The sequence below is a fragment of the Taurulus bubalis genome (genome assembly GCF_910589615.1).
Source record: "Taurulus bubalis genome assembly, chromosome: 2".
NCBI classification, from domain to species: Eukaryota; Metazoa; Chordata; class Actinopteri; order Perciformes; family Cottidae; genus Taurulus; species Taurulus bubalis.
In genome coordinates this window covers 25,231,324-25,375,502 of record NC_136590.1, presented here as the reverse complement: position 1 = coordinate 25,375,502, position 144,179 = coordinate 25,231,324, and the positions used below count along the sequence as shown (strand labels likewise).

General features: G+C 40.8%; 1 protein-coding gene across 1 annotated transcript; it reads left to right on the top strand.

Moving 5' to 3' along the window:
- Nucleotides 1–48,259: 48,259 nt before the first annotated feature.
- Nucleotides 48,260–122,539, top strand: LOC306732840 (polypeptide N-acetylgalactosaminyltransferase 10-like; the record flags this gene model as incomplete). Its single annotated transcript, XM_079214009.1, has 13 exons — nt 48,260–48,418; nt 67,004–67,106; nt 71,243–71,381; nt 75,250–75,416; nt 96,341–96,526; nt 98,570–98,753; nt 102,749–102,866; nt 115,277–115,384; nt 117,558–117,779; nt 119,961–120,077; nt 121,267–121,416; nt 122,147–122,382; nt 122,490–122,539. The coding sequence occupies 12 exons, from the start codon at nt 48,260–48,262 to the stop codon at nt 122,309–122,311; spliced, it is 1,818 nt and encodes a 605-aa protein (XP_079070135.1). The 3' UTR covers nt 122,312–122,382; nt 122,490–122,539.
- Between the last annotated feature and the right edge of the window lie 21,640 nt (nt 122,540–144,179).

The window sequence follows — 144,179 nt, the reverse complement described above, 5'->3', positions numbered from 1 at the left end:
ATATATATGTATATATATATATATGTATATATACATATATATGTATATATACATATATATGTATATACATATATATACACATATATATGCATATAATATGTATATCTCACATATAATATGTTAGATGCAAGGGTCAATTCAGAAGTCTGCAGCCCAGCTAAATTCACTTTTTCAGGAACAAAGCATAACAGCCCAATTTTGGCCCGATGATAGGGCGTTTCAGATGTGCTATTTTCTATTGAAAATGTCTGCAGTGAAGGTTTCAAACCCATGAAAGGGTCTGAAGTATATGGACGATTAAATATGTACTTGATTTGACTGATTGAAAATGTACTGACACATTGGTAGTCATTGACAAAATGCATTTTAAACTTCCTGAAAAATAATTTGTGTGTGGTTCTCATGAGACAACAGTGTTACATGGCCTTTCGATGCTCTAAAACAGTGGTTCTTAACTTTATTGGAGGTACTGAACCCTGCAAGCTTCATCAGTGCATTCACCGAACCCTTCGTAATTGGAACAATAAAATATGATTTGTTCAAAACATAGGTATATATTTTATTAGTGCACAAAATGAACCATGCATCAGTTGCACACAAAATCACTGTGTTCAAAAAACAAAATCACAAAAACATAACTCAATGAATATTTACTGCAAATCAATGTGACGAAAAGAAGAAAAATGGTGTGTTGCGGCCCGACATTGCTAGTGTGAACCGGGCTATACTGTGTGTGTCTTGACCCCTGCCGAACCCCTGAGAGTGACTCACCGAACCCCTAAGAACCACTGCTCTAAAAGGTGACGAGGGGGAGCCGTAAATCTGATTCTTGAGCACAGTATGGAGTCCGTGTCATCCAGAACAATAACAAGCAGCAGAAGTAAACGCATGATGAGTGAGATAACCTCAAAGGAGTTAGTGGAGGGAAGAGGTACTGAGGGCACATTGGAAATGTCATTATGGCGAAGGTTCGCTTCAGAGCCGCGGCTAGAAAACAAATGGACCTTATGAGTCTGCACGGCTGAGACAGCTGTTTACACAATTTGCTTATGTGTAGCTAACGTAATAACTCAGAGAGCAAATACGCAGCTTGAATCAACACCATCTTTTCTCACATGTGCAGAATCTGCTGAGATTAAAGCTCTTTCCACTGACAAATGGTCCCTGTTTTGAACTATAGCGAATCAATAACTAGCTAATTTTGTTGCTTTTTCATCTACATTACCAACCGAGTTTGCCATCTGCATTTCATTAGGCTCCACAAAGCCACTTTGACTGCAATATGTACAAGATGAAAGAAAGTTATATCAACATGTGTGCATGTGATGTGTAGAGAGGAAGGCAGCTGTTTCCACGGTGCCTCTTATTCATGGTGGCTTGGAAATTGATTGAATTTGCAATGCAACGTGTTGGTGAAACAAAGCTGCCAGTTGCCTGGGGACGCACTGGGCTTTCTAACATCAATCAGTGACAAACATGCAGATACGCTTTAATCTAGTGAACTACAGCACTGACTGAAAGCAGGCTACAGTCAGACTACAGCACTATTTTTTCACAAATGCACAAATGTAAGCTGGCAGCTACTGGGAAAATGGAAGTCCTCATATGACCTGCAAATAAAGTGTAATCAAACCATTTGTTTGGAAGTTTGACTTTACTGGAGATTAAAAAGTATACAGAAACCACAAATGCAGGGGCCCAAAAAGATAGGATGGCCCAAAGCCAAGCTTTACAAGGTTCAGTCACTCTGAAGAACTGAGGGAAGAGCCTTGACATTCATATAAAAAAGGTCACAACAAAGAGAAACATCATGAAACCTTGAAAGTTAGTTGGTGTTACAGTCACCATGCAAAATGGGCCCATCAACTCTGTGGTGCTTCGTAAGAAAAAAGGCTTTTAGCCATCTGTGCCCAAATTCTGATTGTGTAATCCATCCAATGATTTTGCAACTAATCTGCAGCTATAATAGCTTCCACTCTTCTGGTTTCAGACATTCGACTAGATTTTGGAACCTAGCTGTGAGCATTTCTCTCCCACTGAACCACAAGAGCATTTCCATTGATGTTGACCAATAAGGCCCGGATGGCAGCTGACATTCCAGTTAAAGGTGTTAGATGGGATCGAAGTTGAGTTCCTCCATACCAAACTGGTATAACCATTTATTATCACAGGATTAAATGACTACAGACCTGTCGCCCTGACGTCTGTGGTCATGTGGTCAAGTCCTTTGAGAGGCTGGTGTTGACCCATCTGAAGGACATCACAGGACCCCTGCTGGACCCCCTGCAGTTTGCCTACCGTGCAAACAGGTCGGTGGATGATGCAGTCAATATGGGACTGCACCATATACTGCAATACCTCGACTCCCAGGGTAATATGCAAGGGTTCTGTTTGTGGACTTCAGCTCTGCATTCAATACTATCATCCCGGAGGTTCTGCAACCCAAACTCTCCCGGCTCACCGTGCCAGCCACCACCTGTCGGTGGATCACAAACTTCCTGACAGACAGGACGCAGCAGGTGAGGCTGGGAAAAATCATATCCAGCACCCAGACTACTACTAAGTACTGACGCCCCCCAGGGATGTGTGCTCTCTCCACTGCTCTTCTCCCTCTACACCAACGACTGCACCTCAGAGGACCCGTCTGTTAAGCTCTTGAAGTTCGCAGATGACACAACGGTCATCGGCCTCATCAGGAACGATGACGAGTCTGCGTATAGACGGGAGTTTGAACGGCTGGTCCTCTGGTGTGGGCAGAACAACCAGGAGCTGAACAAGCTCAAGACTGTGGAGATGTCAGTGGACTTCAGGAGGAGTCCCCCAACACTACCCCCCTCACCATTCACAACAGCCCTGTGTCTGTGGTGGAGATCCACAATCTCCCGGAACCTGAAGTGGGCAGCCAACATCAACACCATCCGAAAAAAGGCCCAGCAGAGGCTGTACTTCCTGCGCCAGCTCAGGAAATACAACCTGCCTCAGGAGCTGCTGATCCTGTTTTACTTCGCCATCATCCAGTCTGTCCTCTGCTCTTCCATCACTGTGTGGTTTGGATCGGCCACCAAACAGGACAGAGTCAGACTACAGCGGATAGTCAAGTCTGCAGAGAGAACTATTGGTTCCAGCCTGCCCTGCATCCTGGACTTGTACACCTCCAGAGTCAGGAAGGAAAGATCACTGCAGACCCCTCACACCCTGGACACAAGCTGCTCCAACTCCTCCCCTCTGGTAGACGCTACAGAGCTCTGTATGCCAAAACCACCAGACACAGGAACAGCTTCTTTCCACTGGCCGTCACTCTGATGAACAGTTAATCAGACTCTTCCATCTGCACTTTTCTTGATCACTGTCTTTAATGTCTTTTTTGTATTTATCTAGTTTATTGTATATTGTGTGTGTATAAGTACAAAGAGCAAAGTGAAATCGGAGTCAAATGCTATGTATGTGCAAACTTACATGGCCATTAAAGCTAATTCTGATTCTGATTTATGGACATTTCTTTGCTTGCATACGGTGGTTTTGCCTCCAAAAGAGTTATGGGTTATGGACATGTATTTTACTGTTGGCGTTTTCTCAGATATTCCCATAATGTACGAATGTTTGTCTTTATCCCGGACAACGTGAAACGAGGCCAATAGGAGCTGACATGAAACAAGTTCCTGAAGATCTTTTTTCAATTGTAGATGGGGTAAATTGACAAGCTGACTTGTTGTGCATCCCAAGTCTCCTAATTACACCCACGTTTCCCTCATTTGCGTCTTTTCCTTGTGTCTTAATTCCTCCCATCAGGGATGCATGCGAGGGAAGACCCGAGGGAACGAGGAAATACGTTTTGAGAGAAATGAGACATCCTTTCCTCTAAAGCGTCACGTAAAGCAACGTCCTTTTCTGATGAAAGTGGCCGCTGATCACATCTGGATCAGCTGTGAGTCGACTTTAACAGCTGGAGAGACTTTTGACAGAGTTTGTGTCTACACACATGATCACTGTACTTATACTAATAAAGATACAGTTATCATCATTTTCTCTCTGTAGCCTGCTACGTGTTAAACAAACTGCATTGAGTATTTATACTGTGTTCTGTGTTCTACCTAAAAGCGCAAGACCGATTTCTGCTGACGGATTCCATTTATCTTAATTATTTGCGTCTGTATGTTTTGAAATTCTTATTGTGAAGTCATTATTTAATAACCCTGAATATTATTATGTTTTTTATTGAACACTGGAATTAATTTATTAGGCTCAATGTTTCAAGGGAAATTTATATGACATAACTTATCAAACCCGACACTCAGGAATTATGAGCTTCACGTGACTGAATGGAAATTTTGATAAACAATGTAACAAATGTTTAGTCTCTGCTGCTCAAAAGTTTGCTTCAATGTCTCTTGACAATTGAATGGCAACACATCTATTTGTAGCTTTACAATGTCCCTTACTTTCAAGCCCAAACCATGAATAACAGCCCCCAACCAAATGTGCATAAATGTGTGTGAATAGGGATATTACTATATGGTCCACTGCTGCTAGTAGATGTGTTATATTTTGAAGTGAAGATAGCTAAAACATTGGCAGGCTAGCTTTATTGAAACAGAGATAGCCACTTCATGTTAGATCAAAAGGAAATGGATTAAATTAATAACTTTACTGTAATTCACATTATCACATCATCTCCAGGATGAATACACCAGGAATATTACCTATTAAGAGTATGTCAGAGAAAGAAAAAAAACCTCTTCTCACCTACATAAATCCCATATGAAGTCCCATTTCTACAATCTGCACTCAGACTACAATCTGCACTCAGACACAGTCAGAGTCATACGCCACTACAATCACAGCTCACATCTCTGCCAATTTTCACTTCTGCTCTTTTCCCTTTTCCTCCTCCTCATGCACTGTCTGTCCATCCATCTGTCTCCCCGAAAGCAGCTTCTTCACAAGCGCTGTCCTCCCCCAAATCTGTTGTGATGGTGCAATTTATCATCCCACACACACTAATGGAGAGAGAGAGATAGACGGGGTCCAATTAGCATCCCTATGCCAGACTTAAACCCCAGAGAGTCTCGGGTCGTCTCAGGGTTTTCATTATGCAGTAGATCTTGTTCTTTTTATGGAACTTGATTTAGCTCAACTCAACTCAAAACTTCTTTAAAGAGTAGGAAAATACTGAAAAACTGAAATTTCATACTTTTTCTGGAATGGAGCTTCACTTCAGTGTTCAATCAGTGCTAGAACGCTTGAAATGTGTTGTGAATATTTAAAAGTAATGTAAAAGTTTTTTATTTTCCAATTGTGTTCCTTTTCAAGGACATTTCATGCTTGTGGGATTTGCTAAACAACAACATCTTTAATTTAATATAAGATGGAAGTGCAAAGCTTTTCAGAAGCAAATTATTAGTATTGAATGTCACAGTGTACTTAAACGCACTGTCAATGAGAGTTCAGCAAGTTCAAAGTCTTGCACGTAGATTTTCAAAGAAATGAAGTAAAATAAATGCATGTAAAACACATTGAAATAGTTGCCAATAATAACCAATTCATTAGGTGCGTACAATCTTTATATAGAGACCCAACCGCTAGAATAAAGATCACATGTCAGGTAGTTTGAAGCTGTCTAGAGGCACTCACCAGGGTTGCTCCCTTAGCCCCTCCCTTTTTTGCAATATTCATAGAGCCTCTGGCTCAAGCTATTAGACAAAACAAAGAGGTGAAAGGGATCAATATAGCAAAGGAGGAACATATAATAGGATTTTTTGCAGATGACAGTATTACCTATCTCCAAAATCCCAACTCTTCAATTCCAAAACTTATGAAAATTTTGGCTGACTATGGTTGGATGTCGGGCTATAAACTGAACATCACAAAAAACACAGGTACTCTCTATTAATTACACACCAGGTAAGGCAATTAGGCATACATATAAACTGAAGTGGGAAGCAAAATCATTAAAATATCTGGGAGTGTTAATTACTCAGGAAATGAACAAAATATAATAAATGATAGGATACAGAAAGATATAACAAAATGGTCAACACTAGTATTGGATTTCAGTTCAAGATTTGAGGTGGTGTAAATGAATGTACTGCCAAGGTTGCTCTACCTCTTCCTATCACTTCCAGTCAAAATCCCAGAATCTCAGTTTACAGCATGGGACAAACAGATATCCCGGTTTATCTGGGCAGGAGCAAGGCCAAGGCCACTTAAAACACTCCAAATTGACAAGGTGAACGGAGGCCTAGCACTACCAAATCTCAGACAATACTATTACGCGGCTCAATTGAGATACATTGTTTCTTGGTGCTACCCGGAGTATCAAGCTGGATGGAAACATATTTAATTAAATCTGGGCCAATCTCAACCCCAGGCCAGGCGGAAAAATAATACACTGACCAAACGGGAGATAATTCCATTTTAGAAGAATCACTGAAAAATTGGAAGGAGACAGTAAACTTCTGATTTGGCCCTCTCAGACCACCAGGTTTAGACCTGTACCGATAGATAATACTTTTGCACACTGGAGAGAGGAATAATGGCTGTATGTACACTTATAGAGGGAAAAACTTTTAAAACTTTAGGAAACGGGGACCTGTTCAGATATTTACAGCTAAGACACTTCTATGATACAGAAATTAAAAAAGGAATATCAGCAGAAGCAGGCACGTGCACAGATAGACCCCTAGTGGTGCTCAAGCACCTGCCCTTTTGCCAACATTACGTCGCAACTGGTCCGACGTTTCCTAAAAAAATAAACAAACAAAAAACTCACGAAATCCGTGATTTCAAAGCCTTGTCCAGCTGTTTACTGACGTTTGTCATGGTTAATGTTGTTCGCGGAGCCGTTTTCAGTCTTTCACGGGCCGTTGCATGGGCAAAACAAACAAACCCTGTGCTTTTATTTTGAAGAGAATTTTTAATGCAGCAGAGTGCCATTTATTCAATTCCTGTCATATTCATGGAGTGTGCTGTAACTCCGTTACGTTGTTAATTCTGGTCACATGACATCTATTGCTTCTGTCCATCCGGGGAGAGGGATCCTCCTCTGTTGCTCTCCTGAAGGGTTCTTCCTTTTTTCCCTGTGAAAGGGTTTTTACTATCTTTATTGGGGGAGTTTTTCCTGATCCGATGTGAGGCCCCGGGACATGGATGTGGGCAGGTAGAAAATCCACGGCCTGCCACTGTACAGTTACAACAGGCCCTTTGAGGGCGACCATGATGCTGATGTGGCCTGGGGTGAAAATGAGTTTGACAATCCCTGCTTTAATTTAGAATATTTTGTATTGCATTTGGTTATACAATATGGCCTTCTTTGGTCTGTTTTTGCCTGTTATTTGATAATTTTAGTTAGTTTGTTAACAAAAATAAATATATAAATTGAAAATATCCTGTGTTTTTTATTTATTTATTATTATAATTTTTAATTTCATAAATAGTTTTGGCGATGGGTGCCCCTTTTTTTGGTTTGAGCACCTGTCCCCCAAAATGTCTGTGCACGTGCCTGAGCAGAAGGTAATGAAGTGATCGAAGTGTTGACGGGTGCTTACAAACAAACCCCCTCAATGCTGGTCTCCAAACTGTACAGTAGTTTACAAAAACGAAACGGAAGAAACACACTATATGTAAAACTGAAATGGGAAGTAGAACTGAACATTAAACTGTCGAAGAGTGAAAATATAAACAATTAGGTAAAGAGCAGCCATGCTGGAGAGTGTGTGGGCAGATGAATGCCAACCACTCACACATTTTTGGGACATGTATAAAAATTCAAACATTCTGGGACAGAGTTATTCAGATTCTGGAGGAGATCTTATGCTACAAGATCCCCAGGGACCCACGGACTGTTTATCTGGGACTGATACCTGCCGATATAATTCCAAATCCACGGCCCTTCAGATTTCCATAAAAGACACATCCCCGACGGGCTTGTGGGAGTCTAACAAAATCCTTACAAGGTTCCCTATTAGTACCTGTAAAGTCACAAAACGGACAGTTTTTTTCTTCTTTTTCCGTCACACATTTCGGAGTCCTGAAGCCTCCTTGGTCCGCCCACATTTCTAAACCCACGTCATACAGCACATGCAGAAGCTGCTGAACATTTCACTACCCATTCTGCCTAAATCGGACAATGTTTTGCCATGAAATAAGTAATTTCTCAATTTTTTTACTTAACGACACAGTTTTTTGACTGAATATCCTTCCTAATGCTTTGTTTTATTGTGAGTTTTGCAGATTGCAGATTCCGATTCTTTAGGTCCTAATCATTCCAAACAGATGCCTTATTAGTAAGTGGGCTGTTGTTAAGGTCCTGAACCATACAGTTTTAGAAACTCAGGGACCACTCGAGGAGGCATTTTTGGGGAATCTTGCTCATATCATGCTGGATGTTCATAGTTATGATAAAAATTTGGCATATAAGTGTTTTTTTTTAAATATACATTTTATTCTCAAGAAAATTCTGAAAAAATTAAAATAAAATAACACAAGTATTATAACTCATGTGGGATTCCTACGACTCCTGGAACACGGGGGAAGAGAGCTGCAGGGGGCCTGTCGAGCTGATTTGTTAAACATACAGGAACAAAATATGGTGAGATCGAAGGTCCTCAGACAATTAAGCAAATCCTTTTTAGCATCTCGAAACATACATACATGGCAGTCTCAAAATAATTCCCATGAAAGGAACTGCTCCTTTAGCTTGAATTCCATTTATCAGGTAAATCTTTGGTCAAGACATCTGTGGTAATTATCAAAAAACAGAAGTATCTGCAGTGCTCCCACTAAGAGTCATATAGTGTGCAGCTCCATCACACGATGAGCATAATTTCATGAATGATAACACAAAGCAAGGCAGGTAAACCAGCTGAGCCCCAGCGGCTGACGCTGTTCAGATAGAATTCTTGAAAAGATTACAAGGTTGTTTATCAGACCCCCACTGACGGAAAAAGAATCCACGATCTTTCCTTCTCCCTGTGATGAGAAGGGAGGCTCAAAACTCCCACTAGCATCTACTCGAGGAATTAAGATGAATGTAACGTCCAACAACTAAATTCATCAATTTAGCAATCAAGGTCTCTCAATATTATAAAACACCATACTTCATTATACATTTCCTTGCTATAGCTGTGGTCTTCACCCATCACGCATAAAGCAGAGACATTGAGAATGTTTCACAACAGAAATCTGGATAAAAACAAACTTGATATTGTTTTGTTGCTATGTAGGTAATTATATGGTAAGAATGGGTGAATGTGTATACATATTATGTCAAGTTAAAAAACAATAGATAGTCCTTGACGGATTAATGGCTGCATTCCATTTTGTTTTTATTTTAGCGAACTTGCATTGTTTCAGCCTTCAAATGTCAGTGGCTCCCAGTGTGTGTGTGTGTTTGTGTGCCCCTGAATACATTTTAAAAAGGCGTTATTGTTGTTAAGCAGGAGATCATTTGCAATTGAATTTGTTTCATCTACGTGCACATTTGGTTTTCATTTTGATTTAATTTAGATTTGAAACAAATTGTTTGAGGAATACCATGGAATAGAGTGTTTACTTGAATGAAATGAATAAATTAGGGCGTAAGACCCGGGGTCGCTGAAGGCTCGAAGTATGCGTTCAAGGATTAATCACAACATGCTACTCTGACAAAGAATGTGCAAAACGTTAACATCAGCACAAGATTCAACGCGTATATACGTGCCCACGAAATTAATTGGTTCTGACAGGGATTGTAAATGTAATTGCTGCCTGCATTATGTTCACAATTTTTTCAGTGAGGGAAGAGCTATGTGTCTCCGGCTCTCGTGAATGTGTCTCAATTGACATTCTGAGTCCCACTTGCAGTTCGGTTCTGGCACCAAAATGTTTTTACTAGATGCTCATACAGTCTTGTTTGTTCAGTCACTTTAGACGTATTCAATATTTAACCTGGACCATGAGCATTCCCTCACCTTGACAAGATGCAACAGATCAGAAAATGCTTGTGTGTAAAACAATTTAAGGAAGGCATTGAGAAATGATGTTGGTGATTTTGGATGACAGAATTAGCTCTGCAGGAAGAAAAAAACACAACAAATCAACAACTGTCAACAACTGTTTTGTATAAAACCTATATAAAACTCGCTGCACACAAATAATTGACAGATTGCATATGTAACGACATCCGACATCCATCAGAAAAAAGTAACCCTACACTGCCTGAAAACACAGCCTGGAGCGCTTCATTATCCTTTCATTCTCTCTTGAGCTGTGAAAAGGAAAGAGTTGAATTAATGAAAAACAGCAACAGAGCTAAAAATGGAACATGACGCACGTGCGAACAGTGAGACAAGAAGTAAACCTCACGACGAAGTTAACGGGAATCTGAAGATCAAAATGAAATGTTCTGGGCTGCAGCTGAGCAGATGTTTCTCACAGGCCCAATCTCCCTTTTTCATTTTATAAATCTTTTCTTCCTCTCAGTTTGTCCTTTTTGCTAACTCCCCTTCTCTCCTCTATTCCACCCTTTTCCCTCTTCCTCTCACAGTCTCAGTCTTTTTCTCCTCTCTTTCTCTACCTTTCAAATGTTTTCTAATGTTTGCACATTCATGTGTGGTAAACGTGTTTACAAAAATGAAAGCATGTTCTCCAAAACATGGGACTTCTATGTATCTTGTGCACTTGAATCCACCAAAACAACAGCATAAGATAATATATATTGCACACACCAAGATCTCGTAAAATAAATAATGGCTTTGACTATTTTTGTGGCTGCATCTCTACTCCTGTTGCAGTTAAATGTATTTGCAGTTTTTTATGTGGGACAAACTGCCTTTCTTTAGATGTACCTAAAGTGCAGGAAAGTATAAAGACATGTCTAAAGTATGAAAGGGTTGACTATTTAAAGTGCTTTGTGTTACATGCATATTTCTTTGACTCATTTTTGTCACATTTTCCATTTTTGTTGTTTTCAGAGTTAAGGTTAATGTAAAAACACAGGGAGATTAAACCAAACAAAAAACATGCAGTAAAACCAAAACTATGAAATAGAAATGGCAAAAAAAAAAAAATAGATAAACAAAATCTAGAGCTGCAGAAATGGCGATAATTATCTGAAAAACAATATTGATTGGATTAGGTTTTTATGCGCACTTTGACTTTGTACAGCAAAAGACACATTTATTTTTAGATTAACACTTTTTAGCCCTTATAACCTCTTTAGTTTCACAACTGCATTTGAAAACGGTCTCCATGCACAATGAAGACTTCAAAGAAAGCTTTTCTCGTTGGCTCCCCGGAATGCTGAAGCATTCCCTCCTCGAGTGCAACTCATTTATTTGTATGCAGACCTGAGGATGACATTGTTTCCACGGTAGAGATAAATTGCCAGACCTTATTCTGCCTTTAAAAGAGCCGTATACACGTTTGAGAAGAGGAATGGACAGATGGAGGATGTTCTCTAACTCTCGCCTGTCGACTTGGTTGATTGTGTTTTGCCGTCAGTGAACGTACATCCACACGGTGTTGAGCAGAGACGCTCACAATGGTGAACCCAAAGCCATCGTCCCTCCCACTCTGTAACCGACCCTTTTCCGTTAAGTATGATACATGTTGGTTGAGCTCCGGCGCCCTCTATTTCTATTATTTCCAGCCCCAATCCTCCTCTTTCGCTTCCTCCCTCTCTGCCCCCCCCCCTCCTCTCCATCTGTTAGTCAGATGAAAAAATGGAGTAACATTGTTCTCACCATTTCCCATAAGCCAAAATAGACCTGGCCCACTAAAATGGCACCTTCTTCACCTTCCCATTGGAATTGAGAAAATAATATCTCCCTAGAAAAGTAAAGTAAGTAAGTAAGTAAATCTCCTTCTGTTTAGGTATTCTTTTTTATTTTGTTTTATCTTATAATGAAATTAGTTGTTTAATATTTTCTGTTTACCTCATGGTGTACCAGTAGGCATACTTTGTTAAAAAACTTGTTAAAACTGTTTTCAAACTCAATCCATTATATACCATTATATATACAAAGCCACTAATATTAATAGTCAGTAATCACTGCCATGTGGACAATAGACACATTATTAAATATGAAAGCTGGGTTGATTAAAGTAGAAGCATATCTGTCCAATCAGAGATGGATGACTTAAACACACACAAAGTGTTTGTAGTTTTTTTTTTGTCCAAATAAACCTTACACCAAAATGCAGAAAGTGAAGAAAAGCAGAAAAAACATTACTAATACAAGAATTAGGAAACATTTCAACATTCAGGCTTGCTTAAAGCAATTAGAACTCTTTATAAAACTCTTATAAATTCCTAAAAAGTAGAAAATGTTGAAAACATAATACCAGCAGCAGAAATCACCAACCTCAAGCCAACCACATTCACAAAAACTGTGTTAAAAGCAGTGATGAATATAAATCAAATCTTACTTTTAAATATTAAATAAAAAAGTGTCATTCAATTATTCAATAAATACTTCTTGAAGTCAGAACAAGGAGGTAGAATGCCCTCTTAAAAAGTGAATTCCTAACCGTGTCAGACACACATAAACGCACACATATATATACATGCTCACTCTGGCATACACTCATACATATTCACCACCTGCAGTCTGGAAGCAACGGACCTAATCTCTGCCACATACTGTTGGGTGTAACACAGCATGAAAGATGCATGCACGACATTTTGGAGAGAGGTTACACCCCACGAGGGAACGACTTTCATTCTGTTCAGTTTGGATTGGTGCGTCATTCTGTTTTTTGTTTTTTTTACAAGTAGTAGGTGTCTCTCTGCAGTACTGCAGAGTTTGGATGTGAAGTGAAGGTTGTTTTGTCGGTCCAGAACTGAGCCCTGTGTGGTTTGAAAAGAACTGAATTCCATCAGCCGAGCTCTGATGGGTTTTACTGTAGAGGGAAGGTTATTTTGTGGTTTCTAACTAGGTTTTGCTGAGTAATGAAGGTCATTCCGTATCTTCTCTGTGAAAAGGCAGAGAGCTTTATCTCTGAATTGCAAATGGGAATGACTGTGGAATTAAGGTCACCCTGTGGGTCTATAATAATGTGCCGTAATATAAAAATTAATTGAGTACTTTTTCCTAAAGACCTAAATCTGCTCGGCGGTTGAATTGAGTCGGTTGTTTATTTCTAACAGACAAACATCAAAATCAGTCCAAACATATTTATACGCTAATGACAACAACTGAAAACTGCCTAATTGTTTTTAGGAGTTTTCTTTTTAGTTTTATTAAATAATCACAGCTGAGATCAAATGGTCTGAAAATGTATGATAGGGATCACTTATTGCAATGGAGCCCACTTCTTACACACAGATCGCAATAGGTGGTGTCATCTTTCACGAATAATTGTCACTTGCAAATTGATTAATTTTCTGCTACTTAGACGCATTCTAATTGGACCCTGATGAAGACCTGTGTCGGTCGTAACACGGTGGTTATTTGAAATGCATTTTGCTTAATGTAAAATATAATAAAAGCATTTTCATTTTGTACAAAAAAGGAGCACCTTTATGTGATTACCACAAAAACCCAACAGCGCGTCGACTCCATACTCACATACTTTTGTTATTCCATTATTTCAGGCATGAACTCAGGTTGACTTATTAGAATCCTGTCTGGGTTTTTTTCAACAATAGATTCTCATGTTAACAAGGTTAAAAAAAGTTACTTGAAATCTCCCACAGTCGATAGTTTCAGCTCATATGAATTTAAGGATACCTTCAGGTGTTTCCTTCCTAAAACAATGCTTACGTAAGTTAATTGAATTGGTTATCACATATCTTCATACTAGTCATAAACAATCCGTTATCTGCTGTAAGAAATAAGGTTTTTATAAAAGGTCAGCCAAAAGGTATGATGATGTTACATTTTTATTTTATAAAGAAAGGCTTTATGATCCAATTCATGCCATAACATTTTACACAAAGGGCTTTAATAGATTAAAATCCAAAGAGTTTTTCTTTCCGGCTTTCTATTAGGATTACTTTTAAAATAGCTGTTGTAGAGGAATCCAGTGGCTTGACAGGTGGGTGCATGCTATATTTCTGCACCCTCTATGGCTTGATAGGAGAAGTTGTATTGCATATTAAACACCCTCTCGCTTTCCCACAGCATTGCTGGTTTCTGTCTATCTACCCCAGTCCAATGGAGGCAAAACTCTATAGAACATCCGATATAAAGACCTTACATTTCTGTGTTGGCATATGATATATACTTCAACAATGGTTACATTCAGGTGGTCAGCTGGACGCTTTACAAAGCATCATTTGCAGTACGTGCTGACTTTTTTTAACTTCTTCAATAGTTTTTCAAAAATATTTAATAATTCTTATTGACATACAAAATGTATAAGACATGTAAAAGCCATTTTAAACCTACTGCAAGACCCACAGGACTTGCCCCTGAGTAGCAACATGATCACATTAAAAGAGCCGATTCTACAAAGACAGCAAATAACAAAAATTGACAAGGCAAACTCTCAAAAAGTAGAGCTGAAAAACAGGCTAAAACAAGCTAATACTGGCATGTTGTTGTGGATCCACTAATCACAGATGAGAGCACAGGAGGAAATGTTGGAACTCAATACTCAGCAGTACATTTTTTGTGACTTTTGGGTCCATCAGTTAAATTAACATTTCTACATGATAGCTGACATCAGCCAGAATTTGTTCAGCCACTCGAATCCTGCAATCCGGTGACTCTGAAGAGATGGTTCCATTCCATTATTACAATGGCCAACAGACAAACACGCCCACTCATACATCTCACTATGATGGTCCAATTAAAGTAATGCTCTCTGGCATAATATGCTGCCCCTACTCTATTGCTAAATTAAACAATAAAACGAGAATAATGTTTTTGCCCAAGAAAAACAAATTTCTTGCTTGGCTGTAAACCGCCTCAGCTCCGCCAAGTACTTGTTGACTGCCAGTGAATCCGTAGATTGAAGGCCAACGTAAACATAAAACTTGAAAAACAGAACCCTCCGGCTTGTAACATTTACAGGCCAGTAGCCTGTATCCAAAAAAAGGTAATGAATAACAAATTCTTGAATAGAGGTAGCCTTTGCCCTGCCAAAGTCCCATGTTTTTACTGCAAGCCAGCAGAACTTCAGCTGAACTTTCACTTAACCCTCAGAGGGGATTGGGAAAGCCATCCCTGGCCTTCTTAAGGATGTAATAAAGTTGATTTGGTCACTACTGACTTGGAAAATATACTTGTACTGTATAGACATATTTTATATGTGTGGTGGTGGCTCGTAATGTGTTGAAATTACATGTCAGCAACAGCAAAACAACGCCAATGTAAAGTCAATTAGCATCCTTTGACAAACAAATTAAATGCATCCATGTGAATATGCAATGCTAAGAGCTAGTGACGAAGTTACATTAGTGATGTCCATTACGCTTTAATTTAAATTTACATATTTTATGCCACCACAACGTAATGTGCTATTTAGACGTTGTGGCACGTTGACTCCAAGACATATGGAGACAAGCAAACAGATGGAGCTTCAAAGTTAAGTGTCTTTAGAGATTAAAAGAAGATATTACCAAAATGATGAGATAGGCCTTTCTGTAATCCACCACATGTTGAAAATAATGACACACTTTGCTAACAAAAACCCTCCATAAAAAAACAAAAACAAACAACAAAATTATAAACAATAAAAATGCATGTTGGATGGATTCGTCATGTTAGTTGGAGTCATGTTGGATGGTTGAGTCATGTTGGATGGAGTCATGTTGAATGGATGAGTCATGTTGGTTAGAGTCATGTTAGATAGAGTCATGTTTGATGGAGTCATGTTGGGTGGAGTCATGTTGGGTGGAGTCATGTTGGATGGAATCATGCTGGGTGGATAAGTCATGTTGAATGGAGTCATGCTGGATGGGTGATTCATGTTGGATGGATGAGTCATGTTTGGTGGATGAGTCATGTTGGATGGAGTCATGTTGGAAAGCCATGTTGGATAGAATCATGTTGGATGGATTCGTCATGTTAGATCGAGTCATGTTGGTTGGAGTCATGTTGGATGGATTAGTCATGTTGGATGGAGTCATGTTGGTTGGAGTCATGTTGGATGGATTAGTCATGTTGGATGGATTAGTCATGTTGGATGGAGTCATGTTGGTTGGAGTCATGTTGGATGGATTAGTCATGTTGGATAGAGTCATGTTGGTTCAAGTCATGTTGGATAGTGTCATGTTGGATAGAGTCATGTTGGATAGAGCCATGTTTGATGGAGTCATGTTGAATGGATGAGTCATGTTGGTTAGAGTCATGTTGGATGGAGTCATGTTGGATGGATAAGTCATGTTGGATGGGTGAGTCAAACCAAAAGCAGGAGTTTGACCAGGGACACTGCAGTTTGTGTGAAACCAAATGTTTAAGGCATTTTAACGACTACTTTTGCTTACGTATGTAAGTGACGTAACAGACGTATTGTAACTTAAAACCGTGATTTTTTACAACGTCTAAGTAGTTCTTTTGCCTAAACCCAATAAAACTGCTTCACAACATTAACTACGTGTCTAAAACTTATATTGTTATCTTTAGGTATCAGGAAATGCTGATCTCCTGCCACCGATAAAGCCTTTAATCTAGGAAAAGCTCCAGTGGGTCTTTTGAGATTGTAGGAACAAACAGCCTTTGTGGTTGTATGCTTTCGAGGACTTGTTGCAATTGCAGTCTCCTCGTGCGTCATTTTGTCCAGGACTTTTTTTTCATAATTGCAAGAACCTTTTATATTGTTGAAAGTCCCAAAAATTGACTGAAACCTTCAATGAAAAACTGCTCTGGAATATTTATACAAAGAAATCATTGGAATATAAAAAGAGTTGAACAGAAACAGCCTTCTCCATCTTTATAAATCACAAAACAATAATTAGAAATCAACAAACGGGGCCCTAGTGACAGATCTTTCTGTACGTTATCCATCGGGACCTCCTGTATCTATAAAGCTGTCATTGTAGCTGCCTCCTCATGATCAGTCAATGTAGAGATATGCCACAGAGACCTGCATGGGGATAATAATGTATGGATATAGCAGTGAGCAGTATCCATAGCAACAAGCATCATCATGTTCCCATTAACAGGGCACTAATGACCTATTATACTACTATACATCTGTTGCAAGGTGAAAGCATGGAAGAGGAAGGGCTGCTACATGTGATCATGGTTTGGAAAGCAGAAGCTAAATAGCTTAATAAATCTATGATTTAACTGAAAAGCAAAGCTATTTAAAGCAGTATGATTGTTGTTCCAGTGTCCAGTCGTGTGATTGTGAGCACATTCATGGGAATACATATTATGGATTGAAGAAAAATCAATTGTCAAACCATTGGGATCTTCTTGGTGAGTGTTCACTCAGGCAATAGTACAATTATCTATGGAGAAAATGTTAATATGAATGGGATGAGATGGATGGATGGAAATGCATCTAGCGATGTAACCCTTGACAGATATGACTCATGCTGCCTTCAAATTAAACTTTATGTAACAATTTTCAAATGGAAAGCGGAGTACACAAAAACTGACAGAATACTTATTTCAAATGATGGCATTATTACTATGATGGTTTAGACAAGATTTATTCTGGTTTCTTCGTCGTTTGGAGTGCTGCTAATTGGCACTTCCTTCATCGCAGCGTGCCACTATGAATACATTGCAGTATATACCAGTACTTATATAGGAGCTTCAATTCCAGTCGCTCAGCAAAGAAGACAGTTAAAAGATATGTTCAGACTGAACCCAATGCTCTTTTTCTCTCATGCTGTTGACTTTTATGGCTCTCTGATGATGACAAAAGCTGACCAAAGTGCTGTACATGTACAAAATCATAAAAAAACCCTGTAAAGATGTGGCAAAAACAAAGGAGGGCAAAATCCAGGTTAATACAAATGCTAAAAAAAAACGGAGCGCTATGAAAACAAACCTTAAAATGAATGGCTGATTCTGTACCTTGAGCTGTACAGTTTTACTTATATTAGTAATTCAGGAAAGGTTACTTGGAGATGGGTCTGGAATTTGAGATCATTTCAGGGTTGAAGGTTGGGTTTATTCAGGAGTGGGTTGAAAACAGCATGTTTGAGGGATGATAAACAGAAGCAAAAGGACCTTTAGGACTATTGATAATGGTTCGGATGATGGGGCCAACTGCATCAAGGGACTCCATGAGTAAACGGGTGGAAACAATCTCAAGGGGGCTGGGGGTCAACTTAATCTCCAGGAGAGATGCTCTAGTGATCATATGTCCTATTTCGGATAAAGCCCAGTTTAGGAGAGTTGGGGCTTGGTTTAGGGTTGATGAGCTTGATCAACATGTTCTCATCCCAGGTCATCACATATTGATCGTCCCAATTTATCACATATTGGTGTTTGGTCAGACCCCTTGGCGTCACTTTCTAATACACTGGATAACCCAAACTATGACCCTCCTCTATGTTCACAGCAAACACATGGGTAACATTGTGAATTCAAAACCAGTTGAAGTTTAGTAAAAAAAACATCATGGTTGGGCTTAAAGAAGGAAGCGTGAGAGGGAACATAGAGGCCAAGACGCTAGTCAGGTTGAGATAAAAACATATAAAAACCTCTTTAAATCTCCAAATGATTAAAATTGTGATTTTATCACTGCATTTATCGGCTGGTCCAAATTCAAAATCACTTAATATGTCTTCAGTTCAAGTGAAATATATTTCCATTTGACCTTTGTCAGCACATGGGCATGTTAGCTGAACCAGTGAACAACTGTTGCATCAGCCACTCTTTCATCAAAAGGTTGTTTTTTTTGTGCGTTACTGTATATGGTTGCAGTTGCTGATTGCATTTATTTTTCTTCAGCATTCAGCTTTAAACTATTTATATTCATACTGCAAAGTCTGGATTCAGAGTTCCATAAACACTAAGAATTAATCAATTTTCTTGGTTGATCTGGTCTAAATGATTGCACCCATGTGTATCATGCTATCACAATTAATTAGGCAATGTTGATTTGACATGTTGCAGTTTTAAATTGTACCAAATAAAAATGTGCATGAATCCAGCCTCCATATCAATGCATAATTATATACTCACAATGCAGTTTTGCTGATGCAATGCAGCCGCAATCACTGCCTGTCAATTACGTCTCCACTTCTACCTATTTCTCTCTTCGGAGGCTGTAGGTTGTGATTCTCCTCTCTGCTCTCTGAGCCTCTCTGGCTCCCAGTAATCAGTCATTTATTCTCTAATCTCTCTGTCCAGGAGCAGCCTTGGTCTGGCTCCATATGGCAGAAAGCGGAGGTGGCAGCTGGCCTTTTATAACAGCGCAGAACCCGGCCAGGTTATACACTAACACACACCAGGGAAACACACGCGCGCACACGCCTGCACACAGAGACGGTGCATCAGCTCCTGGGGGCACGAGCCAGATTACACACTGTGTGACACACACACACACGCAGTATAAAATGTACATGGAGATGAACATGCAGTGGAACAAAAACACAGGTTATGCAGGGAAAACACAAGCATTAGTGACCAGAACACTGGACTGTTATCAAGATGTAAGCAGAGAGCACACCGGGACAGAATTGTACATTTGGACCACAGATTCCTGATTTCATGCACAGTCGGTTCAAAACCTGCTTTCACATTTTCTCGCAGCTCTATCACTATTTCCCTCCTTCAATAATTATTTTTTTTTGCATTTTGTTGAAGAGGGTTCAGCTGTGGAAAGTGGAGTGCCTTCTGTGATTAACCCTGCTGTCATTTTGAACAGCTACACATTGTTCATTCGAAGTGATGCACTGGCTCTTGTTGTCTTGGTTAGAAGGCACGCTCCTTTGTCAGCCCTGCGCAGTTGGTTGGATCCTAAAACCCACATGTATTTGGGGCCGCAGCATCATCATTTTCTTTACCAGGAAAATACAGCCGAGGGGTTGATGATGAGGGGTCTATTTCTTGGCTTTGAGCAGTTGCTAGGCGACCATCGAAGGCTTCAGGAAATTAAGAGAAGAGTATATTGAATGGAAAATCCCAACCCTGCTTTTTAACAGACAAACACATTTCCCATCATTAACCCACCTGTAAATTATTTTACAGTTAAATTATTCAATGCTTCTTTTTGGGGTGTTTCAGCAACCTTTACAACTTGAATAAGTGCACCTGATATTTATGAAACTTTGATCCAAAGTGACTTAGATTTTTGCTCTATACACTGTAGACACAGCAACGGGGAGCAATTTGGGGTTAAGTGTCTTGCTCAAGGGCACATCGACATGTACTAGCAGAGCCGGGGCTCGAATCACCGATCCTGTGATTGAAAGACGGGAATGCTAACCACTGAGCTACAGTCGCCCCAGATGTCTTTACATCCACATCCTCCTGGAGGCTGCATGAATATGTTCTCCAAGGTGTCAGCTCGCATTAATAATCAATTCACTCTTGAATCTGGCTTGGCCACTGGCTTGTCACATTGACTGTTTTGTGTAATGGATGCGGCCGAAGCTGAATCATCCTGCGGTCTAATGTATTACCAATTACTTGATTTGTGCCCCGCTCTCGGTCAGATGCATTGATGCAGTGTTGGTTGACAGTGAAAGCTCCATAGTCCAGACTGTCAATAGAACTCAGCTAGAGGCCAAACGGGCATCGCTCATCTACCCAATGCATGTGATGAGTTAGGACTGAAGACACACTGTGTAAGAGCACCTCATTAATCAGCTCCAATAATCTACTGTATTATCAATGAGTTGATCGATGACTGGCTTGAGCCAAATCGATTGTTACGGCAGTGAGTTTCTTATCTAATGTGTAATAATTAGGGAGTGAGTGTATGTTTGAGGGAAGTTCACTGAAGCACGAGTAGTCCATATTTGTGCTCATTTGAAACACTGCTCTGGATGTATGCTTAAAAAGTTGATCATTTCCAGCTATAGGCCAATACCATAACACAAGTGGTGTAAGCTCATTTAATTAAGGCATTAATAGTAAACAAAATTGGCCACAGTATTGTAAACAAAACATTCAATATGCTACAAAGTTGTTCGCGTGATTGACATTTTTTATGGCACAAATGTAGGCCTAATTTACACTCTGCTTGAGCTCCACCAACTCCAGAGAACAATCTGAAGGATTGATCACGGCGTTGGGAATAAACCAATAGAGAGTTGTGGGCTATACAATCACAAGCGTGTTGGGGAACTGCGGTGACCTTCAGGTGACATAAAACACATAAACAGGCTCTCAGTTCTGTAGACCAGTTCATTTCATTTCCCAGGGCAACACCCGATTCTCTGGATGAGACTCATTGGGCATCGGGAGTGTGTTAACGTAGTATAAAGACAGAAAAAAAACACACAGTTCAGAAGCGAGGGGAAGTGGAAGGGTCAAACAAAAAACTGTCCTTCAACAGGGAGAAAAGTGTGATTTTAAAATTACGTATTTTCCGTTCTTATGTTATTTTGCTTACATTGGACTTAGTTTACATATTTATTTTAAGTCCAACCATGATGCTTTTCCTCAACCCTAACTAAGTTATTTTGTTGCCAAAACCTGAACAAGTTTTTTGTTGTAACTCATAACATTAACCGTTATCTTATTGTTACGGTCAAATTCGATAGGGTTTCTTTTCACGGGTTTCTGTTGTTCCAAAGCACTGCTTTGCCTCAAATGTCACTGCAAAGTTGGCAGCATTGATGCTCACTTTAATATGCACACACAAAGGTATCAAAGTAGATACATACATACATGTTTTAACATGAGCCACACAACATAATGCATCCACATTCACAGCAGAGGTTGTTATAGGGCATTTTAGAACAAAAGGCATTGTGAAAATGTGTCGGCCTATTCTGTCACGCGCACATTGAAAGGCACTGGAACGAGTAAAGGAGCCAACTGTATATCTTTCCCTGCCAATCTATATGGAAACGATCACTTTGCTCAGCTTTCATGAAGAGAAATCGCAAAAAGATGAAATGGGTAAAAAATCCACCATTCATGAATTCATTTTGACCATATCTCCCTGTGCCTGACTGGTTTATATATCTGCTTAATGTGGTTTCATGCAGATGAGGATATGAAGCCGTTAAATGCAAAAGAAGCTGTACGACGGCAGATACGGTGAGAGTCGTTCACAGCCTCAATCAGGAGGAGAAAGACCGCTTATGGAAAGGAAATATGTAAAGTCGGCATCTGGAAGGGAAAAAATAAGAAAGAAAATGGTGTGACATTTTAACAAAGTGAACTACTAAATGTCTGAGGAGTTGAATGCTTGTTAAATCCTTTTTTGCTGCCATTAGTATTAATGTAAACACTTGATGCATGATGATAATTGATTGTCACGTGAATCTGTTTGATTCAAATGTACCAGTTTGGATCGATTCAAGCGGCTTGACTGTAGCTGCGGGAATCCCGGCTGAACCTCATATTTATTTTACTTTCTAAAAATGTCATCTAATCTGTTTTCTCTCCGAGCCCGTGAGCTCATCGCTGTCAGTTTCATCCGCCCACCGAGGGCTCACGCGCACAACCGCCTGTCATTTAAAAAGCTGTGTTGCTCCGAATGTCCCAGTTGTTTTGTCAAAACCGTTGACAGCTGGAGAGCAAACATGTTCTCACACCTGCATCGTTAAATCAATATCACTTTGGGTTTTAAAACGAAGTTGGGAAGTTGAAAGTGTGACAGTGAGGAAAAACTTCCCGAGCAGCATGAATAAGGGATATTATTATATAATACATGAGATATTAGACTCACTGCAGGGAGAAAGAGTCTATGTGACCTTTTTTTGTTCACGCCTCCTCCCCTGCAGCCACAAGTGGTAATGATTGAAGGTTTCATGATGTTCCTCCCTTCACTTACAGCTAGGCACCTTTGTGATCTGTTACCGGATTAAATGTACATGCATTAGCGTAGAGAGACAAGGTGTTATTAATCTGAGTTTACTAATTAAATATCGTTAAAAAGGCCGACATTAAAAAGGGGCACTCTGGCCATACTCTTGAAGATCAGTTTACTCAGCATTAGAAGTACCCTTCAGCACCACTACATGTAAAGCCTTCTTTTGTATCTGCTTCTTGCCAATTTCATGGAAGTGCAACACTAAGCAAAACTAAAAGTTGAGGTGCAGAACACTGACATTTACAAAAGCAAAACAACCCTGTCTTCTTTTTTTCTTTATACAATACTAATTTGTTTTGAAAGGACATCATTGCCACTTGAATTATGTACCGTGGCGGTGTGTTCTCATGTGTCGAAAGTGCAATTTTTTTTTGCACTGGACGCAAATTGTACAGGGAGATGGGAAGAATAAAAAGTGCATACTTTTGAAAACAGACAATTGTTGATTCTGAAACAAAACCATCACTGCTATCAGAAGTAAAGATAAAGATGAGTTCATCTCAGTCTGATCAGCCTGACAAATGGTTTAATTTTTCTGAACAGTGGTTCAAAAGCGGCTTTTGGCATGTTTTTCCTGTGATTTTTTTTCTTCTCTAATATCAAACCACGTCTCTGTAATGACTGAGACAGCATTCTTGTGGAATGTAGATGCACTCATTTGCCTCATCTTGATTTAAGCCCAAAAGTAAGCAGCAACAACATTCTCTTTACCCTGTTAATGTGTTTGTTTTTTTCCAGAAATGCAGTTAATTTGATTGAGATAAGATCACATTCAGTTTATGCTTTACAACGTCTCTGCTTACATTTCGCTTGATAGCTGGATGAAAACATAGCTGCTGTACCATCATTCGGCCCCATCGGCATCCTGAGTGTTGGACTTTAATGAATAACAGATAGAAGCTTAGGCTGATAACACTATATTCTCTTTGACTTGAAATATCTAGTATGTCTTTTCGATTACAAAGATAAGGCACTTGTTGGAAGACTGGAGCAAGAAGGCACTGAAGCGTAGCTGTATGATCTCATTCATCTCATCTTTTTATTCCCTCAGTCTGCTCTGTCTCACACTCAGACTTTATAACTCATCACGCTCTAGTTTCCTCACGTTGCCTCTTGGCGAGGCAAATGTACTGTTTTTAAATATGAACAATAAAGCATGAATCTAACCTCTGTATTGCTGGTCCAACTATGTAACTAAGCAGTCAAACAGCTTACTATACAGCTAATGATCCTTATCATCATGGCTGTGTGGCTGTGGATAAGTGGTTAGCATGCCTGTCTTTCAATCAGAGGATTGGTGGTTCAAGCCCCAGCTCTGCTAGTCCTTGTTGTTGCTTCCTTGAGCAAGACACTTAACCCCGAATTGCACTTGTCATACAACTTGATAAATTGACGGTAACCAGATGAGAGGTCTGCTTTTCTACATTTGTCTAAAATAAAGGACCTGTTGTTTTCGAGTGGTGAATCTGTTATCAGTGTAAACTGCACATGTGCCCTGCAAAAATGCAAGCCTGAAATGCATAGCTAGAGTTAGCACATTGACCAGGATGTACTGGGACTGAAATTCAGCCTGTGACTTTGAGTTGGAGAAGATTGTAGCACTAATACACTCTTCGCTTGTTCCCCTCTAATATTGACATTATTACATTGGCCCCATTGACACCAGACATTTAAAAATAAAAACTCTAAGGGAGTCTAACCAAACTTCCTGATGGCCAATCTGCTCCTGCATATGGTCAATTAATCTTTAAATGTATAGGCAATATACAATGTTGGCAACATACAATGGTTGGCATAGTCTCTAGGTAATTGAATAAAATGTGCAAAACCACCGGTTTGGTCGTTAAAATGCAAAATGTTTCGTATTTGAAGGTCAGTTCACTTTTATTATTCCTACTTTCATCGCTCCATCTTGGGGGAAATTCATTGTCCTTAAGTAGATACATAGGCAACACCATCTGCCTGACTCATTAAGGCCGCTGTTTGTTCGAGGCTAAAGAAGCTATCAAGGCAGCAGTGGGAAGAAAATACATTAGAAAATGAGAAGAAAAGTGGATGGGCGGGCAATGTTGATGAAGCTGGGTATGAGAGTGACTGATGAAGCATCAGGAAGAGACGAACCGAGAAGACAGAGATGGACAGACAGACAGACAGACAGACAGACAGACAGATGTTAGGGTTGCTGGATAGGAAATACTACATTCTTTTGACTGCATATAATCTTGTAAATAGAGATGGATGACTGGAGGTGGATCAGCTTTTAGATGCTTCCAGACATTATGATGTTGAATGCAGCTACTTTCCTTTATGTTCCTAATGGTGGAAGATGAAACTCAAGGTCCACATTGTTAAAGCGTCCATATGAGACCCTCATAATGGCAACATTGTGTACAGTGCTTGTATGAGAAAGCAGGAAAAGCTCTTAGTGTTGTCAAGAGCATGAAATTGCAACGCTGTTTCAGTAGAAAGTGCCCAGACACCACTGTAGGTGAAGTACCTGTTTGATGATGATGATGATGATGATGATGGTTGGTGAGCTGATGCTCTTATCTCCCTTCTCATGGAGCACAGCTTTGACATAATTCAAACACTAAGAAGGATGATGGTTTTTGAAGCCAACAGTGGCTGTGGTTCCTGATAAGTTTTAACAAGACAAAATGCAATAACCTAGTGAGCAATCTTACACATAATATTAACAACACAACTACAGTCTGACCACAATTCATCATCCTGAGATGAAGAGAAATTGATTGGATGTCTTAAGATGACAATACATAAGACATAAAAGTGGAAGGCCCGAACACATCTGTCGTTTGTTAAGTTCTCTGCATTGAGCATTCACCAGCTCCACTCTTTTGTTGAGAAGTTACTGTCTAATTTTAGCATGAACACAAGCATTGTTGGATGAGTTTTTCCAATTTCTGGTAAATAGACCCAGGCGTGTCAGGGTGAACGGCACAATGTCTGATGTGCAGCATTCTTCCACTTGGTCGCCATATAGGGCCTGTAAGAGGGGAGTAATGACGGTCATGATCAAGTGGTTGATGATCATTTTCAGCGATGTGATGGTGATGTTTACAATTAAAATGAGAAACAGAAACGGGTTATGTCTAAGTACTATTGCATGTACAAGGAATTTGATTAGTGCATACCAATAAACCATAACACAAAATATGAAAATATACAATAGCATAAAAAGAGAAACAACAAACGAATATATCGATGGTGGAAAAAAAGAAAGAAAAACAAAGCGCAGATAGAAGGGTTTTCCCCACTTTTTCATGATAACTTTGCAGATATGAGGTTTTGCACTTTGGCCATCGATATGAAAGTATGTTAAATATGTCTGTTATTTGAGTGTCTTTATAGTTTAAGTGCACAGTTTTGCAGGGATGTGTAAATGATTGTTCTGGGGATGTACAAATATTGGTATTGGAGGGGTACAGGGCCTTGTTGATGCGCCCGAATGCAGTCAGGAAGAAGCTTTTTTTGGTGTCGTGAGGTTTTGGTCCTGACCGACTACAGCCTACCGGCCAGAAGTAATGGACTCAAACAGTTTGTGTCCAGGGTAGGGGAGGTCAGCGACAGTCTTTCTTGTCCGCCTCAGGGTCCTGGAGACGTGCAATTCGAGCAGAGATAGCAGATTGTGGACAATCACCTTCTCAGCAGAGCTAAAGATCCTTGGCGGTGTCTGCAGCATACCAGATGGTGATGGAGGAGGTGAGGATGAACTCGGTTCATGTATAGTGTAGAAGTGTACCATCATTGTCTTTGGCGGGTATAATTTCCTCAGCTGCCACTCTAGTTCTAGTTTTAGTGTAACAAAAGAAAATAGTCTGCTTTAACCTTAAAAGCACCATGCCCCCCATATGGGGGCGTTGGGGTATGACCTCTTGTTCCCGTGTTCAAGTAGTCGTATGAACCCCAAATGAGTTCTAATACTATTTTATATTATTTAAAAAAAACAACTTTTATAACATATTTTGATCATAACTATGAACACCCATCATGATATAAGCAATATTTCCCAAAAATGCCTCCTCGAGCGGTCACCGAGTTTTTCAAAATGTATGGTTCAGGGCCTTAACAACATCCCACATACTAATAAGTTACCTTTTTGGAAAGATTAGGACCAAAAGGATCGGAAACTCAATAAACCAAAGCCTTGGGGTGCTGTGAAGGAGTTTCAGTCAAAAACTGTCGTTCGGTTCAAAAAGGGAAAAACTACTTATTTTATGCCAACACTTTGTCTGAATGGAGCATGCTGGGACTTGAAATATTCGTCTGCTTCCGCACTTGCTCTATGACATGATTGTAGGAGGGTCAATATCACTACACGGTGCCTTTGGGACTTCCCATTTCACCCCCCAAAAAACTAAGATTTTCCATTGAACATCATATGCATTGTATTGCGTAGATGTTATGCTGTTAGAAATGCATGTTGGTCAAGCTCCCACACTTTTTTATAAATTAACTGCATGATGACAATGTACTTGCAAACAGCCACATATGTCTACCCTCTCATGGACACATTTAAAGTAGAGTAAATACATTGTAATTACATAGTGATTATAAATGGTACAATTTCAGAAAGATATTAAGTCCCTTTCTCAACAACATATTTTATTTGATGGGTAAAGTATTTGGATAACTAAATTATGCAAATAATGTCCACCCTGCAATGGAAAACTTGCTGACAGGGTAAACAATAACAGAGTGGACATTTTTGGCTAATATTAGCATTTAATGAGCACATGATGGACCTTCAGTTAGCAACATGATTCAGTTAGCAATGTGACTGTGTACTGTTTAACAAATAGATTTTGAATTTCTGAAAGGCTTTTATATTAATTGCTATTTCTCTATGACAGAGTGGACATGATAAGCTTGACAACATAACACTGCACACATTAATAGGATGAAAACTACGATATACAAGTGTAAATACTTAGTCTGCAACATGCCACTGTTTCAGCCTCCAGTGAAGAAAGACACATTGGTGGTAGTAATGTCACTGAAAACATCAGAGGTTTTCTTAAAGGGGAAGTTTCCCCATAATAACAAGGTGGACAGTGATGTCAGGGACACGTGCAAAATGTTCAATATGACAATAAAACCATATCATTTTTTGGGGGATTTAATATAATTTAACCATCTATTAGACACACTGTAGTAAGCAGAGCAGTGTGTGGGACATGCCAAAATCACGTACAGCCAATGAAACAAAACAGTAATGAAAACACATTTTTAAGAGACTTATCATTGTATTTCTATGTGTGTAAATGTTTGGCCATTTATAAAAGCACCTCAGAGTTTCATTATTCCGTTACATTTTCATAATAACTGAGTGATTCTGATGAGGACACCAAAGGCACTTTATAGTGATATTGACCCAGGAACGTGAGCACAACAAGAAGCCTTGAGAGCCTGGAAACGTGAAACGGAGGGGAGGGAAAACGCTCTGGCCGTTTTGTGATTTTTCAGATACTAATAGGGGGTCTATCATGGTTATATATATATATATATATATATATATATATATATATATATATATATATATATATATATATATAATACTCACACAAGCCCGTAGGGTTACGATGATGTGTTTGTTAGTGAAATCCGACTTTGTAAAGGTTTTTTAAGGATTTAGTGAAACCTTACGGTCCCCCGTAGAAATTGATGGAGTCAACGGAGATTACGTAAGTACGTAAACTTAACGGTTACTTTAATTATTTTTTACACCACATGTATCTTCTCACAAGGGTTGCGGTATTGTAACAATTTAAATGAAGTTAATCAACGATGTGGTTCCGGAGATAAAAAATGTTTTGCCCGATAATAGGCGCGGGGAGATTTTCTACATTTGCGATGCAATTAATCCTCTCAGCCCATGGTTTTCCGTACATTTTCACATTTCCAAGACAGACACAATATTGGTTCTTAGTTGCAGGCAGAGAAGGATAGAACTTCTCTGTTAAGATTTGCCCTGTTTTACACTTTGGGTAGAGAAAAGCTATTTGTACAACGTGTGCAACAGAACATGTATCTGAGGGACAGACTGAGCCTCTGGTGCCCTGAAAAAAAGAACATAGAATTGAGCAAAAGGCGACTTCTGAAACACACACTCATGCCAGCAACATGTCTTCCAGAAAACCTGAGGTCAGCAATTTCACTGCAATGGAAGAAAGAGAGGCAAATTATGAACTGCTCGACACCCAGAATTGACAAATTAGAGAGCAACAAAAATACAACAACAAGCAACAAAAGTCTGAAAATGGGCACAGCAGACAGTAAACTGGAATGATAGAGCCAAATCCGGCCCGCCGTGTCATTTTATGTGGCCTGCGACGGCTTCACAGACCCGTTTTCAGTGAATCGCGGACCTTTGCATGGGCTTTTATTTTGAAGGGTATTTTGTATGTGCTTTTATTTTGAAGAAGATTTTTTATGCAGCGCAGTGACATCTATTCACACTCCTCAATGCTGCGTTCACAACACGCTTTACTTGCGTGGGTTTACACGTTGGACTATTTGTGATAGTTAAGCTTCATTACCGACTTTTTTATTCCATGTTTGCGCATGAAAACACTGCGTCTGTTAAAAAAGGCTGAAGTTATAAAAATATGTGTGTTGTATTACCTCATGTCCTTAAGATGCACTTTTTGGGTTTTAATTGAGTGTAAAAGGGAATATTTCAAACAATTTTGTTTGTGTTGGCATACTGGGAGATTGTGTACTTTCTCAGGTTCAAACTGCACCATATCATTAAATCAATTTGAGAAGTTGAAAATGTTCCTCGCATTGGATCTCAGCTTGTCTTTAAGGGGTCAAGGTGGGTCCTGCAGCCAAACCAGTTCAGAACCACTGCCCCAGACCAGTTGAACCAGTGCCCCAGACCAGTTGAACCACTGCCCCAGACCACATGCATGTCTTTATTTGCTCACAATTATTTGTTGGACCAGTTATGTCCTTCTCAACTGTGACAAAAAAGCTTTGAAGAAAGTTTATATAATAACGTGAGTTTGATCTTTGTTATTTTCTTCTGTTTTAAGTTTGATCTTTAGCAATGTGGGTTTCTTAACCCTAAATTAAATGGACTTCTGTCATAGTAACAGAGTCATTTGCTTATTTTTTACACTTGAATAAACAATAATCTAATACAAAGACAGTTAACATTATGTTCGGGAGGAGTTAAATGTATACAGTGTTACAACCGGCCCTTTGAGGACGACCATGATGCTGATTTGGCCCGGGGTGAAAATGAGTTTGACACCCCTGTTCTAGACAATGACAGAAATTACTTGGGGAAAGATATGACCACCTGGCAATCCTTGTGATATTTCTGAGGAACTACAACAACTGCAATGGAAGCTGCCAGTTTATCTAAACAAATACAGAGTTACTGTAATGACATTTGAATGCAAGGGATGTAGATATCACTGTGGGACCAGCGGAGACATATTTACGGCACTGGTCCAGGAACAGCTCTGTGTGTAACAGCAAGATTGTTTTTTATCTGCCAGTTGCACCATGAGTCTGAGACAATACTGATGCTGCATAGTTAATTTATACACAGAAAGAGCACGCTTCATTATTTTAAACACACAAGGACTTTTGCATTGAAAAAACAAAGTTTGATTTGGCTGCAAAACATCACACAATGGAATGATTGTGTTTTTAAGACAGGTGATACTATGTAGTTCCCCGGAGAGGTTGAATGGTGATATCCATTTCTAAAATGTTAAGTTTCTCCGCAAAAATATTTTTTTACTAACATTAGCAGAACACTTCTATGCTACGCTAGCTACTGGAGATATACTGAATGTAAAAAAGTGTGATGTTCCTTTATATCATTGTCTTGCCAATTGTCTTGTGATTGCCAAGTGATATGGTGGTTCACTTTTACACTCGGATCTGTCAGCTTATGCAACTATCTATATGTTTTAACCAATTTTCATTTCAGTTTGATATCCTGGATACATCCAAATGCATATTGTTGACCTTTCTTTCTGCTTCTCTCTGAAATTTTTTCGTTTGTCCAAAAAGTAGGTAATATTTATTCAGGGAGCGCAGTTAGTGACAGTGTGGGCTCCATGGTAGCTCTAACAGCTTGAAGGAGAAGCAGCTGGAATCGGCCGAAAAGAAGGTTGATAGGTCAAACAAACACAGGACTTTCATCCAGGAGACCAGTGTTTGTGTCCCAGAGTGTTGTTGAGTTGTTGTGATGTGACATGTGTTGGCGTATGTAAGTATTTGACTTAGTTTACATATTAATTTCAAGCCCCATGACGTTTTTCCCTAACTTGGCTTGAAATGTGATATGGCCTCAACTTAACATTAGTTTTGTTGCCTAAATCTAACGTTAAATTGTTTCTGTGGCAGTGGCCCGTACTCTTCACACATTATGTGCCACCACCCTGTAATGCGCTGTTAAGAAGTTATGGTCATTTCGTACTTCAAATTGAACGGATACCTCTTGCTTCATTGGAAAAGCAATTGTTGATAAAAGCATTGATGAACATTTTCGAATATCTTGGCTCTTTAATGACTGTATTTGATTGCATTTAATAATATGTTTCTTTCACACTTTGTTTCAATGCGATATACAGTATATTCATGTGAATCACTTTAAATTGCCCTGTTGTTGAGATGTACTACATGACTTCCCTTCCTAAACTCTTCTGCGCCACAAGATAGATTGCTCTGTTACAGATTTAGCCAGACTTTTACTTTACTGTGCAATTATAAAGAACGCATTCAATGAATATAGTAAAGTGGAACCATGAACAAGTCAGTTCCACTCTTCGGCTCAGCATACCATCCATGCCTTACATTATTTTGTTCCGTCTTTGCATGCGCGACTGTAATTTCGCCGGTGAATTACCACTTCTTGACCTTTCATGGCATTAAGAAAGGGCACTTTCGCCCATAAATCAAGTGTTCCTCCAGCCTCTTCATCACCAACAGAAAGAGAGCACACCACATATTTTTATGTAGGCTATATTAGTGCAATTTTTTTTCTGCCTTGAATGTGCTTACCACCAAAAGTAACACATCATTCATTGAAACATAATTGTGTGTGCTGGAAGATTTACACACATCCCAGGCTGCAAGACATTATCAATCTGAAGCACATCCTGCTGACTCAGCGGGCGCTGTTGCATATTAAATCCTTTTAAAATATAACCATCCATGACTTGACACCTTTACTTAATATGTTGCTTGCTCTAACTGCATACATCCAACAAATATATCTAATCAATAATACTACTGCTTTATGGGCTTTAGTGGTTTTCACTAATAAATGACGGATTGTTTTTTATTTTATTAATTGCTTCTTCTTTAAATTGATGAAACATGTCTATTACGATCTCCTAAAGCCCAAAGTAATGTCTTGTTTTGTCCAACCAACACTACAAATGTAAAGGAAAACAGTTTACTATCACATAAAGAAAGTAAATGCAGCAATATGTCACAAACAAGAAGCTGGATCAGAGAAACATTTTTGCCGGAAAATTAATCGATTTTCAATATTTGCTAATTCCCTTTTCATCCTTAATGTGGATCTTCATCCTACTGTCTATCTCCCTCTGTGTGAATCACATTTTGCCACTTTAATTATGTGTTGTCTACCATCTTTCCAAGGAGATTGTGTGGACCCTCAACCTGTTCTCGTTTCATTAGATGCAATCCTACCTCATTGATTTGTGCTGAACAGCTGACAAAGGGACAGAGTTTGCAATCTAAACATTGAGGTTGAAATGCCCATGACTCAATACCCAGAGAAGCAGCTCTTGGAGACATTGGTATTGAGCAATATCCCCTTATCAAATCTCCACAGATCATGTGTATTATAGTCGTTTTGTTCGACAGACAGATTCTTGCATAATTATTCAAAGGGGGAATTTCAGTTTCTCACTTACAGAAAGGTGAGATAGGCTAAAACTGCAGAAATAATTGCCCACATTTATCTGTTGTGTCTCCAGGAAAATAGTGCCAGCAGTAATGCTCAGCTCATCACAGTTAATCTAAATTAAAAACGCATCACGTTAATCAGGAACAGAAATAGTATGTACACGGCACAGGTTAAGAGCAGTATTCTGTTAATTAGGTGTTGTGATGATCTCACACACACGGCTATTACACAACACTGTGTTTGTCGGCTTGTGATGATGTAGAACGTACCTACATCTATTTTTCGGGTATATATATATTTTTTTTGCTGCAACTCTGCCAGTAAACACTTCTACATGTTTTAGTCATGCTAATACAAAAAGGAGCTTCTTCATTCACATGCCAGCTTTCAACTTTCAATCACAGACCTTCAGTCAGTCAGGCTAAACAGAATGAAAAAAACAGGTGCATATATATAACATATTTCATTTAGAGACAATTGAAAGGGTGTACACCACACCTGTAGCTTTTTACTTAATAAACGACTCCTCAAGTGTACAAATCTTGTCTTGGTTTCATCTCTTATCGACTGCTGAGTTTGCCATATATTTGCCACAACAATACACTGCAAACTAAACCTCAGGTAATTTATCAGTTGTATCACACATGGTATCCATTTATGTAATATTATCTTATTTTGAAATACATCCCATAAGACAACAACACCCCAATTCATACAACCAGACTCAGATGACGTAGATTTAACAGGATGCCACTGATTTGAAAAACTGATCCCTAAAAACATGCCGGTGCTGCCCACCACTTCCTTAGTCATCAAAAGCCATCCAGATGTGGGACGTGGGGAATATTTAGCATAATGCAAATCATACATAGGACCTGGCGACAAACGACCACACTTGTTTTGATTACCTCTTGAAACAGAAACAGTAGTTGCCTATTCCCCTCAACTACAGAGATGAACTTCAAAGAAACACTGTGATCAGAGACATCTTCTCCCCACTCCTTTATTAAAGAACTGTAAGGATAACTTTAAGGAGCTTACAGGGTTTGAATGCATAATACATCTAAAAAGGCAATCGGCGCGTGCAAACCGATGGGAAGGCTAATATAAGGGCATATTTCCGGGCCCAGGGCTCCAAGTTTCATGAAAATCAGTTCAGCAGTTTTTTCATCATCCTGCCAACAAACATACAAATATATCGAACCGAAAACATAAACTCTTTGGTAGAGGTAAACTAAATGCCCACTGGGAGAGCGCAGACCTTCGCAATGTTAACGCAAGTAAAAAACAAGTTGTGTGTCTGCCATGTAATTCGCATCTGCTCTTAAATTGAATCAGTTCTTCCGTGGTCTGATTGGCAGGGGCAAACTCAATTGAGAAGCGCTCCAGCTGCATGTGATCTGTTTGGCATGTAGGGCAGTCTTTATGGCACTCGAGGGCACCCATTAGTGCACTGCATCTCATTTTCTCTGCTGGAATGGTACCCAAGAGGGCACTTGTTGTTTTAACAACAGTTTGGGCATTCCAGAAGGCACTTCATATTGTTTTCTCCACTTGAAGGGCAGCCTAGAGGGCACTTCATCGTGTTTTAGCTGCGCTTGGGGCATTCAAGAGGGCACTTTTGTTGTGTTATCTCCTCTGAAAGGGCATGTTTTCACCCATGGAAGGTCATCATAGATGGCACTTTATAATGTTGTATCTATCATAGGGACATCCAAGAGGGAAATGAATCATATCGTCTCCATTGGAAGGGCATCCGAGTTGGCACTTTGTCACATTTTATCTACCTCAGGGGCATCCAAGAGGGCACTTAATCATCTTCTCTCTTCTGGAAGGACATCAAAGGAGGCCCTTCATCATGATTTCTCAACTGGAAGAACAATCCAGAGGGCACTGTATCAACTGTTGTGCTGTAGGGGCATCCCTAGGGAATCCCTAGGGCCCAACATTGCGTTTTCTCCACTAGCAGGGCATCCCAGAGGGCACTTCATCATGTTTTATCTTCCGTAAGGGCATTCAACGGGGAACTTTATTCTATTTTCTCTGCAGCGAGGGCACCCCAGAGGGAACTTTGTCAAGTTGTATTTACCACAGGGGCATCCAAGCGGGCACTTGAGTTCACCATAATCCTGCTGACAAACAGACAAACCGTAAACCCAACCTCTTTGGCAGATGTAGCAATGTGTGGAAACACTTTGCCTGGTTGTATCTATATGTGTGACCACAGCATAAGAGCTGGTGTCAGGGATACGCAGATGTTTTCACTGAGGATAATTACTCTAATGTTGACATATAAGCGTTTCCACTTTGTTTGTATACATGTTTAGTTTTTTATTCCCACGTGAATGTAATTTAGTCAAAGCTTCTCAGCCAGATGAGTGCTGGACACTTGCAGCGCCATCATGGCCAAGGCATCATTCCCCAGGTAGCTAAAATGACCTGGCCCAGATCCGGCTTTACGCCGAAAGAAACATGTCGGCCTGGGTCCGGCTGCTGACTCTGCTGAGACTCGGCATGAATCACGGCCCAGAATCGGGCCGAATACACTGGCCCGATTCCGGCGGCCGTCACTGCCGTAATCGAAACTAACCAGGGCCAGCATCGGCCCGAAGCCGGCACACCAGAAGAAACACGTCGGCCCGGGTCTGGCTGCCAACTCTGCTTGGGTCCAGTTGCCGACTCGGGTCGGGTCCGGTTGAATGAATTATTCTCATATAACAATACGATAAAATAAGACACGTAGACCAAAATGTTACAGTACTTTTTTATTAACTGAATGCACATAGGGTTAAATTAAATTAAAAATAGAACTCTAACTGAACACAAAAAGTCCACCGTCACTCCGGCATCATGGCTTTACGTCAAAAAATTAAAAAACATTTTTTTTTTAAAAATCGACTTCAATCCATGCCGTACACACATTTCACTGCGATAAAAACTTCTGCTAGATTGTAACTACATTTTGATTTCAGGAGATAAAACATTGCAATACAATTTCGCCACGTGTGCATTACATTAACGTTAAAGCTACTCCAGCCCTGCTTGCCTTTGTAAACCAGCTGGCTCGGTTAAAACAGTTATAGATGCAGTGTGAGGCGTTGTTACACATGTCTGTGATCAAACATAATGGCTTGATAAATACAAAAGTGTTCTTTCATTACAGACTAGTCAGCTAACAGCATTATTCGGGTCCTCAGGACACGTTTTCTAGCCAACGTGCTGAACTCCCCTGACAAGGTTAGCGAGCTTAAGCGCGGTTAGCATTGAATATACACGGGCCATGTGGCGGAATTGAGCTTCTCTCAAAAACGAGTAATGTATATAAATGTATTAAATAGACATTTCCCACCATATTTGAACAATTTAATAATGCGGGTACTTACCACAAAAGCGGTTGTCAGTGGAGAAAGAAAAGAAAGAGCGACTGCATGATGTCTGGTCCTTTTTTTGCAAAAGGACCCACAATGGAGGCCCTAATGGTTGCCTGTTGCCTTTACAACTATTATTTAAAAAACCTGTTTCTGTGCTGGTTACCGATAAACCCGGCTGCCATGTCTCAGCAGAATAGGCCCATGTCCGTAACAGCTACATCTGGGCCAGATATGGCAACAATGAATTGGGCCAAAGCTGGCTCACATTCGGCCGCATCGAGCCGGAACACAGCCGAGTCAGCCGACACTCAGCCGCAATACGGCCGAGTCCGCTGGCTACCTGGGTCAGGTTTGCTTGCTCAGTTAATTTTTAGTTTTTAATTCGCAAAAAATGAATTTTGTAGCAGCACTTACTTTGCTGCATAGTCTGTCTGTCACTGATAGCACAGCAGAAATTCAAACTGGTCCTTGACTCATTATTGTTCCAAGTGGCAGCCGATCTGCCTCTTCTCTGAAACCTCTGACACACGATGAACAAATCCTCATTTTTAAACCAGCCTCTCTAATCTCTTCTAACCCTTGTATTTGACAGGCATGCATATACAGTAGAAATAATGAGTGTGGGTTAACTCCAGATTTGACACATTGTTTGACAGAGCGGACTTGAACCCAGAATGTGTTGGAGTCACTCCCTCTGCTAATCCTGCGCCTTCCATTCCTGCTCTGGACACACACACACACACACACACACACACACACACACACACACACACACACACACACACACACACACACACACACACACACACACACACACACACACACACACACACACACACACACAGAGAGAGAGAGAGATTCCTCTCTTGTTCTCCCTTCATCTGTACCAGCCTGAGTTGTGACAATTCAATCTGTTCAGCGCCTTCCCGCATGAATTATGGATGAACCTTGCAACCTCTGAATGTGGTGGGGATTTACGCTTTATAACTCTTCCTGCTCATGTCACAGGCTCAGTGTGGATTTGAAAGAGGTTCAACAACAATATAAAACCCAGGTAATTCTCAGTGCATCAAAGCAGAGGACGTGACAGTATTAATATCCCCTGATGGCAAATCACTGATTTACTCTTCTCTGCTGAAAGCCATTAACAGAGCTCATTCAAAAAATGCCTCTGACACGACTTCCCTTATGACAATTTACTCAAGCATCATTCTGTTTCAATGAACTGAGCTGTACACATCAGTTCCTGCAGGCCAAATAAACATTACGAACAACGGAAAGACAGTAATATGAAAATACAAGTTAATGTGTGGGTTGCTTAGTAACTTTACCCCTTACATATATAGCCTACTGTAGTTTGCAGATGGAACCTTACTCATATCAGGCCTCTCAAACTCTGTGAAAAAGTTAAAGTTTCAGAGCGCACTGCTGGGCCCAACAAACTGAAGAAACATTCCAACACAATCACAAAACAGAAGCTCACCATTTTGTTTTGCCTGTAACTCAGACAAACCCACACTTTACGTGAGCTGCAGGTGTAGCCAGTAAATATGAAAGTAGTTGTTAATATGGTTATACAATTAACTTCCCATTGCACGCTGATCAAACAAGCAGGTCCAACAGTTGACTTTAAAAAAATCCCCTCAATAGACAACCCTGTCTCCTACAAATTACGTTCCCCCAGAACTAATACGCATTCCCAATTACTTTTGATCAGAAACATATCTCCTCTCTGATTATGTTTGTGTTTGACGTATTACACATACATTGATTATACACGTATGTTGATTATATGATAGATGACCATAGTCTCGTTGGTCTGGGAACTCACAAGGACCGTTTATTTTAGAGCATGCGCACAACAGTACAACAGTACACATCCTCCCACGTGACCACTCAACATGGCTTTGCTATTCAAAGGAATATACTCAACACTCCCACTCAAAGACATGTGCATAGCTCTCTATGGTGGTAAATAAAAACCAAAAATACAAGACTCCAAAATAAAACATTTTGCATACTGACAGTGTTCTAAAAACTTCAAAAACATTTACATCTGTCAGTTCACATTACTCACCAAACAAATACCCTTTGAAACTCTCAAACTTATTCTTTGTCACTGGCTTGGTAAGAACATCAGCTACCATGTTTGTAGTAGGACAGTATTCTATAGATATTTTCCCTTCTGCGTGTGCAGACCGTATAAAGTGATACTTTATATCTATGTGTTTGCTTCTCTGTCTGCATACTGGGTTCTTAGATAAAGCTATCGTCCCCTGGTTGTCCTCATATCTCTTGACTGGTACATGCTGGTTACTACTATCTATTCCTCTAAGTAGTTGTACAAGGTACATACTCTCTTGAGTAGTGATTGCAAGTGCCATATACTCTGCTTCGCAGGTGGATAATGCCGCCGTTGGCTGTTTCCTACTCTTCCACGATATAACTGGACCATTCTCAGTTAAGCTGAAACAGTATTCACTTGTGCTCCTCCTATCATCCTTATCGGCTGCCCAATCAGCATCACTATATCCCTCTAAATGTAGTCGGCTTTCCTCACATTTCTGGTAGTGTAGTACCCATTAAAGTACCCTCTAAGTACCTCAGTACGTGTTTTGCTGTTGCCCAATGCTGTTGCTTTGGTTCTGTTAGGTACTGAGATAGTTTACTCACAACCCAGCTCAGGTCAGGTCTGGTACATGTCATAATGTGTATCAAGCTACCTACTATCTCTCTATATCCTGTCGAATCAATAACTTCACCCTCACTGTCAAAATGTAACTTTTGCTCACATGAGATGGATCTCGGTTTGCATTCGGACATTCCAAATTTCGCTAATATTTTCTCTATGTGTCTCTTTTGAGTCATTTTGATCTCTCTGAAATCGATGTTTCCCTTTTATAGACATCCCTTCAACCACCTTTTCTAATTTTGCAACATCATCAAAATTACAATGACCAAGTATCCTATGCCACGTTTGAATGTCATGACAACACTTCATCAACATTTTCATCCTCTGCAGTGCTAAGGTAATACAGCCTACCATACACGTCCATTTTGAACTTGGTACCATCCTTGTGGACTAGCCAGTCATTACCGTCCTTGAAGCGGACCTCAGCTCCGTTGGCTGTTGCTGCTTTGACTGAAAAAATGTTTTGTGGAAACGATGGGATGTAGAGTGCTTGCTTGAGCCTCGTCGTTCACCTGTCGTCCCTCGCTGTCCAGCAAGTAGACTTCGCCGTCTCCCCTCATCTTCGCCATCCCGCTCACCTTGGATCCATCAGTGAGCTCGATCATGTGGTCCTCTGGTCTGAAGCTCTTGTCAACTGTTTTGAACTTTGTGGCGTTGTTGATCATGTGTGTTGTGGCGCCACAGTCGACCATGAGACCCTTCTTGTTTCCTCTTTGTGCAGGACAGTCATTCATCCTGAAACAGAAAGATGTATGCTCTGCCTCTGTTTCTCCATCAGCTTTCTTCACATGGTCACGGCCTTGTCCTCGGCTGCGTCCCCTTCCTCGCTGTGGTGTGTCCCATTTTCGTTCCTCTCTTCTCACCTGGTAACCGTCAGGACACGCCCTGGCCATGTGTCCCTTTTTACTGCACGTGTAACACTCGACATCAGCCATGTCCATTTTCTTCCCTCTTCCTCTTCCTCGTAACCTTGTTGCCCCGCTAGTCTTCATCAAGTTGTCTTCATCAACATTCACGTCACTTTTCCCATATTTTTCAGTACTCTCCTAACTTCGCAGTTTTGTTTTAAACTCGACGAACGTTACAGTGTCACTAGTCTGAGTGATGTACACGATGAATGGCTTGTATGAATCAGGTAGTCCTTTTACTACCATAGCCTTATGGAGCGAGGAAAGTTCACAATACAAACTCACAACGCGGGGTTTGTCTTTTCCCGCATAGTGCTCGCGAAGATTATTCAGTGCTTTTCTTCCGTCACGTTTCGCGTCCCTCATTACCAATGACAAGCTCTTGTTGTCTAGACATTGCACTAATTCTGCATATGCCTCACCGTTCTTTTCCTCGTCTTCCGCGAGAGCTTCTTCGTCATCCTCAGCTATCTCCGGGTCTTCCGAGATAACTTCTCTGAGGCGACGTAACTCCATGTGCGTGAGGAACCTCGTTTCCCAATTTTTCTCATCACCGTCGAATAAAAGTCTGAACCACCTTTGGCCTGATTGACTGGGCCCATAACCTGTAGCGTTTGACATCTCTGCAGCTATCTTCGTTATCCTCAGTCACCAAAGTGGTTCGCAAGTAGCTCCTTGTAGCTAGCATTCACGGGAGAAAAAATGATAGACGAATATAGTGTCGTTGGTCTGGGAACTCACAGGGACCGTTTATTTTAGAGCATGCGCACAACAGTTCACATCCTCCCTCGTGACCACTCAACATGGCTTTGCTATTCAAAGAAATATGCTCAACAGGTTGATCCCTCGCGCAGACCGGGCCGGAAGTTCGGGCGTATCCCGAGCTCCGCAGGCGCAGAGGAAGAACGCTCCTTTACGGCAGACAACGCCGGTCGCAAGCCACCGAGGAGCTCAAACCACATCAGCGGTGCTCTCTTCAATCACGGTAATCGCTGCATATTTTTCACATTAGTACTGGCGGCGCCACCAGGGCTCCGTACGGTACCAGCCGGCAGGTTAATCAGCGTTTCATAAACGGGAACTTTGTTCCGCTCCTCCGTGTGTAAGGATGAGGTACTTTGGGGGCAAGACTCGCGGTTGGAGGTGAATGTAGGAGTTTGGTAATCAGTATGAACCATCCTTCTGTGAGGCACAGTAGATAATACAAGCACAACTCAGAGGCAGGTGGCAGGCAAAGTTCTTTAGTCGTGTATTCAGGCAGGGGTCAAAACAAATCCGGTAAGGGGCAGGCAAAATCCAAGGCATAAACGGGGTCAGAACAGGTAGGCAAAAAGTACAAAGGTATGCTGGAGTGTTTGGCACAATGGACAAGACAATCCGGCAGAGGACACGTGCAAGTGAGGGGACCTAAATAGTGAGCTAATGAGGGAACGGGCTGCAGGTGAGATGGGCGTGAGGGCCAGGTGACGGGATGAGGGGTAATCAGGTGTGAGTGGAAGGATCTGGAAGCACAGGAGAGTGGTTAGAACTGACAGACAGGATGAAAACACTTAATATGATGGGGAATCCGTGACACCTTCCAGCGTGGAAGGGCGCACATCTGTAGAGTACTAATCAGGGTGCCTGAGTAATAACGTATCGATGCGGCAGTTAAACTTAGTTCATCCTCGCCTGAGTGGTGACGGCGCCAGGTGTACGTGCGTGGCCGTAAGGAAGTTGTCGCGCTGTGGTTGTGACTTCTCATAAGGTCCAACGGTGGTTGGTTAATATAGACGTACTAAATGTTGTGTTAACGGGTTTGTACTCTAAATAAATAAAGTAGGTAGCTGGTGATATGTCAACAATGAGTTTAATTTCAAATGCTATGGGAGGTAGTAGTGGTTGGATATACTAATATGAATAGGTTCTTCTCAGGTAAGTTTAAAATAAACAATGCAGGTGTTAGACTACATGAAGGTAGTTAACTGCAGCAGTAAATTTAGTTCATAGAGAGAGAGAGAGAGAGAGAGAGAGAGAGAGAGAGAGAGAGAGAGAGAGAGAGAGAGAGAGGTTTTGGGGCATTTTTTGTTTTTTATTTATTTTTTGTATACCTGATATTTTATTTAGGCATGTTTTCAGTGAAACAAACAACCTTCAAATGTAGTAGGAACATAAGGAAATAACTATGCATCTGGCCAAGTGGGCCATAAAGAAAGAAACAAATGAAATATTTAAGCAGGTAAGTAAGTAATAATAAGAAAACAAAGCAATCAAACAACCATGTAACATATATAGGTGACTCCCGAGAGTGGAGCCTGCTGAGAGGCCCGAGTGTGGAGCTGGTTTAGGGACCCGAGTTTGCGGCTGATAGGTGAGTCCCGGAGACCTCCCGCGCCGCGTCCCAGAGACCTCGGGCGCAGAGTCCCGGAGTCCGCAAAGGATTAGTTAGGTGTTTAATTGGCTAGTAGAGAGGTTAGTGCTTGTAATAGTTCCATGCGTTTATTTTTATTTTTTATGAAGTCTTTCTAATTGTATTCTTTGTTTGTGAATGGACGAAGAATTGTTAACTTATCATTATCTTTTTAGTTAGTCTCTGTTTTAGTCTAGTAGAAGGTCCGGGACGTGACAGGTCAAAGACGGGCGTCGGAGAATGATGGGCTCTGGTCCTGGACATGCCCCGTCAGAGAAGGACAGGCTTGGGTCCTGGTTGTGATCCTTCAAGTACGGTATGTGCCGGTTTGTGTGACCCGCCAAAGTTTGACACTCGCCGGTCTAGCATGACCCGCCAAAGCGTGACACTTGCCGGCCTTATCGTGTCCCATCTTAGTAGGTCACCTTCTCTATCCCGGCATTTCTGGTTTCGCGGTCCGTCTGTGACCGGTCATACAGGATCTGACACCTTTCGTTTCCCGGACGGACTTCCCCGGCTTGGAGTGTCATGTCTGGCGGTATGCCCCGACTCATCTGTCCTGCTGTCTGAACTTGACCCCACTGTCCTGTTCTGTGGTCTCATAATAGTAGTCAGTTGTAATGGTAGTCATTAGTGATTCGTATAATACGTTAGTTATATCGCTGTTCGCCTTATGCAGCGGAGACCCCCCGTTAGTCTGTTCTGCGGTCTACACCGGACCCTACCTATACTTGTCTACGGTCTCCCTTGATTCAACCTATCCATTCCTTGGGTACGACGAGACCCCCCTCTATCAATTCCGGATCTTAATATCCCCCTGTACTTTACTGTGCGGTCTGTCCGGACCCCGCTGTCACTCTTCGGGATCTGTTCGGATCCTGCGTTTAGTGCAGGGTATCTATGTAACACCCGTCCCATGTAGCAATATAATATTATTTGAATCGGCTCGGTGTTGTAGTACTATGGGCGGGGTCCTGGGTAGTTTTAAATATGATGGCGCTATTACCTGTTTTTATAAATTAATATTATGGTTCCTACAACCGTTACTCTCTAAATTATGAAAACTGAATTAACTGGCGGTGCCTCCAATAGAATTTAGATAGTACAATAAAAGGTCTGTGCCTCTTATTTAGTCCTTTTATCTGGTGTTGGACTTATATTTGACCCCTTCGTAAACAATTCTGGAACTATAACACACCCAAATACATCAACTGCCTGAAACCTCAGTATGGTATTTATTATAGTATTATAGGCAACAAAACAAAAATGACATGCAGATAGATCTCCTATAAATGACAATATCAACAAAGATACGACACAATATCAAGAAAAACCCAACTTAATTACCAACACCTTTAAACCCTCTCTCTCTCTCTCTCTCTCTCTCTCTCTCTCTCTCTCTCTCACACAAAATAACAAAACCCCTGTTGCAGGCCTGAGTCATAGCTTAGGAGCGTAGAGGCCTAAAACGGTGATGGCCGCTTCACTTGTCCACACAAGCATTAAGCAAAAGGGGCACGTGCACGGGTTGTTATTACTCACGAATCCAAGGAGTATTGGGGGGGGTGGGGGAGGGGGGGGGGGGGAGGAAAACGGGTTGATGGTCGGCATCAAAGCGCAGAAGAAACAGCAGCGACAGTCTACAGCAGCACACGCGGGAAACAGCTCTGATAGTGGTCCACGAGAGCTTTCCCGATCCTTCCTCTCAGTCACAAACGTCCGTCTCCCAAATCACATAAATCAGCTAAACACCCAGTTCATATGCTGATTCATGGCTCTTCAGCAATAGCTTTTCTTAACTGGTTTTAAATACAAAGCTAACAGTATGAAAGCAAAGTTAACCATATTATGCTAATCGCTAATGCTAATCGGTGTTGCTAATTGCGATTAGCAACACAACATTGTTTTACAATATACAGTTAGTCACAGTATATAAAACAATAAACCTCTGCATTTACCTTGTGTAGATCACATAAGTGCAAACAATGGGATAACTGGTCGTCAGCCATTAAGTTATGAACAGATGGTTCTCATACAACAATCACTCAATGGTGGTCATTTGCTTCTGCCGTCCACTATCGCACGATACCTCTAAATCCGCTTATGTCCCACCCCTATACCTGAGACAGATTGGATTGGCTGTTAGTCTCAGGACAACCCAATTAACACACAAACAAAACAAAGATTGACAGATTACTCTGTAAAACAAGTTAGGCTGTTAGAAAGCACATGCTGAATCATGTACACCTCAAGCAAACTATGCTCATTTGCATAAACTCTAACTTTTGCACTGTAAAGATAACTCATCTACTTTTAACTTAATGTTTTAGAAAACTATTTACATCCTAATGTCTAAATGATATTTGTAGACAGGGCTACATCTAGATCGGCACTATTAGCTGCTGTGGTCATTGGGGACCCCCGTATCCTGTTCGGCAGTCCCTTGAGACCTTTTCCTGTCTTTTACTTTGTTTAACTAGACCCTCTTCACTCGGGTATGTGTACGTGGGTATGCTCACCCTAACCCTGGCTACGCCCGAATGATGGGACGAGTTGTTGCTGTGTTGCTTAGGTAATCGCTGCGGCTGGAGGTAAAGTATTGATTTATTTTATCACTCTAAGAAAAAATCATTTTTCTTTGGGGGATTCTGCGGGCGCAGATGTCAGCATCACTACCCCTTGCTTATCTTAATTCAGGATGGAGTCCAATCGCCAAAGACTTTGCACAATTTGAATGTTTGTAATAAATTATGGTTAAAACTCGGTAACCAGTCTCTCCTGATTGAAATGAAGCTCAAGCGCAAGTTCAGTAAGGAAGACATTAGTTACCCGCTGGTTCATACAGGAGCCAGTCTGTAGGCTCACAGCGATGACTCCATCAGCTGATTGGGGGGCGTGTATGTTGAATGAACCAGCCTGGCAGAGCAATTCCCTAAACCAATCACAGCGTTGTTGTCTAACTTGAAATAGTTTCTCCGCAGGGCTGTCAGTTTTCATTTCAGCTCTAACCAATGCGACCTTCCGCCACCCCGGGCACCGCCAGTCAGCAGTCGGTCCTGCTTTATTCATCGACGGGTACAGCAACTCTAGTCTTCTTTTTCTTCTTCTTCTTCTTCTTCTTCTTCTTCTTCTTCTTCTTCTTCTTCTTCTTCTTCACCACCACCAGTGTCTGGACTCCAGGGGGGGATTCTGCGGGCGCAGATGTCAGCATCACTACCCCTTGCTTATCCTAATTCAGGATGGAGTCCAATCGCCAAAGACTGCACAATTTCTGCACAAGTCTCTCCTGATTGAAATTGGTTGCTGGATGAAAAGAGAAGATCATTCATTCATTGACTTACAATAGCTGTGTTCACTATCTGTAGCACACAGACGCTGAACAGGATACACGGATAATGGATGGCTGGATAGTAAGTGCAATTGGAGGGAACCTGAATGTGGTATTAGCATACATCTTTCTGAATAACCACTTCCGACGTAGGTGTTGAGTTTTGTAGTCAGTCATCTGTGCATGTGGGAGAATTAATGTACTGAGAGGTACCCACTGAGACCATGATGAGCCCACGTGTTATCAGGGATCAAGTTTCTTGCTCAAGGGCAGAGCAGCGGGGCAGACGCTTGCTGATGTTTGCATGAGTCACTTGGCGAGAGGACATTCCCCTCGTTGAGCTGATACCTGCTCTGCTCCTTCTGCACGCTATTCAGATGGGATAGTATTTTGCTCAAGCTCTGATTCAGAGTCTAGAGTCAAGCATGGTTGGTGTTAATAAAGTAAGGAGCAGCACAGTGACAGTGCAATATAATGCAGTCATTGTATCTACTGTGTCTGTCTGCAAGTGCAGCCTTGAGAAAAATTGCTTCAGGGATAAGGGAGGCGGTGGAGAGGAGGGCTGAGAAATGTAACAAAATTCTTCACATGGAAGCATGAACTGAGAAAGTGTTACAATGCTCTTTGGCTTCCTATTATGACACAAAAAAGGAACCAGAGAATTCAACATGACTGTGGGATGAGGACAGAGACAAATACTTGAATGCAGCAGCAATGAAATTACACACAAAAACTGTCAGTATTGGTCTGTTTCAGTTTCCCTTTAAAGAGACACTTAACACCAGACTGGGAAGCAGTGTTTTACAGTCTTCTCTGCATAGTGTTTGTTTTAGCCTTTCTGTAAAAAAAGATACATTCTTTACAGATTATTCATTTTGACTTGTGGTTTCATCAAAACTTGAAATGTGTTTACGTTTAGTTAACCATCATGAAGACCTCTGATTTAATTCCTATAAAACGTTGTTGTATTGACGTACTATTACATTTGAAATGTCTGCAGAGCATTGCAAAAAAACCACAATGTATCTTTGGTAGAAATTCCTCTGGATGGTAGTGGCACCATGCTTTGGACCGAGGTCAGCATTCCTCATCCTGAAGGTATTAATGAACCCCAAATAAAGGTGATCGTGTGTCCTCGATTGTTCTGTTGGGATTATCCGATCTACAACTCTGTGAGCAAAAACTACCGCTTGACATCATTCACCATTAAGTCTGTTACTGTCTTTTGTTTCTCAAGCACTACATTCAGAGAAGTTTGTCAAGGGTGTGCACTATTGATTATCCCTCCAAGTCTTCTTTAAAAAGTATGAACTGGATCAAGTTTGATAGAATGAATCAGAAAATCACAGGAAGTTAGGTGATCTACCCTTCAAAACAAAAGCATCAATGTTGTCATTTGCAAGAGAGAAGGGGGCGGGCAAAGAGTGGCTGTGCAGAACAACATTCATCTAAAAACCAAGAAATAATATAATTGATGAAAATGTGTGTATATAAGGAAATCTTAGTTTCACAACAGATTCAAAATAGATTCAGAATAGCAGCAAAACCTGGATGGTCCATTACATTTGTTAGACATACTTCCTAACCACACACAGTGCACAGGAGACCGCACGGCTTTGGGTTTAAATAGACATGTTGGTCGTAGAGGTGTGGCTCACTAGCTGTCTAATATATTTCTTTTAATATGTAGATAGATTTCCAGAAGTCGACAGGAATTAATCTTTTTTCTGTATGTGATTTGTTCAAAACTTGAATTAACAAAAGTGTCTCTGGTGTGAAGATGATGTATCTTTTAACAAAGCATAGCTGTGCACAATGTCAATATCCATATGCATTTTTTACCCTATGTTATCTGTTTCCTATGCATGCTAGGTGACATGATCAAGGCTATTTGCTTGGCAGATAGGCACTTGAATACAAAATTATTGAAATTAATTAGATGTAATCATGTGCAACTTTACGTTATGAATGCAAAGAACAAAAACTGTTGGGGACATTTTATATGCATACATGTATTCTCTGCATAGCTTTAAGTGTGAGGATATTTATTCTACCAGTTTGTGCTTTTTGATACTTCCAGCACAATATCTAGAATACAGATGGCATATGCCATTTAATGAGCAATGTGGGAATTGTTAAATGGACCCGTATTTATATAGCACTTTTCTAGTCTTCCAACCACTCAAAGCGCTTTGACACTACATGACATCATTCACCCACTGATGATAGGAGCACCATGCAAGGTGCCACATCAGATTGTCAACCATTCATACACCGTAGACGCAGCTACGAGAGCAATTTAGGGTTAAGTGTCTTGCTCAAGGACACATCGTCATGGGCTGGCGTAGCCAGGGATCGAACTGCCGATCCTCTGATTGAAGGACGACCCTGCTCACCACTGAGCCACTGTCGCCCACGTTAACGTCTTTCTAGTCATGCAACTTAAATCGTTAACCTCACATGTGCTGGTATTTTACATTTACCACAGGTGCTGTTTCCATAGGGAGCATAATGAGTCTTTCTTCCTGTTTACAATTTGTTTTAATTGCGTTCGAGAAAAGTCAAAGCAAATTTTATTGTGAAAGTCACAACAGGACGTTGCATCCGTTGGGGTTTTTCAACAAGCTTGAAAAGCAGTCCGTCTCCCCGCCCCCCAACACCCACACTCAGTCAGAGTGAAAGTTGTCTCCGCTTGGAAAGCCAAAGGGAGACGGGGACTCGCTAGTCTTTCCACCACCGCCGTCGCTGCTTCACTCGCGCTTCCTCCCGGAGAGATGAGGCGGAAGGAGAAGAGGCTGCTGCAGTTCGCCGGGCTGCTCATAGCGGCTCTCCTTTTCCTCCCCAACGTCGGGCTGTGGTCGCTGTACAGGGACCGAGTGTTCGACAACTCGCCCGGCACGGCGGACGGTCCGGGCGGCATCCTGCGGGTACAGGTTGGTGGATTTCGGTTAGAATACTTCTCATGTGCTGTTTTCTCAAACTGGGGGGAATCTTGAGAAAACACAAGTGCCACGATGTCTCTTTTCGTTTTTCTAATACATTCAAGGAACCTTGCTGAGGACCCGACGATCTGAAACAAAGACCTCACTGATGTAGGCGACTTTGGAAGTGACTGTGATTATCAAGAATCGCTGTAAAGGTTCAGTTGCCGACTGCAATTTGCGGGAGTCAGAACCTCGGAGAGCGCTTTGGCACCTCCAGCGCCGCTCGGATTCAGCACCACGGAGAGCGCCCATAGTTTGTGTGAATAGGCAAGATGCGCTTCTTCTTTTTCTTTTTTTATTGCAGGTCAGAAAAAAAAAAGAGGGAAATATCCAATCCATCCACAAAGTTTAAGATTGCGTTGGTTTCCTTTGGCTTTTGGCGTAATTCTGCACTGATTTAAAGCAGCAATTTTCTAGAGATTTTCCAGCAGTCCCTCAAGGCAGCTGTAGAGGTTTAGGATTGGCACGCGGTTTAGGCTGCAAAGTCACTCGTGCTATCAGTCTTGTTTGCTGCCTGGTGTTATTGATCTCTGCTCAAGACCGGGTGATTTGCTGCAGTTGAATGTCCTGCATTTAAAGGGTGGCATTTCTGATTTCTTTTTTCTTTCTTTCATTAAGTGATCACGTTTTAATTGCTTCAACATCTGGTCCTTCTTGCCTTGGGGGACAACTAAAATCGTCGCTGGCTATTTGCACTATTGATTAATGTAACGATTAATGGATTATCAAGAATAACGAGTAACAGTCACAGGATTATGATTCATGACTCAATTTGGATGTTACAAGTTTGTTGTTCTCATTTTTTTTCTTTTGAAAAGAGTTCTTGGAAACATCCCTCACTTTTGCTGTGATACATCAGAAATATGTTTTGGTTTGGTTTGTTTTACCCTCTCAATGGATTTGTATTTAACTCTCCAGTATGAAAGTCCTCAGTCATTCCTCCCTCAGCATGCCTTTGTGGTATGAGTGCAGCTCATATTGTAAAGACTAAATGCAATGCTGTTGCACTATAGTTCTCAGGTGTTTTGTGATGTGTAACTAATTGCATTTGATATCATCCTGAGAGAACATTTAACGCAGATTGCCTTTAATATCCTCTCTGAATTCAATGACATAAAGGCTAATCATATTATACATCTTCATTTCAGAGTTGTTTTGAAACAACGTTTCAGGCTAAATACTCCGAGAGAGTGAGATCATATTTATATTCAATATGTTTCTTAATGACTCCCAAGGCTTTCCAGTTGTCGACTAAAAAAGAAAGAAAATATGTGAACCTCAAATAATTTTTTTAAACCGCAGTGAGTAGTCAAATTTAGTTTTGTCTGTGGTTTTAGCCATATAATGGATAGTGTACTCTCATTGTGATTGTTGACAAACACATTGTCAGAATCTGAAGTTGAAATGCTGTCGATGTTACGAACCAACATAATCTGCAGAGGAGGTGAGTCCGAGAGAGAAGTCAGTTAGTCGGGAGGAGGTAGAGCGAGTCGAAGTGTTTGCTGTTCGATCCCCGGCTCCTCTTCTCCACATGTTTGAAGTGTGCCTGGGGCCAGAGACCGAACCCAGGACTAATGGCAGTACCTTACAGGGGAGCTCACTATCATCAGCGTGTGAGTGTTGGAGTGTTGCATTGCCTCCACCTCATTACGGTGGCTGTGTGGAGGCCTAGTGAGGAAAACGTGATCACACCTGATACAATTGGTTTGATGACGATTTTTGCCTGTTCGGGGACTTTTGTAGTTCTTAGACATATTGAATTTGTCATAGGACTTGGCTGTGGCTGTGAGGTGGCGCTCTGGTTTAACTCTGACACTAGTTGGCATTATTTCAGTGCCACATGGGTACTGGTGGTTTTCTAGTAAGCATCGTGTGAGAAGCAGGGAAACACACCAGGCTGCCAGATATACATCAGGCAGCGCTAACATGTGTCTTATTTAAACTTTTAATTCAACACATAACCTCTTTTACACTGCTGGAAGCTGGCTGCAAGCATTCATCTTCTTTTCTTATCTGTTTTTTGTTTTTTAATAGCATATAACAAAAGACAAATGGAACAAAGAACAAATGAGGGAAAAGGAAGGAACAATATGTGTGTGTGTGTGTGTGTGTGTGTGTGTGTGTGTGTGTGTGTGTGCGTGTGTGTGTGTGTGTGTGTGTGTGTGTGTGTGTGTGTGTGTGTGTGTGTGTGTGTTCTGTGTTTGAGTGCTCCCTGTGGGCTGGTATGGCTTCACTGAAGTAGATAAAAATCAATACCCTTATCCCATTCAGCCTTTTCCCACATAAGTCTTGTTAGAGACATCTGTAGAGGATATTTCCTTCCCCTTTGTTGGTTTCTGTTTGCTTCACTTGTAGACGACACAGCGCTTAAACCATCAGAATAAGAGCAGAGCGGATTAAATATATAAAGAATGAGCTGCAGTCTGATTTAGACACAATCTCCCCCACTGATGTATTCGATACAATAGAATACAAATGAATTACATTCAAACATATTGTTTTTTTTAAAGACTTATTTAACCAGAGAGGAGGAGAAAACTGCATTTTTTTCTTCAACTCGTTTATTTGGTTGCACTTTTTCATGACTAGCTTTTTCCCTCCTGTTTGCCCTGTAGCATTCCAGTTCGAGGATTTCACAGTGTGTGATTCTTTCCTGCTCTTTCGAGGGAAACTACAGCAGCAGTCAGCTTGGATTCACAGCAGGTACAATGGATCCCGGCAGCAACACCCAGTTGCTTAATCCCCTTTAACCTATGACACACATCTTCAGAACCTCATAGTTTATCCATTATCATTGAATACGTCACCTCCTAGAAGCTCTGAAGCTACTAGGAGTTCCAAAGTATTTGGGAACGTATTGGGCAAGCAGCAGTCGTTTGACAGCAGATGACCTCTGCGAAGGACCTTTTCAGGGTCACTTTTAAAGCCTACAGTGGGATCAAACTAGAGACCATGTTAGAACAGAATCACAGCCACCATACAACGGAACACCTGGATGCTATTGCATTGTCAGTCTATCCAGAGACACACAAATATATACAGATATACAGAAATGTAAGCACCCGGGAAAGTAATGCTTCTGTGTGTGGTGGTTTCCGCTAGACTCGATGTCTACAAGACCACATTTTTCCATGTTGACTCTCTCTCACACACACACACTCACTCACACAGAATCACAAGCTGTATAGTGGTGATGAAGAGATACATTTCCGGTGGCGTATTCCTTTCAGGGCACTGTAGCAGCAGCAGCAGCAGTTGAGGCTGAGAAGAGAGTGTGACTGCCTGACACAAAGCTGCTATGTGGAGATTGAAAGTTCAGCGGCAACTCGCTGTGACCAGTTTTCATGGGAACGACTGGCTGCAGAAATGTGTTTCTGTGGATTATCCAGAGTAAAAAGGGACACGAGGGTTTCCAGAGGTTGCTGATAAATCTTTCAAATGCAATTTCTTTTCAATATTTGAAGAAAACCCCACCGCCACCGAAATCGTATTTGGGTGGCAACAATAACCTCACAGATATCGCAAACTGGGCAAATACAAGCAAACCCATCTGTGTGGCTGGATACCACCAGGGTTGAATGAGGAATTATTACACACTGATTTCCACACGGCATTAAAATTCTGCTTTAATTTTTCTTGGCACGTTGAAAATGGGTTATTTCCTAATGTGGCTCCCTCCTTGCTTCATAATTTGCATCCCTTCATTTGGTCAGGGATGTATTTTCTAAACGAGTCATCCTTGCTCGGCCCAGCGTCATGTTGAGGAGTTAATCCGGATGCATAGCATCTCTACCGACCTAAACTGTGTAAAAATAATTAAGTACTGACTGCCGTTCCTGTAGTGATTATAGATCTATTCACTGTTTTCGAAGAGTTGGCAGTATTCCTTTTGCTGTCCAATCGGATCGCACCGATGACCAAACGGATTCACTTTGAAGGGCTGTTGCCGTCTGAAGCCTCCTCCCTCCTCTTTCCTCATCTCCACTGCGTCCGCGATGTTAGTGGACCTCAATTGATTTGCGAGTCCTGCTGGAGGAGCGAGGAGCAAGAATGGCAGAGAAGAATAATTAGCCGAATGAAAAGCGCTCATTGTAGAGCATGTTGAACACAAACTGTTGCCGGTTAAGTTGCTGCCAGAAGAGCGATATGGTTGAACATTTCAGTCTAAGGGCCAAGAAGCAGCAATCTTTGTACTGTGTTTGTGAGTTGAGTTTACATTTCCGTATTAGATTATAACTATTTGATTTATTTTCTCCAATTATTTTACTGTGAAACGAGGTGAAAAAAAAAAAAAAAGCTGGTTTCTGTTATTTCAAATGTATTTGGTCTTGGGGTAATTCGCCCCCCAGTATACACAGGTACACTGAGAGCTCTGTGTGTTCAAAGAATGTATTCATTATTATTATTTGTGCCTCTTAAACCATACTGAGCATTGATCACTGTAGTGGATGGAGGGAGGATCCCCAGCTCAGCAACACACAGTGCCTCTCAGCAAAACAGAGTAAGTTGGCTTCTCATGGGGAGTTGCACAGCTCCTGCCAGGAGGAGGCTTGGGTGAGTCACATCTGTCCTTTAGTAGCCCTGTGTTGAACGGAGCCCAGCACACGAGCAACAAGCAGAGAGAAAACCTCATCTGTTTGGATTCTGCTGATGGGGAGACATTCACACAGCCGGGGGGAGAAAAGACTGCACGGCTGCCTCTGATGCCGCCTGTCTTGCAGCTTCATTTGCAGCTCTAAAGAATGTTATGCTGAGGGAGAGATGCCGTTTGTGGATGGCCTTCCTCACCACAGCAGGACTCTGCCTCCAATGGCAACACTGCACTGCAGATTCTGCTGTGTATCTGGGCCGCAAAGTTACATTTAATTTCAACAAATGTGAGGTCAAGCACTGAGTCTTCATAACAAAACCACAAAATAGGTCGCTGGTTCTATGAACCGCGCGCTTTTTAGACCGAACCATCTCTCTTAACGTTCTGCCATCCCGCGGGCGTCCTTTACTGTACATTCTATCGTACACTGAACATCTATTTATAGTTCGGTACGAGTGCCACTTATTTCTGGAAACCTATGATTCTTGTGATTCCAGCTGTGCAATCTGTTTCAAGATCAGACCACCACAGCAGCTACAAACAACACTTTTGTCAGACAACAACAAACAAACGAACTATAGTAAAATCCAGGCAACTCATATCCATAACATAGATATCCATAACAGAGGAAAGCGCATCAAAATGTGCTCCGAAATATAACCTTTCTAATGAAACGTCACCTGAACCAATAGGAGCTTCATGTCCTGACTTACAGGTTACATTACCCAACCAGAAGCTACGTTGAAGAACAGGCTCAGCCTCTCTTTTCTTACGTGGATCAAGCCGGTCACGTCATATGGCTTAGATGACAGGCGTTTCGTACAGCCAATGAAATTTCCTAAAAAACGGGTAAACAAGAGGGGGTGGAGATAATCACAACAGCCTTCAGCTTCACCAGAACAGACTGCTGCTGACTGAGCCTCAGTTTGTCATTGAATTAGCACGGAAATACATTCATACTTAATTTTCTCTGTCAGCAATACTGGTAGTAAATATGAATAGTACCTCTATAAGTTTGCAAGACTATAAGCCTTTTTAATAGGTATATAGTATATACAGTATATCAAGAATATTTTCATTCTCAAAATGGAAAAAAAGCCTAGACATTTCATTAGAAAAACATGTTTAAAATATACATTTTCTGTGATATTGTTACCTGCTTTTTACTTAGACTAGAAAAGACTTCAGGCTATTGTCCCATTGTGTTTCCCAGTTCATAAGTCCCATTTATAGTCATCTACAGGCATCTAGTTGCAAATAAATGTTCAGGCGGAAATAAAATCCTTATACTTTAGTGTGTTCAAACTTATATAACTCAGTGTCAGCAGCACTTAAAGTGATTCTGTCTATTGAGGGGGAAAAGCTTCAGAGTGTTACCTTTCAAAAGAGACCAAGACCATGCATTTACTCCAAATAGTTCCAAGTACAGCTTCCAATTTACTTTGGGTATACCTGGATAGGCGTTTTTCTGCAAATTTTACAGGAACGCGAGGTTGCAACAGTTAGTCTGCTGTTAGTGGTGATACAATTCCACTACAATGTGAACAAATATAAACATCCTCTTTTACACTGAAAGCATTTGGTAGAAGTTTATTTTCTGCCTCTGGCTGAAAAGGGGGACAGGGAGCTGCTCTTTAAGCTGGCAACACCACGGCTCAGAACTTAATGGCCACCGTTCTGTATTTCTTTGCCGTTATTCCCCTGCCTTCCTCTCCCTCAGACATGATAATAAGGAGCTTATTTGAACGACTGAGATGTGTTTGGACTGGAGCCAATGGAGGCAGAACCAACACAGCTGTAAATTACCACTGAAGCCCACAGCGGGTCCATCGCACCGTGCTTAAAGCTCACGATGTGTTTTTTTTGTGTGTGCCTTTTGTTGGCACATCAAAAGCCCGTGCAAGGGAGGGTGGATTTTTCTTTTCTCCAATAGATGTTAAAAAAAGGCTCAATTTGAAAATTAAAAAGATATGTATATACTCTTACTTAGCAGTCTAACACAGCTGTCTTCATTTTCATGTGCCAAGGTTTTGAGATATTCATCAGTGGGAATTGAATTATGTGTGTCCCCCTTTCATAGTATCAAAAAGTATGAAAAAAACAAAAGCATCATCCTGGTCTCTCTGATTTAGGTTTGGTTCAAAATCAGATTTTCACTACAAGATTATCATGGCCAAAATAATTCACAATTACCATGTTATTGCAGTTTCAAATTCAGTCAAATACATCTTTAACTTTTTTTATTGTGTGTTTTGTAGACTACTTATATCATAATTTAAGAGGTGCTGGATTATTTATACAATGTGTATATGTGTATTATTAACTAATGTTTTTATATCTCTGTTATCAATACCGGTCAATACCGAACGGGATATGTGACACCTCTACTCTGAATAATGCACAGATATCACTCAGAAGTTTTCAGTTTTCAATTTACTCAACAAATTGTAAATGAGACAATATACGGCTGGCAGGCTCATGCGAACATTCGACAACTTGAGTTCCTCTCTGCCCTTTCTGAAGTTCCACAGACTACCACAGAAAACAACAGAAAACCCTGCAGCATTGAGTTGTATCAGCCAGGTCAGCCTTATTGGATGTACTTAAAAACTTAAATTCAGATATTTGCATGTTTCTCAGTTGTACCCGCCAACAGCTGTTATTAATATCCTGTAAGCTGTTTAGAAGACCATCTGTAGTTGGCTGATAGCGGGACTGCTTTTAGCTGGAGATGTTTGTGTACAGTAGGACAGTTATGCAGTCTACCCTCTGGTCCTTTCTTTGTATTCGTGCACGTACACACCTGCTGTGTATCTGCTCTATTAGTGTGTTCTGTCTTCCAAGGTTTTTTTGCTGCCGTTTGTTTACTGTCCGTGTATGCACACACAGATATGTACAATTACAAGGCTGCAAGCTTAAAGCCGAAGCGGAGTGCTGCCGAGCTTCTCTTCCTTCCACGATGTGTTGGAACCTGGCTACCTGGTTGCCCCTCATTACCATTTTCTTTACGTTTTTACTTCTCATTCATGACTAAATCGTTTTGTATTGCTCCAGGCGAATGTACAAATTGTACAAATGATTTATGCATTTAGACCTTTGCACACCGAGGGGGTTTCTTTGTGTGCACATCAACATATTTTTTTTTTTACTATTTGTTTCTCAAGAACATTTTTATACAGAACGTGAATGGACTTTTTCAAAATATACAGAGGCAGCTCATACCACCAGATCCATTCCTTCAATTCTTACCTTTTACAATAAAAGTAGATTGTGTAATTGTCTACTGGAAAGGATCTCAAATTGAAACTCACTAAGAAGTATCTTACAGTAGCTCAGGTTGTACAGCAATTTACCAGTCACCAGCTACAAGTGCTTTTATCGTGAACAGATATCAAGCAGAATGTAATGTTTGAATAGAACATGAGAGACTGACGGGTTGAGGAAAAAGCTGCTTGTGGCTGCTGGTGCTCTCTGAGCAACCCTGTCTCCTAAAAATTACGTTACCCCAGAACTAACACACATTCTCAATTACGTTTGACCAGAAATGTATCTCCTCCCTGATTTTGTGTGTGTTTGACGTATTACAAATACGTTGTTTAAACACGTATGTTGATTATACACATATTTTTGTTTAATTGTTTTTTCGATGGTGTTTGACATATAACAAATATGTTTATAATTGTGTGTTTGTGTTATTGTTTTCTTGCTTTTCCGCTGAATTCAAGCATATTTTAATTTCTAAAGGAAATAAAAAGGAGCAGTCTGAAGCCGGTAACGGGGCCGGCCTTCAGACCGCTTGGCTGCCGCAGTTAGCTCTCTCGCGCTGCCCAAAGCAGCCCAAAGTGTGTGATGAACTCCATCTAGTGCAGTAGACCACTGAAATCAACTCAGCAGACACTTGGATCTCTGGGGTCAAATCAGCTGGAGAATCTGACGTGAAAAATATTCAAACGGCCGGAAACAGCCACGGAACACAACATCCGGTTTTCAAAATACTGACTGATATGGATGTGTTCAGACCATTTCTGACCACATCCAAACATCTTAACTGTACCAGTATGTTGTGTTTGACGTATTACACTATTTCTGTATGACCAGAACAGTTAAGATGTGGAACACAAACACACGATTATAAAAGTATTTGTAATACGTCAAACACAAACGAAAAATCTATAAAACAAAAATAAGTGTATAATCAACATACATGTTTAATCAACGTATTTGTAATACGTCAAATACACACGTAATCAGGGAGGAGATACGTTTCTGGTCAAACATAATTGAGAATGCATGTTAGTTCTGGGGAAAGTAATTTTTAGGAGACAGGGTTGCTCTGTGTGAACACGCCCGTTTGCAGAATCCCATGTTCCATGTTCTTTATCCTTCACCTGATCTTTACTTTGATTCAGGAGCAAGAGCCTACATTTAGCCGTGCAGGCGATCCAAGCATTTTGGAATGCCAGTGTCCACATCACAATCCAGCAATATCTGAGCAGAGGGGTGGGGGCGGAGGACATCTCTCTGGTCTTCTTCCTGATCTTTCCTGCTCAGCAGGACTCTGGATAATGACTCCTTTTGGGAGACAATGGACTGTGCTGTGGCCTTCTCTTTGAGGGCGTTTGGAGTGCCTCGCTGCAGGGTCCTCCGCCTGGAGGTCCTGTGCCTCAGACTAAAGTCTTGCTCTAACAGCACAGGCAGCGGACGTCGAGAGACATTTGCATGTGTATCAAAACAGGGCTGAAAACCCAAACACCTTATTTACATTTAAAGGTGTCTCTCAAAACTCAAGTGGGCTGATAATGTTGCTCTTTTTTATCCAGTGTTATGACTTGTGAAAGGAGTTATCCCTCTCCCTCTAGCTTGGCCTCTCATTGAACTAAAGCAGGAGTAGGCCAGTTAGTACATGCAGAAGTTTCATGTTCTTAGAAGAGGTAACGGGGGATTTGTGTGCCTCCAGCTCAGCTTGACTTGCCTATGAAGTGGCTGAAGGTGAAGGAGGAAGAGCAGAGAGTGAGTTGGAATAGGAAAGACAGGTAATTGTGTCTCTGGGGGTCGAGTTGGATCTGTTTGTGATCTGACAGAACCGGAAGGGGAGGGAAAAAAAGAGAACAGAAAAGCTTCCTCCTGTCGGCTCTGAACACGGGGAGAGGAAACAGAAGAGGGAAGTATTGACCCAAGGTGGTCGGATTCATCCTCCTCAGAGAACAAGTGGGCAGCTCTGTTTTTATCAGACTTACTGCTCTGCTGGTAATACCATCTTTTCCTCTGCGCCAAACAAAGGAAGTTCAATAGCAGTCCTCAATCTCTGCTTGTTTACGCCTCGTCTTTGTTCAGACCTGGACCAGCTGAAAACGAGCAAAGCGTCAAAAGTGGCTGCTTGAAATAACAAATTTTCAAGGCTGGTATTACATTTGAGCCATCAGCTGCTGTCATTCAAAATAAAAATGCTGTTTTCTTTTTTCAATTGTTGTGAAACAGTGTCACAATTCCCACCAATGTGAAGATACATCAGTGGCTTAGGGCAAGTAGCAATGAAGGACAGCTGGAACTCCAGGAACACAAATGGTCAATAACTAAATGAAGTGAATGTGAACAATGACAATACTATTCTTAAATCTGAAACATTTGTGGGACAACAAAATATAAGTATTGTGTTTTTCAAGATGATCAGGGTGTTAAAAGGAATCTGTACATTCTGTTGGTGGCGCTAGGTAAAAAATCACAGGATCACCAATGTCATTACAATTCCTAGACTGGGCATAATGAATGTCGTCCCCAATTTAATATAAATATATGACAAATTATCAAGTTTTACACTGATCAACTTTGCCCTCCCATTAGTGTGAATTAAAATGGTGAGGGTATAACCATTCATATATGTATACTTTGCATGTTTTCCTTCTGGGTATTAAACTTAACCTATCTCAGGCGTTACTATGCCCTGCCTGAACAGACAACCTTGTGTAAGATTCAGCAGCTGCGAGAAGAGCAAAGCCCACATTTTCTAGACAGCAGTAGCTTATACTGCACTAACAAATGAAGATAAACTATGTGTACATTTGGGGTATTTTATTGCTAGTTTATGTCAAGAAACATTCTTGTCTTGAATAGGAATTGTTTAGTGTTGACTTGGCAGTTCAGCTTTACTCTTGGAAATGCTCTCGGGTTAGTAATTAAGCAAAACAGCATGAAATACAAAGCTATATGGAACGAGAGCAATACAAACAATACCCCTATTTCTGATTTATTCAGAACAGCCGTAACAGCGTGTTTTCTAACAGAGAAAATGCAAAGCATTTGGAAGATGGATGGCAACCTGACATTCCTTTTCTCAGCAAAGTCTTCCAGTATGCTGTCAGAGAAAGTTTAGAGGGTGCAAGTGAGACGTCACTGGCATTTTCTTCTGATTTTGCTGTCACATATCTCAGGAGAAAAGGTTCTCCCTTGTGCCATAATACTGTACACCCACTGAAGAATAAAGCCACTGCCACAGAGCACGCTGAGGCAACTTTTTGCAGAAAAGGTAATGCCTCAGAGGTTAGCATGGCATTTCCATTCATTGCGGTGTGCCTTTCATTGGATTTTGAGGCGTTGAAGACCTTTTCAAGCCTGGCCAGGTGCGACGTGTAAGGCCTTTTTAAAAGCCGGTGGGAGATGGCACAAAATAGTTGGCAGATATGTCCAGAATAAGAAGCAATGTAAAACGATAAAGGGTAAAATAGAGAAGATTAGAAAAGCTGAAAGACCACTTTGCCCCACCTCAGTTAGCTTTCCATTCTAGAATGACACATACGTAGTTTTACTTGATCTACTTCTCAAAAGTTTTGACACAATGGGTCTTTCATTTGACACTGAAGTAAACTAAAGCAGGCTTCTCATTTCTAAGACAACAAATGCACCTGTAGCCACTGTATTAGCTGTCTGGATGTAATGTGCTGCTCATGCAAAATAGTAATAATACATAACTGTTGAATTGATTAATATGATGGATTAACTATCTAGACTTTTGTGAATGCAGTTTCCTTGTTACCAACACAGTTTCACAACACCTTTTGTTCAAACAAAAGATTTACAATTGTTACTGTTATGGCCAACTGCTGTCTTCAACATTTTCATCTCCTCCAAGAGGATCATGTGACCGGTCGCGTGTCTGTGTGTGTGCATCCACGAGTGAGTGTGCTCCTCTGTGTCTGTCCAAGACTAATCTTCCATTCTGCGGAAGCAAACTGCATAATAGTTTTGGCTGGCCAGACGGCGACCTCCTGTTCTGCTGAGAAAAGCCAATGCGCAGGTGTCTTAATACCTGCATTATCTCTCCTGCCCAGCAGGAGGCGACTCCTCTGGTTTTAAAAAGAAGTCAGATTGTATGGAAGTCACTTGATTTATTACCTTAGTCAACACTGTGAACATTTATAGTCTCAAACTACGTCCACTTCCTTATATGGTTAAGGTTTATGCTCACTTTGACTGTTTTGGACAATGTGTTTGGCTTAAGAGCTAACTAGCACTAGTACACACTGCTGAGTACATCACCTCCAGTCAGCTGCTGCTAAGCGGGCCGACAGTTTGGTAAACTTAATTTAGTTTTTGGCAAGATTTGATGGCTTGGAACGACTTTTTTATGGACGGGCATTATTTCATTGTGGGTTGTAGTCATTTAATCGCCCAATACACCGATGGTAGATCTGCAGTCTATTGCGTGCACCTTTCTAGTTGGAAGTCTGTTTAACTAACTGCATAGCTGTGTTAAAAAAAAAAGAAAAGCTATGATTGGGCTATCAATGTGTGGGGGTGGTTTCAGTCAATGATGTAGTGCATTGTGAAAATAGAGTCTCTCTCTCTCTCTCTCTCTCTCTCTCTATATATATATATATATATATATATATATATATATATATATATATATATATATATATATATATTGGGATAAGCACCATGGAACTCATGGTGTTTATCCCAACACAGGGACAGCTACTTTGTAAGTAGCAAACATTAGATGAATAGGAGACTATTAAGAAGCAACATGAAAGTCAATTAGTGATCACTCAGGTGAAATTGGCCATTTTCTCTCTCTCACTGCGTTCAACTTGAATGTTTTACTTGATAAAGTATGAATTCCATTGCAGCGTGTCCCTTATCCGACACAGTGCTTTACAATTAATGACTGAACATTTGGTGCACATAAAACATGGGCTACATGTTTTTTTTGGCGTAGCTCCTGTCATGCCCTATTAGCTAGTTCATGCAACACCTTGAGTATTGATGATGTCGAAAAGTGCCCAAAGCAAAAATGTGTTTGTGGCAGCGTGAAGCCTCGTCCCTGTGATGATGGCCATTAGGAAGGTATCAGCAGGCACACAGCAGGTAGGCAGAGGAAGTAACACAACAAACAGAATAACAATCAGTGTTTACTGTTTAATTTTCTTTTCCTTTTTGCACAATGTGAATGCCCTTTACATCAGCTTTTATGAAGTGGTGGTGTGGTTTATACGACACAATACAGACAGCAGTGTAGATTCACTTCTTTATTTGACATCCTACCCCACATGCCTCACCAGTTCAATTGGATTCTTTCTTCAATAGTTGGAGTAGATGAGAAAGGGTCAAGCAACCATGAGGGTTTTGTTTAGTGAGGTTCAGCAGTCAAGGAAGATCAATGATGGTTCGGCCTGCTCCAAGACTTGCTTGTATCTTTTCAAAAATGAATTGATTGATTTTTGTTTATTTAGCCTGAACCTTTTTGGTGTCATTTTGTAATTAATATCCCATTATGACCAAAATAGTGACAATGCCATTTACCCAACCTGGTTTTGCAACGCCAAATTTAAGAAGAGCGCTGTCCAGCTTTGGTGAAGAGGCGTTTCTATCCGTGAACAAAATTGGGTAAATTATGTTTTAAGTTGCGATAGCTGGTCATTGGGGAGCAGAAATTCCAAACAAGCTGACTTGACAATGTGACCACCGTCTCGTAATATGGCCAAAAATAATGGCAAAGAAAAACATGACTTCATATTTGTGTCTAGTTACTGAATGTATTCATTATCTTTTCAGCTCTAGTTTGGTCTCCACCAACTCCTGAGTAAAAATACCTGGCTAGATTCAACCCGGTCTCACTCCCAACTCTTCAAATGCCTCTTCAAACCCATCCGCGTCATTATCACATGGGCACAGTAAAAAAGTTACAAAGGATCAGCAGGAGGATAGGTTGGATGTCTTAAACCAGTGGTTATCAACTGGTCTGGCTCCGGGACCCACCATCACCCCTGAATGACAAGCCGCGACCCAAATCGAGGAACATTCTCAACTTCTCCAATGTATTTAATGAAAAGATGGTGCATTTTTAACCTGAGATAGTACAGAATATGTATGCTAACACAAAAACAAGTTTAATAACCAAAAGGAGCAGCTAGTGGCGATGATAGAGAGGGAACTATTTCCTTTTACACTCAATTAGCTGCATTTGAATTAAAAACCAAAAAGTGCATCTTTAGGACACGAGGTATTACAACATACATAACAATTCAGAATCTTCAGCTATTTTTAAACAGACTCAACAGCTTTCATGCACAAACAGTCCAACTACTAAGAAGTAGTTTCAAAAAGACTGAAATGACCTAACTTTAACTGAGAACACACACTCACCGAATGACAAACACTTTAGTATGGAACAAGTCACTGTCTTGAGGAGTAGCTTTTCCACTAACTCAAAATAAATTAAACAAAAGTGGAATTCAAAAGGATTCATATATACAACATTAACTTCTCTTGTGATTACCTCATCAGTAGGGATGGGTATCGTTTGGGTTTTTTCCGATACCGGTGCTAAACCGATAGTTTTAAAATGATACCGGTGCCTAAACGGTGCCTGAACCGATACTTTTTTATTGACAAGGAAATTCCTTTTCTTAAAATTGAACAATATATTAACTGTTTAACGTATACATACTTTACATATAAATAAATAAATACACGCAACACACTTGTCTTCAAACTACAGCTTCAAACCTTTTAACTTCAAACTATAAACAATATATATTTAAAAAAAGAACAGACACAAGCATCAGGTGGCCTGATGGGACCGTGTGCAACAGAACTCAGACACTGTTGGATTCTACAAACTGCTGTTTTACTGGACTACACGTCATCATTAATATCAACTTGAGAGATTTGTTCCAGCAAGCCGAGGACGGACGTTCAAAAGCTCGTGCTCGTGTCTGCAGCGATCTCTGTGTGCGCGCTGTAAGTGTTGTGTGAGCGCTGGAAGCCCCGCCCCCTCGAGCCCCGCTCTGCATGCAGGCGGACAACAGAGTGGAGGAGTGAGCTCTGATCCGCGCTATTTTAATAGTATCGATACATCAAAATCCTATCGTTTTTAACGTACGGGTACCGCGCTACCTTTTTAGTATCTATATACCGAGCAACATTACAGAGTAGTGTAAAAGAAAAAGGATTTAAATCGGCTCAGGCACCGGAAGAAAGCACCGAAATCTGCGTTGCTTTTCGGTCCGGTAGGTACCGGACGTGTTGGAACCGGTGCCAATATGGCACCGGTTCTCGGTACCCAACCCTACTCATCAGTAGGTAAATACTGAAAAACATTGTGCTTTACAGAAAATTAAGCAGCCCTCAATTCTCCTCCCGACCCCAGAGTTTTTTTCCTGTCATGCAGCAGCGCCATCAGTTGTGAATGTTATATTCAGTAGGCTGTTTAATTTAATTATCCTAAAAACCCAGAGTCTCCCCCTTATCAGGATGGTTTGTCCCAACAAACTAAGTCAACGTTGACTTATTTTACTATATATAGCCTACTGTAACTTCTGCACTTCACTAACACCAGTAAGTAAGTTGACCTAAACAATTAGTAAAGATAAGTTGGAAGTAAAAATAAAAAAAGACTGTATGCATGTGACGTAAACTGACACGCATGTGACGTAAACTGTCATCCCTGATGCATGAACAACTGACGCTAGAAGGAAAACAAGCACCATTGATTTAAGCGTGGACCACTCGCCAAGCTGCAGTACTTGACAAGTGGGGAGTGAGAATATATTTTGTTTATCAGAGCTTGTTTGTTGAAAACAGCTGCTGCTGGAAATGATGTTGACACGAGTGCTGAGAAAAAGAAAAAAGCTCTGTTGAGCTGCAGAGTTGTGGTTCTGTGTCAGGGACACGTTGGGTTCATTCTACCCACAGTATTTATGTTGTGCTTTTCCACCAATGCCTTGCTTTAATATTGATTCCTCAAGTAAAACGAGAAAGAGCAGGACTGATGACCAAACGTAAGAAGCACAGCTTACTTGTCTTATGATTGCAATACCTTTGTGTCTGTTGGCCTCACTGTGGATGTATAATTTAATCTTTGGCTCTTATATGAATAATTCCTTTTTGGTGCAAAAAGTCGGCTCTCGAAAGAACTTGTAGCTCGACCAAGATTCAATATAGCATTATATGAAACACCACTGCACCTGTTTGCTAGCATATTCTAATTGCAATATACTATTGCATACATTAGACATTTTTGTATGGATTTATTGCACTGTATATTTAGTTTTTTTTGTTATTCATTGACTTTAGTATGGTTTCCATATAAACTCCACTGAAAAGGGAACCCTTGAGCTCTGCACTGGTGTAATGCAAAGTGACAATACATTCAAAGTGAACTGCATTCTATCAAACTGAAATTAATTCATTTTATATGAATATGCCTCTCCAGTGAGGACGGAATGTATGTTTCACGGGAATGCTTCGTTAGTGTTGTGTCCAGTTTAATGTCCTGTATATTATGAATATTGTTATTATTATATTAGTGATTAAGTAAGCTTCTCTGGGAGTTAGATTATCCTGTTTGTTTGCTCTCTGAAAAGTCCTCAACATCTGCTGGAGTGGTCGCTTTTTTTTAGAACACAGCTGGATGTCAGGTTCTGGTGTGACACAATGCACTTCATTCAAGAATATTTTGGTATTCTTATTCTTTAACCTTTTTTTCTGTCCAGTGGGCTTGTACAAGTGTGTCATGGCAGATTCAGAAAATAATCGGAACTTTAGATAACCGTGTCAATGACCAGCATACACACATAATCCCATCTGTGCAAAACTGATCAATAATACCATAGAAGGCTATATGCATCATGCCCTATAAGTCCTACATTGAAGTTGTGCTTTCAGAGTTCCATAAAATACATGAAATATTTTTAACAGCGTCAGCAGAGGAATCGGGGAAGAATAATGAGTGCTGTTAATGCCATGCCACCGGAGGGTTGTACTGTCACTGTAATAATGAGGACCTGGTCAAGTATATGAAAAATGTCTTGCCACTGCAAAGCGAACAATGACTGCAATGACTGAAATGTACGTATTATGTATACAAAATTGACGTAATCACTCTGACCTCGTCATACAAGTCAATCAGAATTCATCGCATCGGTAAAGCCACCAATCAGAATAATTAGCCGGTAATTATTCTTGTGGCACTGAACAATTGAGTTACTAATTTTCCACAGTTAATTCAACTTAAATGGCTGTTCTGTTGACGCGCTGTGTTTCGAATGCCTGCTCTGGGGCTTCAAGTCTTTTTACATTTTCATGTAATTACACTAATAAACATAAATAGTAAGTTCTAGTTGATTTGAAGTCAAAAAGATTTAGACTTTAAGTCCCAAATCCATACTACATACTAATTCTAGGCATGTTTTCAGAACAGTGTGTTCTTGCTGTAAAAGTGACAGTAAACAATGCTTTATTTCTGATAAAATGTTGTATTTACACTATTCTCCCACAATGCAATGCACAATCATAGTAGACAACATACACACACAGCTGTAAGAAAAACAATGCAGAAGCAAATTTTAATGAAATATAAAATATTTATGTTAAGACTTGCTTTCGTTCTAAAGCCGCAGTTTGACTGACTTCCGATAACACATGCACAATATGCAAAATGTAATTTTGATTTATTGTAAACTACAAATAACCGTATATTTTTAAGATGAGAATATTGCATGAGTTTTAATTATGTTTTATACGGTATTTGCCACAGTAGATAACTCTGAAATGGCGAGCAGAATGGAAGCAGCTGCTGGAGGCACATTTCACTCATGAACACACTCCCATTACACCCAGAGTTGTTTTGTTTGCTTGTGCTGTGACATCAGCTAACAGCCTGGTTAATACTATTCCGTGCAGTCAGACATGTCGTTTGTATTAACAACATTTACTAATTGTATCCTCCCATGGAGCTAATTGATTTATCATTGTGCTGTGATCCTATAATATCCTTAGAGTCACATAAAGTAATTTCTAAAGCAGAGAACATTTCATAAATGGCTGTATTGAATTGTAATGTTGAGTGGAAAATAATAGCTTTGGTTATGAGGGTGTGTACTGCATGTGTATGTCTGTGCATATTTGTCACAGCAGTGAAGCTGAATGGCATTTTCTAGGTGAAAATATAAAGAGATTTCCCACCCTTTGTGTAAACCCCCAGCTGCCAGCAGCACACATAACTTACATAGATGTTTGCTTACAGCCAGGAGTAAAATGAAACAGAAAGTAGGTTTCTATAAAGGTTTGTTGAAAAGAAAATGATATAGGTGTATTTTATTTTATTCAGGTCATTTTACTGCAACAATTACATTTTTAAATAGATTATATAGATTGTTACGGATCACATTTGTATTGTTTTGTACCACAAGATATCTTCCTGTATTTTGTTTACAGTTTAATATCAATGACAAAGACAACTGTTTGTTTTCTTCCCTTGTTCACCACCACCAGAAATTCGTTAATGTTTCACAGAAACATTTCTCGTTTTTTTTTAAAGAAACATCTTTCATTTCTAGATCATGGGAAGGGGAGTTTTTGTGTGATTCGACTAAATTCAGAAACCGACCAGCTAAAATGATGAAGGTCTAAATGGTTTTGTATTTTGTTCTGTGTCCCTGCAGGGGTTGAACCAGATGAGGAAGGTCGCTCAGGTGGGACTCGATGGTGTGCGGCGGACAGACTGGCACGACTACGAAGCGATGAGGAGAGATGCTGCTCGCTCAGGTAGGTCCTCATTCTGTGCTGATGCTTCCGTTTTGTTTGGGCCTGTTTTCTTAGAACATCTGCTGTGTTTCAGCACTGAGGCCACACACACACACACACACACAGACACACACACACACAGCAGAACTCTATTGTGATGTTTTTTTTCTTCTCTTAATTCCTTTCAAGTGGATTCCTCTCTCTCCGAAGCAGTGTGAATCAATGCTGCGAGTACAGTTCTGAGTTTGTAAATAAACACAGTTAATCTTCTACTATAAGCATTGATTCAGTCTCATGCATTGAGTAGGAAACACAGCGTTGTTTTTTATATTATTAGGTGGTACTTAAGACCAGTGGCGCCGACAGGATTCTATTTCATAGTACGCACAAGAACTGCCTGCCCGCTTATAGGCTACCTTTAATGTCTAGGTTTCCCACACATGGACATATAAATGCATTCTACTCAATGAGCGAGAGAGAGATTGATTCATGTTTGTTTGCATTTACCACACACATTTCAAATAATCGGCCAATAAGAATGAAAAAGAGCCAGATAACAGAAAACAATTTAACCAGAAGCACCTCAATCTTACTTTAGGCCCTCTGGCTGCAGTAGCTTTGGTGGCCCTTGCCTCACTTAGCCACACAATAGCCACAACAACATTAATTCAGAACCCTCCCCAGATTTGTTTTCTTACTTGTGTGATCCAAACTTTTCCAATAACTGCAGAGCCTTGGTAGGTCCAAAAAGACCAACTCTACTCAGAAAAGATAGATGTTACCAATTCCAAGTTTCACAACATTTTGCCAAATATTCTGCTTCAATCCACAGTTGTTGGCATCTAGCCTTTCAAAAACAAAATTTTTACTTCTGGGCAAGCCTATTCATTAATAGCCCAGTGAAAACAACGTTATCTCACATAAATTCTTTAAATGACCACAACTCTTTAACAGCGGATTGTGTGCAGGTAGCAATGAACACTTGATAGATTTAGGAAAACAATGTCACAAACAGAACTTCACAACCCTTGGCACAAATATAACCATATTATCCTGTTTTTGCTGGCTTCTTACGCCCAGCTAAATAAACAGGCCAAACCATCGGAAAACACTGTTAAAGGGTGGACGGAAGAAGCTACAGCTGCTCTACAGGACTGTTGTCAGGAATGTACAGAATGGCCTATATTCAACGATGACGCCACCCAGGAGATCCTGGGGAATATACATCAATATCCACATCACATATCAACAAATGTGTTGATAATGTGGTCATCATAAAACAATTCCTCAATCATAAAGCATGGATGAATGGAGAGATGAGCGCACATGTCAGCTGTCAAGTCTGCCCCGCCTCCAGTGGACCGGCCACTGTCAGTAACCACAGTAGCTGTGGGAAAAAACCCTGATGAGAATGAATACGAGTAAAGCTGCTGGATGTGATAACATCCCTGGTCATGTACTTAAGAGCACTTGCCAATCAGCTAACCGATGTCATCCCTGTGATTTTCAACATATGACTGTCACTGGTAGCCATAAGTCCTCCTCTCTAGTATTGAACACCAGAGCCCCCCAGGGCTGTGTGTTCAGCCACCTCCTTTTCACACTGTACACCACAGACTGCTGCCAGGAAGAGTACTCTGTCGGGAAGTTTTCAAATGACGATACCGGACGGATTACAAACAACGATGAGACCGCATAATGGAGCTCAGAGAACAACCTAATGCTCAAAATCAAAAATCAGAAGAAAAAAGGAGATGAAGACACACACCCCTGTCTACATCAATGAAGCTGAGATGGAGTAAGTGGACAGTTTTATGTATCTGGGAATCAGCATCACAAACAACCTGACATGGTCATCACACATCTCCATACTGGTAAAGAAAAAAATAAGCTCTTAAGGAATCCCCAGGATAGTTATTGTGACATTTCACAGAGGAGCATTAGAAGGCTCAGTGGAAACATTACAAACTGGCATGGGATGTGCACGGCCCGGGTCAGGAGGGCTCTTCAGCGGGTGATTAAAACTGCCCAGAACATCATTGGTCTGACGTTCTAATGATGTGAGTGTTGGTCAGACGCCACTTCAAATTAGGAAAACATATTCTTTTCACTGTTTCCTGATGATGTGTAGACCAGACTGTCTGAGCATCAGTGATATTAGTGACACGAGGTGCCTGCGAGGAGCACAAAGGATATTGAAAGACAAAAACCATCCCAGCCATATATCCTGATCACCCTGTTGCTGACTGGCACGTGTCACAGAAGTATCAGCTTCCATACCAGCAGACTTCAGAGTAGCTTCTTTCCTCAGGTTGTAAGACCCCCTGCATTCATTCTCCACCCAATCATGTTTTTTTTCTATTTTATCAGGTAACAAAATGGGACTGCAAAATCAATTTTTGTTGCGCAACCCTGTTGTACAACGACAATAAATAAACCGTGTACCTTTTGACACAGAACCTGCAGAGAAATATGGAGTATGAATGTGGGACACAGCTTGTGTTTGAATATCTCAGCGTGCAATAATGGAGAAAGGCAAATTGAGAGACTGGGTTTGAATGGTATGGCTGCCTAGAGAGAGATGGAGACAACCAGAAAGGTAGACAGTGTACATCGCAATACCCAAACCTGTCTAGAGCACTTCACATGCCGCCAGCTAAGTAGGAACGTGTGTCGAGTGCAAGTAAAAGCATTGGCGAATTTGAGTTTGAAGAAAAGCACTGGAAGAATCTGAAATTCAGTCAAATGGAATCTTATAGGATGTTTTTTTTTAAATATATCTTCGGCTTCATATTTGCCTGAGGAGGACCAGAAAACACAAAATAAGTGACATATGTGAGTGTGTTATGCAAGGAAAAGAACACTGTTAAGTTGAAGAGTTTATCTCTGAAATGAGCCAAAAAAGTGAAGAGATATTTTTTTCACAGTCATTACCTTCAGGAATGTAGACAGATCATTTCTTCCTAATGAAACAAGGCAGCTCGCTTTAATTTTAATGCTCTCCTCTGAATATAGATAAGCCTCCATGCATGTGTCTGTGTGTGTTTGTGTGGAGTGCATTGATGAGTGGCTAATGAAACATGCAGCACAGTGTAATTTGATGCACTCCTGAAATGAGCTTGAATGTTTGTGTGTGGAGACGGGTTGTTGGACTGATTAGATACATGCTTATGTGTACATGTTTTACACCTAATCCAAGTGCTATACATATACAGTATATGTATATATATATTGACTGTCTGTCTTGACCTGAAATGATAGTTTGATTAATGAATTACTCAATGGACTGAAAACGTATTGGTACATTTGTTATTAAAGTCATTGTTCCACAGCCGGTTCCAGTGTCTCAAATCTGAATATTAGCATATTGTCTCACTTATTTATGAGATTAAACTAAATAGGTTTGGGTTTTGGAGTGTTGGTCAGACGTCACTTCGAATTAGGAAAACATCTTCTTTTCACTGTTTCCTGACGATGTGTAGACCAGACGGTTCATAGATTAATCAGGAAAATAACCAGCAGATTAATCAATCATGAAAATAATTGTTATTACAGCCCTAAAAATAACATGATATGTGCTTGAATGCTTTGATACCTTGCACACATTTTGTAAATGTAGCTAGTTTTCTCCAGATTTCTCTGTTAAAATAAATAGTGTCTCAGAAGACTTCCTCTTTCTATAAAGGATACACTGATTAAAACGTTCAAATATCCTGTGGAACAGAAACAGATTTGAATGTTTAATGTGAGTTATCAAATTAAGAAACATTTATGAAGCCAACATGTTAGTACTGTATTCATAACTCTCAAACCAACATTTGTGGCATATTGTATCTGTCTCTTTCATCTATTTCACAAAGGAAGTGTCATATAGGTAATTAAAGATGATTTCTTTCAGTGACACTGCCATTTATACACAAACACCTGGTCTCCTCCAGCCAGAAACCTTTAACCAGTGTCAATTGATTTTTGGCCACTTGGGGGCCACAACTGTTGGAGTAAACACACCGTGATCATCGACTTATTTAAATATTGAGTGGATACGGAGAAAAATAAGCTTACGTAGTGTTTAAGTCCAAATGTATGTGTCTGAGATTTGTACAAAGGCTCAGGGTTAAAGGGGAGTCACTGACCTGTACTGTGTGTGTTGGATTCAGGTAACGGCGAACAGGGAAAACCGTTTCCTCTGTCAGAAACTGACCGGGCCGACCAGGCTTACAGGGAGAACGGCTTCAACATTTACATCAGCAACCGGATCTCCCTAAATCGCTCCATTCCTGACATCCGCCATGCAAAGTAAGTCCTGTGTGTGTGTGTGTGTGTGTGTGTGTGTGTGTGTGTGTGTGTGTGTGTGTGTGTGTGTGTGTGTGTCTCCGGGTAAATGTATGAAAGCATACCTTAAACAAAGTCGGACACTTGCTACGCATGGTCAACAATACATGCAATTTAAATGCATTGCAAATGGAGCCTGTGAAATGCCAAGATAAAGATAATTTTTAGAAGTAGGACCAATGGACTCAGATTTCCTTGAATCGTTCAATCATATCTGGTGAAAAAAGTCACGAGCAAGCAGTAAAATGGGGAAGTATATTATTAAAGTCCCGGACATCCACCTGTGTATCTTCATGGGAACGTTTTTGGTGCAGTATTTGTCATGGATGACTGCTGCATCTGAAAATGGAGGATAAAAACATGATTTTCAGGTCATAGAATGTAGAGACCAGGGCCTATTGAGACTCCTGCATGCTCCCCTTCAAGCCCAGCATTGTATTGTTGAGGCCCACAGTTTTTCTTTTGCCTGCTTGACAGACTATCATCTGGCTCTTGTCCATTCCCTTTCTTTCATGTGGAAAGCAGCTTTGAATGCTTTCTCATTGCCAGTTTCCCCAAAAGGACTGATTCTTTTTTTAACACCGGTGCTTATAAAAGCAGGCCTTCCTTGACCGTACACATCTCTTGTTCAACAGGTACTCTGGAATAAATGCAAATCCTTTTTTTTCTAAAGGGGCAGGCACATTATTTGACAGTCAACTGACTGATATGCATGATAAAATGTGAATCCTGGTTTTAGAATATGGTAGGCGGCTTAAGCTTATTAAATCCGCTCATACCCATTTTGATTCCTCGTACATACAGCAGAGGTGTTTTCAGACGTTTTAAGAAGGGGCAAGTGAAAGTCACGTCTCAGGTCAAGTCTGGAGTTCCTTTGGGTCCGTGATGAATCTTCATTAGCAGATAGCTAATCAAGATGCAAGTCTTTTGGAGGGAAATGCTGATCAATACAATGACCCAGCAGTTAAATACTTTATTTCCAAAGCTGTTATTAGTATATTTTTTTACATGAATGAGACCAACTTTATTTATGAAACAAAAGAGTAAATATCTAAATCAATGTCTATATCAATACAAGGCCTTTTAGGAATCATATTGTGATGAGATCATATGTTGATATATCGTGATAAACAATTGCATTGTCTTCATTGATAATAAAAAGCACATACTAACTTGAATGTTTCAGACAATCTGATCATACCCAGTTACAGCTAACTATCTACTTAATCGGAGTACTCTGTTGTTGTGTGCATATGTAAATGTAGTCAGTGTATTATAAAAAGGAACAGAGCAGACTCTTTCTGCTGAGGAGTCTGAGGTCTTTTGGGGTGCAGGGAGCACTCCTGAAGACCTTCTTTGACTCTGTGGTGGCATCAGCCATCTACTATGGAGTGGTCTTCTGGTGCAGCAGCATCACGGCAGCTGACAGGAGGAGACTGGACAAGCTAGTGAGGAAGGCCAGCAGTGTGCTAGGGTGTCCTCTGGATACTGTGGAGGTGGTGGGAGACAGAAGGATGATGACTAAGCTCTCGTCCATGATGAACCGCGCCTCCCACCCCATGCAGGACACTCTGGCAGCGCTGCACGGCTCCTTCAGTCACCGGCTGATTCATCCCTGGTGTCTGAGGGAGAGATACCGCAAGTCCTTTCTTCCCGCTGCGGTCAGGCTGCACAATATGCTGAGCTCTCAGTAGACCACGAACACTTTGATCACTTTGCACACTTTTGAACGCTTCTGAACACTTTAACCACTCATCTGGTGCAATATCCAACACGTGCAATACGTTTAAGTACTTTTATATACTTTTTTTATTCAGTCTGTAAATTTAATATTCTTCTTTACTGTTTTTTATTGTTTCCATTACTGTTTATTTCTATTACTTGATTTTTTTTTATCTTTTATTCCCTTGTGAGCAATGCTGCTGTAATCCTGTAATTTCCCCACTGCGGGACTAATAAAGGATTATTTTATTTGATCTTATCTGTATAGTGGCAATTTATTTTATGTATGTATTTACTTTGCACTTAAATTCAATAGAAAACAATCAAAAAAGAAAAGATGTATTCCACACAGGAGTATACCAAAATAGGTTTCATCATGTGATTATTAAATTAAAACCTTTTATTTGCTGAAATACCAGAAAATGGAAAAATATCATGTTACATATCGAGATATGAAATGATCTACCATGATAGACAATTCTGGCCCTTCAGTCTGTATTAGTGTTCCAGGACTTCAGCAGGCCAAAACAAAAGACTTGAATATGTTTGCTGTTATGTCTTGAGTCAAATCAAGTCTCAAGCAAGTCAAGTCCTTCCCTCCATCAATAATCTACAAGTGTTTACGTGACAACAGCAATAATGGAAGTCCAAAGTGAATTATTAGCATGTAAATGGTGTTGAGGACTGATGTAGCCCCAGTGGCTGCCAGACACTTGTCACCCTGCTGTGACCAATCACATGCACCCACCTGCCCCTCCTCACCGACCAGCCGCCACTCCACCTGACTTCATTCACTTTGTCTGCCTTATAGGCAGCATCTCCCTCTCGGTGATTGGCATGTTGTCGGTGCCTCAGAGGCAGCCAGTCCCAGACCTGCGACTGACACATTTGATTTCTACACGCTGACAAGATTTAATTGAAGCACACACACACACACACACACACACACACACACACACACACACACACACACACACACACACACACACACACATATATCCTCTGTGGAATTGGACAGGGTTGGTTAAGAGTCACCAGCCGACTGCCTGCTTATCACTCCGCCTGCCTGTCTCCCAGCGTTCATATTTGAATAAATAACACGCAGGCTGATGTTCAACACGGACATTGATCGACTGACACAGTTCGCTACACACTCTCGCTCTTTCTCTCTCTCACTCTCTCTCTCTCTCCATCAGCGAGGGGACAGAACTCTCCTCCTGTGATTAGCTCCTATGCAGGGGTCATGCGGCTTGCTGTGATCATCATGTACAAGGCGATCGCTGTCACCCATCATCGGAGCACAATGTTAACAGCTACGGCGACTGATAACAGCTGTATGTGCTGCAAATAATAAAATTAAAGCCGTCTCTGATGTCACTCCAGAGCCTGCTGCACTGACCTAGCGTGAGGTTTGTTAGAATGTTAGAATGTCTCGAAGTCCACAGGAAGGACAGAGTAACTATTTTAACCACGTACTGATCACGCACCAAGCTTTTTTTGTGCCTCAACAAATCGTATACATAGCCATGTCAGTTCAGAGAATGCTAAAATGGTGATTTGTAGGGTTTAGAAAGACACTGGCTTACAATGTTAGGCCATATGTGGTTGTTTTATGTGGTTGTATTTATTGCTAAGCATTCATTTGTTTGCCACTACAGCCAACAACAGAGAGATATTTGATATCTCATATTTGAGAGATGATTTTACGTCTTATTAGTCACTATAGCGCTTTTTATAGCTCTTCACTGAAAACCGCATCTTTTCAAGAATATGATCTTCTCTTTTTTGTGAGTTATTTTTCTGTATTGTGTTGTGCACAGAGGCAATTTGGCACCAAAACCAAATATGTATGTGTATGTATATAGGACATGTTTCAGACATCCATTAAAGCCTAAACAAATCCATTTGAGCACTGAATCCATACGTCACCTCAGTGTCCCGAGATCTGCTGAGGTGGCCAGTGTTTAACCAGCAGGTGGATGAGGGTGCTTTCTTCCTTCCCTCAATTCGATGGATGGAAGGAAAACAAGAGTTGCAACAAGAGTTGTCCAATGGTCACTCTGCATGCATTACGTGTTATATTTATGTATTTCATTTTGCCCGTTTGCAGCTGTAAACAGAAGCTGTATGCAGAGAAGCTACCCAACACCAGCGTCATTATCCCGTTCCACAATGAGGGCTGGTCGTCGCTGCTGAGGACAGTTCACAGCGTGCTCAACCGCTCGCCCCCACAGCTCATCGCCGAGATCATCCTGGTGGACGACTTCAGCGACAAAGGTACAGAGGACACACACTCAGCAGAACACACACCTGCACAGATAACACACCTCCTCACATACAAGATGAACTGTGTTTGATTACTGTGTCACCTCTCTTTGAATGGCGGTTTGAACAGTTATGGCATAGTTTTTTTGATTCTATACTTTTGGTTGAATTTATATATATTACATAGGTTTTCTAAACTACATTGGTTTACTTTTTGTCAATCATTTTGCAAATTTCTGGTGCTAGTACTTCACAATTTCCCCATCACCAAATATGTGTCAAATATGGGTAAATGCACATGTCAAATGTGAGGTCTAACCAATTAAAGAGGGTTTCCATCAAAAATAAGAGTCAATCCTGAATTTCTATCCACAGTGCTGTGCATGTTTCTTTTCTTTTTTTTCAATAGAATGAAAATTTGCTTGATGATAAAACTGTTCAAGACAAAATGAGTAGGATTTCGGTAAATAAAACAATCTATTGACTCTCGGTCATCACCTATGATGAAACTCATATGTATTCTTTCTGCAGCGGCAGGAAGAATTTCCGAGCCAAATTTCTAACCCTAACCGTAAGCACAATCGTTATGTGCCAAAGTTGGGTGAGACTTACCTATAAAAGCCCAGTATTTATATTAAGTGATGTTTTCATGTATCATTGAGCCCAATGAGCCACTTTTCTGTCTCTGACCTATCATACTTTTTAAGATGCCTTTAAATCTCTCACCCAAGCAAAGAGAAGACACTGAATACTAAACTACATTAGATGTCAACACTTGCATAGGCTGAGTAGTCAAACCACAGTCTGAATGAAGTCATGAATCATGCTTTGACCTACGGTCTTCAAAAAGAAAAGAACATGGTCTGTGTGTGTGTGTGTGTGTGTGTGTGTGTGTGTGTGTGTGTGTGTGTGTGTGTGTGTGTGATATTTTGTCTCTCACTGTCCCTTCACTAGCCCTCTAAAGAAAGTGTTTAATTCCTTGTTAATTAGTGCTCCCTGTCACGGTCCCTCGTTGAAGGATGTGTTTACCTCCTGTCTCCACGATAATGAGATGTTCCCGCTGCCTCAGACTCATTTAGAGGTTAACACCCATCAGAGCTCGGAGACCAAACCCTCCCACTGCTGCTGCAGAGCGGAGAGGAAACACAAAGTGGCAAAAGTATGGCTAAAAATAGTGGAGTGTTTTTGAAAGAAATGGCTCGAGGCAGAGTGATCTGACAATTTTGCAAAGCAAGTAATCAATTTAATGTCCCACTTCATCCGATTAATAAGCAATTTATCTATGGGACTTCATAACCTATAATACATTAGAGTAGCCTTGTGACCAGTTAAAAAAACTCATTGGTGCTGGACACAAAAGACAATCTATAGGATTGAAAAAACAAGTAGTACCTGCACACTGGAATTACAGATCCCTTTTGTGTTGTGTCATGGATGTTTCGACCAAGTACAAGTCTACCAAGGGAAAGGAGGGATGTATTTGGGAAAGTGACATGATAATCATCCATTTGCATTCACATGTGTAAAGAAATTATTGTCAAAAAAATTAAATAAGGAAGAAAGAGTCTTGTGCAAGCGTCCAATCAATAGGTCTCAAAAGATGTAGCATAAACCTATCAACCTCAACTCATGAGCTATTCTTTAGCACTTTTAATCAAAACAAATCATCCACATTTTCTATTAAAATTCAGACAGGGGAAATAGGAAAACTTATTTTCCTACAACAGCCCTTCCCCTCTGACGTCACACGTCCCTGCGGGTTGGGAGGTGAAGAGCGACTCAGTTGTGTGAAAATAGCCCGGAACCTGCAATGGCTCTGGGCCTTCTGTCGTCTGGACGGACGGGAGAACGTTTCACAGATGGGAGAACGTTTCACAGCAGGGAAGGGATTTAACCTCTGCAGGCCGTCTGCTCCGCACTCCCTCTCTGCCACTGCCCTTTGATAAGAAATGAGTCGGGCTGTAATTAAGGCTTTAGAGACACAAGGACAAAGTAAACTTCAATTGGTTCTAGTCTCTAGTTGAATGGCTGGTGTTACAATGTCAGAGAGAATAGTCCCGGACTGTTTCTGTGCAGAATACAACAAATCAATGCTCAGCATTAGTACATTAGGGAGCAATTGCATTACAGAGGAGATGAAGAGTCATCTGTTATGAAGTGTGGTTCAGACATCCAGTAGGGTGCTTCATTTCTGGTACACCCAATAATTTACCAACCTGATTAATACATTTCTGCAAGAATGTGGAAAAAGTATGACGTGCCCTTGTTTTTGCATTTGTGGAGCGAACTTCATTTACTCCTTAAATGTATTTTCTTTCCAAGGTTAACGGAATGTTGGCTTCAAGCTGGGAACACAGCCCATAGCAAGTAACCAAAATGTATTTTTTAGTCTTAAAATGAATTTTAAAATATCTGAAGAAAACAAAATAAGTCCCCAAAACATCAATCACTTAAACATGAGGAGACACACTGTCGACAAATCGTTTCCCAATCTGCATCTATTAGGGCCGCAGCGTGCTTGTGAAGCGTGTTGGTTCCCCCACATAGGTGGTTTGACTTTGTCTGATTAGACCTCATCTCCGGTCTGTTCGGGCGGGTACAGACTGCATTTAATTGGCATCTCCCTGACTCTTTTGTTGGATTTGTGATTCCTGTTAGCATGGGACACATTCATCATTCAAAATGATTTCAAGGAATCCGGAGAGAGCCCACGTTCATCACAGCATAGTTTTTTTTTTTTTTTACCTTCAACCTGAGCAGAATTGTAATCAGCTAAAATAAGTGAAATCACCTGTGGGGTGTGCAGTGCATTTAACGCAGCACAACAGGACCCACTGAGGCAATCACTCAAACACAACAACATATCCACAGGGAGATGGAGAGTAAGAGAGTTGTTTTTAAATGAATGATAGACGGTGTTAACTTTAGCTCCGTTTACATATTTGGTGGTCTTTTTTTAATAGCAATGTAGTAAACAGGCTACACAATGCTTTACATCTTAATGAGGTCCCTCCCTGGGTCAGCACACTTTACCGGGCAAACTGGCCTAAAATAAACAAGCAGGGTAGATACGTTCTAATAGCGGAGCGAGTCCTCTATTTAAAAGAGTTATTTCTCTTCATATCACTGAACCAGGTTCAACACTGATCCTTAAAGGACACATAATCTGCATATGCACAAGTGCTCATACCCTCTGTCTGAAATGCATTGTTTTAGCGCCTGTCTCTTTAAGCCCAACTTTGGAAAAAAGCCCAGTCGGCTTTCAATGCTCTGGGTTTTCAGGTCTTCAGCTCTGTCAGCATATTCACGGGCGCCACTGCGGTTTGGTGTGTCAACTACAAGCGGTACATCTATACTGGCTGTTGTGACATAGCATCCTCAATGAAGTTCAGCTCTGTTTCATTCCGAGAACATGAAATACCAACACTCACTCACCAACGAACCCTATAGCGTCAGCATGAAACGCAACAGGCTTTCAATAAACTCCAATGTCAACCAAGTGAGGAGCTAGGAATAACAATGGGTTGGGCAGTCCAGATGGTTCATTTAAAAAGGCACAGTTTCTGAATATGGGATGTGTGCGTTTCTCCTTGGATGGCTTTGATCAACAAAAGGTAATGGACGTGGAAAATTAGCTTTTTATAATACCCCACATTTTAATTAGAAATTTAGCATTTACATTTGGCAATTCATCAAGCCAGGGTGAAGGATATTGATCTAGTTCCCACATGGTCAAATGTCTCACACACCAGGGGTGGAAGGTCTAAGTGAAGCAATAGAAACCTTTTAACTATATTCTGCTGTTTTTTTTTTTTTTTTGCTGAACAAGCACACATGTTAGTAATCTAGATCTAGGTTAAAAGCTACCTAGTAAACCGCTCTGTTCATTCAGTTTTAGCTGCCTTAATTCAATCCTTTTGGTCCAGTTACAGTTAACATATGAGCCTTTATATTCTCAAGCAGTGTGTGATCTAATTCTCATTCACAAAACAGAATCAATCTGTGTGAGTCATTAGCGGCCCAGCCCACCCTGACAAAGGTACTTCTCCTTTCATTACACACACACAGACGGGGAGAAACTCTTCCAATCAGTTCTGCTGACGCTAAGCTACCTCGTTCTGCTTAACAGCACACAGAGCCTACAGTCATACTAATGCCCTGTTATATTTATAACTTCATTATGCGCCATAACGTCTTGTAACAGTCACCTGGGGAAAGTTAACTCACGATGAGGCTGTTTTTTGTATGTTTTTAAACATTGTGAAGTTTGCCTGTAAGGGGAGTTACATTACACATGTTGTATTTATAAAAATGACCTCCCAGTTGTATTAATGTGGTCGTTAAAGGATCCTTCCAGTGTTGCTGAAAGTTAGCGTTGTTTTTCCATTGCAGCCTCTCGTTTATCAAACCTGCTGTGGATGTTTGAAGCTGTTTATATATTAGTTGGCTAAATTGAAACCGCCGTGAAACAGGTTTTTGCATTTTTCAGAAGAGAGTCTATGAGCGATATGAAACGGGATATAGAAACATCTTTCCTGAATGAAGTCTGAATTAGCAAGCATTCAACTCACTAGACTGATCAGTAGTTCCTGCTGTCAGCGTCTTCATAAATATCTCCACCAAACTACATGGAACCGAGTTGATTCACTCCAAACCAGTTGATGGAAAAGCACCAAGATTGCATTAATTCATACAATGCATACATTGATGGTTGCTCTCAGAGTTAATAGTGGCTTTTTGGACATTATCCAACCTTCAGTCATAACATCCTTCAGTTGAGGCTCAAGAGGCTCTCGATGCTCCATGCCTCATCCTGTGAGCTACATCTTTCTTTTTCTTTTTGTGGATACCAAAAGGTGTCAGCAATCACCATACTGATGCTGCAGTCGACGTCTGTGGGGAACCGCCAAGCTTGTTATCCTTTATCTATGCAGTCTTGCACCAGGGGGCAAAGCTTTGAGGCTTGACAACCCTCGTCCCATGGCTCAGTGAGCTCCACCAGAATGTTTCTGAGGATCACGACACTTGGATCATAGAGACTTGTGGACCACGATGGAAAAAGCTGCATCCTTTCTATTGTTTTGACCCTCCTGCTACCATCTGGCTACAGGACAAAACATTTTAGGAAAATTAACTATCTGCAAGAGGATCCTTTTATGCATGTATTTACAATATTCAAGGTGACCTTGAAATCCAAAAGAGAATGGATGGAAATAAGTGTTGGTGTAGCCACTCAGCAGTTTTCTATTCAACAGATTTCTAAAGAATAAACCAAACGTCCAAGCGGCTCTCAGGAGATATGTACTAACCCCATATTTAGCTGCCATTTAGCCATAGATGTTGAATGCTATTTGTCAAGTGGCAATGATTTTTGGAGAGGTATCATAGCAACAGGACCCCTGGAGGTATGGTGGGGAAAACATGTCGTGGGAAAAACCTCTTGGTCACTGAAGATACGGCTCAGTTTCACAGTTTCCCCAAGGCAATTGTTAAGTAGAGGTGATGGACGATGGTTCCACGAACGTATGATTTGATCGATCAACTGAATCCAACCCATCCTTAGGTATCTCATCTCCTCAATCAGTTTATTATCAATTTAATTAATAGATGAGGGTTTAAAAATCCACCTCACTAAATTAAAAAAACACCCTTTGCTGTCTTGTGTAGGCACACTGCCCCATCAGAGAAACTGAAACTGTTTGGAAAACGGCAGGCAGGCAGGCAGGCAGCCAGTCGGAAGAAGAGCAAAACGATCGTTTACAGCGAGAGAACCCTTCAGTCCTGTTCTTGGCTCTTCAATCAATGAAGAAACACTCTCCAGTTATTAAGGGAACTCAACTGATACTATTCCAGCATCTACGCTAACTTTTTCAGGAGACACAATTGTTGCTGAGAACAAACAGATGCCTCAAAAAAAAAAAAAGACCGAACAATTTGTGTCCCTATAGACAAAACCAATAGATTGCGAGACTACATTTCACAAAACTGCCATGCGACTGTGTTGTTTGGTCAAGCAGACACTGAATGTACTCTCCAGATTTGCAGAGGACAATTTTTTTCATAGTGACCTTCAGCAAATTCTTGTTTGGATTGAATACCCCATGAAGTGGTTATCTTTTAAAGAGGTTTCCCTAACCTTAACCCCAAATATCATCACATTATCAACTAAGATATTGGGTCAACATTATTGCCATATATGATATTGCCAATGTCACAGAACTATCTCTTATAAAGTGATTATAATAGTCGAGCGATAGCCATAGATTTCCCTGCTGTCACACTGGATAAATAGTGGTGTGTGTGTCTGGCAGCTTATCATTGGTGGATGAGCAAGAGCAATAAATTCTGCTGGTGGAGCCTAAGTCATTTCACAGATTTTTGGCCAGACGTGGCAGGAAAAGTAGCTTTTACTTGTCTCAGAAAGAATTGAAAGCTGTCTTTAAAAACAAGTGGAAATCGACTATAATTTACGGGGAAGAAATTAATTATTATTTGGTCGAAAGGGAGCAGGAAATTGGAAAGTCTTTTGCCTTTATGATTTTTATTGGACATTTGTTTCAGATATATGGTGCATAAAAAAATCAACACTGCTTCTCCATGTTCAGTTTTGACTCTGGGGATAAAACTGTTTCCAGTTCCAGAGTGGTCTGGCTGGTTCATGTTGCACCAGAAGATCAAAATTGTATAGTCCCTAAACCAGTCAGTGTTTTATAAATCAAAGATGGTATTTTGAAACAAATTTGTTGACTGACAGGAAACCAGCGTAAAGACCAAAGAACTGGAGTGATGACACTTTCTTGCGAGCAGCAGCGTTCATCGGCTGTCTTGTGGATTCTTTAGTGAAACCAGTAGTCTAGTCGACCTATAGTTGTTGTTTGCAACCAATAGAAGTAAACACAGTTTTGTTTAGATAAACAGTTGACCAAGATGTGTACAATATAGCCATATTTCTAACATATTGAATAAAAAAAGAGAAAGGATAATTGCTTTCGGAAACCATTGTAATGTGTGTTGTCTGATCAGCACAATGTTTAAACATTGTTTATATTGAAAGTATCTGCAAAGTGCCAGATCAAAATGTTTGTACCAAATGTATAGCAACAATTAAACCACATTTGCAGTATGGTTTGTACTGTGGTAATGTAATCTATTTTTCAGATACATTACAACCACTTTGATAGTACTATGGGCATTGTAGGTAAAACAAAAGTAGTATGGAGCCGTGCGAGGGGGTAATATTAAAGTCGTAAATTTATGAGAAAAAATAGTGCAGTCTAAAACCATGGTAACGAAAAATAGTGTGTTTTTGGTTAAGGAACCACAGATGCTACCGTTAAACACTACATTAACGCAAGCCTCTAAATGCAAAATATATTATATTAGCGGTCTCTCCATTCATCCGACCATTTTCATCCACTTATCCGGGGCCGGCTCATCAGAGTATCCCAGACATCTAACTCTCCCAAACAAACTCTAAGGACATAATTCACCATCATATGTGATAGTTGAGCTCAAAGGCTGTTTTTTAGTCTGTTTTTTATCTGATGGGAAATAAAAGACACACACTTTTGTGTTGTTAATGGCAGAAGTTGTTTGTCACTAAAAACTTCTAACTTTTACAGTATTATGATGTATCTTCATGAAAGAAGACTGTAAGAACTTGATAGAAAACATGTTTATTTCAGGACGTTCTGCCAACGCCGTCGTACCGCCACATTGGTACTGCCGCATCCAGGGTTTTTAAACTGCATAAACACTCAATTTGGAACTTTAAAGGTTTAATGAAATGATGTTGTATAAAATCAAGTTGATTACAAAAAACATTATTCACAGCCATAGCTGTGGAGGGATTCTTGTACATATTCACACCTTGACACCTGGGGACCGGCCAGTGCCAACACAGCCTGTTGTCCCATACAAACAGCACCAGTAGAGCGGTTTGCTGCTGAGAGCTTTGTTCACCAGTCTGACAGGCGTTAATGATGCAGGGAAAGGTGTTATTAATTTATTTCCCATGGCCGTGTCACAGTAGGGTTGCAACAGGGTGAAGTGAGTTCCAAAGAATTCTGTTGGTGTTTGTATTGAAATGTTTATTCTCTGAAAACTATGGAGCAATGAAACATTGATTCACTGTTTTTATTTTCTTCGTTCTTTACAAAAAAGATCATACTGATGTGTTTTGCCATCTTCGTCCCATTTACCATTGCGATTGCTTCAGATTGTTGGCTGCAGGCTACGTGATCAGCTGACAGTTGGTTTTGGTCTGTGGTGCAAGTCTTTGCACCATTCTGGTCGCTGATGTTTTTCTTCCCTTTGTCCTAGTTTTTTTTAATAGTTCTAAAACAAAGTGCTGTCTTCACATGACTCATACGACAGGACTAGACCGCTCTAAGAAGTGCACTGGAACGGTACTGAAGATTAAAATTGAAATACAAGAAATTGGCGAATCACGTAAATCACATGTATGTGCCAGTTAAAAATTCATTCATCTGTAAAAGTGGTTTCTAAAGTAGGTCGATTTTTCCCTTGGAAGACATTACCATGACTCTCCACCAATGTTTTATAATGCATAAGCCCTTTTCTTTTAAAACTACTACGTTAAAATGATTGTTCTTTCAAACGGCCTCGTTGATTTAGAATTGGCAACCATTTTTGTTAAACTATATCACTGCAACGGTAATGTATGCAGATCAAACAGTTGCTTCAGTGGAAAGCACCTCAGTAAAACTGTGCCAAATGTTCAATCCAGGTTCTTCTTGAACCATGGTGGTAAAGATAATGTTGGATTTGGATGAAAACTGTCCTGTCTGTAAGTAGGACACTTTATTTTGTTGTATTTGTCAATAACTTTGATTTTGTTTTTCTTCAAATAAAAAGACAGTAACAAAGCCTGTATTTACTCAGTGAATCGGACCACATAGGCACACTTCACTACCCGCTTCTGTGATGTAAACTCGACCATTGGCAGCTTGATTTATTGCTTTCCTAATTCCTGCTCCCCATTGGGATCAGTTGGGCAAATGGCTGCCATACTTCATTTCAAATAAGGAGGGATCTGCACGCTGCTCTTATGCAGAGGGACTTTTGATGTATTTCCAGTCAGATGTTGAGGCTTATTGGCGGTCGGACAGCATGGCTCCTAGCAGGTGTCAGCACGGCCTCCAACCTGACGCAACCACAGGGTCTGCTGCTAATTGTGCAGAAAGATATCTCATATTCTGTTGGAAGAAATATTTCCATTGTGTGATGAAAGAGAATGATTGTAACCTCCGTCAGTGCTGCCAACCCAAGCTGCTTGTGAGTTGAATCCAGAGACATTTCTGTGCCTGCTCCTATTTGCTCTCATGGTGAGACAAAGTAGTAAAACATCAAGAGCCTTTTCAAGAATTTATTATTGAGAAAAAACATCCAGATGACAGTAACTGTTGTCACCCTGTGCCTGTGCTGGCGATAGCAATGGCTGGAGGCATTTAAAAAAAAAAAAACTATGTTGCTTAACTATTTGTCAGTCCATTACATTATGACGAGGGTAATTCTAGTTCTAAGTAAATGTCATTGCAATTTGTCATATGTGAGATATACCATGTGCACATTGTTATGCTTCGGCTGGAGTTGGGCACAACAGGAATGCTGGATCCTGGAGTGACTAAAATGTTAAGGGTTCAAAACTGGGCATAACTATTGAATTTAGAAAACGTATGCTTACAATTGGAAAAATAAATTGGCAGAAGAAAAGCTAATGAAAGTACCAAAATCATTAGGGTGCGTCCTCTGGAGTCCAAGAATGACAAAGGCCAGTTTCACGTACATTTTTCATTATATCTTGTCAAGGAATTTTTTTTTCCCCATCAAAGACAAATGCCGATCTGACTACAGTGGTGATCAATTAAATGTCTGGAGGCTCCTGATAAGGAGTCATCCACTGTGGTTCAATATTCACAGCAAATGGCAAAGCAGTCTGGTCAGCAGCTGTCCAGATAGAGAATCTTGCTCTGAAGCAAAGTGTTTGTAATTGATGGACAACCTGACTGACAGGCCTATTGACCAAATCACATCACTACCCGTTGGCAATACCCATTAGCGGGCAAAAACTGAGGCATCTTTGTGTTGTAAAAAAAGTACTTAATGGAATGATTTAAATTTAAGAAACTTATAATAATGATTGAGTTGCTCTGGCTGCCCGGGAAGGCGGCTGCCAGCAGTGTAGAGCTACTTTGAAAATTCTTATCAACACAGGCAGCCTAACCATCTGCATGATGGATAGGTTTAGGGAGGATGCGGCGTTTCTTAGGAGATGACAGACAATTTGTGGAACGCAATACGATGGAAGCGAGTATGAAGCACGGCAGAGGAAGCTATGCAGAAAGAGACTGAACAAAGTTCAGCATGTTTATTCATTCATATGTGTGAGTGTTTGTGTATGTGACTGAGGGTGTAGGGAGATAATGAGATAATGGCGCTCAGTGAAGTGTGACGGAGAAACGAGGGAGAGAGTGATATGAAGAGGGAGGTTGAGAGGGAGACAGACGACAGAGGACAAAAGGAACTAATTAAGTGTTCCCATTTAGAGATGTTGAGCCATCAGTGGAAGCTGGCTGATCGATCCAAAGTCTTTCTGAGGAGAAGAGCACCAGATGAGTCACGTTTACTGTGTGAGGACAGGATAAACGTTGTCTGCTGTAGCCTTAGCGATGCATTTAGTAGCCTCTGCATCAAGCTATAAACTAGAAAATGTAGTGATGGAGGTGCATTTAAAAGCAACTGAGCAAATGCACTTATGTTAATAGGGACAAGGAAGTCCCATTCATCTTTTTCTTTTAATGTATTTGTGACAAGCATTGACTTCTCCTGAGGAAGGAACAGCCTGACTGAAAAAATGTAATAACAAAGCAGTCTAAAGCCTAATTTATGGTTCTCCGTCAGGTCGACGGCGTAGGTACGCCTTACGTGCACCTCCAAAAAATCCTAACTACGCGTCGCGTTGACACGGACCGCAAGCGCTGTGATTGGTCCGCTCGGACCGCTCGGTCTGTCTTCCTACACCACCTCCGCAAATGTCTTCTCTGTCGCCTGCGCTTCAACATTTGCAATATAAGCATTTGCTCTTCAATATTGATGAGCTCCAACTCCAAATGCAGCCGCTCCAACTTGGTCGCCATTGTTTACTGTGACCGGACGAAAAAGCAAGGATTCGGCTATAACCCCTGAAACCACACAGCCACACAGGTACACCCCCCTGGCGGCATGGCGGTTAATTGCAGAGCAACGCGGTCCCTCGACGCAGAACTTCGAATGCTCAACGACGGCGTCACTGATGGCGTCCTGACGGAGAACCATAAATTAGGCTTAACCCATGTTGGGGGGAAAAGTAAGATCTGTGGGGAAACAAACAAAAAAGACAAAAATTGCACCCCTCCCGCCGCCACTGATATATACACACACACATATATATATATACACATATAATAATGTGTGTGTGTGTGTGTATGTATGTATGTATATATGATGTTTGCTTCATTATCCACCACCTCCACTGCAGTGTTGTAAATTTGTTTGTTTGTATAATTAAGCAATAAGGTGCGAGAGGCAGTACTGTATCGTCAATAATGTACTGTTCAAGGGTGTTGTTGGCAAACCCTTGAATAGTACATTATTGTAGATACAGTACTGCCTCGAGTACCTTATTGCTTTTATAATACGGTTACCTGCAACTTTATAAATAGTAATAGTAAGCTCCCTTTCAGCACAAAATAGTTGTAGCCACCAAACGTTGTGTATCACATTACAGCGACAGAGAAAATAGTTCCGTATGTGTATGGCGGTTGCCGTACGGACTAGCGATTTGAAGGCCGGTTGAAAGCAGGGTGGAGGATAACACTCAGCCATCTATGTAAAGAAGTGCTCTTGCTGCTTCTGTCCGTCTTTTCTCCATCATTTTTCTCCTCCATGACGTTTAAAGAACTTTCCTCGCGTCGGAAAATTACCGACGTATTTATCTCTCACTGGAAATTATCACGATTTTGTGATCAAACCCTTTTCATTCCTCATCTTAGTTTCCGGTTTTATGCACTCGCTCATTAGTCTGTTCTCAAAGCGTTATCTGCTCTGCTCTCCTGATTGTGAGCCGTATCAACGTTTGACTGTACAGCAGGAACAGGGACCACAAATACATTATTCACCGCTGACATTCTCATCAAAAGTCATTCCCCCCAAAATATCAAAGTTTACACGAAACATGTTTGGTAACTGTCAAGCTTGAAATGACAACTAACGGTCGTGCAATTTAAATCTACCTGTTATTTTAAGTGCGCACTGATATGGAACGCTCTAAATGTAAACAGGCTGTACAGTACTTTATGGCTGAATAAAGTACACCCCGTGACTCTCTCTCAACCAATTGCCAACATGCACTTTCGTCCTTGCTGGTTTGATACACCCCTTAATATTACGCATGGACAATGCTGTGGTGGTACCCAGATTTACCAAAGTCTTACAAAGTTGTTTTCATCAGTACATTGGGATCATATAAAAGCACTAAAACCAGGTTCCACCCCTCACTCTGCAGTGTTAGTATAGTTAGTAAACTGTAAAAACTAGTTCTTCCTCTACAGTATGTTATGAATTCTGTTTTTTTTCTTTGTTCCTTCTTTTGCTCATGCATATGCATTTGTTGTGCAGTTCTAGAAAGAGATTATATTTAGAAAACCAGCGAACAATAGGGATTTAATTATCCCTCCTGGTCTGAATTCTCGTATCAGTAAAAATCTGCAATATACCTGCCATTCTAAGACACTCAGGGGCAGCATCTTTTGGTCTTTCGTTGTTACACACTATCCAGGTGGCACGACTCGTGTTCATCACAAAACAGAAGAGCGCAGTGGAAACCCTTTTTTGAAAGGTGGAGAACACAATCTGTCTGCCTCCACAGGCCATCGGGGCCTGCAGCTCGACATAGCTTAAAGCCTGCAGGACGTACTACAACCTCCCTCTGTCGTAAGTGTGATGTAGAATATGTCGGGTTGTGGCTGCAGACGTCTTTTTAAAACAGAATTGGATCCTCCAAAACAGAACTAGCTGTAGAAACCATTCACTCATAAATGACGATTTGCTCCATCCTACTCTATTTCCATCTTCCCAACCAACTGCTTAGTTTAGATGTTCACATGCATCAAGACATACTTTAATATGTTGCTTTTACCCCTGGTCTCTCTGTTCCTCTCCTTTACAGTAGAATCCATAATGGCAGCATTTTCATTTTTCTAAGACAAGTCTTCAATTGCTTTGACACCAAGGTTTCATTTCAATCTCAGGAACCACAACACATGACAGGTCTCATTGTACACCATCATAATGTCCCAGGTTGTGCCCTTGAAAGTGTCTCTTGTCTCCTGTTGGTTTCATTGTTGGTTTTTCCCTTTTTAATTTTGAACGTATAGGCAGTTTTTATGTGAGGTACCAGATAGGAAAGTCTACACATTTCTGGAGATTAATGTCAAAAAGGATTTGCAGATGGTTCTACTATCTTCATCAACCTAGACTCCTGTGAATACTGGTAATGGGAGTTTGAGTATCTCAGGGTCTTGGTTTTGACAAAGGGTAAGATGTGACACTGATCAAATGCAACATTCGCAGTAATGCAATGTTACTGGACTGTATGTGGCAAAAGAATGAACAATATAACAATTGAGATTGACGTGCAAGTATGCTCAAGCTTGTCATCGTTGGTTTGTCATGACCCTCCCCGTGTTTCCTGTTGCTCACAATGCTGCATACACTGACTCACAACATGCTCAGTCACTCCCCTGAAAACCCTGTTTTAACGAAGAATAAATGCAAGCTGCTGCAGGAGTTGACGGAGTGTGATGGAGTTCACAAGGGCAGTGGAATATTTTGCTGAGGGAATAAACGAGCGGCTCCAGTCTTTGGTGGTATGCCAAAGCCTCATGGGATTAATCCACCACCCTGGAAACAAAACACAGAGCTCAGTGTGCCATGTTGGATCCACTAACACTTTTTTTTAAAGCATTGGATGGTGGATGTGTTTTTTTTTTAGTGATGGAAATGTGTGGGCACTCATCTGATGCTGTGTTGACCTTAGTTGAAAGCATTTCATACATTAGCCCATTTCAAGGATTATTTTGAAATATACTTACAGACATACATCACAATAAAAAAATATAAGTCTGTTTAACACCAGTTTTTACAGAAAACATAAAACTATTATAGCATGGAAGTTCACTTTTAAAATGTGAGAACAGAAAGTGCAAAACAAATATTTCAAGAAAATAATAACCGTTATTATTGAACCACAACGGCACTTGAGTTTGGGCTTTACATATTTGGGTAGCCATTTTTCGTTTGTCTCTCTTCAGTTGAATTGAAGGGGTTAAAACTTCAGTCAATCGTATGTTCAGCTCAATATGCCATATTGTTATAGGCATCAATGTACACTTGACACTGAAACAGCAACGTGTTCATATTTAATTCTGCACACGTTTTGATGCTTAGCTTCCAGTTTCTTTTCCCAATGACTGGTGTTTTCTTCTATTATTATCCAACTGTTGCTCAGAGGGATATTTGTGTCCGTCTGCCCTTTCCAATTTCAGTCTGCTTAAACCATTGTGGAGCCTTTTGCTCTTCATGCACAAAACCAACTAACAATGTCAAAGTAACCTTTGTTTGTAAAAAAAAAACACATTCTACAACGTCAAAGCATGAAAGACGATGTAGAGTCAGCCATCTGACAGTACATCAGCTTTCTTTCAACCTATGAACAGCTGACTATGAAACTTTTGGAGCTTTCAACCACTTTTTAGCTTTGTAGCTTTGTTGTAGTGATGCCTCCAGATGACCCTGAATGACATTGACATCGAGTTATGAGTTTTAAAATGAATTTTCTTTTGCAACTGGAAAACACGAGTGTGGTGTGTCAGCTGACGTCATTTCAGTTCACGGGACATGCATATGCTAAAAATCACATTTTATCAATGACATTTGAACACAGAGCATTTGACAAGAGCCTGAGGCGAGCTGCCTTTCATCCGCTAACCGCTAATTCAGATTTGAGTACTGCCCTGTTTAAGCAGATGAAAGAAGGCCGGGGCCGCTGACTCACCGTCCACAGGAGAAAATAAGTGAGCGACATACTCCAGGGATGGATGAGATGCTGGGAGTTAAGGTGGAGTCTGAATAAATAGCTTGACTTTTTTTATCAGCAAGCTGGTGTGTGATGAGCGATTCATCCCTCTGATTCACGCTGGGAAATGACCCCGACATCCACGACGCCTCAACCCTCCAATCTCCTCCGCTTCACATTCTAATAAAGACTAATGTGTTTGCCGACATCAGCTCGCTCTCATTAGCGTGATTAATTGCCTCCTTGCTTTTGGTAAACATTGTGAGCGGTATTCCAATTTATTCAGTGAAAATTAAACCAATCATAATTAAATGCTCTGATCTCTCTGCCTCACCTCTCCCCATACAAGCTCTCTTCACTCGCGAGGTGAATTCCTGTTGATTAAGTTTGCGTCGTTTCCTGTCATTAGCTGGATGGTGTAAGCATCGCCTTGTGTAGGGTGAGCGCTTACAAAGAGCCGGAGTCGGGCTCGTAATGGTCAGTTTTTAATGGGTTGATTTATTGCCGGAGCACACGGGAAGGGACGCTCGCCTTTTCCACACAGTGTGGTGCCGACCTTTCCATGCCCTCCCGTCCTTGTTGCAATGTCCCACTTTACAGCGTGTAGGTCAGCTGCTGTGCAACACAATAAAAACAGCAACGGAAAAGAAAAATGGCTGACCTTCACAGGACTCAGTGGGAATATGTGAGGAAGAGACGGGGCTCACATGAATCAGAACATTGGCAATGGAGGCTTAGCTTCGGGATTCATTTTTTGATGGTGTTGTTATAGAGGAAGACTTAAGAGATGGAAATAAATGGAGAATGAATGAAAACCGCATCATAAACACTCACGGTTTGATTTTGTTATTTGCAGAACTGATTGCCATTTTGAGGACTTGTTGAGACCTGCATGCATTTGCATTTGCATCTGAACTGAGTGAGAAAGAAATACTGCATCCATGTTCATATTTCTGCCAGGAATCACATATTAAGTCATAACTCAGTCGAAACTTCTTATTTATGTATAAGATATCAGACAGCAGGCCTAGGTAGGAAATGCACGGCCCGCCACTGATATATACACATGTATACACCACATTTACCTCTTGTTTTCATAACCTAAAAGCAGTGATTCTCAACTAGGGACCCGTCTTCAGTGGGTCGCGGGCCTTTGCCTGGGCAAAAATAAATAAAAAGAATTAATATTTTGTAAAAACGTTTTCATCCTGTGGTTTTATTTTGAAGGGACTTTTTTATGCAGTGGAGTGTCGTTTTCTTTTACAGGCTCTGGTTTCAACTTGTTTTGCACTTGTCCCTCCATGTTTTCAGCAGTGTGTGGTTGGGCCAAACCATCCTGATATGGGGGAGACCCTGGGTTTTTAGGATAATTAAATTAAACAGCCTACTTAATATAACATTCACAACTGATGGCGCTGCCTGCATGACAGGAAACAACAAGGAGAATTGAGCGCTGCTTAATTTTCTGTAAAGCACAATGTTTTTCAGTATTTACCTACTGATGAGGTAATCACAAGAAAAGTTAATTTTTTATATATGAATCCTTTTGAATTGCACTTTTGTTTAATTTATTTAGAATTTGTGGAAAAGCTGCTCTAAAGTGTTTGTCATAGATTCAGTGAGTGTGTATTCTCAGTTAAAGTTAGGTCATTTGAGTCTTTTTGAAACTACGCCAACTACTAATGGCTAAAGATTCTGAATTGTTATGAATGTTGTAATACCTCGTGTCTTGAAGATGCACTTTTTGTTTTTATGCAGCTAAATGAGTGTGAAAGGGAATAGTTTCCTCTCTAGCATCGCCACCAGCTGATCATTTTGGTTTATCATTAAACTTGTTTTTGTGTTGGCATACATATACTGTACTATCTCAGGTTCAAACTGCACCATCTTTTCATTAAATTAATTTGAGAAGTTGAGAATGTTCCTCGATTTGGGTCGTAGCTTGTCATTCAGGGGTGATGGTGGGTCCCGGAGCCAGACCAGTTGAGAAGCACTGTTCTAAAGCCTTCCACAACAATAATTATAATATAATAATAATAATTATATAATTATCACCTCACAAAATAACACATGAAAGGAAAAATCTTCAATCCCATCTAAACAAAATAACAAGTTATCTTGAGAGACACCGTGAAAACGTGCTGTGTCTATGACTAATGGTACATCTGAATTTAGCATTGTGATCTTTGACTTGATTACGGTGATGTAATTACAGTGGCAATCACAAGGCTGACAGTACAAAGACAGTTAGACAGTTTTGCTAGAAGGAGGCTTGCATCGTCTCACTGTAACAGAAGGGATCTAATGCAAGCAATTTATATAGCAGGATAATGGATTATCAGCTGTTTAATAATCTTCATAGGGGAGATTTAAATTTGTCTGAATCCCTTTTGTTTCTGTCTCATTAATAAATGCATGTCCATCTCAGCAACAAAAATATGTGTGCTGTTTTGCGTATTTACTGATGCAATATATTTTTCTTTGTATTGTCCTGCATCATCAGTACAGCAACATTTCTTTCTGAAGCTTGTCAGTCTGATTCTCTACCTGTGCAGTTTAATGTTTAGTCTGTAATGTCGGCATTGAAAATGTGTCGTCCCGCAGGCGGAAAATTGAAGAAAAGTTGTGATTGAGGGACCTGTGCAACCTTTGTTGTTTAAAAAGTTTCCCATTCTGAATCTGTCCTTCACTTTTACTGCGGTAAACATCCATCTTGTGCAGGGTAGCAGTGGGCTGGAACCTCTCCCAACTGTCAGCATGCAGTGGGCAAGATGCAAGGTGCACCCTGGACAGGTTGGCAGTCTACCACAGGGAACTGCAGTAACCACTGCATATAAACATATATGCAGTGAATACCATACAATAGACACTCTTTCAAGGAATAACCCATCGCTCACTCAGAACTCAGAAATCACTGAAGACAAGGCATGATTGACGAAGTAGCTGAGTGCAAAATCTTACAGGCAGGAGTTGGAAACCAGGAAGATAGCTAGGCATGGGAGTCTAGACAGTCTGGGAGAGGGTTAATGAATCTGGGCCGGTAATGAATGGCTGATGATTTAATTTAGGTCCAGGTATGGACATGGAAGTTGAGGTAGGTGAATGAGGTGACTGCGGAGCCGATGAGGGTAATAGGATCTGTAATGACAGGAGAGTGCGTGATCAGACAGGTGAGCACAGGACTAATGTGCACACTATTTTGCAGTGCATTGAAATGTGTGTGTGTGTGTGTGTGTGTGTGTGTGTGTGTGTGTGTGTGTGTGTGTGTGTGTGTTCCCCCCTATATATATATATATATATATATATATATATATATATATATATATATATATACATATACAGTGCTGTAGTGGTAAAATTAGAGGTGGGTAAACTATGGATTTTTACCCACCTCAACACAAGTGAAATATAAGGTTTGCTACATGAAAAAATTCAAATGTCACAGATGCGCGAAAATATGCGCAAATGTGCCGAAATGCAAATTTTGGAAACCTCGCCTGAGTTCTCTCTGTACTTTACCTCTCTGACTTTGTTCTGCTTCACTTTTTCAAGTGAAAACATTGCAGAGAGACTGTTCACATATTGTGCTATGATTTGGGAGAGCCTCAGGGCTTAGTGAAGATCATTTCAAGGAGATAATCATCCTGAAATTGCTTTTTTTTATAGGCGGACCTGAAACTTCTATTTTTTCTGTGTTTCAATCTTCATTTACTCTTAGCCAGCAACATATATACTAATATTTACACATCTGACCAAAAGCTCACATGGGTTTCCTTTATTATAACACCAAAATTATTCATATTCATTATAGCCCTTGTGGTACACCCTTTTTAGTTTGGGTGTGCTATTTCGAGCAGAAAACCTAAAAACTGCTATGGGGCTTAAAAGGTTTTAAGAACTATCTAGATATGGAGTCTCCTTTTTACAGTAGTGCCCAGAGAGCCTCCTTGTCCTCCACGTCAGGTCCTGCCTTGCAGGGGCGTGTTCTGGGGTTCATGGCTCCTCTGTGCTTCACCAGCCTAAGCTAAAACATTTCACTTAGCATTTCTCTTAGCTATGTCTAACTGGCTTGCAAATTAGGCTGTGGGGGGATGGGGTTAAGGCGATGTTGTGCAAACCAAAACAACATTTAAAAATGTGAATTGATCTTCTTAAGTCTTACTTTGAACTTGAGGCCTTTTGCGGGCATCTGTGGGAGTGGGAGCACTCGATGGTCTCTTCAAAAATCGCCTGATATCCATGGCTAATTAATCCATTCCGAACAGGTAGGCAGGCAGGCTAATCCACAACGTGTATGTGTTTACATACTTCCTGGATCCTGATTGGTGTCGCCGACGCAGCCGCAAGGCACTGATTGGAGGGTCACAGACCATAATACAGCGCAGATGAAAATGATTCAGACTACAGCGTTTATATGTTCAACAATATGAAACGTAGTCTTAGGTGTTTTAAAATGACACCAAATTTATTTCGGATTATTCCAACTGAAGAATAAAAGGCGCATGGAACTTTGAGGTGCGTAAACGCCACTTAGAGGTGGGTAAATATATATATATATATATATATATATATATATATATATATATATATATATATCTCAAGTCAACCTCTTAGCGTTCCTGTAAAATTTGACGAAAAACACCTATCCAGGTATACCCAAAGTAAATTGCAAGCTGTACTGTATGACTATAAATGGGATTTATGAACTGGAAAACACAATGGGACAATAGCCTGAAGCCTTATCTAGTCTAAGTAAAAAGCAGATATCAATATCACAGAAAATGAATATTTTACACATGTTTTTCTTATGAAATGTCTAGGCTTTTTTCCATTTTGAGACTGAAAATATTCATGATATATATACTATATACCTATTAAAAAGGCTTATAGTCTTGCAAACGTATAGAGGTACTATTTATATAGGCTCTAGATAGAGGCTCTATCAGGAGAAGTCTCATCTCATCAAATTGAAGGCTGTTGGGATTATCTGCACCCCCTCTTGTTTAGACCCCTTTTTTAGGCAATTTCATTGGCTGTACGAAACGCCTGTAATCTGAGCCGTATGACGTGACAGGCTTGATCCACGTAAGAAAAGAGAGGCTGACCCTGTACTTCAATGTAGACTCTGGTTGGGTAATGTAGCCTGTCAGTCAGGACATAAAGCTCCTACTGGTTCAAGTGAGGATTCATGCGAAACGTGAGATTTCAGCGGTCATGTTGATGCGCCGTTTTCCACTGTGCTCTCATGCAAACTTGTTTTGCTCCTAAAATCAAAAAGTTATTGTTTCAAATATTCCAGCTGATATGAAATGATGCAATGCCAGTTCGTGGATATTTATGGATGTAATCACGTGTTTTGGACTAAATCCTTCATGGGATTTTTTTTTTTATTGGACCTTTACGACGTAACAAAGCCGTTTTTGTTGGAATGTTATGGATCAATATGAGGCGTCATCGGTGAGTTGCCTGGATTTTGCTATCGTTTGTTTGTTTGTTGTTGTCTGACAAAAGTCTTGATTGTAGCTGCTGTTTCACCATCAAAACGCTGAAAAGATGCAAAGCAGACAAAGCTTTGTTGTTCATGCAATGACCATGTGATTTTCACGTGGTTGACTGAAAATCCTCTCTGTGATTTTTCCATGGGCATTCGAGGAAATCAAGAAAATGATTGAGGTCGATTAAAAGCGAATAATACCACGTAACTGAGCAATTCTTGACAGCACAAAACATGACACTGATGATCCCACCCTCTAACCTAACCCTCCTGTATCCCTTCCTTCCTCCCGTCCCCTCTGTGCAGAGCACCTTAAGGTGGCGCTGGAGGAGTACATAAAGCGCATGCCGAAGGTTCGCATCCTGAGGACCAAGAAGAGGGAGGGGCTGATCAGGACTCGCCTGCTGGGAGCTGCCTCAGCTAAAGGAGAGGTCATCACCTTCCTGGACTCCCACTGCGAGGCCAATGTCAACTGGCTGCCTCCACTGCTGGGTGAGGAACATAAAAGCACGCGCTGAGTCACACATGAACATTTCCTGTCAAGATATGACACTCGAGCATACATTCAACAACACCGGAAATGTCTTCTTTGTCTACCTTTTACCTTGCCTCAAAAAAACTTGAAGAACCTGTCACCAAAGTATTTCCTGTAAATGGATGATCATCATGGATACTACCAGGCCCTTCTCAACATGTCCTCTCTTTTCCCAACAAATGTCAAAAGTTTTGAAACCTTTAAAACCTTTTAAGCTCGATAGACCCCCATGGGGGTCGTTTTTCCTTCTGTACCTCTATTTCCTTGTGTTCAAAAGTCGTATGAACCCCAAATTAGTTCTAATACTTGTGGTATTTTAGATGTTTTTTTTCAGAATTTTTTTGCAATTTTTATTTTATATTTAATACTTTAAATACCATATTTTGATCAGAACTATGAACATCTAGCATGATTATGAGCAAGATTCACCAAAAATGCCTCCTTGAGTGGTCCCTGAATTTTTCAAACTGTATGGTTCAGGGCCGTAACAACAGCCCACATACTAATAAGAAAATAGTAGGACCTAAAGAATTGGAATCTGCAACAAAAATCACAATAACACAAAGCATTAGCCTGTTAGGAAGGAGTTTCAGTCAAAAAACTGTGTCGTAGTAATTAATTAAACTTAACGGTTACTTTAGTTGTTTTTAAACCATTGGTATCTTCTCATACGGGTTGCGGTATTGTAGCAATTTAATAATAAGTTAATAAACCAAGTGGTTGCGGAGATAATTAAGTTTCCGTTCATAAAAACAAGATTTTTGTTTTTGCGAAAAACAGGCTTGGGGAGGCTGGGGGAGAATGGGGCTTAAAAGGTTAATTATCCCCATTAAGGGGAAGTAATTTACCACTCATGCATATTTCATTTCAAGAGTTTCCTCTTTCAAAAATAACAATTATCCTTCAAAATCTCTTCCAAAAATGTTCTCACTTTTCCAAAAGCTTTCGTTTTTCTATACGTCCTCTCTTTAAAATAATGCCCTGAATCTCAAGGTCCTCACAGCATATTAATGTAACCAACACACACACACACACACACACACACACACACACACACACACACACACACACACACACACACACCACCCCTACTGTGAGACTAAGCGCTTCCTCTTCTGCCTGATGGACCTGCTCACAAACATTCACTTTCTCAATTACCTTACATTAATGACCCATGTGTGGCCCTGCTTCCCAGCATGGTGCCGTCCCACATCGAGCCTTTTTAACAACAAACTTTATGACCCACGTCGCCTCTGTCACGCTGTTACCACAATACTCGGGAAAAGGAATGCGTGTCTGCCAGCGTGTGACATAGACAGGTGGCCGTATGTGTTCGGTTACAGCACTTTGTGACATTGATAATGGAGAGAGAGGGTTAGAAGGCCGTGGCAACATGATGAGTAAAATTTCATTTTACGTGCACCATGTGTGGCATTCAAATGACAACTGTGTAATAATTGGTAATGGTCTACAATTTTGAATTTAAAAGCAGAGGTGGGATAAACTAAATCACTTTCAAGGACCACACACCTAAAGTGCTGCACTTAATCGAAATTTCATCGAGTCAAACCCTCACCCTCAAATTACCTTTTAAAAAGTTTACACTTTGTGTCACAGATGAGCTTAGAAACGCAACTAGACTTGATGAAATACAATATTCAAATGGATTTAAAGCTGTACTTTTCCAAAATATATATGTGGGTGTTTTCTTTACTGAGTCAACACACTGGCTTGTATGACAATTGATGTGTGTCTGACGTGCTGAGAGCTCAGTGGAAAAATGGGCATTGTGCACAAATGAACTAAAACACACATACATTCTTTCTGCCTGGGCTCCCTCTGGCTGTAGATGAAAGACCCACAATACTCAAACACAGACAGACACACAAACACAACTCTAAGTCCTGTAACATTAAAACCTTGTTTCTGCTTTGCTTCACTGAAAAGCGGTGGACCAACTCCTTTTGGACTGAACTATCTGCCACGTCTGTGTCTCTCAGACCGAATCGCCCAGAACAGGAAGATCATCGTGTGTCCGATGATCGACGTGATCGACCACGACAACTTTGGCTACGACACACAGGCGGGGGACGCCATGCGAGGGGCATTCGACTGGGAAATGTACTACAAACGGATACCCATCCCTCCGGAGCTGCAGAGCGACGACCCCAGTGAGCCCTTCGAGTGAGTGACAGACTCTAAAACATGGTGTCTTTGTTGTCATGCTCCTGGAACAAGCTTTACTCCTGACTATGAGGATATGTTATACATCATCCATCCTTGGACTACTGACCACGTATGTACTCAAAAGTCAGGTAAACATTGCTGTCGTGGCCTTTACTCTCTGGGCATCATCACTCTCTCAATTCTCTCCGTCGGTACAGCATTTGAAATGCTCTCAATATCGTATTCAGCACCTTTTTAAATAATACGATTGTGGCAAAGTTGCATGTTTGGGAAGTACTGAGCATACGAGTGGATCAACGAGATATGGATTATGCTACACAAGCTGTGTGAGAGTTTGCAAACTGATGTTTGCACATAGTTCTGCTGTTGTTAAACCTTGACCACATTTATTTAAATAAATGTTTCCTCAAGAATTCAATCTAACATACGGTGAACAATTGGAAATAGAAATGCGGCTTTAAAATGATGCAACACACGACTGCTATATCATATTGTATGCCGATTGACATCTAGAGCACTTACATGATATGCTGGATAGAGGAAGTTGTCAAGTAATACCCCCACCTCGCTTGGATTGGACGTTTCTGATGTGAGCGGGCTGAAAGCCAGTGTATCATTATTTCCTTTTGTTTCACTTTTCTACTGATAGCCGAGCAGGAGGGGTGGGGGGGATCCATGTGTTCGTACAACAGGCAGTACAGTGGAAGTCAGACACCCCCTGAGCAGCCACTTCACTGCTGCACTGCAGTGCTCTTTCAACTGTAGACACTGTGTCAACACATGAATTAAACATTGTGCTCAGTGGTTCTCCGACTCACAGCCACACTGTTGTAGCACATCCCTTTACACGAGGAACACAGACAAGCAGGTGCCAGATGCCCATTCACAAATCTATTTTTACATACCTGCCCCTCATTGCCTCTGGTCCAATGCAGGGGGGAAATTGAGGAAGGAAGACGTGCATGTTTGCTCTAGGAAACAAAGTAGCACCAGTTGAGTGTGAATTTGATTTTCTCCATGCACAATGTAAATTAATATAATAATCCTAGTAATTATAGCTACCCAATGTGTCCTTTTTTGTAACTGCAATATCAGCTTTCTTAATCAACACACAAAAGCTGTTTGCTTCATCCATTCCTTTGCTTCACTTTGTCTCAGACGTAATTAAGTCCGTTCCCCTGCAACGATTCAAACTAGTCCTTTGTGCTCAAATCTATACTAATATAGATTAAGACCAATTTTTTGAGCAATGGTTCATTATTCCAGGCAAAATCAAACAGTTTCATATTACTTTCTTTCAGCCAGTGGGAATCAGGCTCACTGCCCGCACACTTAAATTTGTATTAATACAAAGTCCATTCAATTATTTTACTTATTACTACTTGCTTGCCCAAAGTATGTGGACATTGCGTTCAATAAATTAATGGTATTTTAGACAATAATGTGCTTTACTGCTACAGTTTGGTAAAGGCCTTTTCCTGTTTCAACATGGTAATGCCCCTTGCACAAAGCCAGCTCTAACGGAAGGTTTGTTTCCCAGTTTGGTGTGATAGACCTTGACCGGCCTACGCAGAGCCACGACCTCCACCCCATCCTGCACCTTAACAATAAATTGGAACACCAACTGGGACCCAGGCCGTATCGCTCTCACATAGTGTCTAAACTCATTACTTTCCTTGTGTCTGGATGGGAACACAATTTGGTGGAAAGCCTTTCCAAAAGAGAGGAAACATCACATAATTTCCCATGATTTTGTAATAATATGATGAGTTAAAAAACATCTGTGAAACATGCCAATATTGAATAAAGAACATTATTGTCATTGAAAAAAGGTAATTGGAGAGATGATGACAAGTTCATCACACAGCAAACAATGCCATTCATTTAGCACACATGTGTATCGTTTAGCTGGCAATTTAGAGACCCATCCAACAAATAGCAGGCACAGCAAACATATTCTCCCCCCTCCAATTTTGTTTTACTTTAATTACATCTATGACATAGAACAAGGCGGTTTGGCCCAAGTGATACAGATATGTTAAAAGAAAAAAAAAGATAATGTCGGAGGGAAGTACAGAGGTGTTTGTTCAGTTATCTGCTGCTAGTGGATTCGCTTCATCCTTTCACCCTTGGAGAAGAAAAACAGCTGAAACCCAGCTGTTATCACCACGGGACTCGTGTCTGTGCTCACAGCTCATGAGGCGTGGGAAGCCCCGGAGTGTTTCTCACTGCTGACAGTACAGTAGCTGCCCTGTTTGCCATTTAATTGATCCTCCTCGGGGACGACTTTGGCGAGAGCAGAATACCTGCTGGCTGCCTGCCTCTGACTTCTACGTGATGAAAAGCTTGTAACTATGACAACCCGGTGTATCTGCAAGCATGTATTGTGATACATCTGCACCAAAGATGGGGTATTTGTGGATTGGGGGCCGGGGGGCGGGGGGTTGAGCTGTGATTGATTGTTAAGATCAGTGTGACATGAATTGGATCAGAGGAAGGCACGTGGTGGTGGGTTGGGTTCCTAACAAGAAATCACATATAGTCGTGTGTCTGCACCTGCTGCCCCAATTTTGTCTGCCTCAGGTGTGCTGCCGCTACAATCAAGCACTGTACGGCGGTAATGCCACCGCTAACAAGCCTCACACTTGGCAGCACAGAGCCTGTCACAACAGACAGAAGCCACAGTGCTCTGCATTGGGTTAATTGGTTCTGCACTCTTCAGTGCATCTTCATTATCTGGTGAGAAATAGCGCCACCGTAAATACATGAACTCTGACTCATTGTCCGTGTCTATGTGTGTTGCTTTCTCGCTCTCATTTTGACTCTCATACTTTGTCATTTGAGTTTTTGTAATCACGTCGGCTGGAAAGTTTGTCTCGCCCTCATCATGGCAGACAGCAGCTGCAGTCAGCTTTGGATTTAGAGCAGTTACAGTGGATTCCAACTGAGAACCGGGGTCACGGCAAAGAACTAAAAACCTCTCAAACAACACCTGCAGCACAATTTGCTGTTATGCCTGCCATCCATATGTTCTCATTGCTTCGTCATTATGTTGCTCATGCTACTTCCAGTGAACATATTGATAACATATTGAATCCATCAATCTCATAGAAATAGATTTAGCTGCCACAGTAATTTGAAAAATTCCTGCCATTCATACATTTGGACTCTTTCTTGCTGTGTCTCCTTTAAAAGGGACACATTGGTTTTATTTGCCGTTTGCTTTCTGGTTGAATTCGGTACATCATGGGATAAAGAACCTGGTTAAGGTAAAACCTACAAATTGGACAAGAAAATATTGGCTAGTATGTGTAATTATCATTGGGATACATCCATAGCTCCCCATCCAATTACATTCATATATTCAAACAAAAGATCACAACGTTTCTTTTTAATAGCAATAATTGAGCACAAATATACTTGTCTAGACCTTTACCTTTAAAATGATTGTTAATAACATCATTTTCAGCAAAATAATCCTTTTTCAATTTCACAATAATTATGTATGCAGCTTAGGTCGAAAACCCATCAGCTGTCAGTCTGATGCCGGTTAAGCGTCTGGAGGCGAGAGGCTATATTTCTGAGATAGCCAGCAGATACTCGAGCCAAGACTTCCTTCAAGCTTCAAGGAAAAAGTCCATTTCAAATCAATATGCATCTGCTCATGTCTGCTTCTATTTCTCTCTTGAGAAGTTCCACCTGTCGACATTTTGATATTTCAGTTGTTAGAAGTGATGCTTTCTGATATTCTCCTTGCTTTCTCTGCCCATTTTGTTCCTTTGACTCCAAACAAGTGCTGAGTTCAAGTATCTTGTGAGTTGTTGTAGCTGTTTGAGAGTAACTCTTACAAGTATTTAGATGTTTTCTTTTGCCAGATGAGAAGTGGGGAGCGCTGCAGCCGCTCTGCATATACATGTTGTGGTTTTTGGGTGCAGCTGTTGTACAAAATGTACTACAAGTATTGAGTGTGTGTTGTATGTTGTGTCCCGCAGCTCACCAGTGATGGCCGGTGGACTTTTTGCTGTAGATAAGAAGTGGTTCTGGAAGCTGGGAGGATACGACACCGGTCTGGAGATCTGGGGAGGAGAACAGTACGAGATCTCATTTAAGGTAACTATCACTCCCTCCAGGAAATACACGACACCTTGTGGTTCTTTTGGTACTGATGGATTATTTATTCTTCAACTCGCCTCTGTCAACATCACCGTCATCACTCCACCGTCGAACTGTTTAAAGACATTTTAACATACAAAACAAGTTGGCGTTCACTTTACACGATAAACAGTTTGCACGTAAATATGCGCGACGGACTTTAAACATAATGAACATACCTCGCTGGCTGCACACTACTGAGAGGGAAATGGGTCCACTTGGAAAACAATAATACCTTAAATTAACACCTTGTCACTTTAACTTATAACTTTCAGCTTTCAACGGAGTAAAACTTCTCACGTTGCACATGTCTTGGAGCTTGTCACAACTAAAAGCGTCCCAGCACAAACATAGGACGTAAAAATGGTTCCTATCACATGTAAATAGAAAACAAAATCAATTTACAAGAAACAAGTTGTACAAATAATAATACAGTAAACAAGCATATTCAATAATGACAAATAGTATTTATGGCAGCCAAACTCCCACCAAATCACATCTTTTGGGATTTCATCTCACAAAAATAACCATGACATTTATTCTGCTTCAAGCAGTAAAACCGTCTTGTGTACAGGTCTGTCAAGATAGACTGGCTCCGTGGTGCGTTTTCCCTGGTTATCTAAGGTTGAGTCACTAATAAACAGTTTTAACTTTCTGACTCTTCCATCAGCGCAAGGGTACACCTGTGCTACTCTTGTTAATCTCCATTGATTTCGTGGAGAAACATCCTCTTGTAGGATGACAATGTTCGCATTTCTCTTATCCTTTTGCCATTTCTGTCTTTGCTGAAGATTAATGAGGTACTCCTTCTTCCACCGTGTCCAGAATTCATTTGCCAAGAATTGTACCTGGTGCCATCTCTTGCGTAGGTAGAGATCCTGACTCACAAACTGACCAGGAGGGGGAGTTGTTATCTTCGACTTCATCATGAGGATATGGTTGGGCGTGAGAGGTTCAAGACTTGTTGGGTCATTTAAGTGCTCTGTTGTCAGAGGTCTGCTATTTACAATAGCTATCACTTCATACAGAAAGGTTCTAAGTGACGCACTGTCAAGTCTTTTAGCAGATTGGTCAAGGATCGCTGTTAGAACGCTTCTGATGGTCCTAGTTTGTCTCTCCCATACACCTCCCATGTGACTTGATGATGGGAAGTTCATTATAAACTCACATCCATGTTCCTTTATCTGTTCATGATCCAGGTCCTTCATTGCATTCATGAACTCTCCCTTTGCGCCAACAAAGTTGGTACCTTGATCACATCTCAACTGTCTTACATTGCCACGTATTGCGATGAATGCACGCAGTGCATTGATGAAAGCGTCTGTCGTGAGATCGTCAAGCATTTCAATATGTATGGCTCTAGAACACATACAGGTGAAAAGAAGACCATATCTTTTGAGTTCCTTTCTTGCTTCTTTCACATAGAATTGTCCGAAGCAGTCTATGCCACTATGTGAATGGAGAGGCTATTTCCAGTCTTTCTTCTGGCAAGTCTGCCATCTTTGGTTCCTGTGTGTTCCTTCTATACTTTCTGCATGTTGTGCATTTGTAAATGTGAGAGGCAACTGCGCTGCTGCATCCTGTAACCCATATTCCATTGGATCGCAATTCATTGACAGTTATTCCTCTTCCTTGATGATGTACCTTTTCATGGTAGTGCTTGATGAGTAAAGAAGACACATGACTTGCCTTGGGTACGATGGCAGGATGCTTGACATGTGGATGAAGAGCAGATCTTGTCAAATGTCCTCCCACCCTGAGCACACCGTACTCATCGACAAAGGGACTTAGTTTGTGTAGCTTGTTTGTTTTGTCTTTGGGTTTTACTTCCTTGCATTGCTTTATACTTTTGATTTCACTGCTGAATGCTTCCGTTTGAACCAATTTGATGATGAAAAGCTCCGCTTCCTGCCTTTCCTCAACACTTGTGGCTTCACTTGTTTTAGGTTTGAGACCCTTGATTTGCTTTGCATGGCGCTTAAGACGAGCAATAGCTTTGACAGCTCTTTTCCAGTCAGAAAACCTTGTCAGGCGGTCTAACAATGTCCTGTCTTCTTTCACTTTGGTGTTGAGTACCTGGGCCTTTCGAAGTTCTGGATCGTTGTCAATGACCTCACTCACTTTGACATCTTCTATGGGCAGCTCTCTTTTCCACAGAAAATCTGGCCCATTAAACCAAGTTGAAGCAACAAGCTGATCTGCCTTTAGTCCTCTTGAAGCATGATCCGCAGGATTATCTTCAGAACGTACAAATCGCCATTGTTTTGGATCTGTAGTGGACTTGATTCTTTGGATTCTGTTGGCCACAAAGACGTGGAACCGTCTTGCGTCATTGTTTATATATCCAAGGACAACCGTCGAGTCTGTCCAAAAGTGTTCTTGAAGACCATGTATTTCGAGCTCATTTCTGAGCACAACACTTGTCCTTGCTGCTACCACTGCTGCAGATAACTCTAGCCGTGGTATTGTGGTCACTTTGGTGGGGGCAACACGTGCCTTCCCCATGACTAACGAACAATGGACATCTCCATTAGTGTTGACTGTTCTGAGATAACTACACTCCCCATAGCCTGTGACGCTGGCGTCTGAGAAGTGGTGAAGCTCATACTGTTTGACATCCATGAAGTTTGCTGGAATATAGCACCTTTTGATCCTTACATTAGACAAGTGTTGTAGATCTTGTAGCCACGATTCCCACTGTGTCTTGAGCTCCTCTGAGAGTGGCTCATCCCAACCGGCCTTGTCTCGACACAATTGTTGCAATATTTGCTTTACCAGGAGAATGAAAGGGGCTATGAACCCCAATGGGTCGTAGATGGAAGCTACTGTTGATAGTACTCCTCTTCTGGTCAATGGGTGTTCCTTGACTGTTACTCTGAACTGAAAGTCATCAGAGGACACGCACCATTGAACTCCAAGAGCTCTTTCCATGAGCGGCTCTCCCAAAGCCATATCAAGGTCTTTCACACTTTCAGCGCACTCTTCTTTTGGTATTGATTTCAATACATGCTTGCTGTTGGAGATGAACTTATGTAGTCTTAGCTTGCCTGTGCTACAAAGATCTCTCGCTTCCTTGACAAGTTGGATTGCCTCAGCCTCAGACGTTACACTCACTAGTCCATCGTCAACATAAAAATTCGTTTGGATGAATTTAACAGCGTTTTGGTTAAATTGATCCTGACCTTTAACGGCCAGATGTTTGAGCCCAAAATTGGCACAGCCGGGTGAGGAGGCTGCCCCAAACAGATGGACTTTCATCCGGAAAGTTGATGGTGGAGACATCAGGTCACCATTCTCCCACCATAAGAACCTCAGGTAGTCTTGGTCTTCCGGCCTTACATGGAACTGATGGAACATTCGCTCCACATCACACATAATAGCAATCGGGCCCTTGCGAAACCTACAGAGAACTCCCACCAAGGTATTTGTGAGCTCTGGCCCAGTAAGAAGGTGGTCATTCAATGACGTGTCTTGGAATCTTGCTGAGCAATCAAAGATGACGCGTATCTTCCCAGGCTTTTGAGGGTGGTGTACCCCGTGGTGGGGAATATACCATGCTGGTTGTTTGTTGAGTTCTTCTGTGGGAACCTTCTCTGCATCACCACGAGCAATGATATCTTTCATGAAGTTCATGTAGTCTGAGCAGTATTTCTGGTCTCTCTTGAGCTTTCGTTCCAAGCCGATTAGATGCTGAACAGCACATGACTTATTATTGGGTAGATTTGGTCTGGCTTGTTTGAAAAGTAAGGGCATTTCATAATGACCATATTGTTTGTGATTGATTTTATCTCTCAGCTTAGTCAAGAAGTGGAGATCTTCCTGAGAGACGGTTGCATCTTCTTCAACTCTTTCTCTGAAATCTGATTCTAGCACCTTAATTATGTCATCTGGACTTAAGATTTCCTTGATCTGAGTCTTGCAAACATAGCAAACTTCACCTTTGAGCTTGATTGATGATTTTGGTTCAGGTGTCACTTTCCTTACAATGATGCGGTGACTTACTCCAATTGCATCACTGTAGTGCTCTTGTGGGTCACCATAACTCACTATACTCCAACCTAGATCTGTTTTCTGAGCAAAGGGTTGATTTTCTTCTCCACATACGACTTCTCTAGGCATTAGCGCTTGTGGGCAATTGTACCCGATTAGCATACCAATTTCACATTCCTTTAGCGGTGCAATTTGTTCTGCAAGATGCTCCAAATGAGGCCATGCTTTAGCGGTCTCTGAAGTTGGAATGTGTGTCCGATTTGCAGGGATAAATTCACGAGTGTACGTTGTTGCCACTGTAATCTTCATAGAGGAGAATATCCCTCTTATTTGTAGGTCTTTGAGTCTTTTACAGTGTACAATTGTCTTTTTTGACGACATTGTAGATAGTTTCAGCCGTTTCCGTTTTCGTATCTAGCATGTTTGCCACTTCCTCAAGAATGAAGGAAGAATCACTTTGTGAATCTAGCAGAGCGTAGACAAGAACTTCCTTACTTGAATCACTTTGCGTTGAGACATAGACAGGTACTATCGTTGAAGTCTGTGTAGCATTGCCATCTTGGACAACTCTGTTGGATGTGGTTTCCTTGATAACGTCTTGTTGTGTTGACTGTAGCTTTCTTTCTTTGCCGTAACGTAGTACTTTAGATGGTTCTTGTTCTTGGTGTGAAGATCTTCGTGTAGGCATGTGGGATGACGTTTTGAGCAGGTGTCACAGACCATCCGGCTACTGCAGCTCTTGGATTGATGGCCAAGACTTAAACATCCGAAGCACAGTTTCTCACTCTGAATAAACTTGACTCGATCAGCTACTGTCCTTTCAATGAATTTGAAGCACTTGTGTAAACTGTGTCCTAATTTCTTACATAACACACATGTGACTGTGTTTCTTTCACTGGTGTTAGTTGTGAAGATCTTGGCACCTACAGTTTGGTTCTTGTAGGGCACCGTGGTTTGGTTCTTGAGCTTTGCTTTATCGGGTTCACATTCCCGTAATGCGTTGTAGAATGTTATAGGGTTGCACGCAATACTAGCTTCCATTGACAAGAATGTCACAAAGTAGATAAAGCTTGGGAACCTACTGTGTTCCAGTTGGTATTGTGTGGCTCTTCGGCTCCATCTGGTACTTAACCAGTCGGGTAGTTTGGCAGCTAGTTTTTGATTCTCAATATCATCATTAAGAACCTTTAGACTCTCATTGTGAGCAATTGCAAATTCACAACTACGTAGAAAGTCCACACATTTTCTTAAGTCTGCACTCTCCTTAGGAGCTAATTTTGGCCAAGCATGTAATTTGTCTCGGAAAGCTTTGGCAATCACAAAAGGCTCACCATAACGGTCCTTGAGGAGGTCCCATGCTGCATGATAAGAATCTTCTGAATCGATCAGGAAATAACCTTCTACTGCTTCTTTAGCTGCTCCTCCCACATATTTCAGAAGGAAGAAGATTTTCTCTGCAGTTGGATTATTCTTTCTCTCAATCAGTGTCTGAAAGGAAGACTTCCAATGGTTGAACTTGAGTGGATCCCCAGTAAAGATTGTAGGCTCTGGAATTGGAAGCCTATTTGCTGATATAGCTTCAGCCAGGACTTTCACAAGCTCTCCTGTGTCGTTGTGAATCACACTTCTTGGAGCCACATCTCTTAGTGTTTGTGGGTGCTGATATGCAGGGTTCACCTGATCAATTGCTTGCTCGAGCAGAGGCAGCTCAGACTTATGTGGAAGAAACCTTTGGTCTGGATACAACTCATGTTCATCATAGACTTGAAGCCTTGCTCTGGCTGCATTCAGTCTTTTTATCTCCTCCAAACGTCCAAGCTCTCTTTTCAAGTCTTCTACAGACTTTTTTCTTGCAGCATTCTCTTCTTGCTGTTTCTTTAAGAGCAAAGCTTCTTGTCTCTCCTTTTCTATCCTACATTCAGTCTCTTCTCTTTCATCTTGAAGACGGCAAGTTAATGCAGCTGCTTTTTGTTCTGCAACTATCTGCTTGTCCTCAACTTCCAGTCTTCGCAGTTTCTCTTGGTGGCATCTTGCTCAGCCATAATCTTCAATACAGCTTTGGTGGCTGCATACTCAGCAGCGGCTTCTTGTCTTTTAACGGAGAATAAATTAGAGCGAATGGAAATAGCCTTAGAACACTTAGAGTCCGAAGATGAAACACTGGAAAGAGTAGATGCGAATACAGAGCTTACATCTGGCCAAATCAGTTCCTCCTTTGTTCCTTGAATTTGAGACTGCGCATTGTGTACGACAATCTTTGTGACTGATGTACATTTATCCAGCTTGCGGCGCATCTCGTGAGCTGGGCTGTCAATCTTTCGATATTCTTCATAAACATTATTCAGTTCCGATAACTCTCTTTGAATACTGATGATGTGTTCTTGTAGGATGTTACTGGGATCCTGTTTTTTAACTGATTTCTTAGCTAACTTAGTTAAAGCTTTCCAGCGGTCATAAATGCTGTCAAAGCGAAGTAGTAGATGCTTGGTTTTTTCTTTCTGAAATTCTTTTCCTTTTTCCGTTAATGTATGGGCTCTTTCACTTCGTCGAGGCTCTTCAGACTGTCCGGCTTCTTCTACAACGCTAGACTCATCTGTCTGCTCTGTTTCTACTACTTGTTCTACGAGTGCTCCTTCATACTGACTCTCTTTACTTGTTTGTGACATCTTAAATTATTTGAAAGTGACCTGTACACAATCCAGTTGTCTTAAATAAATTGTGCAGTTTACAACAAACATTTTACAAAAAAAATACTCAAGAGAATAGGATATGCCAAGTTAGGTTACTTTCTTTTAAATTAACCCTTCAGAATAAAAGTGGGCATTATAAAGACTTGAAATCTTGCAGAATCACTCAAAATAACAGCTTTCTTAAATGCACACAAACAAAAAATTATCTTTCCTTAAATATATCAATTACCTCTTTTTTAAATGAATGACCAATATCCATAAATCACTTACATTAATGTCTCTTAATATCTTGTTAAACACCGTTATGTTCTTTGGCTGCACACAGCCCTTTGTAATCCTTTATATTTTTTCAATCCTTGTGTCACCTTTCAGAACACAAACTTAAGTGTCTGATTTACAGACGTCTTCATGAAAAAATGGATGAACGTGTGTGAGTCCTTCAACGTTGAACAGTGGCTTATCTGTGATTCCATCTTGACGAGCTGTCTTGCAGAGCAGGCCAGGAAACGGTCGCAGGTTCGAGTTCGACTATCACTCCCTCCAGGAAATACACGACGCTTTGTGGTTCTTTTGGTACTGATGGATTATTTATTCTTCAACTCGCCTCTGTCAACATCACCGTCATCAATCCACCGTCATACTGTTTAAAGACATTTTAACATACAAAACAAGTTGGCGTTCACTTTACACGATAAACAGTTTGCACGTAAATATGCGCGACGGACTTTAAACATAACGAACATACCTCGCTGGCTGCACACTACTGAGAGGGAAATGGGTCCACTTGGAAAACAATAATGCCTTAAATTAACACCTTGTCACTTTAACTTATAACTTTCAGCTTTCAACGGAGTAAAACTTCTCACGTTGCACATGTCTTGGAGCTTGTCACAACTAAAAGCGTCCCAGCACAAACATAGGACGTAAAAATGGTTCCTATCACATGTAAATAGAAAACAAAATCAATATACAAGAAACAAGTTGTACAAATAATAATACAGTAAACAAGCATATTCAATAATGACAAATAATATTTATGGCAGCTAAAGTAACAATGATCAAATCCTAAATGTAAATTCCAGTTAAAGCCAGTTTTCCTCAATTTTGTGGACGGGATGGTAAAATAATGTTCTTTAATGTTCATAAACTACTGGCTAATTGAATGCACATTTATTGTACACATTAACAGATGACATTTTTGGAATTTACTCTGGATCCTGTAACCAGTCATCCTGCCATCGGGGTCATACACGTAATTTTAATAAAACATGTCTTTTTGGAAATTAACTATGTTCCCAAGTAATGCCATTATCCTCTTTTCTTTAGGTTTCTGTCACAACTTTGATGAAAGCTTCCTGTGCCAGTTCACTTAGGACTTAATTTGCTTCAAAACTAAAAAGATGATCTCTTTGATTTTTCTTTGAGAGTCCGGCTTTATTTTGAATGTTCCCCTTCAAATTCATTAGAATTATTCCCTGGCCGCTTTTTTCCCACATTGTGGAATAGAATGAGAACATTATTCTTTTCACCTCCAAGAACAATATGTGTTGACAAACTGATTAAAAAGCATATAATGTCCCTTTTTGGTTATCCTGCAGATGAGTAAGGAAAGCAGAGATTTGTTCACACATTTATAAGATTGGCAGTGTTTCTATTCCATCCCACTCCAACCTGAAGCCTGCTCCTTGGAGCCTGTTGGGTTGCTGACCTCTGACATTCATGCTTTGGGTTGCAAAAGAGAAGAAAATTCCCCAATGTCCATCAAAAACATCACCTTCTATATTGTTATTGTTACAAGAGAATCATGATATATGTTTCATTTCCTTTTTCCTAACAGTCATGATAGCAATCTCTTCCTAACCTTCACCAATTTGTTTTTTAAGCCTTAATCCAACCAAATCTTTGCCAAAGCAGTGGACATTCATATGAATTATATTTTAACAGACGTTTGTAACAGTTGTTGGAAGATTCTGCGGCGTCCTTGTGATAGTCTCAGATTAAAAAATACTTATTTAGATGCCAGTGGTGACTGTTGCTAGTCCAGACATCATCAAATTAGCTGAAGAACGGCTTGGGAATCTTCTTTTCAGCAACACGCCACATATTTTGTGATCTTGCAAACTCATTTCCAACACAATGTCTTGGAGGTATATAATGTAAGCACGACACAGCCTCTTATTTTCCTAGTGTGATGGCGGTGGCGGTTTCAACGTTTGAAATCTGACGCTGAAATATAAATCAATTCCCTAAACCTAAAGCACCTAGTACAATTTGACTACTTTACACTGTGACGCAGGAGTATAATTCCACTTTAACCCTGAGAATGCAAAGGATAACTCTGCGCTTGAGCAAAAGGTGAGGATTTCCTTAATTTAAATCTGAAACGATAGGCCTCAACTAACTTCATCCGAGACCCAGGGTGGAGACTTGTGTGCAAAGCTCTTACATTTTAATACTGTTTTGAAGCTTTTCATAACATTTAAGTAATTACTGAGAAAATATCCCAAACCAAGGTTATTATTTTGGCCAAGATTATCAAACCATTAAATGTTGCTATCAGCACATTCCTAGCTGTGCCTCTTAGCCTACATTGTGCCTACAGATATTCAATTTGGTTTCCTTTTTATTAAGATCCCCATTAGCTGATACAGAGCAGACAGCCCATCTCCTGAGTAACAGGCTCTCATACTAATCCTTACAACCACACTGCTGCTCCCAAAGACAGCCCGGCCCTGCTCGCATGTGACACACAATCACTTCATTCACTGGCACAGTTAATCTAAAGCTCCATCTTGGTCACACAAGTATGGGAATATCAAGCATTTCCAACTCATGCAGGGTAAATAATCTCAGCACATACAGGCACAGAGTGAACAGAGGCAACATGACATCACATGCCAAACAAGGAGATGGAGCAAGGCACATAACTGACGGTGGATTTTTCAATACCGCCCTGGGCAGATTGGAGTTTCAGTTATGCGAACATTCCTCAGAGACAGCTGCTCTGGTGGCAGAAATAATTACTCTTCCATGGAAGGCGCCACAAAAAAAGTAGGTATGCTGTATAAAAGTAAGCTAACTGGCAAATAGTTGGTAGAGGAAAACTTTTCTCCAAAAGCATGCATTGAAAAATAAATGATCATCATTTTTTTATTCAGAACTTTAGCAAGAATATTTTTGGATGAGTAGTAGGATAAACGTTCACATATTGGCCAGTGGTATGCTTGATTTGATCATGATATAATGCACCAGCCTTTTGGTGTTTTGTTTTTTTGCCAAAGAAAACATCAACTTTATTGTTCATGACATGAAATATGTTTGCATCAAGTTAATGACCGACTGTCTGTATTGCCATCTGGACCAGATGTCGAAGCAGGCAAACACAAACAAAATGCATGTTATCTAAAAAGCATATAGTCAGTCATTCCGATTTGGTACCAAGCCAGGACGAACCTTGAAGATTTACATTTCTGTTTTTTTTCCCTGACTTTTTGTTTATTGCTGCCAGCCTTGGTTTGGTCATCACTATTCATGCAGTGGAAGGAAACAGAAAACAAGAGCCACTGACATACAGTATATACTGGATTTATGTTTTATTTATCCAAAGGCATCAATAGAGACAAGTTTTAGTTGCACTTTTAGTCAATGCTGGATTTTTTTGTCTTGCAGCAATATGTTTTATTCATGCAGTTGGAGTGAATTCTGTAGTTCTGTAGTTTCTCTCTATCAACTGATCTGAGTTGGTTCACTGGTACTGGAACTTTATCAGACCAGAGAGAGACTGGTAAGGTGGCACGGGTCAATGAGGACTTGTCTGCTGTGTCTGGATGGTTCAATAGCCTCATGCTATTTTGGGATTAAAATCATTCCCATCTCAAACTCAATGCAAGTTACAAACAATCAAATTAAAGTTTGAATAAGAAAAAGCTTGTATTGTAGGTTGAAAAGGTTTTCAAATGTTGACTTGGAATTTCAATGTTATAAATGAAGCGTTCAACTATTATGTACAGCCCTAGATAGGTTTTATTTATTTATTTATTCATAGCCATTCATTAATCCTGAAGGACATTATTGTGCCAGAGATTGCTCAGAAATTACAACAACATACAAATAAAGAGAGTAACAGTATTGTGTGTATTAGAAGTAATACTAATAAAAGTGTCTAATGGGATAACAATAAACAAAGAAATATGATGAATAGCATGAGCATATTCAAATTGTTTAGTTGTATCCCCCCCATATCATTTGTGTGTATGTATGTATGTATGTATGTGTATATATATATATATATATATATATATATATATATATATATATATATATATATATATAAGCTTAAAAAAGGCTACCATCCTATTAGGCCAGAAGACAGCGCATTGCCTTCATCTGCATCCATTTTGAAATGCACATAAGTTTCATCAGTATTTACATTAGTCAGTTTTGCTCTTTCATCCTCAGTATAATGTTTTTAAATGTGCGGCAGGAACACAGTGGGCGAGGCCATCTGCTTACACCTGTAAATGCATTGGACAGGAGTTTGACGACTGCCTTTCACACCTCCTCTGAACTCTGCATTGCACGAGCTTAACACCTTGAAATCATATGTATATTTCATGTACCATTTTTCCTGTTGATGTTCTTGAACTCCCAGTAGTTTCAACCTGCCTCTAGCCTTCAAATAGCATCCATCTTATTTACATAATAAAGGAGTTCACTCTGCTGAAACAATTTGGACGCCCTACACGCTTGTACTTAGCTTGTTTGTTTTCATGTTTTAAATCCAGCTTTTCAATTCCCTACTTTTCATTTTGCTATTGTCGTTAAAACAAAACCCATTTTTCCATCTCGCCTGCTGTCGCTAAGTCTTCCTTTCATCGTGATCCTCTTCATTGCCTCCCTTTCTTTCTCAAGGTTTATTTTCAACGTTCCAAGCCAAGACAGAGAATCATGACTGTTGTCTTCATTATAGTTGGAGGATCAAAAAATGAGGAGCCACTGCCGGATGTGTCGGTTATGTGAGATAGACAAGGGAAAGGAAAATAAGAGATAAAATAACACTCAAGAAAGGTTTTTTCTTTACTTAAGAAAAACACATCAAGGTGCTTAAAATATTGAATTCTCATTGTATGACTTCAATATTTCAAAGAAACAGCATTACTTATTTTCCTGGAAAGCATTTGCAGTCAATATGTGTTGCAGTCGCCATTGTTTCTCCCATATCAGCTCATTTTAAACATTGTCATAGTATTCTGTGCCAATGAGTCTTTTTCTCATCTGAACCTGCTGCTCAGGTGATATCAGGTCACCATCATGATGAACATTTGGTTTTTGTGTCTTCTCTTCTTTCTCCGTTATCCTGCAATTTCATCTTTATTGCCCTCCCTCCAAATTCCCTCCTCTCTCCTCTTGGTCTCCCAGGATTTATAAGCCTGTTAGAATCACTGTACTTCATGCCTCCTTTATTCTTGGCCATCACTCTCCTGCTCATCTCGTTGATCGTCTCCTTCCTAACCTTCCTCCTTCCTTTCCGCAACTTTCTGTCTTTGAAACTTAAGATGGACAAAGCGTCTATATGCAATAGAGATCCGTCTGATGAAAGAGTTCTCTCTCTCTCTCTCTCTCTCTCTCTCTCTCTCTCTCTCTCTCTCTCTCTCTCTCTCTCTCTCTCTCTCTCTCTCTCTCTCTCAGGTGTGGATGTGTGGTGGTCGAATGGAGGACATCCCTTGCTCCAGGGTAGGACACATCTATAGGAAGTACGTCCCCTATAAGGTCCCCGGTGGGATCAGCTTGGCGAAGGTAATTATTTACACTGTGCCTACAATATGCCGCCGCAGTTCATGAGAAAATACAATTCAGCAGATCAGATTTTTTGTGTACCATAAAAGTCTGATGCAGGGGTTCAGTGTCGCATCACCCTTTTTTACATCTGAGACACAACACAACAATGGACTACATTATATTTTAAGTAGGATTATTCTCTAAGATTGCAGGGCTAATCAAAGCATAATGGATCAGTGTTGGCTGTTTAAAGGCTGATCCACTCAGCTCTCGTGAGCTCAGGTAGCATAAACCACAGGATGCACTAGGTGTCTGACACTCCTTTAATAATCTCCACCACAGTGGAACCGACAGTATTTGTAATGCTGTTCGTGCTTTTGTTTTTGCGATATTTCTCAGGTGCACCACGATGGTAAACTCCAGTTTAGCTGAATTATATTATTCATCATGAAATTAAGACCTCAAATCAAACCTAATATTTCAAAAGGTCCATATACTGAGAGTAAAGCACACAAATGTATTTCCTTTTTTTTATTGTAAAAAATTAAATTAAACCAATAAACAATTAATGTAAAGGCCAAGTCATACGTTCAGCATCCGCGTTACTGATGTGTGCGGCGAGCCATTCAATGTCCGCTGTGGTCTGCGTAATGTATTTGTCATCATTCCAGCCTTTTTATATTGCATTTCTATGTTGTGCCTTGTATTGGCCAAGATAAAAATAACACTCTTCCGATAATGCAGCTCAATGTTGTCTTTTTTGTTTGTTAGTCCCTGCAAGATGTTTTTAATGCAGGGATGTAAAAAAAAAAATACTGTCCTTTCGACGCCCCAAGCTTTACCCTGGTGACATTGTTGGGGGGTTGTGTTTATCATTGTGACATATTTATGATTCATGCTTACATATTGCTTGATGTGAAACCACATACATTTCAGCTCAGGAACTATTGGAGTACAGGGATTTGGAAATGTAATCTTTCACAAGCAAATACAAACACACATGCACCGACACTATAAGAACGATACGTGTCCTTGAACTGCGCCGAACAGTGAAGCTGGACTAAAATTATGCATAACTGGTAATCACAAGCTTACGAGAAGGGCAAATGAACCTTTGTCTAATGAGGTTCAAGTGCAGAAACATGAACAAACATCAATACTACACATGTGCAAACACATACTGTATACTTACGCACACACAAACACACATCGCCATAATGTGAGCTAGCCTTTAAGTGGTTTAGGGTATAAGGGAATGCCAGTGTTTTTCGTTCAAATGTCCTCTACTAAGTAGTCTCCTCCTTTCCTTGCCAAAAGCACTTAAAAGTCAGTTCAGCATTTACGACCAAAAGACCACCAGATGAGAGGCAGCAGGATGCCGTGTATCCACTATCTACGGTTTATAGCGTTTGCAGGTGTTACTGTGAATAATGAGCTTAAGTTTCTTTGTTGCTTATATGCTTCAAAGTACCTCCACAGAATGAGAAATGGTCTAAAAGAGCTAAATCATCTGGAGCATTGCCTAAAACTGTTCATTACGTATGCGTCGGCTGCAGCTTGGAACTTGGCTCGGTATGCGACGGAAAGGCACCGGCCTTTGTTTTGACTTTTTATTCTGACCAGCAGCCTTTAAACTGAATCCTCAGGGGAGTGCTGACAGTCCTAAATGAGCCTGACCTTGCAGATGAAGGAGAAAATGAACTCGCTGCCTGCCTGAATTTAAATTTGATCATCAGTTTTTTCCCCTCTTAAATTCTGATCACACTTGAAACGTCTTCTTTTATTGAAGTGCTACTATATTTCAACTTAAACGGCATTCACGGAAACCAACTTATACGGTCAACTGTAATTCAGTTGGCCCAAAGTGGTCTTCATTGGTAAACAGTTTTAAAAAGCTACAGCAAAGTAGCAAAATGTTGCTGTTGATGTGAGAGGCAGAGTCAATAAATGGATGCCACTGGCGGAGAAGACTCCCCGAGAGCAATCTACAGTACTAACAGCAAACATTTATGTTCACAAAACAGTCCAATGTGGTTCCACAAGATCATCCTCACTGCCAGGGACTGTGGGATTTGGGGTTTATTTGCAGGAGGCTCATAGACATTCTGGCAGACTTGAGATGCCTGCTAAGAAAAGTAGGCTGCTTAGTGAACGAATCTACCCGCCTGACTCTCTCTCTCTTTGATTTCAGAACTTGAAACGTGTGGCAGAGGTGTGGATGGACACATACGCAGAGTACGTCTACCAGCGGCGGCCCGAGTACCGCCACCTGTCAGCGGGGGACATGACGGCCCAGAAGAAGCTGAGGAACCGGCTCAACTGCAAGAGCTTCAAGTGGTTCATGAGCGAGGTGGCCTGGGATTTACCGAAGCACTACCCGATGGTGGAGCCTCCTGCTGCTGCCTGGGGAGAGGTACGGATTACGTTGATAAAGTGTGGACCGAGATAGATGTTTCACAGATTGCATGGAGAAGAGAACGTAAAGAGAAGTACACACATTTGGAAATATTTATGCTTGCATGCCAGCCAACGATAAACCAACAGAGCACAAACGTATCCTCTTATCTTAACTCATTATCTAAACTCACTCAAAATGCTTGGATGGATAAGACCCTAGAAAGTTGCAACATCTCCAGTTCTTCAGTAAACCAAACTTTATTTGCGCCGCACTTTTAATATTTTCAGAGATGTACTGTATGAGCTCTAATACACACCTGACTGACAGGTACATGGGAGAAATAAGTCATGTGATGTTGAGGTGGTGTACTGCCTTACAGCCCTAATTGTTGATGTGTGCCACCTGCTCTGAGCACCTGAGTTTAAAAGTCTCTCTTCCACCCAGCAGCACTCTCTCTCAGCCACTTTCAGAGTCTCACCTCAAAACCTAATTTATTTCTTAATTTTCTTTCAAATTACACCCTTTATATTGCTTTCCTTGATTGAGGGTCATAACACATACATGATATTATCCCAGATGGGCATGCAAATGAAGAGAGGAATGATGCGTAATCCGTATGAGATACAAGAATCAGCTGTCAATGATGCTGTAAACCTTCAATGAAACATTGTGAATCACTGGAGGTCCTTGAGCAGACAGTCAAGGATGAGGACAGAAAAATAAGGCTGACGGGTCCAGCAGTATGCGAGATTAGCCGTGAAAAGACAGACAGGCGCAGAGCTACACACACACGCACGCACGCACGCACACACACACACACACACACACACACACACACACACACACACTCTAATACATAATCTGCCGGTGAGGATAGTAATAAGGCAATTAGCTCCCACCCACTGTCAGCACTAACACCGTTATTTTTAAGTTTGTAAATGACTGGTGAAGGTCCTCTACCTCTTTTTCAGATATAAAAAGACAATCTGCAGAGACAAAAGTAAGAGGAATGACAATATCAAAGGAATGAGGACATGAGTATAAACCGCTTCATAGCTAAAAGCAAAGTTAAAACAGTGTTTTTATCTCTTGGTTTGAAAATGTCAGCTGTTTCTACCTTTCGTTAAATCATCTGAAGAAGAAAAAAGCGTTTTTGAATGCCTTTAGGCTCTTCCCCAACTATGGTTCTCAGAAAAACCAAACACTTTAAAAGTTAGTGAATTCATCATGACAATATTTTTGGAGCTCATATTTTATACATTCAGAATCAGGTCATGGAAGTACAATGTTTACACATCTGTGAATTACTTCTTTTAGTCCTTTTGTTAACTAAAACAGAGATGGACTTTATACATTGTTAAAAGTTTTGTGTTGTTCATGCAACAATTAATCTATTAATTATACTGCTGCAGAATTACATTCATGGCTGTGTGGTGGGAATGGGCTATGGAGTGATCTTAATCCCAAACACCGCATGAGGCTATAAAGTGTGGTGGAGTGGCACATGTCATGTTCAATTCAACACTGGAGTTTTTACTTACCTGGAATGTAACACTTGTGGGAGTTGTCCGAGTTAAAAGACGGATGGGCATCGAGCTAGAGATAGCGATGGTAAAAAATCCCAGTGGTAACAACAGACAAGAAACAGTGATGAAACGTGTTTGCAATACAACTGGATATTTTCCTTCTCTTCCTGCATGCTGCAACTATCATCAGAGCATCGTGGGTCCACACCTAGGGGCCAGACAAGCCTTTGGGATCTTCCAAGTGTTAAAAAAAAACAAAAAAAACATTGAATTTATGTGGCCACAAATGGCAACCCAATGGCACAGTCCCTCTGGAATGGAGGTACATGTTACATTGTGTATTGATCAAACACAACAAAGCAATACTGAAATAGGATTATTTTTACACAGATCCAAAGTCAGTATTGCCCACATGTGATTTTATAAGTCGAACAAAAACGTGTGATGTAATACAGTGGTCCATGTTCACCAAATAAAGCCACAACACGCATGTTCTGCAGGTCAGGACCAAAAAAACACAGGGGCCCATGAAGGCCTAAATCCAGACATGCCTTTGCTGGATTAAGAACAATATCTGATGGAACCTGTGCTGGGACAATCCATAACAAGTGATCCATAAAGAGCAAGCAGTACCCGTTTCTGTTACTGCGTTTTTCTGTGTGTTTCGAAGATACGGAACGTGGGCAGCGGCACGTGCATGGAGATCAAACACTTTGTCTCGGGGAGCCCCATCCGCATGGAGAGCTGCGTGAAGGGGCGGGGCGAGGTGGCCTGGAGTCACGGACAGGTGAGGGTCATTCGTTACACCTTCTCTAGTAAAACGTCTCATGAGGTCTCCTGACCTTGGAGGTTTTATTTTTTTGTGGAGCACACAAGGTTGGAGTGCCACACTACATATGTTGTATCTGACAGGACCATGACCATCATGCAGGGGTTAATGAGGAGATGACCCCATTGGCCAGTTGTTTCAGAACCAAATGGAGGCATGGGCCTGTGTATCCTTGTTCATTTATTTGGGTATATTTAGCCGCTCAAGTCGCGGCAATGTCGGCCGTTCAGTTGGTGTAACGCTTTGCTTAAAATAAAACATGCCAGCAGATGAATCCTAGTTAATTGTTATGTAGCTGCTAATGTTAGCATGCCAATACGGTAGCAAGCTAACATGCGAAACATTACTGTAGATGGGCGACTTAACATTCCTGCTAATGTTTGGATATATTCTAATATGTCTCGACTGTCCCCATCCAGCATTCGTAGCTATGCCTAGAAACAACAATGTGATGTAATTCATAGATATCCCACAAAGACAAAGACAAAGCACAAAGAGCGGGCAGGAGAGGAGGTGGATGGGTCAAACAAGACGCAATCTTTCTCCCAAGAGACCACTGTTCATTCCCCATGTTAAACGAGAAGTCAACTTTGATGTATTTGTCCCGTAACTTGCATACTTCAGTAACGGCACTAACTGTTATTATTTCAACACCAAACAACGATCTTTTCCTAAACATGACTAAGTAGATTTGTTTGACTAAACCTTCCTGTGAAGACGGAAGTTGATTTTGAAAAAGCTGTTTGGATGGGATGATTGAAAAATCAGGAATATCTTTTTCGTAAAATATCACGTTGACATGCCACAAGATACACTTGGGATTGCAAGTGATGACGTGCATGTCATACGAAGTCTAAAATACTTGTGCACTAAGCCTCGTAATTTCTTCCCAACATGAAAGCCCCCTTGAGACTGTAGCCTCATTCACCTTCTGTCTCCTTTGAGCAGAGATGCACAAACCGGATGATCTGAAAGAATCAAGTTGATATTCTGCACCCTGTAATCACAGGTTTGATTCAGATGGCTTTTGACATAGTGCGGCACACTCTCCTCCTCGATCCAATTCAAACCTGGCAAACTCCACACAGAGAAACACTCTGATAGAGAAAATGCTTTTTAATTACAGTTGAGATGTGTTTCCTCCCAGGTGTTAACATTTGGTTGGAGGGAGGATATTCGGGTGGGTGACCCCATTCACACAAGGAAGGTCTGCTTCGACGCCGTCTCCCACAACAGCCCCGTCACCCTGTACGACTGTCACGGCATGAAGGGGAACCAGCTGTGGCGCTACAGAGAGGTAATGGGAGAAGAGAGTGGAAACTGAAAGTTTGCAGTTTATGGTGGTTTTCACAGCTGTAATCTCTTTTTTGGCCTTTCAACTGTGCTGCTGCAGCAATTTATTTGGTCAGCTACGCATCACTTCAGTCAATTAATGAATAATTTCAACATAATGGTGACCATCTGTTAAACATCTAATTAAATGGATCTGAAGGAAAACTGAAGGATGCATACATAACAGATGTTAAACTTACCCTGATCCTGTTTCTTGAAACTCACAATGTGATGCGAGTCTTACATCTTTCAGCTCACGCTTCTGGCACTTTTTGTTGAAGTACAAAAAGGACAATCCTGAAGAATGTGTTGCTTTTCAGATCATTCTAAATAATACGTAAGTTTAAACATTATAATAATTTTTTCAGTCTGTTTTATTTGTTGAAAAACATGTGTCCACTGTCCTGCTTTGACTTGGTTTGTATTATTAATCACACTAGCTAAAGGAGCACCATGGGGCCAGCAACAAACACAAAAAAACACAACAACCAGTTGGAAAAAAACACCCGATAATATTCTGTTTTGTATGTGGGATGTGGGATGGGTGGTAGATAATATTTTTGGTGGGAATGTATTGAAAGTATGTTATTTCATCTTTCACCAAAATGCCCCCAAAGTCATATCAAGATGGGAATAAACGCCTTGTTGACATTTTTAGGACCTACATGAATACGTTCCATTTCTCTTTCCTCCAGGATAAGAGTCTCTATCACCCTGTCAGCAACAGCTGCATCGACAGCAGCCCGAGTGAGCGGCGAGTCTTCATGAACGCATGCGACCCCGCTTCTCTTAGTCAGCAGTGGATGTTTGAGAAAACCAACGCCACAGTGCTGGAGCTCTTCAACCGGGGCGCCAACTGAGGCCCCTGGACGGTGAGATGAGGCGTCTTCTGCAAAAAAAAGACCATGAAACAGCGATCACGTTTGATCAGGTGAATAACTTTGTTTCCCTCAGGAACAAAATGGTGCCATTTGTTGACAATAAGAAAAAACGGAATAACGCTGGGTCCTTCTTTGAACTTGTCTCACTGTTGTCCAGATAAGAATGGAAGCTACATGTGAATACCGAGCTGCTTCAGAAACATCGCCCCGTGGCACAGAAGCGATTCTGTGTGACGGCTGAGAGCAGAAGAGCTGGTCGGACTACAAACACTCACAGCAGGATTCAATCATACAGATTGAGCTTGTGATGAGGAGGAAGGTAAGAGAATATCATGCTTGCCTGAGCAACATCCACTGCCACTTGCTTAAAAATATAGATATAAACTGATTTAAACAATAATTTAATCCCCTGTTTGTGTTCTGTCCTTCCCCAGGGGAGAGAACCACGGTGACACCGGATTGTCCTGAAACACGGAAAACACAGAGCTCCTACACACTGAAGTTTGGACCTTTTTTTGTGTTTCCAAGAGTCACAAACACAAACTCTGCTGGATGTAATGGATCATCTAATCTTCTGCCTCTTTCCCTCTAGTCTTTTTCAATTGTTGCCTTATCACTTACAGCGATGGGAAATACCTTCTCCCTATGTTTTCATCTGAGGTACCAAAACAGCATATGGGACACATGTGGGACTTTTGCAAGCCAAATTTCCAAAAATGAAACTAAACAATTTGAAACTATTATTCCTGCAGTGTGCAGATGGACTGCAAGAATCTCTTTTTATAGAAGGAACACAATCTTGTACAGACTCATCTTTTGAAGTGCAATTATTTTTATACTGAGCAATAAAGCAAAAGATTATGTTCATTTCTACAATTTATTTGTTTTATTTAAATCCTTATAATATTCTGTGCTGTCTGGCGATTTACCACTCACGCGTTCATATCTCTTTTGCCGAGAAATATGACATAAATGTACATATGAAATGCCTCAGCAGCTATTGGATATATTTCAGCTCATTGTTAAGCTGTCCGGCTCACAACGTTACTGCTTTGGTTCACTCTCCTTGCTCTGGTTGTATTTTCAGCTTCAGCAAACAGCTGTTTCAAAAGAGACGCATTGGCCGAAACCTGACTGCTTTCATCTGACGATGTTTTAGCAATTTGCTAGTAAACTGGCTACGTGTGAAACAATCCGATTGCACCACAATGCTCCAGTCTTGCATAGATCTCAAGTTACTAATCAGACTGTAAACAATGAACATCACACATAGTTAAACTTATTGTAAGTCTAATTGATGTCAACAAGTTGTTAGGCAGAAACGTATTGTCTCTGCACAAAAGTAATTTGGGAAAATGTTAAAAATGCCTGAAAGGAAATGTTTGTACACATGCCAAAGAAACACTGTCACTGTCAGCCATGGTTTTCTATACATTTACACTTGGAGGTTGGAAACTGGGAAAATTCCGACCTCCGAGTTGTCTGGAACTCAGTATTAAGGCCATCGGAGCTGAAGAAAATCGTCATACACAGTGAATACATTAACACGATAACGACCCTGCACCATTAACGTGACCCCTTCGATCCTTGATGAAAATCCTACATGTAGATGAGCAAAGACATCTTATTGGAATTCTGATAAAAACCAAGGTCACAAACTCATCATCTCTCTTCAGTCCGGGAGGGAAACCTGCACAGCAAGCAAGCAGCAGCTTGAGAGTGAGTCATCAACCTGAGAAGCAATTCCAACACCGCAAGTATGAGTCTGAGGATCTTATTGGCTGTCTCATGCCACCGAGATTAAACAAATAAACAGTGGAAGTCGCTGCATATTGTTATCGTCGTTTTGCACTCTGCTTACCATATTTTACAGATTAGTCCTCTTTAGAGTTTAATGCACTGAGGAATGTCACATGACAGTCTGTGTCTCTGTCATTCAGTTCTCCCTCCACAATGCAATTTTTTTTATTATAATTTGGGACAACAATTGTAATAATACTCATTGCTATTCACCCAATGCTCAATTGAAAATATTGATAACATGTAGACAACCTTTTTCTCTCTCAAATTACTTTGATAGATCAGTTACTGCATGAAAAATGAGATGGAAATGTTTGTGATCAGTAGCAAATGTGAAACGTCTATTATGAATAAAGAAGTTCAGTATCAGATTCCCAGCATTGCACAGTAACATTAGATTGTTAAACCGATTATACTTTTAAAAAGCAGTTTTTAAACAGGCATTTCTTTCCGAAGATACAATACTTAATTGTCCAAGATCTTCCTACTGCTGTGCTACAAAGCATCCATTTGTATCCTCACCACATAGGTCAGAATGATACATTCCACAAGAAAAGCTTCCAATGAATAAAAAATACAAAATGCTTCAGCACAAGTCAGAACAAGTGTTTCTGCTCATTAGACAATGTGACTTCTGCCTGACCTGCAATTGAATCAGAGCCTCCTCTGCTTTCACCATTTGTAGCTATACAAGTAAAATCCAAGATTGAGCATGCTTCTCAGTTCTTAAAATATTGTTGATTAACATCAAGGAAACATCTGTCACAGTTTTTCTTTCCTCATAAATCTGAATGGATGCATGTGTTTTCATGATCACTGAAATGAACTATTCATGCAGACTGTGTCTGAAATAATGTTGCAAAATAGCATTCCAAGGGGCTTTTCCACACAATGAATTCACGCTTATTAAAGAAAGTGTGGAAAACACACTGGTTGCGCTTCTCACAAGTGAAATTAGTTTGAAGTAACAAGACGGGAAACTTGATTAAATATAATATTTCCATTCACTCCCTGCCAGTCACTGTGAGTGCTGTTTGGAAAGACGAGAGATTGAAACATTGACATCTCAAGCTCTCAACTAATGCAGAGACGATCAAAAGTGAATGCTGGTTAATCTTCCCAATTACTGACTCTCTGCTTTATGTGCAATGCATTTTGTCTAGTCAATTTACAAAGGGGGAGAGACCCATGGTACGATTACTTTAATTCCATTTCTACACATTCACCTCCATCATATGACGAACATATTTCAATCAGGAGAGACTGGTTACCGAGTTTTAACACATGTCTTCCTTACTGAACTTGCGCTTGAGCTTCATGAGCCTGCAAATTGCGCGCAATCTTTTTTGATGATGTGCAATGTGAACATCAGACGTCATGAAATGGAAAGATAAATGCGAGCCAGAGACAAAAACTGAACAAAATCATTGAATCCGGCCTGGAAAAAATAAGCTTTTTTACTTCTTCATTGTCAACTTTTATCTTTAATGTCCAGAAAGTATATTTTGCAGAAATAGGTCAGGATGAAAAGCTACTTTTTATGTGTGCTAATCAAGCTAATGGTCCTTTAATTAAAGGAGTCGCATGTTGGAGATAAGACTGAAAAAGTTCACAAATTAAATATGAAATGAATATGAGAGAAAGTGCAGTTTCTCTCTTTGGGGAGACGCTTGCTGCAAGCCTGACTAATAACCAAACCCCCATCTTCTTTTAATTCGCTCAGTCCGGGGAGCCAGGGAGAGGTGTGACAGGCCTGATCCGCTCATGACCTATCAGCTGAATAATTACAGCTAACCTGCTTCTCCACAGAGCTTCGCTGCTATTAACGGCCCCGCTGTCACACACTAATGGGAAATCACGGTCGCGGTGGTGTCGCAGTGGCAGGCTCGAGTCGCCGAGGACCCGGGTAGACGTATTCGGGTCAAATCCCTTAACACTCTTCGCTGTTTAAAAAAGGCAGATTGGGGCCACTCTTCGACGGTTGTTTTCATGTCTGGATGTTGTTGTTTTCTGTTCACGCTGACAAAGAGCTAACGCACATCGAATGATTTAATACTTCATAAAACAGGTGCACTGAAAGCCGGGCTGCAGCCTGAGACTTTGGCTCTGGCATTTCTCTGGCCTAAAGCAGGAGCATTCATCAGGGGGAAAAACACTGAACATCAGTTTGCAGGCTACATTGCTAATTAGCTGATCAGCTAGCATTTCGAACAGCTAAAAATAAAACCGCATATATTTTATTCATTCCACTGCTAACAAAACGCTGTCTGTTCTCACCACGGCTATATTTACCATCACAATTCATTTTCATTGCATCTCTGTGGCCCTGCCGGCTAAACTTCAAACACAGACACCAGCCCGCCCACTCGCAGGCTCAAAGGCTAAAAGAGTGATATTTCTCTCAAAACTATACTTCAATTAGATTGAGGAAAAAAAAGACATGTAGTTTGTTTTCTCTAAATGCTTCGTGACAGTAAATGTTTTTTTTTGCTCCGGGGGAACCAAACTCTTGTCAGGAGTTAAATATGTAACTAAACTTCCTCCTGAGGTGACCTGTCAACATGAAACTCTGTTCTAACAATTGCAGCCTGTTTGCAAGCTATGTGGACCGCTCAAGGTATCCTCATACAATGTATGCATACGTGTACGTTTGTATGATATCTTACAAAGAAAGTTACATCTCATTTTGCATGCGTTTCCCTCCGAATGTCCAGCAGCATTACATTACATCCAGTCGTATCAAAATATACTTGCGGTCGTTAAATATATTAGCGTATTACGTCACTTCCGGTTCCACCGTGTGTGTATGTGTTAGCCGATAACGTACTTGTCTCAGCTCCAGCTAAACCGAGCTAATTGTGTGATATTCTCCAGTACAAGCACCTGATCACCTGCTGTACATCTTTCACATCTAAACACAGGGCTCTCAAGTTTTTAAGACAGGTAAGAGTGACATATCCTCTCCCCCCCCCCCCCCCCCCCCCCCGGCCGCACCTCCGCCCATGCCATATGCCCACAGACCAGCTCCCCTCCCCCCCATATTATTATTAGCTTTATTTTCATTGGTTGCTGGATTACATTTCACCCAGATACAACAGATACGTTTTTCTGATTGGCTATTCGTGTAGCCCATTTCTTTCTTTGATTGGCTGATGAGTGGCACCTCGCGGCAGAACTCCAGGGGATTCGGGGGAGACGTGCTTGATTCCTCCATGGTGAGGGCAGCGCGACCAGGTCATGTTTGTGCGCTGCGGCACATTAAATAGCCTAGAGTTTTTTTTCGGCGTGAAAAATACGATGTGTGGCGGGAGGGCGTGACTTAAGACCGAAATGCGTGACATTCACGCTCAATGCGTGACACTTGAGAGTCCTGTAAACACTTGACTCTCTTCTTCTTTTAGCGACTCAACGTTTAAATCTAACTGTCCTATTTTTCACTTTGTTTGTTCTGCTAATCGTTAGCTACCTTACTTAGCAGCTAGCGATGTCTTCCCCCTCTCCTGCTCTCTCCTGCTCAGTGTGTCACATGTATAGCTATTCCCCTGCCTTCTTTAATGATAACGTTACATGTAATAAGTGTAGTATATTTGCTAGGTTGGAGGCAGGTCTCAGTGGGTTAGTTGCACGGCTCCACACCATTGAAGCTCAGACGTTAGCTACGTTAGCCAGCCCAACTTCCATAGTCGGTGCGGACCAACTAGCTTTAGCTTCTGATAACGTTAACTGTTCCCCGGCAGCCCCCGAGCAGTCAAGGGACTGGGTGACTGTACGAGGGAGTAAGAAGCCGGTATCTAAGCAGACCTCTGGACACCGCCAGCCTCTTCCCGTTTCTAGCCTCTCGCCACTCAGCGGCACTGAGAAACAAACTTTGGTTGTCGGGAGCTCAATTGTTAGAAACGTGAAGATCGCGAAACCAGGGACCACAGTCAAATGTATTTCTGGGGCCACAGCGGGCGACGTTGAGTCCTATTTAAAACTGTTGGCTAAAGACAAACGTAAATACAGCAAGATTGTAATACACGTCGGCGGTCGGAGGTCACTAAAATCAACGTGGAGTCGGTGTGTGCTTACGCCAAAACAATGGCGGACTCCGTAGTTTTCTCTGGCCCGCTCCCAAACACAGTGACTGATGAGATGTATAGCCGCATGTCAACTTTCCACCGTTGGTTGTCACGGTGGTGTCCAGCAAACAATGTGGGCTTTGTAGATAACTGACCAGGACCTGTCCTTTGGCTCACGTGAAACACATCTCAAGGACCGTCTTTTTTCACCTACGGAACATCTCAAAGATCCGGCACATCCTGTCTCAACGCGATGCAGAAACATTGATTCACACATTTGTTACCTCAAGACTGGATTACTGTAACTCCGTATTATCAGGCTGCTCCGGTAAATCCCTTGGATCTCTCCAACTGATCCAGAATGCTGCAGCTCGTGTACTAACGAAGACGTGGAAGGGAGATCACATTACTCCTGTACTAGCTGCTCTCCACTGGCTTCCTGTAAGATCGAGAATCATATTTAAATACCTTCTCCTTACCTACAAAGCCTTAACTGGTGATGCACCATCATATGTTAAGGACCTTATAGTGCCATATTACCCCACGAGAGCATTACGCTCACTGAATGCAGGGTTACTTGTGGTTTCCAGAGTGCTAAAAAGTAGGTTGGGGGCTAGAGCTTTCAGTTATCGGGCTCCTCTTCTGTGGAATCAGCTTCCACTTTCAGTTCGGGGGGCAGACACGGCCACCTCATTTAAGAGTAGACTTAAGACTTTCCTCTTTGATGGCGCTTAGTTAGGGCTGTTTCAGGCTTATAGTTAGGGCTGGCTCAGGTTTGGCCTGGTCCAGCCCCTAGATATGCTGCTATAGGCCTAGACTGCTGGGGGACATCTTTCCTTTCCTTCTCTTCCTCTTTCGCTCCTCCTCTCCTCCTCTCCTATTCACCTCTTCTTTCTCTCCTTCTGGATAAATGATTGTCTCTTCAATGCATATTACTAACTTTACTTTCTTTTTCCATGGATTTGTGGCTGCCTGGAACCAGGAGGGTTCCCCTGCTGATGCAACCATGGCCCTGCTGATGCAACTGGCCTGGAGCCGGTCCTGCCAGCTGCCATGGCCCTGCTTTCTCCTCCCACTGCCCCTGGAATGCCCCTCCTCTCTACCTCCTTCTGCTTAATGGATCGTGGCTATCTGGATCATGGACCATGCATACTGCTCATTATATGAATAATTTCTGTCACATTCATTGAATGTGCTGTAACTCCGTTACGTTATTCATTCTGGCCACATGACATCTATTGCTTCTTCTATCCGGGGAGAGGGATCCTCCTCTGTTGCTCTCCCTCAGGTGTCTTCCCCTTTTTTCCCGGAGAAAGGGTTTTTACTATCTTTATCGGGAGTTTTTCCTGATCCGATGTGAGGTCCCGGGATAGGGATGTCATGTGTACAGATTGTAAAGCCCTCCGAGGCAAACTTGTATTTGTGATGTTGGGCTATATAAAATAAACTGAATTGAACTTAAGTACAGAAGTTATCTGACAACAGCGGCCTCCTGGTTGAAAGAGTGATTTTTGTTTCATGATTTTGACGTCTTCTGTGCCATTCCTCCCATTCAACATAACATCTCGTACCTCCCTGCATATTTGTTTTAGCATCGCTCTTCTGGCTGTGAAGCGAATAGCTTCTTCTTTTTTTCTTTTCTGAGGCTCAGTGACTTAGTTAAATACCTGTTGGTATATTTACATAAACCCATTCAGCCCGGGTGAGCAAATCACACACTGGAGCCGCAGAATAACAAGCGTGTTTTGACAGCGACGAGCAGAAACCGCAGCGCATTGTACGGCAGTCAGTCGCGCGCTGTTGCCGGCGACACACACACACGGCTGTCACCTCCGTCTTTGAGCGGATTTATACAGCGTGCTGTATATTCGGTTCAGGTTGTCTCCACCGGGCTCACGTCCAAAAGCAGCACGAGCACGGCAGCCAAACTGCTCTTCGGCTGAGAGGATACTAGAAAGCATGTCAGCCGGTTTAGAGTTTACATCATATAGCGAGGTAATATAAAGATAATATCCTCTTTTATGTTCATCAGAAGTATGGTATCGTTGCGTGCTGATGACGTTTTGAAGTGCAGATAGAGTTAACACAGCATAGCCACAAAATTACACAACAATAATCACTGTGATGGATCTCAAGCAAATTTGATGTTTTCTGCAAGTAAATTTTTTTAGTATACAGAAATTATCATAAACATCAAAGAGTGCATAAAGGGAAGTAAAAACCCCGTTAAAAACATCTAAAGTAACAAGATGCTTGAAATGGTCAGCATTAATATAAGTTACATGATTTAAAGTAAACGCGTTAAAACAGCAGACTTATAAATAAGAAGTGCACGTAGTCATTGTGACGTCACTCATTGATTTGTTGACTGCCGTTATGGCGCCTGGAGTCCGTCGATTTTGCCGTCACTGTCGCCATGTTGTTGTTTTGCAACCGATGAACGTTAATTACCATTTTCGGAATTCGGACTAGGGAAGTAGTGACACCGGATACTTGCCGCCTGGGTAAAACTTTCAGCAACACATCTGCAAGTTCCCAGCTAACTTTCAAGAGGACGAACCACACACATATTCCTCTTTGTATAAGCTCACCAAAAGCACCAAATATGCACACTCTGCACAATAAGAGAGGCAGTTTGTCATGATCTTTGTTGAGCAAATTCATGCCACCCAGAGGATGAAGCCCTCACATACAAAGCATTGTATGAGCTTACCTCAAGCTCAAGCAAGTTTCAACATATACACTAGAGTTTTATTTCAGATGATGTGTTATTCCTTTAAATACCACGCAGGAGACATTACACTCTTCAAAGGGATACATGGGGGTTTTGAATCCTCTAAGCAAGTTCTGGAATGACATCTGCAAAAGAAGGACAATCCTCAAAACAAAAGCTTCACCATTCTTCACCTAACTGACAGCTTTTGCAGGGCGGGAGGAGCTGAGATGGATGTCAACTTTCTGTGATCTCACTGAAGTGCTTGCTTTACAGTCACAAAGCTGAAAAGGAAACACTTTTCTTTCTGTACCCCCAAGATGGCCTGTCATTTTAATTCCATTTCATCATGTTTTAAGTGATATCTCATGGCACGTGCTGTGCTCCATCCTAATTTCGAAGCCTTTATTTTAAAGTTTGAGTTTTTTTCTGACAAGATGATGACAACTGAACAAAACTTCTCCCTTTGGTATGTTTCACCCTTCTGTGAACTTCACTGTACTCTAGGAGGTATTTTGTTTGTGATACATTGGTGTCATTTAATCTCTGTGCACTCTCTGTAATCTCTCCATGTCTACTAAACTTGGTAACTTCATACATTACCCAGAGTGCCTTTCAGAAACGCACATGGCTACAGACATGGTGACAGGGGAGAGGGGGTCATTCTGGTCTTGAACTTTAGTACAATATGCAAGGTCTGAAAGGACCTTGTAGGACTCAATATATACTTTCCCTCTTGATTAAGCCTCCTTTCACTTCATCCCTTTTTTTAAATTCATGTTTAGGATCATTGTTTGTTTTTTGTTTTTTTATCTCAGGTGAAATTTTAAAGTGCTGTAACCCCAGCAACCCTACACCAATGCTGATCAATCCACACGTTGGCTTTTTCAAACCACAGTCGCCTTTCAGCTCCTTTTTTTACATTGCCCACATCCTCATTTTTATCCTCTCCTCCATCCACAGAGGTGTTCGCCCCGCCTTCCCCCACCCCCCACACAATGGAATCAATCACTGGTAGGAAATAAGAAAGAAATAAGTAAAATATGGTGATTCATTCTTTAAAAAAAAAAAAAAAAAGGTCATCACAGACAATCTATAGTGCAAGGGTCAGATAAATCCCTTACAGAACGCAGAAAAGAAAAAAGAAAAAGCATATTGTCTTAATTTTCTCTCGCCATGCCCGGGTACATGATGAACGAGATTTGCCAAAACAGGAAAGAGAAATAAAAAAAGCAATATAAATTGGGACATTAGACGGTGGGCACTGATAGTCAGAGCAATGCATTATATTAAACATTAGCCACCTGACAAAGAGGTTGAAACAAAGCAACAGAACTAGCATGGGAAGACAAATATATTGTTTTCTGTAGTGCTGCTAAATATCAAAATCATGTTGTCAACAAAAGCATGTTCATTGGGAACATTGATTTGCTGAATAAATGTAATTTAAAATATTCCTATTAGTGAAAATAAAAGGTGGTTGCAAGTGGAAAAGTTTTAAGCCTCAATTTTAGCTGGATGAGGAAGAGGCGACATGAGGAAGATGTTATGATGTGGTGTGTTTTGTGTTCCGGTTTTATTTTGAAGGTCCTTGTCTAGTGTGCCCTCTGTTCCTCTGCACTTCCTGTCTGTGATTGTCTGCTGATTGTTTCCTCCTGTGTCTAATCACCCACACCTTCTCATTGTACTTAAGCCCTCTGTGTCCTCTGTTCCCTTGTCTGGTCGTACTGTGTGTTCCTCCTTTCAGTTAGAGTATAGAGTTTTTTTTGAAGCCTTGTTTTGTTTAGAATAAATTATTTTTTTCACTGCAGCTCTGCATTTGGGTCCTCTCTCCCAGTCCCCCGTGACAGAGGCGAAAAGATGAACAGTCTACATTTCTTGCAGGGCTTCATGATTATTTTGTACAATAGGGGAAAGGTCAAAGAAATTAACATTTCTTCTGGTGACTACACATGTCCAAAAACTAATTTTACGGCAGTCAGGTTTGTGAATTTGAGTTGGTTGGATGACTAAAATTGTTTAATTATGCCGACACTTACCTGAATCTGTATCACCAGGTGTATCCAAATAAACGTAGATCTAAAACCACATTTGATGAACAAAAAACTGCAAACTATCTATGTGCATAGTGGATGGTTTGCAAGAATTGAGCTCCTGCTGAAAAACAAGGATTGGGAGAAGAAACAATTACACCTTGCAATTTCAAATGGGTTTTGGCAGGGATGAACTGACCGTTTCATCTGCCATAACAGCTTTGTTACGTTGCTTTCTCCTCAAATTAAACACAGCTGCAGGAAACCAAACACATTTACTTGGTTTATTCAAGAACCCATTCACTGCCGGTGCTGAGCCGATTTTAGTTTTTTAAGAAACTCATCCTCTGGACTCTTATTCATGGGACTAAAGCTAAACTAAAGCTTCCCTCGACCATACACACCCTTCACTCTCAAGGCCAAATTATGTGTTTTACAAAGAGCGGCCATGATGATGATTTGATGTCCGTCTGAAGGGGTAAGAAAGCACATACTAAACCTACTATCAGTAATATTACATAACATTATTACATAGTCTTCAATATCTAATTGAAGGGGATTTCCACATTCAAAGTTTGTTTATGTGGCTGTTAGACTATTCACGAAACGGACGATCCGACATTCCTACCCACTTCATGGTGTGTTTTTGCCTTCGGACAGATTTTCTCTGCGCCTTCCAGTGTGGCTTTTTGAAATCGGTTTAAACATTTGATCCTCATATGAACTCCTGCTTTTCAGTCATAACGGAGCCCTTTGCATTCAATTTCTTACTCATACAGCCAGCAAATGCAACACAACAGCTGATGAGAACACTAAGATTGAACCAAACAGTAAATGTGCTGTGAAACTAAAACTACGAGTCAAATGAGGCTAAAAAAGCTCCATTAACTGGGCAAAGGCTGACAATTTTCTCCATGATTTCAGCCTGATGAGCTTTTCATATTAAATCCAATATTGATATCAAAATATTGACACATCTAGGTTTAAGTTACCAAAATCTGAGCCAAATTTGTTCCCATCACCAATGTTGCTGAAAGTCATTGGAAATGTTGCACTGTGTGTAAATCTTCAGACTTTACATTGTAAACATGATCTACTTAGTTCAGTTTCTTCCAGCCCATAAAATCCATTAATCCTTCATGAAGCAATTTCCATTGCAGACATTAAATCAAATACTAAAAAAAACACACACACATACACAAACACGGAGCAACCTTCAGAAACTTGCTCCGTGTTCGGCAGCATGAATGTGTCACATAAAGAAGCGTGAAGAGTGAAGAGCCTCTCTAATGCGCCTGCCTCGCCTCCATTCAGTGTCCCCAAAACCCCTCCGACTTGTCAGAGTAATTTTCTTCACTTGAAACTAGCTTCTTCTAATAAAATTATAATTCAGTTATTACAAGCACAGTAACGCCTCAAGTGCTGCCCCTAAGCCCTGACTGGCTTATGGAAATGTGTCCGCCAGATGCACTTAAGCCTCATGCAAATGGATTTTAATTTGGTGGAAATTGGTTCTGTTCATTAACGCCACATTATACCCACGCTGGTATTGAAATCTCACCATTCGTCAACGCACATTGACATCCGTTCAATTTGGCTGAAGGAGCGCTCCAAAGGACGATGAGGTCGCTCCACTTGACGATACTCAACCGTGTTCCTATGAAGTGTTATGAATGTAGGGGGAAAAATCCCGGATTGCTGTTCACCTCCCTGCCTGAGGGGGGTGCTGTGATATGTTTGGCCGTGCTTTGTTCCTGCAGGTGATTGGACGGTGGTATATAAGGGGGAACCTGGGGAGGCTGTCGCTCTCTCCAGCTTCCAACTGGGCCATGCTGCACAACAGGGATTCTTGGGTGGTGAGGTTTAGAAAGGGTGTCGGTAGTGGTGAGAGACCTTTTTTGTTTAACCATGTTTTCTCCTGTTTTTGGGTAGGGAGATAGGTAAGACACCTGTACTCTCTTTTGTGGGCTAGGGAAGTTAGAGTACGTACACAGATGGTTTTGTTTGTTATTTTTGGGCCAGGCTCACCCTGAAGAATTCATGACGCCAGGTGAAAAATAAAAGCATCATTGTACCTTACCTCTGCAGCATTGGTCCTGATTTTTTTGGAGGTGGGGAGACCCGTCCGTATGTTATGCTCAGGCTCCCCTAGGTGCCTGAGCTTGACTTCTGCGTAACACAAGTCAATAACTACATTTACACCAAATGATTTCTGCAGGAACTTGCAGTTCCCTCTGTTTTCCAGCAAGTCCAGTCATGGCCTGATTTCTATTTCAGGAAGGAGAGGAACTGTGGCTGAGGGAGAAACCCACATGTATCAGGATGCATTGAATGCACTGTTGTGGAGAAAATAGTGCATTTTTAGAGTGATCCTCTCTTTGATGAAAAGTAGATGTCAAATAGGTGCAAGTAGATGTATTTCATGACAGCCTAACAGCTTTTTTTTAATAATCTGTCACATCCAGGCTTTTCTTTCCTTCAACTCTAAGTGTTTACAAATATACAAACCGCTTGCAGCACAAGCTGTCTTCGTTTTTTTGCACTCTGAAATGTTAAATATTAGAACTAGTCCTCATGAATTTAAGATGGTTTTCTCACATCGCTATGGTTTTTCTGGAAGCTGTCAGCAAGTTCTTTGAGGAAGGGACTGAGTGAGAGATCATTACTGTAACCTGATTCCGTCTGTGAGTCCTGTCCAAGGGTACTTGTGCGAGCCCCTAACCCCGTGACATTATTCATAGTAACTATGCAAATCAAAGTGTTTTTTGAGAATACATACTCAGACCGCATCTCTGCACCAGTGTTCTTCTCTTTGAACCATCTCAGGATTTCTGAGATGAATGTTGTCTCAAAGCAGTTAGGCTCTCAGGAGTATGAGTATAGTAAATATGCATGTGAGTGACCTTAACACTGTCAGTGGGTAGATGTTCTCTTTGCAGAAAGAATGGCATCATTGTTTCGAAACATTCTTAAAAAAAAAAACATGATTTTGGAACAACATTTTTTTTCTCAATAGCTGACTTGTGTATTATACAGCCAAAAGGCAGAGTACCGTCACTGAAGAAGATATTTTGGTCACTGTCCCTCTTTGAGTGGAGGGTCGCTCCTCCAGTATTGTTGTTGTTGCTGTGATAATAGCAATCGCTGCAGGTAATTGCATGGCACACTGCGGGCGATTGCTGGACCAAAGATTCAATCAAATCAATCTGTCAGACTGCACAATATCTCTTTCGAGGCATGTCAGATTGTGAGATGGATGCCTGGGATAACACGTCATTAACTCGCATTACCCACTTGGACCACTCTTGTTTTTTGTAGATGACAACGAAAAACCAACAAGCACTGGCATATGACCGTATGGCGCCTATTACCCAGGCGGCTACCTCCGGTTCTGCAGAGTGAAGCCCATGCGGAAGTGTCTTAAAACTTGCATTCTCTCGACTGACCATCAGGGGGTGACTCCTCAGGTTGCAAAAATCTGATCGCATAGAAGTCTATGAAAAAATTCCTTGACTTCTCACTTGATTTATTACAGTTATCACTGGGAACTTGAGTTTATGGTCTCCAACACCTGTTTCAAGTCTTTAATACAGCATGATGTTCAGTTTGTAAATTATGGTCCAGTTTAAAGTAATAGACCGAAAAAAGGCAGCTTTAGGGCGGGCATCCTGTGATTGAAAGGTGGCTGCCACTACCAGAGAAGTATACGCCGTCTCTACGTCAGTTTCAAAGTCAGTCTCTACGAATGTCGCTGCCTTTACCACTTAGGCGGCGTCTCTACGAACGCCATCTCTACGTGCGTTCCAAATATGGTAACATCCGTTCATTAGCAAAAACAACATCATCAACCATAACCCGCGACGGCGAAATAGCCATCACCATAATTTGAATTCTATAAACTTCTCCTCGGCTGTTCACACCGCTGTGGTGCACTGCATTTTGCTTTTTAAGGGGAAGTGGTTGTGCCATGCAATCATTCAGAGGTGGATTATTCCATCAACCTGTGCTGATGTATGTCTTCTTCCCTCCTGGGCACCTTGATCAGAATATTTTTTCCCACTTTTAACACATCTTGGTGTGATGCATTGAGCTGAGGAAAGCATGTCTTTTAAAGGAAGTTTATAATTTTATGGATTAATTCACACAACTATTTGCCGGCCAATAGAGGGCCCACCTTGAGCCACCAAAATCAGAATCAGAATCAGAAAACCGTTTATTGCCAGGAATGTTTGCACAAACGAGGAATTTAGTTAGGCGGAAGGTGCATAAATTAGACATTAGACGAGACAAACAACAATCAACGACAGCAACAGTGCAATGATGTCTAAGTCAGATAAGGATAAAGTGCTCAGACAACAGATAACATTAATTTAAGTGTGTGTTTAAGTTAAAGTTAAGTGTATGTGGCATGAGTGTTTAAATATGAATTGTGCAGTGGAGTGACCGGTAGGAGGAGAGAAAGGAATAAAAATGAATGGTCCGAGAATAGTCCTGTGATAGAGTCAGTCAGTGGGGAACCCGGGCTCTATTGATGAGCCCGACTGCCGACGGGAAGAAACTGTTAGTGTGGCATGAGGTCTTGGTCCTGATGGACCTCAACCTCCTGCCAGAGGGGAGGGACACAAACAGGTTGTGTCCAGGGTGAGAGGGGTCAGCTGCGATCTTTCTTGATATATTATTATATATATATTGATATTATATTGATTGATCATTATAATTATATTGATATTATATAAATATATATATTATATGATAATATTAATTATAAAACATATAATAATATTAATACATTATACAAATTGTCAATATTTGTGTTTGAGCTATGGAATATACCCAGTAGTATTTGTAAAATAGGATATCTGCTCAAAATATGCTTTCCTGCTTGTCCTCTCTGCTAGTGGACATCTCTACTGCGCCACGCACGTGGTGGGGCTAGATTGATTTTGCCCAAAGAAGACGGGTCTAATACACAGTTTAGCCAATCACTGATTAAAGATAATGAGTGACATACAATTTATCCAATCAGCACCCTAAAAAAGACTTCCGGAGGGGCTATTCTCATCTCGCCCCAGGCTGCGCGTTCCCGTCGCTATTTCTCCTCAGGGCAGACGAGGTGCCACTATAACAACATGACAGCGGCAAGTGCGAGCACAGCTTTACAGAAAACCAACACCCGTTTGAGAGATGACCTTTGGTGGAGAAACTACAGGTAAAAGACCTGGTCCCAGATCAACCGGACCTCACCATAAAACAAAAGACTACTCTCCCCATGAACATGATAACTTTACATATTTCAAAAGTACAAAGTCCACGGGCATACAACCTCATTAATAAATACATGGCGAAATGCCTGTACTTTCATGGAAATGTTTATGTTACGCCGTTAACAGGTTACGCTTGTGCATGCGTCTCAAAACAGAATATATGGTTAGTTATTTTTTGAACGGATATAGCTTTATTTTCATTTTTCTAACAAAGTGATAACACTTTTTGTTTTCCTACCATCATTGTCGTGGAAATTATTGTGAGGAATAATTAACATTGATATGTGATCAGACAGTCACTTCACATATATTATTATTATTAAAAGGTGATCTGTACAACTTTATCAAACAAGTAGCCCTTCACATTATTTTGTACCCTTGAAGTAGCTCTTGGTTTAAAAAAGGTTGGTGACCCCTGCATTAAGGTCTCGGAAGGTATAAGACTGTTGGTAGTTGTAAAAATAATAATGAAGAATAATCAAGGAAACCTTGCAAATGAATGCAAAAACCACATGATGGAAATGCTTGCTACTTCTAGGGAGTACAACATTGACGGTACGGTAGTCTTTTTGTGTTCAGTTAGAGTTCTATTTCAAATTTAATGTAATTTGTGCATTCAGTTAGTACAAAAATATTTACTGTAACATTTTGGTCTACGCGTCTTATTTTATCGTATCGTGATATAATAATAATTCATTCAACGGGACCCGACCCGGCAACCGGACCCAAGCAGAGTCGGTAGCTGGACCCAGGCCGACGTGTTTCTTCTGGTGTGCCGGCTTCGGGCCGATGCTGGTCCTGGTTGGTTTCAATTACGGCCCAGTGACGGCAGTGTCGGCCGCCAGAATCGGCCGCCAGAATCGGGCTAGTGTATTCGGCCCAATTCTGCGGCGCCATCCATGCCGAGTCGCAGCCGAATCGGCAACCGGACGCGGGCCGACAGTGTTTCTTCCAGCGTGCCGAGCCCATGCCAGATCTGGGCCAGGTCGTTTTGGCTACCTGGGTGACATCCTTAAACTATGCATCTGGGCATCTCACCAGATGCCACAAATATTTTTTTTTCTTTGTATTTGATTATTGTTTATTCAAGTGTAAAACTATTGTACATGGATTTATATAAATGTAAAAATAGATGTAAGCAAATTTTTCTGTTACTATGACAAAAATCCATTTAATTTAGGCTTAAGAAACCCACATTACTCTATAAAAGATCAAACTTAAAACAGAAGAAAATAGCAAAGACAAAGATTACACGCACGTTACTATGGTTCAGAACTGCTTAAGCTAATATTAAATAAATAAAAAAGTCTGGAATGAAGCGAACTATCACAAATAGTAAACTCATGCCAGTAAAGCGTGTTGTGAACGCAGTATTGAGGAGTGTGAGTACTGCACTATGCTGAATTAAAAATTCCCTTCAAAATAAAAGACCCGTGACTCACTGAAAACGGGTCTGACACAATTGCTCTACGAGGTGCGCCACGATTTAAAAACCTGAGCGGTGCCACAGGAAGTGCCTATACGAGGTGCGGGTGCCACGATTTGAGCCTGCTTCTACTGGGTGGATGACCAGCTGGGGGTGGAGGAGGATACAGACTGGATACACACCTGAATTTGTGGCCCATATCTTAATTTCCAAACTTGAATTATGTAACAAGAAAAAGTAGCAGACCAAGCTTTCTATGATAATTCTGTGTCTCCCTCATGAGCTGAAACAATCCCATGAAATGTCTTTTGTCTTTTATTCATGGTCTCTACAAAGAGCTGAGGTTCGGGGTCGTGCCCCCGTGGCCCTTGCACTGTCATTGTGCGTCCCGATGCGCTTCTTCGCCTCACTGCTACAGTCACACAATTTTTTTTTTCCATCCTTGTCAGAGTCTTTGGCTCAGAACTGACTGAATTAATAGCTTATGTCACATTTCAATACATTTTCATTCTGTCATTGAAATTTTAACTATGGCTCGCTGCATGAAGCGCTTTTCTTCACTTTCTCGCCAATATACCTTTTTTCATTTTTCTGATTCTTCTTATCGTTGCCATTTACGAAAAGGCTGGTGGAACTAACAGGGCCACTTGTAATTCATTCTCTACAGTGAATCAGGCTGTGCACATAATATCACAAGGAAGTAAAAAAAAATGCATATGAGTTTACAGATCAGATGCATCATGTGTTTTCCCTATTCCATCTTTGGATAGATTGAGAATAAGTTGATTACATGTTTTAATCCAATGTAAAGCCAATGCTACAGTACATTATGGTTGTAATGCCGGTTTCCGTAGTGGAATCTGCTAGTTTGCTAGTTCTTGGGCTTGATGATTGGAAAACCCTAAAGTAGGTAAGATGTGCTCCAAAGTTGATTTCTAGAATTAAAAAACAAAGACTCTCACTTGATAATAATGTAATCTAAAACAAATATCAGGAGGGGATGTTTGTAGGGATTTTTGGCAACACATGAAGAAACTAAGACTGTAAATACAACATTATCAGCCTTCTTTTTTTCTCCTCTCCAGTAAACTGAACTGCAGCTCGAAACTGCTAACCAACACAAACATGGACAGAAAGAAAAAAAGTTTCTCTCATATTGAGGATCAATCATGAACCAACTAAAGCAAATGGAAGCCTCGGGACTTGATCGCTATCAGTTCAGACATTGTTTGCGTCTGCAAAGAAGTCATGTAAAGCTCATTGGACGCACAACTTGCTCTGGATTCTGCACGAGAGCGTAAGACGTACAGACACAGTGCTGGTTTTACACCTCACAGGCACTGTCCTCTCTCTCCACTCCGACAAGAATCAGTGTCAAGGCGGCCTATCGGCTTTTCTCTGTTCTGTCAAGCTTCACAGAAGGTAAACGCCTTTTGCTGCATTTCATTCTAGTTGGAAAAAGATTACCTGAAAAATGTGACGTGGTGGATTTTTTTCTTTGATGGCAGCAGAACCACTCACGACTTTCTCATGCAGAGCAGGGTTGACACAAGTCAGTCTCGGACCTCAACAGCAACGACATCACATGCAGAGCACACACCATAGCACAACCAGCCCCCCGGTTTTTCTCGGTTGTGGATTATTACATAAGATTGGAGTTCATTTTAGGTTTTGATGTTTTAATCTCTAAAATGTTGATGTTTCTTCAGTGGTAAAGGCAAACAGGCCCAGGACAGCGCCAAAGTTGATAAGTAGGCATGTTACGAATTGTATGTCTTGTTCTTGTGTTTGTATCCCAAAGTACGGCACAGGTGCATCTATATTGGCAAGTGTGTCACAATATATTATCAAGACACAAGTTTTATGATTTAATGGAATTTAATTAACTGGCATTAAATGAAATGTGACTGGAAACGAGTTATGTGTTAAATTCTATTTAAACCCAGTTCTGCAAGAGTGGGTGATGTCATAATCTAGTTTGTCCTTATCGTTAAATATAATTATAAAAACTGAAAATCAATCTTTCTGATTTATTGCAGACGCAGTAGTCTGGGAATTTCCTGACACTGCCAGGAGCCAATTAGTGGTGGCATTAAACCAAAAGCCAACCGAGGTGCTATTGCTAAAAATACTGAATTGGACTATTGGTGGATTTATTTTTTCTGTTTTTTGCTTCTTCTGCATTTTGTTCAGTTATGTGGTTACAAATCTGATATTGCAGCTCAATTAGATATAGTTGTTTTCTTTAAATACAGAAATATGCAACATTTAAGGCTTTAGACATGACATGCATTTGTATGATACATTGCACTGTATAGGTAAAGATCATATATGTAACATGTGTATATATGCAATTGTACACGTTTCATATATTATATTGTTATATATAGACACATATATACTGTGTGTGTGTGTGTGTGTGTGTGTGTGTGTATATATATATATATATACACATACATATTTGTATGGACTAAAAACGTCATAATAAATTATTCCAATTTCTAATAGGTTTTATAGTTTGTACATATACTGTATGTACATACAGGCTTTTACTACATAGGTCTATATATTACATTTATGGAAATTCAAAATATGTACGTCCACACTCACTCATAGACACTGACGATTATCATGCATAAATAATAGACTGGAGCTGAACGTAAACACAGCCTGCCAGTTTTGCTAAAGTTGAAAAGAAGCTGCGAGCGAGAAGGAGAGTGACTAAATAATAAATGAGGAAAGGCTTCTTGTTTTCCAGCTCGGGTTTTATGGATGCTTCACATTCCAGTGAATCTTGATCCAGAAATATGATGTTCGAGCCGGGAAAGGCACGCCGCTGAACCCTATGGAAGAAAATCTCACAGCTTGAAGCTGTTTTTCTTTCCTACCATGAAGCGCCATGCGATGAACTTTTCACCCTCAGAGACTTCTTGGAATAAAAGTTATTGCATCTTTATCACACTTTGCCCGAGAACAACAGGGAAACCCTATCAGTGAGTAAAGTGCAGAACAGTGCTGTCAGTCATTGTTATTATGTACCAAAACTCCTGTGCCAGACTTGAAACTTTTAGTAATAATTCAAATGTCATGATTTTTTGGCCCACAGCAAGACCTCTCAGACATCACTGGCTGGTGGAAAAAAAAGGGATGTTTTCAAATTTAGAGTTTGTATTTGTCACAAAAATATCTGTTTTCTGTTGGCAATAAGGCCGGATGAGCGTGATATGCTGAGACGCCTGTCAGTCAACCACACGCTCCCTCAAAAAACATGATATTTAATTTTAGTAGATTATGTTATGATTCCCTAAAACTCAGTTTCTAAATATGTAGCTTTCTTTTGTATCAACCCATGTTTTTAGAGTAAATGCGTTTTTAAAACAATACTTCACCCAAAGCTCAATACTGAGAGAAACACTTTCTGTAAAGCTTTAAATGTGAAGCTCGGATATAACCATGGATTCAAAAGGCAAACCACAGTGAGTGTGAATGGATATTAAAAAAAGTCACGAAAAGTAGTTAATCACACCTGTAGCCAAGTCCATTGATCCTCTGTCAGTGTGAATCCTGTTGGCTCTCTCGCATCAACAGCCCCGCTAACAAGGGAAGTGCTATGATGAAAGAGCATAAGCTATTATATACAATTGGTTTGGAGACCCAGCGGTTGCTTTTTTGCTTTCCTGAGCAAAGAAGAAGGTGAAGAAGAAAGTAACTGCTGATTTTTTTTTTTTTACATTACAGTAAGAAAGCCTTGCAGTAGCAGATTATGAACCCCAAAGACTGCAGCAGAATGTGCCTTCAGGGATAATGATGCAGCCTCACATCATTGTGCTCCCTGCTCTGCACTCTATATAGCCTGCTGTAGTAAAATGGATCGTGTGTGTGTGTGTGTGTGTGTGTGTGTGTGTGTGTGTGTGTGTGTGTGTGTGTGTGCATGCAAGGCCATGTAAAGACACAGAGGCCATATGGATCACATAAGTCACGTGTGAGTGTGGGTGGGATCTAGCTGGGACTATTTGTGTGATATGTTCACACACTTATGAAATAACAAAATATGGATCACTATAATAATCATACCCATCAGCCAATTATTGTCATCAAGTCTTCCACAGGGTCATGTCATCAATTACCAATACTTTTATCTATTTAGTATTTCCTCCACACAAATGTTATTCATATAAGCAGCATGCCCCCATATGGGGGGCGCTGGGGTTGGACCTCTTGTTCCCCATGTTCAAGTAGCCATATGAACCCCAAATGAGTTATAATATTTGTGTTATTTTATATCTCTTTTTTTCAGAATTTATTTGTGATTTTTTTTTTTTTTTTTTTTTTTTTTTTTTAAATATTTTCCAAAAAAAAAAAATCACTTTTATAACATATTTTGATCATTACTATGAACTATGAAAAATGCCTTCTTGGGCGATCCCGAGTATTTCAAACTGTATGGTTCAGGGCCTTAACAACAGCCCACATACTAATAAGACACCTTTTTGGAAAGACAATTTAAATGAAGTTAAACAACGATGTGGGTCCGGAGATAATTAATGAAA